The sequence below is a fragment of the Peromyscus eremicus genome, chromosome 8b, assembly GCF_949786415.1.
Source record: "Peromyscus eremicus chromosome 8b, PerEre_H2_v1, whole genome shotgun sequence".
NCBI classification, from domain to species: domain Eukaryota; kingdom Metazoa; phylum Chordata; class Mammalia; order Rodentia; family Cricetidae; genus Peromyscus; species Peromyscus eremicus.
The window spans coordinates 36,436,360-36,580,538 of NC_081424.1; the positions used below are offsets into that span (position 1 = coordinate 36,436,360).

The 144,179-nt window shown below is 42.0% G+C and overlaps 2 protein-coding genes across 2 annotated transcripts; both read right to left on the bottom strand.

Annotated features, from left to right (window-relative positions):
* Positions 1 to 42,712: 42,712 nt before the first annotated feature.
* Il22ra2 (interleukin 22 receptor subunit alpha 2) lies at positions 42,713 to 54,683 on the bottom strand. The gene is made up of 5 exons (XM_059273051.1): positions 54,508 to 54,683; positions 52,216 to 52,351; positions 49,936 to 50,114; positions 44,476 to 44,645; positions 42,713 to 43,410 (listed from the first exon to the last, which is right to left on the bottom strand). Exons 1-5 carry the CDS (start codon positions 54,566 to 54,568, stop codon positions 43,261 to 43,263), a joined length of 696 nt encoding a protein of 231 aa, XP_059129034.1. The 5' UTR covers positions 54,569 to 54,683; the 3' UTR covers positions 42,713 to 43,260.
* Positions 54,684 to 61,486: 6,803 nt separating this feature from the next.
* On the bottom strand, positions 61,487 to 89,636 carry Ifngr1 (interferon gamma receptor 1). Its single transcript, XM_059272688.1, has 7 exons — positions 89,430 to 89,636; positions 80,278 to 80,392; positions 76,822 to 76,985; positions 74,407 to 74,582; positions 71,820 to 72,006; positions 64,337 to 64,461; positions 61,487 to 62,573 (listed from the first exon to the last, which is right to left on the bottom strand). The coding sequence occupies exons 1-7, from the start codon at positions 89,539 to 89,541 to the stop codon at positions 62,016 to 62,018; spliced, it is 1,437 nt and encodes a 478-aa protein (XP_059128671.1). The 5' UTR covers positions 89,542 to 89,636; the 3' UTR covers positions 61,487 to 62,015.
* Between the last annotated feature and the right edge of the window lie 54,543 nt (positions 89,637 to 144,179).

Genomic DNA, 144,179 nt, shown 5'->3' on the forward strand with positions numbered 1-144,179 from the left:
GTGGCTAGATGGTTGAGAGAACTTCATGTTTTGCAGAAGGCAAGGGCTCAGATACTTGGTTATAACCACTCATTCAGTTAGTATAGATCTGCACTTACTCTATGCCAGGTGATGTGTCTTCAGAGGCAGAGCCTGGAACAGTGCTAAGTAGAGCTGAATTTGAGATATTGTCCAATACTAGAAAGCCAAAAAATTTCCTCTGCAGTGGCATAAAACAGTTGAAGGACCTTGGTAGTTTGAATGAGAACAGCCCCCATCAACATTTATATTAGAATACTTGGTCCCCCATGGTAAAACTATTTGAGAAGGAATAGGAGGTGTGGTTTGTTGGAGGAAGTATGTCACTGGAGGCAGACTTTCCTTGCATCATTCCCAGTGTGTGTGTGTGCGTGCGTGCGTGCGTGCGTGCGTGCGTGTGTGTGTGTGTGTGTGTCTCATGGGTGGTGGTTGTGTATCAGGATGTGAGCTCCCAGCTGTTCCTTCACTCAACCATCATGGACTCTAACTCTCTGAAATCATAAGCTACATTCAACATTCTCTTTATTAAGTCGCCTTGATCATGGTGTTTTATGACAGTGACAGAAAAGTAATGGAAACGGGTCTTATAACAATGGCCTGAGCCTTCTTTTGTCCTCCTCTGCTGTTGGACATCTAGCTATTTAAAGATACAGTACTTTGTAGCTACAGTTTTCCTGCCTGGCCCACAGTCAGGACAAATCTCTCTCACCTGCCAGTCCCACAGCTGCTCAGACCCAACCAAGTAAACACAGAAACTTACATTGCTTACAAACTGTATGGCCATGGCAGGCTTCTTGCTAACTGTTCTTCTATCTTAAATTAATCCATTTCCATAAATCTATACCTTGCCACATGGTTAGTGGCTTACCGGCATCTTCACATGCTGCTTGTCATGGTGGCAGCTGGCAGTGTCTCCCTTCCGCCTTCCTGTTCTCTCAATTCTCCTCTCTGTTAGTCCCGCCTATACTTCCTGCCTGGCCACTGGCCAGTGATTTATTTATTGACCAATCAGCAACACATTTGACATCCAGACCATCCCACAGCAGTACTTCCTCATTTTGGTATTTTTGGTTTTGTTTTATTAAAACAGATTATAGTTGCAATAGTTCATGGGCAATTCTGAATAATGATATAAAAGGAAATACATCAATTGTTGCATCAGACTTCACAGGGAGCTTTCATAGTGGGTATTGTAACCCCCATATCAATGAAAGAAGAAACAGAAAGTATGACCAGTCAATATCAATCATAAATAAGTGTTGTGCAGCAATTTCCTTCAATATAACCCTTGTAACTTGGAAGTAAACTTGTTAAGATACAGGATGTTCTAAGGGGAGGGAAATATTCCATCTTGTAGGGAAGCTCTTTCATGCCCAGGAAGTAAGCAACTTAATAGCTTCAGGAAGTCCCAGAAACTGATCAGATTTACTAGGCCCCTCCCTTCCCAAGAAAATTTAAGCAGTAAGGACTGCTGAGAGATACTCTTAGGCAAGACAAGGTGCCTGGAGGGGACACTCTCTAACCCAGTGGTTCTCAACCTTCTTAATGCTGTGACCCCTTAATATGGTTTCTCATGCTGTGCTGAACCCCTCAACCACACAATTATTTTGTTGCTGCTTCATAACTGTATTTCTGTTACTGTTATGAATCATAATATAAATATCTGATATGTAGGATATCTGATATGCAACCCCCAAAGGAGTCATGACCCACAGTTGAGAACCACTACTCAAACCCTTTGAACCACCTGTGATTGTGCAGTGGTCTCTAGATTTCCTGTTTTATTTGAGCAGTCAACTAGTAGACTTGGTGATGCAGCTCACTTTGAGTCATTTCTGATTTTTTTAAAATTAACCCCTCATCAATACTTTTGTATATAACCTCAATAAACTCACTGGTTTGTCAAGCTGAATTTTGGTGGCACCCTTACTTTGGGCAGTTATCGGTTCCTTATTTAGGGTTAGTAGATGCTGGCTCAGGTCTTCCCAGGAACAGTGTCACACAACAACAGGTAAGATTAACAGCACTTGACCACATGACTCATCTTATTTATCTCTCTGACATGTCTTCTCAAGGATTAGAGCAAAAGTTAGGCTGGAGATTTTCTCGTGTCCAGCCCAGTCACATAGCTGCTCCATCCCAAGTAAACACACAGAGGCTTATATTAATTACAAACTATATGGCCTATGGCTCAGGCTTCTTGCTAGCTAGCTCTTACAACTTAACTCAACCCATTCCTATTAATCTATGTTTTGCCACATGGTTTCATGGTATTACCTGTTCTCTCACATCTTGCTTCTCCTGGCAGCAGCTTGAAGTGTCTCCCAGACTCCACCTTTCTTCTCTCTCTATCTCTCTTGGATGTCCCGCCTGGCTCCATTCTGCCCTGCCATAGGCCAATGCAGCTTTATTTATTAACCAATGGGGGCAACACATATTCACAACATAAGGAAAGATATCCCACAGCAGTTAGCAGATTACAATTTGCTTTCAAATCAAGATGTTTTTGAATACCTAAGAATGATTTTTAAAAGATTTGTGTATTTACTTATCACTTAAGTATATATTTTTGTCTCTACATGAGTTTATGAATACCATGTTCCTACAGGTGTTCTTGATGACCAGAAGATGGTAATATATCCTCTTTTACTGACACTTCTGAGCTGCCTGATGTGGGTGCTGGGAACCAAACCTGTGTCCTTTACAAGAATGGTAAGCACACTGTTGTGCCATCTCTCCATTCCCCCAAGAACAAATTTTATATTTTTAAAAGATTGCAAAACCACAGAATAATATTGGTCCCAAAAGCCTAAAATACTGGGAGTGTGGACATTTATGAGAGGCCTCCAAGTTTATAGTTTCCTGCTCTCTGGGGACTATTCATATAGCTAACCCAGAAGAACATTTGAAATTCTCACAGTAACTAAAAAAACTTTACACAATTGTTATAAAATATTGTTTGAAAAAGGCAGTTTTGCTTTCCTGATGAATATGAAGAATACCAGCTTAAAAACGGGTTGTACATGTTCCTGGATCAGAATGTGTAAGAGCTGCACACGTTACTGCCGAACTCCAGGCTTAGTGATAGCAAGATGAAAGCATGCAATAGTGATGTCTGTCATTTGATGTCTGAACTTGCTTATTATCAAAGATGATGGACTTACATCCTAGTAAGAAAGAGATTTTTGGGTTTTCTCATTTCACAGAAAACAGTTTTTGACATGATACTGATAAATTTTCTTAGAGAATGAAACCAAGGTTTACAAAGAGAGAGATACCAATTATAGAGGAGAGTAATAAAAATAACTAGGTTATGGGTTGCTGTGCGAATTAAATGTGCAAGTAGATGCAAATTTCCAGTAAAATTTCATAACTGAAGCAGTCACAGCAATGTACAGCACATGCTAATTATTCAGTTAATATTAATGTCTACTCTTTCCATATAAGATGCTAATTCTGCACAATAGAGCACATCTAGACCCTACCTGAAGATAGCACTATGTTATCTTTGAATTAGGGAAACTGACTGTCCTTTTTTTCTTCTGCCCTTTACCCTCCCAGCCTCCCATCCACAGTTTTGCTTTCCAGACTTTTAGTTACCTTTGGTTTGATAATATTAAACGGAAAGTTCCAGAAATGCACCATTTCAAGTTTAGAGTTACATACTGTTCTGAGTAGCACATGAAATCACACATCATTCTGTTCTGTCCCACCTGAGATGTGACCACCCCTTTGTTTAATGTATCTATATAGTAGGTACTACCTACCTGCAAGTCACTTTGATTATGAGGTTGACCATCGTAGTATCTCAGTGCCTTTGTTTTAGTTAACAGTGGCCCTATATCAAGAGTAGTGATGCTGACAATTTGAGTATTTCAAAGAGATGCTGTAAAATGCTTCCTTGAAGTGGTAGGTTGAAAATAAAATGAGACAGGATAATAGAGAGGAGAGAGAGAAAGAGGGGGGAGGTGGGGAGAGATCATATAATGTATTATGTTGTTATAATTGTTCTATGTTATTAATAATTATTTCTCATCTTCTTGTGTGCCTAACTTATAAATTAAACTTTATTGGAAGTATTCCTTTAGGGAAAGAGTATCATTTATACATGGAGTTTGTTTACTATTTGTGATTTTAGGATCCATTGAAGGTCTTAGACCCTGTGCCCTAAGCTAAAAGGGACTAAAGGCAAGTCAATATCAGGGTGTCTGGCCCTGTTCATCAAAAAGCAAAGCTTAATGTCACCTACCTTGTCAGCTAGTGGGATGATGAGGCAGAACAACAAAGGGAAAGGTGCTTCACTAGAGGCAGTGTGCCGCATGAGTGGAAGGCATTATTATCTTCCAACAGTATCTTGAAGTGTACACAGGGAGATCTGGGGTGATGCTTTGCTGAAAGGGGAAATCAATGAGTCACATCTTCCTCTGCCTTTTGTCACTTCATCAAAAGTGGTGAATCACTGTCCAAAAAGGAAAACATGGCTGTCATGATGATTCCCATGAAAGGCTGTATCCAGTTAGAGGTGCTCTGGTGTCCTTGTGTGCTGCAGGGAAACAGAAGTATTGACTGGAAATCAAGATCCTAGACTCTACTGATGCAGAAAATAAGCAGGATATTCAAATAGGTCATTTATTATTTTAGAAAATGTGCATTTATAAAAATGCTGTTATCTTACCCTCTAAAAATGTTAATTGTACCTCCCTAGCACCCTCAACTACTTCTCCAGCACCATATCTGCCTGCATGCTGCCATATCCTGCTATGATGACAATGGACTAAACCTCTGAACTGTAAGCAAGCCCCAATGAAATATTTTCCTTTATGAGTCACCACAGTCAAGACGTCTCTCCACAGCAATAGAAACTCTAACCCAGACACCTGATCTTAACTAATGACATTTGCAATAACTTTTTAATCAAAGAAAAGATATGTCCTGAGGTACTGGAACTTAGGACATCATTACATGAATTTTGGTAAGATATAATTCCATCTACAGAAGCAGCTTGCTTAACTTCTCAATGTCTCGGTTTTCTCTCTTATGGAAATGTAGAACCTTCAGGAACTACAGAGGTGAGGCAAATCATAGCACATTTTGAGATATCCCTGGTGTATAGCAAGTCATCACTGTTCTTCTCTCTCACCATGACTACAAATGATGTTCCCAGAAAAATGTTTTTTGTTTAATATTTACATGTTAACACCCCTCCCACCTCACCAAAAACCGGTGCTTTATACATATAAAAATAACATAAATATATGCTAAGTATTAAAGTCTTAAGGAGGTGATGCCTCTGTGTTAAAGGTAGTCCTGGTAGGCTGGAGAGATGCATCAATGGTTGGGAGTACTTGCTGCTCTTGCAGAGGACCGGGTTTTGTTCCCATAACTCAAATGGTAGCCCGCAACTGTCTATAATTCCAGTTCTAGGATATCTGATGCCCTCTTCTGGTCTCTGTTAGCACGAGGCACAAATGCAGTGCACACACATACAGATAAGCAAACAGTCATAGACATAAATAAATACTGAAGGAATAGTCCTGGAAACCTTCGTGGGATGTGTTAGAAATGAATGGATCAGGGGAGGGGAGAAGATTTTAATTCTTTCAAAATCTCCTTTGGTGTATTAAATTTACTAATCCTTGACTTTCATTTCTCACCTATCAAATTATGAAGACAATACAGTTATTACAATGATTAAATGAGCCATAAGTGAAGTGCTTGTCAAATGTTCTAAACATAACAGATGAGTAATGAATGTTGTAACATGTATACATATGCATACATGCATACATACATATTTCTGCATATATAGTATGCTATAGGCAAAGACTTGTGCAAACCATTAAGATTAAGCCTGTAAGTTTTAAATCAAGGCAAAATTGAGCTTACTAGTTCATTGTTTCAATGTGCAAGCATAATGTCTAGTTTTCCAATTATGACACATCCGGTTCTCACTACTATGAGGACCTCTGCTGCAGATGCTGTGTGCCCTTCAACAAAGTTGGCTTAAAGTGGGAAATTAGCACCTTGAGAATACGGCCACAGGGGGTCAGTCGTGTGCTGCATTCTATAAAGAAGTAAAATGGAGCCCTTCAATATAGTATTAAGCCACAAATTTCCTGTTCTGAGCTAGGAGTATGTTATTCCTTTGAAACATTTAGACAAATGTCATTTTAGCTTGAAGAAGGTATGATTTTAATCTACAAAACAGATATTCACTCACATCTTCATAAAGATTCATGTGCTGTGCTAAGTGTGCATTTGGGGAAAAGGATATTTTCATTAAACCTATGCTATGGCTAAAATTGCTACTACACACCACATTACTTTAAAACAAAAATGCACACAGATATAGCTAATACTATAATTATATTAAACATAGTGGAAGATCACTTTGACGTTGAGAATAATACCTCAACATCTTGAATCTAATCATTACAGGTGGTAACTCATTCTCTCGTGGCCTGGATTTTTGTCTTTAAGATTATCAGGAGTAAATTAGAAATAAGAGAGTTATTGTCACATGTAACTCAGATAATTATAGGTGTCGCTGTTAGTGTTCTATTGCTGTGAAGAGACATCACGATCACAGCAACTCTTAACAGAAGAAAACATTTAATTGGGGTTGGCTTACAGCTTCATAGGTTTAGTTCATTATCAGAATGGTGGGAAGCATGGCAACACACAGGCAGACATGGTGCTGGAAAAGGAGTTGAGAGTTCTCCATCTGGATCTACAGGCAGCAGGAAGAGAGAGACACTGGGCCTGGCTTGAGCATCTGAAACCCAAAAGCCTACCCCCAGTGACACACTTTCTCTACAAGGCCTCACCGACTCCAACAAGGCCATACCTTCTAATCTCTACCAAGTAGAGCCATTCCCTTATGACCAAACATTCAAATATATGAGCCAATCCGGGCCATTCCTATTCAAACCACCACAGCAGGTAAATGTCCATCACGAGGCCCTAACATTTTGCGGTTCTGTATGCTCAATATCCTTTTTTTTTTTTTAAAGATTTATTTATTTATTGTGCATACAGTGTTCTGCCTACATGTATGCTTGCAGACCACAAGAGGGCACCAGATCTCATTATCGGTGGTTGTGAGCCACCATGTGGTTACTGGGAATTGAACTCAGGACCTCTGGAAGAGTAGCCAGCACTCTTAACCGCTGAGCCATCTCTCCAGCCTCCTCAATATCCTTCTTATTGTGGCTGTTAGAGCATAGGCACACGGCCAATGTGTGGTCAACAGATCTTCCCATTTGGGCTGTGCACACTAAAGGTCTAGGGCCATTTGGATAGCTTTTGCTGCAGATGTGAGACTCCCAGCAAGTATTCAGGATTAACAGAGACCAGGGGGATGTTGTGGGGCTTTGCCTCTCTTGGTTTTTGCCTAAGGAAGCATAGTTTGCCCCAAACTTCTTACAGCTAATTTGTGTCTTTCTAATAACTGTCAGGAAATGTTGATTCCTGCAAGCTTCTACTTCAAGTTGGTAGCAATGTGAAAATTTCTGATGAAAAAGGATTCTAGCTGGTAGAAAGTGGAGTGTTTCCTGATTTTTATTTCACAATACAATACTGATTGTAAAGGAGAAGTTAGACATTAAAGAAAAAGATTAGGATGACTGTAATGGTATTCCCTAGACTGAGAGAACAGGGCTTCAACCATCCTACCTTGGAGGCTGAACAGAAGGGTCTGAGAATAACTGAGGTAGCCATTGCCATGAGCTGCAGGGAGGCAGTAACTAGGTCCTGGTTTCCTTTTCTTCGGAGGCTGCACTCAAGCTATATTTCCTATTGGACTAGTGACTTCATCCCTTAAACTTGAACAGCAGAAAAGGTAAATACCTCTGAAACCCCCTGGGTCTAGACCAGTGGGAACATTGTGGACTCATGTGTGTGTACAGACATGCTTCCTTAGTAAAGCATGGTTCCTACGCATAATTCACTAAACATGACCATTGCATCAGATGGCAAATATTAGATAATATTAGAAGATGATTTGCTCAGTTTCTAAAGTTAAATGTCATCAGTTTTTCAAATGGTCCACCATGACTTAAAACCAGTCACTAAAACCAGACTACCACCTTGAAACAACCAACTCCCAAGCAGCTGCCATTTGCTTCTCCAAATGGATCTTTTTTCTTGATGTAATACTATCAGGAGAAGGTTCTTGGAAAGAACTCCCATCTCCCTACCATGCCTGCTTCCCCAGACCTGGCCTGGGGGATGAGGCAGTTTGGGACAAAGACCGTCACCTAGTGTGGATGGGCATGCACATGTCACTCCCTATGATGAAAAGATCTTTTCATCATCTGTACGCTAGGTTGATGACAACCCACCTTGGAAAAATTGAGTGATTGTACTTGGAACTACTTCTGCTGGAGAAGTAGGTCTGAGCTGAAGAAAGTGGTAACAAGGGATGATCTCTTTACAGTGTTCACCAGCTAAATCTGAAGCCTTTCAGAATCCAATCACAACGGTGCCCAACTGTATAAAACCAAGATCGTTTTTCTCGTGTCATCACTATTTAAAGGCTGCTTGGCTGACCATTTGGGGGCACCTGTGTCAAAGTGTCTGAGGAAACAGCTGTGGCTGTGTTTATAGTACTCCATTCAGTAAGATGCTTCCGATTCGAGACCCATGATTTGAAATTGCCATGTTTATAGGTTGTTTGCAGAACAGCTACAAGTGAAAATTAGGTGATAAAACCCTTTTTTAAAAAAGGACTTAGCTCAAACCCTGTTGCTTTCTAAACTTTCTCCTTGTAAAATAATGTGTCTTGCTTAATAGTACTTTCCTTTAATCCTTAAGTATTTTCAAACTCCCTTACACAACTTCTTATAGCCTTACACAACTCCTCGTGATACAAAAGACCTTGATAGAGGGCCTTCTTCTACCAACACTAACATGCATACTTCCATCCTAACATGTGACTAGGATGTGGTTAAAATCTATACAAAGAAAAAATGAAGGTACTAGAATCTAAGGGTAGATTTAGCACCCTAGTGTCACAGGGAAAAACCAAGCTACTTCTTGCATGATTGATATTTATAAGTCATTTGATGAGCTATTTTGGGACCCTTCTCTTTGTAGTCTGTGTAGTTAACAGCTGGGACACATTTACAGCATCCACTCAGTGATGATTCAGGGTCCAAGTTTGGATTTGATGATCTGTAGTTTAGAGGCGTACTTACCTCCCGGTATCAGAAAATTTCTTAGTAGGAAAAACAAAAAAAACAGAGCAAAGAGTCCTGATTCTACTTTTCTCCTTCTCCTGATTCTACTTTTTTCCTTCTGTGTCTTTAAACTGGCATGTAAATACTATTAGCATGATAGTTCTTTCTTTTAAGAAATGAGAAAGGACACAGAGATCTTAACATGTCCCCTTCCTGTTAAAGTCGTAGTGAGCAGGCTTGTTCCACAGTTTAACTTAAAAGACATGATGTTCCAAGGAGCTGGCAGCAGCTTCTCCCCCGCCCCCAACCCTCCCACAACCAACAAAACATTTATTTGCAGGGGTAGCCAAGAATCTAGGATCAAGAATCTAGGTGGCCAAGAATTGTTGATCAAGGCACCTTGACCAAGAAATGGTGCTTTAACTATCTTAATCTTAATACAAAATTATTGTCTTTCAACCTTGCTTCTTATTGAAAATAGCAACGAAGACACATTTAAGCCTTAGGAAGCTAGAGTTCCGTGGGAGAAAACAGGAAAAATAAAAGCAACTAAAAATAATTTGTGTAATGAAGACTGCACTAAACAGTGGTTTGGCTCCTTCCAAGCAGTTTGTGATGTGTGTCAGTGGCTCAGAGCAATGACCTATCAAAATATATATGATGTTCTTAGAAGAAAACACTGTCATGTAGATGGTGTGATCTCTAATAGAAGTAACAGTCTACCTTGATGGAACATGCAAAAGTTAATATAAAAACCCTCTGAAGATGCTATTTTTTATATTATGGCTGAGAGCTTGAAATGGTTTGCCATTCTGTATGAAATGGTGAGAGAAATACCCAGAATAGTGCTGGCTTGTCCTCTGTAAAAGGGCTTGTGTTAGCTTGGATTTAAGTAACAATATACCAAAGCCTCAGTGGCTTCTAAACTACAGATCTGTTTGTTTTCACAGCTCTAGGGGCTGGACAAGTTTTGAATCTGCTGAGAGCCCATGTCTTGGTTCCTGAGTAGCACTTTCTTGCTGTGTTCTCAGAGCAAGGTGAAAGGTTTCTCTCGTGTCTCTTTGGTAAGAATATCAATCTCGTTTATGAAGGCTCCTTCTCCATTCTCTAATGGTCTTTGTAAGGTCCCTGATACATTTGAATCTTAAATGTCCTCCCATAGTCGGGTGCACTGAATGATTACTCCCCAGCTAGTGGCCTTATTTGGGAAGGCTGTGGAACGCCTTGAGGATATGGAGCCTGAGTTGCAGAAGTCAGTCACTGGGGGTGGGCTTTTGGAGATGATAACCAGTCCTTGGTTCCTATCACACTTTCTCTCTGCTGCCTGGTCAACCATGATGCAGATGGTTGTAGTTCAGCACTTACTCTTGCTGCATAATTTTCTGCTCAAGCACACAGGGCCTATAAATTATGAATTTCTGAAACCATGAGAAAAGTAGCCTGACCTTTCTTGTCTCTGTCAGGTATTATTATCAAAGCAACACACAGTCCCACCTCCTTGAAAGTTAGAATTGCAACTTTTTTTTTTTGTTAAACATAGATTCTTTTCTTATGCAAAGTAATCTGAATACATTTTCCCTTCCCTCTGTTCTTTCCAGTTCCTCCTCACCCCTCCAGATCTACTCCCTTTCTATCTCTCATTAGAAAAGAACAGGCTTCTAAGAGATAACAACAAAATAAAACATAGTAAGATAAAATAAAAACTATCGTATCGAAGTTGGACAAGCCAAGCCAACAGCAAAATAAAAGAGCCCCAAGAGCAAGCACAAGAGTCAGAGGCCCACTTGCACGCATTCAAGAGTCCCATAAATGAACTAATCTGAAGGCTATAGTACATATGGCAACAGCTTCTTAAAAGAGGTATTTTGCTGAGTGTGGTGACCAGTCTTGAACCCTCCAACCTTTGACAGTGTGATGGGAATAGCGTGGCTGTGAAGCTTGGTCCATCTGTGTTTAAACCACAGCTCAGATGAATGCCCTTGAACTTGAACTCAAGGACCTCAGGCTTACTGTCCAGTGAAACATAGAAAACTAAGCCAAATTCACAGGGCTATGCCAAAGACCAACTGAAAAATAGGAAAATAATAGTTAATATCCATAAAGGAATCACCACATGCACGGCATGGCTGATAGCTTTACCAGAAAACATACCCACAGACGAAGTGACCACGGAAAGGCTGTTGAGCCATGTGCCTTCACTCCTGTCATTATAGGAGTTCTTGTAAGAACATAGATTTTTACGTTTCCGCTTTATTTTTGTTTTATGTGTATGGGTGTTACGTCTGCATGTATGTCTGTGCACCACACGTGTGCAGTGCATAGGCCAGAAGAGGGCAGCAGATTCTCTGGGGCTAGAGGTCTAGATGATGGTAAGCCACCATATGGATGCTGGGAATGGAACCTGGGTCCTTGAAACCCTAGCCAGTCAGTTCTCTTACCTGCTGAGCTATCTCTCCAGTCCCAAGAATAATTTTTTTGTTTTGCTTTTTTGAGACAGGGTTTCTCTGTGTAGTTCTGGTGCCTTTCCTGGATCTCGCGCTGTAGACCAGGCTGGCCTCAAAATCACAGAGATCCGCCTGGCTCTGCCTCCTGAGTGCTAGGATTAAAGGCGTGCGCCACCACTGCCCGGCTCCAAGAATAATTTTTTTAATGAGAATATAATAACCTAATGGACACACTTATATACTTTACAAAATCCCTACATTGAAAAACATTTCAATTGTTCCCACTCTCGTTTGTTTTGTTATTATTAGTAATAACACAATGACAATAATTAATAAAGAAATATTTTCATTCTTTCCTATCTGCACTAAAATCTTTTTGCCTTTGATACAGCTAAGCCCAGAAATATTATTACTCGGTTAAAAGATGTGAACATTTTAAAGCCAGTTTGCCTTCCAAATTGGTTTCTTTAATATTTTGATCTCACTCCATCTTTGCCAAACTGACTATAATTTCACATTTTTCTAGTTGAGACCTACAATGATATTTTGAACATCATTAATGAATTGAATAATAAAAATGAATGGCAATTTAAATCTCCTCTTTTGAGGATTGTTTATGTCTTTCCTGCTTACACATTGCTCTGGTATTTTTGTTGATTTGTGAGATGTCTTTAAATATTAAGAATACCAACTCTTTGTTCATGATCTTTGCTCCAAAACTCACATCTCATTGTTCTCCCTTGAATTCAGTTTATAATAATTTTAAGATTCATAAAATCTTACGTATGCTACAAAATCTTGAAATGTTTTTGTCAGCATAACTCCTCCCATAGTTTTATGTTCTGAAATCCCCTTTCCTCCCAGAACTCAGAAAAAGAAGTGCTTCCTTCCTTCTAAGTTTATTTTAAGTCAATAATACTTTTTGCTTTGATTCTTGGGTCAGCCTTGAGTTTCTTTGATGGATGGTTTGAGAGGAGAGAGAGCATCTCCCTTGACTGGACCACAGAGATGGGCCACAGACCCAGGTCCCATGCAAATGAAGGAAGAACAGCAGTTAAGGCAAATGAGGGCCAAGAAATGTAAGCAACGGATTTCCTTCCTGGAAACACTAAACAAAGGAGACACGCTTAGCAGCTTGCACAGCCTCAGGTTTAGCTCAAGATTTTTAAAGCACAGAGAAGTCTCTTGTCTTTCTTCTTAGTTATACAAGGCAAACCATACATGCTCTACCTTATTTCAGTGTCTCTGTCAATATTTAAGAACTTTGAACCTCTCTCTCTCTCTCTCTCTCTCTCTCTCTCTCTCTCTCTCTCTCTCTCTCTCTCTCTCTTTCATTTGGCCATGCAGTCACCATTATGTTCAGGTGAGTGAGGAGGATCCTATCTGTGAGACAAAGAAAGTGCTTGCTGGCTTAATTTCCTGCCACATTGCAAGTTCAGACTGCAGGCAGGGATCCTGACGGAGACTGAAAAGTATACACAAATAAATCCCCAGCCAATGCTTGATTGGAATAGATATATGGGAGTCGGGGGCAGAATTGACCAGCTGCTGGACCATATGATAAACACAGAGGATCATGGTGTGGTATAAAAACTGGGCATTTATATGGTACAGCTGGCCATGCATAATCTTCTCCTAATTTATAAGGCAGGAGCATCTGCTCTCTAGCTGCCTCTCTTTCCAATTTCCTAACAGCCTTACCCTTGAGCCCCTAATCAGTGGGGCAGCCCCATGATACTGCAGGAAGAAGGAAGGACCACCTCCAGGGAAAAAATGAAGGTCCAGAATCCTGCACATCAGGATTCTTGTCCATAAGAGGAACTAGAAGATGTGAACACTGTTATGAAAATGGAGTCTCTTACACGAACAATGTTTAAGAAAAAATAAACAAAATAGAAAGATCACAAAGCAGGAATACTCATTCATGATTTACTAGCAGTAACTCACAAATAACTCTGTCAGGAGCACAACCTTCACACACACACACACACACACACACACACACACACACACACACACACACACAGCTTTTGCAAGGCCGTTGGCCAAACCACTATTTAGTTCACACTGGTACCCACCTCATTATAAGTCCTTGAAGGTCAAGTGTGGTTGTTTAAGGTATCTTCTATATTCCTCATGGTACCTTTAACAACTTCCCATTGCCCCAACATGTGAATGTTTTCACAGCTGACTATGGCCTGTGTCTTCTCATTGCTGGGCCATTCTAGTCCCAAATAAATATGACTGTTCTTTCGAGAACTTCATCTTGATAAAGACATGTTCTAAGTACTCATTATGCTTGCTTTGTCTTTGAACACTCAAGAGGAAATAAAACAACCGAACAAATGAACAAAGGACTTCTTCACATATACATTAAATGTTTTAGGACACTAATGTTAAAAAATACTCAATGACCTTAAAGGTCCATTCAGTGATCTTCCAATATTGTCCCTTGACCTGGAAACACATTGGCTGTGTATATTTTGTTGGATCTTTTGCTCCCCACCCATGAGATCAGTGGATGGCTAACAAAGCCCTTGGCAAGTGGTTGAGATGGTTTCAGCAACACTTGGCACATACTGAGCAAGGACCCTGTCAGTCCTTTCTCAGGCTCTACTTCAACTGTCTCTCTTTCTCCTGGAACCCACAGACTCACCTTTGAAGGTCTACCATCATTCCTTCGTGACTCGCTCAATGTCCACATTCACCAATACCAACATTCAATGACGCACTGTATAATGTGTAATGAAGTGATAAGAATCATCAGAGACGCTCACCAAAGGCTCAGAGGCTGGGAACCCCAAGTGGGGAGGGCAGAGCCGTGGAGTTGGCCAAATTTCTAGGTGATGCCTATCCTGAGTCCGAGACAAACAGATTTAACTAACAATGAAAGCAGAAAGTTGCTCTGGTGATCAACTGGACCAGTAGACCTTAAAGTGGGGCTCAACCAGGGCTCCCGCCATCACCCCTGGACCAGTTAGAAATACAAGTCATTGCAGAAAGAATGGGCCTGTGGAGGTGGGCCCACTTTCCTGTGTTGTAACCTGCTTCTCCCCAGCTCCTCCTGTGGCTGTGAACAGGGTGGTAAAGGTGTACAGGGCTATTGAGGATCCACACCACTGGCAATGGTCTTCAGCTCCCTTTCTTGTCTCTCAAGGAGATGGGTCTTGTCTGCAGAAAAGGGTTCATGTTTGCTGGGGGTGAGGATGGGGTGGAGGTGGCTGCTTGCTAAAAGAAAAAAAGGCTCCCAAAGAGCCATGCCCTGTGGTAAACCAGAGCCCCGGTGTTGACGATGACACTTCACTAAGAAATCCCCTGAGAATCCAGCCGCCAAGGCGACCTGGTTCCCTCTAGACATAAAGATGTTTCACTTTCCAAGTAGTTTCAGCTCTGCTTTCGGTGGTTAGCTGCTGTTCATTCTCAGAGTCTTTGGGGGTAAGACTCTTCTAATTATTGCCACGGAAGCGGTGGCTGAAATTGTCACCTGCGGGCAGACGTTGCTGCAGTTTATTCACACATCTTTCTGCTCCACTGGTAGGAAAGAACCAGGGGTCAGCAGGAAGTCCAACCACTCCCGTCTCAGCCTTTCCAACCTTCAGTCGGTTGGCTCCAATTTTCTACATGGTTCTAATATGTCCTGTCTCTCATTTAATATGTTTCAAATACTCTTCTTGAACAAGAAAATAAGCAAACTAATTCACAAAAGTTTCAAATTAGCAAAGATCACCGTGAAGGTAGATCGAAGAGCTCACATATACCACACACATGGTTTCCCCCGTTAATAGCATCAGATGTTAGCAGCACACACTCGTCATTACATTCCATTACATTAATCAATACATTATTATTAGCTAAAGTCTCTCTTTTTCAAATACAAATGTCCTTGGTTTTACCTCGTGCTTTTTGGTTGTTGTTCCTGGATATCACTCAGGACAACACACTAGAAGTCATTAATGCATGATATTTAGGCCTTGATCTAGATGTATTTGTTGCAGTGAACTGCGTCAAGACGACGCTTCTCTGATGCCGCCAAAGGACCTTTGTCAGACTCGGGAGGCTCTTGTCTTCTGCTGGCATCCCGGAAGTGCTGACAAGTTAACTCGGTCGCCTCCAAGTAGATTAAAGATCACATGCCCTACAGTTCCTGATGACTCTTCTGTTCTTTGGTGAAACACCGAAAAGCGTGGAGTCTAAATACCCCAAGTTCATGCATATTTAAAGTAAGAAAATGATAGAAGCTTTCTTAAGAGTGATTGTTAACAGCTGCCAGATTCATAAGTGGAGTCAGAAAAAAAATGCATTAGTTGAACTTAAAAACTCAAGGAATTTGAAGTTATAGTTTTTACAAACATAATTTAAAAATATGTATCATCTTCACTTTCTTTTCAGTCAAGGAACTCATAATATTTATATAAACAATATTGAGGCAGTTCGGGGCCCAGGTTTTACCGTCATCTGTCCAAGAAGGGAATTTTCTTCCTGTTTGTGAGTCAAGTGTATTTGTGCTTTGGTAAAAAAAAAAAAAAAGTGAACAGCTTTGTCCCAAGAGTGGCTGACTGATGACAGATTTTTAATTCTCACTATGAAATTAGAGCCCCTTAAGTTTCTGTGGGAGCAAACATCCATTTCTGAGAGTCAAAGGATAAACAAAGGTCTTCTCTTTTGCTCTGTGTATAAGCATTGTGGTTTAGAACTGGCATATTTGGTATTTATTGAATATGTGTATAAAGAGTTGTGATTGAGTGAATTAAGGATTTGATTTTAGCCCTGTTCTAGTTTTAGAAAGGTTACTCTGGATGTATGTATGAAAATAAGAAAGAAGGAGGCAGCAGTGGGCAGCACACCAAACAGGAAGTCTGTGGCAAGATTTGATTGTAGCCAAGACCCTTACCTACCTTTGCCAGCAAATAATTAGTCTGGAAAATGCAACTGGCTTATTCACTGGACAGAGGAAGGCTGGAAGCCTGCGTGTGGGATCCTATGTGATCACGTGATGTGAGTGTCCCATCATGGGTGGATGTGCTTTGTTCTTTCATGCCATGAAGCAGGAGGAGCATTTCATGATTAAATGCAACCATATCCTTTGGAACTTATGAAAAGCCAAATGGACCCCAGCGTGACGCTCACACTGCCATTTTAAAATGTAAATTGGCTGAGTGTGCGTGACTAAGCAACTCCCTGCCTTTCCAGAATTGGCTGGTTGGGAGATTGTATGCTTCCAGTTGCCACGGAACAGCCCTACCCTGCAGCCTTCTCTTTGCAGCCCCTACCAACCAACCTCCAAGTGTCGAAGCAAGTGACTCAGGATTACACTCCCTATCTTCTTGATTTTTCAAAAATCCCCTCCCCTGTCCCTGGTCAGAACACACCCTGGGTCCGCCCTTGGTTGAGTGCCCAAAGTGCCACTCCTGTTTTCAAACCAGCTCTTCTTTTGCTTTTAGTATATCCTGGTTCTCTTCTGGTCGCTACTTCTGTGGCACAAATGGACTGCAAGATGTTTAGGATCCGTGAGCCAGGGGGTTCGCTGTGAAAATGGGACCCGCTCATTCCGTCTCTTTCCCAGACCCATCAGTTTTTCCTCAATGTGCTCATGACCAAGCTTCTATGCAGTAGGGATTGAGTCCTATGTAGCTGTGAGGGTGAATACTGGCAGCTTGTGAGAACCTCTAGTTACCTAGAGACTGAGTGAAGTCAGGTAAGGAGACCCACTCTAAATGTGGCAACACCATTACATAGACCGAGGCGGCATCACTGGATAAAAACAAGCTGAACCCAAGTATTCCTCTCTCCCCGAGTCCTGAATGCAAGTGTCTCCACTCCTGCCTCTACAATTGCCCCGCCATGACGGGCTGTTCCTTCAAACTGCAAAAGTCAACCTATCCTTTTTTTTTTGTTTTGTTTTGTTTTGTTTTTTGAGACAGGGTTTCTCTGTGTAGCTTTGCACCTTTCCTGAAACTCACTCTGTAGCCCAGGCTGGCCTCGAACTCACAGAGATCCACCTGCCTCTGCCTTCCAAGTGCTGAAATTAAAGGCGTGCGCCACCACCGCCCGGCCAACCTGTCCTTTTAAAGTCGAGTTTGTCGGGTGTTTTGTCGCCAAAACGAGAAAAGTAACTCAGTGGTGTTGACTGGCAGCCTGGGCTTCCTTTCTTTGAGGCTGAGCAGTCTTAGTACTCTGTCAGCCAATAGTCATAGGCAACTCCTAAAACTCTGGCATGTCGGCATGGCTTTGGAGGGAACAGTGATATCCCAGGGGAGTGAACACATCTATATTTGGTTTGGCTTCTATAGCCCATCATGCTCCTGTGTGGCCAGCACTGCGAGCTTCCTGAATGTTTCATCATACAACTCTGTTTCTCACGAAAGAACCCACACTTACCTGACATCAGGTCCCCTTGCTCCCGTAACTGGAATACCAGTTTGTATTGCCTGCCACAGAGTCCATGAACTGAATCTTTCAGTTGCACCAAATTCAGAACCACTGAGAGGGCAGCAGATTGACAGCTCAGAGATCTGTTTTACACCTATCTCTAGGGACCAGACTTCACAGTGAATGAAACAAAGAGAAATGGGAGCTAATCATTACAACGTTTAATTGTATCCTTCTGGTCAGATGGCCAGCCTTGTCTCTAAGAGTCATGGCACTGGCGCCCCTCTCCTCCTAATCTCCTACATCCCCTCTTCATTATCATCTCTCGCCATGCATATTTCCAGGTCCACTGTATAAGATCTACATATGAAAGACAGCAGCCATCCCGCTGTCATGTGTCCAGTCTGCTGTTAGCATGGCATCTTACTGGTAAACTTCTGCATGCAGAAGCATTCCATGTACAACAGCGACCAGTTATATGGAGACAGATTAGTAAGGCTCTCAGACTAGGAAAAGACTCTCTCTCTGTGTCTCCCTCCCCCTCCCCTCTCCCCCTCTTCCTCTCCTTGCTTCTCCACTGAGGTAATTTTATGGGCTGTCCTAATCTTTTATTAAACCTAAACAACTTCAATCACATCTTGTAAAGGCAATAGCATTGGGCAGATGAGGTGTTTTGTAGCATCCCCTATCCAGGCAGTGTGGCTATGCTTCCTGTTGCTATATGGGCCAGTGAAGACTCCCACAGCTCTTCTCTGTACCCACATCTTTAGCAGGACACGTCTCCCTCTTATATGTTTTTCTTTTGACAGATTTCTTTTCTTCTTTGAATGGCAGGTACCTTGAGGTCACCTGAAAAAAAAATGAGGTTGTGTAGGAAGACAGATCTCTTTGCCCAAGAGTTCCTCTCTTTGGCTGAGGAGTTCATTAACAGGCCCCTGAGAAGGCCTACATGCAACAATTTTCTCTTTCTCAGTTTAGGATGTATTGTCATTTGTCCTATCAAACCTTACCTGTCTCATTGTCTAGATTTCGATTTTTGCTCATCCCTGCTGGTAGGTAATCTTGCCATGTCTTGTCTTTATTCTTTACTTTAAGGGAAAAAATTGTACAAATAGCAAGACAGCCACTACATCTCAATATTTTCATGGCTTCCAATAGCCTCCATGGAAGTAACAGAAGGGGCCTGTGTTTTCAGTTATTGTAGGTGACACTTTTACCAAATGTGACAACAGGGTCATCAGACTTTTAGTGTGAAATGCCTGGGCTTCTGTCATCATCGATCTCCCACTGTCCTATGCTGTGGAATAATCCTTCTGTACACTATGTGAATATATGTCACTATGATAGATTTAATAAGCAAGCTGACTGGCCAATAGCTGAACAAGATAAAGTTAGGTGGGAAAGCCAAACTGAGAATGATGAGGATGAGGAAGGACAGAGTTGGAGGAGTCACCAGCCAGCCAGAGAATGAGTCGGACATACAAAATGGGATAGAGGTAAAAGCCATCAGCCTTGGAGTAGCCCATAGAGTAACAGAAATGGGTTAAGTTGTAAGAGCTAGTTAGTAACAAGCCTGAGCTATTGGCTGATCATTTATAATTTATATTAAGTCTCCAAGTTAGTCATTTGGGAAGCAGCTGCTGGTTATTTGGGAGCAGGCAGTGGGACAGGAAAACTCTGCCTACAATCTTACTTTAATTTCCCAATGCTATGATAAATATCCTAACAAGCAATGTAAGGGGAAGGTGTTTATTTCAGTCATAAGCCCAGGTTGCCATCCATCATTATGAGGAGGTCAAGATGGCAGGAATTTGGAGCAGCTATTCCATCCAGTTAAAGGCAGAGAATGAACACTTACGTGCTTATACTCAACTCATTTTCTCCTTTTTATACTTCCCAGAACCTAAACACAGAGAATGGTGTCACCCTTTTAGGCTGGTCTTTCCACGTCAATGAACATGATCAAGAAAATCCTGTCTCCCCAACAGTTCACAAGCCAACCTGGTCTAAGCAGCCTTCGTTAGGATTCTCTTCCCATCATCCTCACTGTACCAATGCCACATTCTAGATCAGTGGTTCTCAACCTGTGGGTCACAATCCCTTGGCGGGAGGAGCTGTCAAATGACCCTTTTACACCTAAGACTGTTGGAAAACACATATTTATATTACAATTCATAACAGTAGCAAAATTGCAGTTATGAAGTAGAAATGAAAATAATTATATGGTTGGGTGGTCACCACAAGATGAGGAACTGTATTAAAGGATTGCAGCATTAGGAAGGTTGAGAACCACAGCTCTAGAATTTGGTTATGGTGGTGTCACGCTCCCTTTCTGTATTATTTAGGTCAAGAACTGAGATGTGAAGAGAATACAAGATCTCTGGCTTAAATCTGACAGACATTTCTTATCATCACAGAACTAGTCAGTGGGTTCTGTTCCATGAAATCATTCAGGACCCATACAAGTAAAGACATCTTGACCAGGTAGCCCCATGGCTTTAGAAACAGAAAAATCAAGAACAATTCCAAAGTAACTAACTGTCTTTCAGAGGATGAACTAGCAGGTTCATATATGCCAATTCCATTCACTTCTCTTTGATGAGAGCTAAAATATGTAAGTTTGCCTAGCTTCAAAGAAGGCTAAAAAGTACCTCAGGCAGGCTAGCCTCAACCCTGAAAATGATGAGCGTGATTTTTGTGGGGGATGATCGATAATGTTCTTTTTATTTTTACATTTTAGGTAGCTTCCAGTTTGTTCCTGTTTTAAGTCCTCTTAGCTGGTTATACCTTATACATCTTACACATAGTAAATCAAACATTTGTACCTGAAATTTATTTTATTTATAGTGAGTATGTATGTGAGTCTGTAGATTTGAAGGCAGGTGCTTACAAGGCTAGAAAGTGTCCAGTCGTGAGCCACCAGACACGGATGCCAGGAACTAAACTCAGATCCTGTGCAAGAGCAGTACACACTCGTAACTACCAAGCCATCTCTCCTTCCCCATGCCCTATAATTTTGATAACTGCACCTAAGTTGACTTTTGAGGATATCCTGCAATCTAATTCATTGTTCTATTTGGGGAGTTATGTGTACCTGCTTTCTCACACTGTCACACACAGAAAGCACATCTTCTCAAACTTTTTAGGTTTGGCTGACTTTCTAAATATAAGATACTATCCCATTTTAGTTTGTATTTCTTTATGTTCAAATTTTCACCTTTCTTTATAAATGTTTTTAGTTCTTCTTTTAACACTGCCTTGAGAAAGTGCCTTGGGTTTTTCAAGTTCGTTAGATTCTGAGAAATGTAACATAGTTAGTAGCAAAGTCTAAAAAGGTGTCACTTCTCACGAGGCTCCCTTTTACCTCTTCTGCATTTCCACACACATCCAGACACCCCAAAACCAAAGCCTCGGGAGAAACATCAAGGGGCTTTCCAAGAAAGCCTGTGTCTGGCTATGCAGGCTCAGAAAAATTCCTTAGGCATTAATGAAACTTTATCGTAGATAGTATTTTTAGGGGGGCGGGCAGGACCCATGTAGCCCAAGTTGCCTTCGAGCTGTGGCCAAGGATGCATTTGAACTCAAGATCCTCTTCCTCCACTTCCCAAACACTGAGATTATAAAAATGGCCAGACCCATGTGATGCTAGGAATTGAATCCAGGTAAGATTCCTGGATGCTAGGTAAGGTACATCCCTAGCTGACTCAAGACTGTAGAAATAAGGGTGCCAGACAATAAGGTGTCAAGTAGGAGGACCAGGGATGAGAAATAAAGAAAACAAAAGTGATAGCTGGGACCAGGCAGTCTTGCATAAGCTGATGACTTATGCCAAGCTAGTCTATTAAGAAGTTCAGCATCATGCTACTTGGAAGTGGAGTGGGGGATGGCCAAGGTCAGCAGAGAGCTAAGCCAGACAATGATGACAAAGAGAACATGGATATCTTAGACACAGTTGCCTAAGGATTGATAACCACAACTCAGGGAGAAAGTTGGGTCCCCAGAAACTGCAACTTGGACTCCTTTGAGGCACTGGCTCCAGCCCTAACCAGCCTTGCCAAGGCCACTCCTGGATAAGGCCACAGGACTAAAGCTCCCTTTGTCCTTTGATGGGGCCTCTGAGAAAGTCTTGGGTTGGTCTGCCTCCCCACACCTAGCTGTAAACAATAAAAATTTTAGGTCAAGGCAAGAAAGTAGAATTTTTTGCATGTCAAAAATAAAAGAATTATCTTTAAAAAAAGAAAGTGGAAACTTGCCAAGCTATGTGAACACAGACGAATGTTAGAAGCACTGTTTTAGAACAAAGCACTTTTCAGACAGTCCAGTCCCTGTTTCCGATAGATGTCCCAAAGAACAACGCTATGTCAAAACTTCTCAGGAACCGGGAAGTAACCAGTTAATGCCTGAAGATTTTACTCTGGCTTTATTCTCAAAACTGAAGAATGAATTCAGTTATCCTGCTCTGCTTTGATGTTCCGCTTGACGCTTAGACTTCGTTCGATCCTCCCGGAGGCTCCGTTTGTTTCTGTCTTGCTCTCCACTTCAAGTGCATAAGGTTCTGCCTCTGGAAACAGAGCGTGGCAGCTGATGCCTTACTTTTACTACACAAGCCTCCAAAGTCAGTGTTCGCTTTCTGCATGGTTTTCTGTCTTCACTCCTGAGGAGATCTGTTTCATTACCTCTCTAAATATTAAAGTAAGTAAAAGTTTCTTCCCTAAATGTTTATATGATCTAATTTGTTAGATGAAAAGAAAAATCTTTTTATGTCACACCACTGGGCTAGAACTGTCTTGTGTGTAGATTAGAATTGTAAAATTCCTCTGTAACTTGTAAAAACAGAATTGCAGCATCCAAAAACAAACAAACAATAGAATATGTTGAACCATTCTCTATGCTTCTCAGGGCAGAAGTTTGGAACTGATATTTTCTTTTAAATGGCACTTTTAAGGTCAATAGTTTTAAAGAACTAAATTCTATTGAATAGATGGGAATAGATTTTGCATTATGAAATTAATATCTTTATTCTAGAAATGCTATTATCATTATTCAGAAAAGGAAGACACACTCTTCAAGATTTCTGTGCTCTGAATACATAGACCATGGAAGATGAAGGCCTGGCCATGGCCCTCTCTGTCTGAATATCATGGGAACCACATACTCAATGTCATTTCTAAAGGGCCTTTGACTCATGTGAAGAGTTAATTATTCAGGGTACAGCCCATCTATACAATAGACTAAGTCTACACCCTTCAAAAGAACATATACTTTTAACATGGAGATGAATGTTGACATTACACTAAGTTTAGGGGAAAAAAAGCCAGTCAAAGAAGGACAAAGATTGAGCAATTCTGCTTAAATAAAGCATCTGAAGAAGCTAACCTCAGAACGCCCAGTGATGGTGGCCAAAGGCTGGGTGGAAGTAAGTGAGGAAACTCAGAGTTTCTGTCCAGAAGGGTGAGAATTTCAGAGTATGTGGGAAAGATCAGGAGATGGGAGGTAGCAAGTGTGGTATAGCAGTGTGTATGTGTATTGTGTACCTAAAATGGTTATGATGTTAAGTTTTACATTATAGATATTTTACCACAATAAAAAAAAATCAAAATCATCTAGTTGAGGCTAAATTACAACCATGACACCATTGGAATCAAAACTTCCTCTGTTTACCTTATTTTCTCTCCAACTCTGGACTGAACTGTGGTGTAAGCACCCGCAGCAGTGAGGAGGCCTGGATTCTGGGTTGGGAATGTAGCTCAGTTGGTACAGGGCTTGAAAGCCTTGGGTTCCACGCCTAGCACTGCAAAACTCAGGGCTTGTTGGTGTCTACCCATAATCCCAGGGCTCTGGGGGTAACGACAGGATGGACTAATTTTCTTTTCACTTACCTTTCCTCTGACTTCCTAGACTTTCTTATGTCCTTCTGGGCTTCCCCAGGCCAAGTCTTGGACCAGGTTTACTGAAAACCGAATCTTATTTTGGCTGAGTTGGTGCTGTTTTTTTCTCTTGTTTACGGTCCTGAAGGGCATTCTGGCAGGCATCTGAAGGCATTTGTAAGGCACAGTTGGTGATTGTTTTCTTTTCCATCTTCAGAGCTTAACCACCCCACAAAGGTGTATCAATTGGTTTCCATCACTACACAGCAAATGATCTCTTCATTTAGTCACTTAAGACAACAAACATTCATTTCCTTGTGTTGCTGAGAATGACAAATTTGGAATGAATTAGCTGGGTGGTTTGGGACCACAGTCTCTCATGATGTTGGAGTCCAGCTGTTAGATTAGGACATAGTAATCTTAGGTCTTAACTGAGGCTAGATGATTTAAATAGAAGCCCTAGTTTGATCAAGGAGCTACTGAGGGGTGGGGCTCAGTTTATTAGCTCATAGCTTTCTGCATACCTTTGTTCATGATGTGGCACATTTACAGCACGTTCAGTATATGTGAAGAAGTAAAAGCTGGCACGATGACCTCCCTATAATGCTAGATTCATTCTTGAGTTCCCTCGAATAGCTTGGTGGAAGAAAAACCATGAACCCTGTGAGTTCTTCTTGCAAGGAGAGGTGTGTGCTGCCCTCGGAGGACAGATCTGAGAGATTGAGACTGAAAGCACAGCCATAAATATACATACTATCTCTTTATGATCCAATCTCTATGTGGCATACTCTCTCTTCTGCTAACTGGTTAGATTTTGCTTTATAAGGAAGGGGACCATGGGAGTGTGAATACCTAGAAGCAAGGACTTGAAGAGACGGCCATCTTGGAATCACACCACAAATGCCAGCCCTTAGGAGATGACTCTGTCTGGAGTCCTTCAGTGCCATCAGCCCCAAGGCTAGGTTTCCTTCAAGACAGCTGGAACCCAGCTGCCCCACTGGTCTCATGAGAACGCCATTACCCTTGCTATGCTGAACATTAGAAATGTGGATTTTTTTCCAGTTCTTTCTATTCCCATCTTGCTTCCGTCCCGGACCATTTGGGCTAGTTTCTGCATTCATCGTTTTTCATAAGAAGCCTGTTATCTACACGTGTAAGAACACACATTCCCAAATCCAGGGACAACCAAGTTCTCCCATGGATCCAGAATTCTAGATTTTCCTAAGAGCTCTCACCAACTGCTTCTCTGCGGTGGTGTGACAAGCCGATGACTTCCAGCAGCTGGGCCAACCCCATGAGGAAGTGGGACACCTGCATCCTGCAATGCACAGGCATTCTCTTAGAATTCCCCTCTGATGGCTTGGTGGAAGGAGAACCACAATGTCTGTGAATTCTTGCAATAAAAATTTCTTCTCTTCAGAGAAACAGGCGGGGTGTGTAGGTGTTAGGGTCAACAGTGCACTTGGCCCTCCACCTGCCGGGTGTGGAGAGAGATGTCTGGCACAACTTGGCTGCATTCCTTATACTATACTATACTTGAGCAATGCAGGAGGATGAGATGAATCTCATTTCACTTCCTGTTAGATATGTGTTGTGGGGGTGGCATAAGTGCCAGCATGGAGGACCTCTTGGGGATGCCTTTTGTCTGAAGAGCAGACTTCACGTTCATGAGAAGTGTTGCAAGTGAACAAGCTAATGAGACTCATGCTTCACATACCTGAATGCTTAAAAAAAAAAAGTCATTAAACCAAATGTCTTTCTCTGCAACCTCAATAAATGCACTCTCATAACAAAAGTTAAAACAACATAAATCATGCTTCTTAAGTGACTTATAAGTTTGCCAGAATATTATTGCCAGGGAAGCAGGTAGGCTAACTGCAGATCTTTCCATATCCCTCCTCTCCTCCAAATCTAATCCCCCAGTCTCATCTCTGTCTCTGCAGCAGAGCACCTGCTGCAGCCTCCCATGTTCTCCTGTCCCCATCTCCAGGGGATCACACAGATGTTCCCCTCCTAACCTCTCTCCTTAGCTCCTGGATCTATCCCAGTTCCCCAACTCCAGCAGGCAATCCCTGGCAATCTACAGGCTACTCCAGCCAGGGAAGCAGGCCAGACGCAGATCTTCACTTCTCCATCCATTCCTCCAAGTCCAATCCCCAAGTCTCATCCTCAGCTCTGTAGTAGACCACCTACCAAGGCCTCTCCTTACTCTCTGCCCCTAATTCCCAGAAGACTAAGCAGATGCTGGAGAAACATCCTCCTTTCCTCCCTCCCATAGACCGCCCCCACTCAACACCTCTACCTCAGTACATCCCTATACCTAAAAACACATTTTATCTGTAATTCCCAGTGGCCACACTATCAGGATCCAAGAAGAATTCCCTACCAGGGAACACACAGCCACCACACTCTCCTAAGAACAAGAGAGGGCAACAGAAACAGAACAAAACACCCACCCAACAAAGACAAGACCAGGTATCAGCATCTAGAATTATAATCTCCCAAAACCCAGATGCCTAGATACCAACATAAAAACACAATCAGTAACAGTCTGAACAATATGTCTCCACTACATGCCAGCAACCATATCACAGTAGGCCCTAAGTATGGTAACATAGCTGAAGTGCAAGAAGACAGCATCTTAACACAGCCTTTATGAATATGAGAGGTCCTTAAAGAGGAAATAAATGAATCTCTTAAAAAAAATCTATGAAAATGCAAACAAATCATGGAAGGAAATGAATGAAACACTTCAAGACTTGAAAGTGAAAATAGACTCAATAAAGAAAGCCCAAACTGAGGGAAATCTTGAAATGAAAAATTTAGGGTGTTGAACAGAAAATTCAGAGGCAACATGATACAAGAGATGGAAGAGAGAATCTTAGGCACTGAAGACAAGATAAAAGAAATGAATACCTCAGTCAAAGAAGAAGTTCAATCTAAAGAAATCCTGGCACAAAATATACAAGAAATCTGGAACACTGACAAAACCAAATTGAAGAACAGCAGGAATGGGGGAAAGAGAAGAAACCTGGGTCAAAGGCACAGAAAATATTTGCAAAAATATCATAGAAGAAAATTTCCTAACCTAAAGAAGGAGATGCCTATCAATGTAAAAGGAGCATACAAAACAATAGACTGGGCCAGAAGAGAAATTCCTTTTGGCACATAATAATCAAAACAGTAAATGTACAGAACAAAGGATGTTAAGAACTGCAAGGGGAAAAGACCAAGTAATATATAAAGGCAAACCTATTAGAATAACATCCAACTTCTCATGGAGCCAAAAAGCTAGAAGGCCCTGAAAGATGTTCTATAGACTCTAAGAGACCAAAGATGATAGCCTAGATCAAAGACCTCAACATAAAAACCAGATACACTAAACCTGATAGGAGAAAAAGCAGTGAATAGCCTTGAACTCATTGGCACAGGAAAAGACTTTCTGAATAGAACACCATTAGCACAGGCACTAAGATCAACAATTAATGAATGGGGCATCATGAAACTTAAAAACTTCTGTATGGCAAAGACACTGTCATTCAGACAAAGTGGCAGCTTACAGAATGGGAAAGGGTTTTTACCAGCTATACATCTGATACAGGATAATATCCAAAATGTATAAAGAACTCTAAAAAGCCTATATATCAAGAAAACAAATAATCCAATTTAAAAGTAGGGTACAGCTCTAAATAGAGAATTCTCCAAAGAGGAAACTCAAATGGCTTAGAAACTTAACTGTTCAACATCCTTAGTCATCAGGGAAGTGAAAACCAAAACTACTTTGAGATTTAACCTTCACCAGTCAGAATGGCCAAGGTTAATAAAACAAATGACAGCTCATGCTGGTGAGGATGTGGGGTAAAGAGAACACTCTCCATTGCTCTTTGGAGTGCAAACTTGTATCTCCACTGTGAAAGTCAATAGTGTAGTTCTTCAGGAAGACGAAAATCAATCCATCTCAAGATACAGCTACACCATTCTTGGGCATATACCCAAAGAATGCTTCATCTTATCACAGAGACATTTGCTCAACCAAGTTCATTGCTGCTCTATTCAGAATAGCCAGAAACTGGAAACAGTCTAGATGTCTGTCAACAGAAAAGAAAGGATAAAGATAATAAATGTGGTACATTTATTCAATATATTTAGCGATGTATTTAACAGCTGTGTATTACTCAATACTACTGAGTATTACTCAGCTGTTAAAAAGCGAAATACTAAAATTCACAGGTAAATAGATGCAGCTAGGAAAAAAAATCACCCTGAGTGAGGTAATGTAGACCCAGAAAGACAAATATGGAATGTATTCACTTATATGTGGATATTAGCTGCAGTCCAGAGTCACAGAGGTTAGGTTTAGAGTAAGGGACCAGAGGGTCAGATGGACCTCCCTAAAAAAGGGAAATAGAATAGATAGTTATGGATGGATGGTAGGGGCTGCAACAGGGAGACCAAGTGGGGAGGGTGATAAGGGGAGGAATATAGGAAAAGACAGCTGAAACTAAGGGGCGTTTGAGGGGTGGTATAAAAACCTAATACAGTCGAAGCTTCCTAAAATATATACATATATAAAGGTTATCTAAATTGTTGTAGAATATTATTTTAAGGTGTGTTACTTTTGTTTATGTTGCATTAGTTTAAGTCTGTAAAGCTGTGTTACTGTGCCTGTGTAAAACACCTGATGGTCTAATAACGAGCTGAACAGCCAATAGGAAGGCAGGAGAAAGAAATAGGCGGGGCTGGCAGGCAGAGAGGATAAATAGGAGAAATCTGGGAGGAAAAAGAAGGTAGCCAGAGAAGGAGGAGAACTCCATGGGCCAGCCACCCAGCTATGCAGCCCAGACACAGAGTAAGAAGGAAAGAAAAGGTATATAGGAGTAGAGAAAGATAAAATCCCTGAGGCTAGAGGTAGATGGGATAATTTAAAGTTAAGAAAAGTTGGCAAAAAACAAGGCAAACTAAGGCCAGGTATTTATAAGTAAGAATAAGCCTCCATGTGTGATTATTTGATAGCTGGGTGGTGAGCAACCCCAAAAGAGCAAAAACAACCAACAACATAAATGAAATAGCCAAATAAAGGGGGAGACATAACCCAAATTAGACATCTCTGGTCACCACACGCACACACACACATTCTTCTCTCTTTTCACCCTGTGCCTTCTCTTGGGCTCTTTTCCTTCTGTTTTGTCCAATTCTGATGTGTTAGTTTTTGTTTTATCTTATTATATATTAATTATATTTGATTATTATTCTTTAGAAGCCTGTTTATTTTCTAATGAGAGACAGAAAGGGTGGATCTGGATGGGAGGGGAGGTGGAGAGGACCTGGGAGGAGTAGAGAGAGGGGAAACTGTAATCAAGTTGTAGTATGTGAGGAAAGAAAAATCTGTTTTCAATAAAAAGGGGAAAGATGTCAGCCAAATATCAAAGATGACTGAACTTAAATATTATTACATATATCTAAGCTTTCTATTAATGCAGCAATAATATTTAGATGAATAATCTACATATCTACTATTACTTACTCTGTAACACGTATTCCACGTATGGCTCCTTTCTGATAGCTTCTATTTGTAATGACTAATTATATTTTTTTAATCATGGTTGTTTTATCTTGTTCTCCCTCACAGCAACGACACACCCTCCTTCCTGCTATGGTTTAAATCCTTAGTTTCTTTCTTTCTGATTTTAATTTGGTGAAACTTTCATTCCACTGAGGCCTTGGAATGGCTTTAAAAAATTGAAACAACCCAACTGAGATTGGTGAGGATGGTATCTTTGCTTTGTTTTTAGGAAGCTTTTGATAGTATACAATGTTCCATACCAAGAAACTGTAGAAGATAAAAATTCAAGTTTTATTTTCTAGCAGAGTTCTTCGGAGAATGTCCCTGCTTTTTTTTAGGGCCACTTATTTATTGTTTGGATTAAAAGCAAGCAAACAAACAAACAAAGCATTGATTTAACAGCTGTTCCTCAGCACACTTGTTCTTTTGTCTGAGTGGTTTGTAAAATCACATTTGATTTAAGTTCCAGAAAATCATTTGGTATTTAAGCTGATAGAAACAGTTGGTCTAATCTCTAAATTGTTTCATAGAATTTCATTATTATTGACACAGTTTGGTCTCATCTCATGGTAATAAGTTCTGACTATCATATATGTGATAAAGAATATGCCTAGACTTTCTGGCCAAAATTCTATGTTCTACCATATTTATTAACAGCCATATTGATAATGTTAAAAGCTTTGTGTAGCTTTGATAAGAATTATCCCTCCAAGCACTGGTGTTGAATGCTTGATTCCCTCTGTAATGTTCAGAAGTGGAGCTTTGGGGATGTGACTGGATCATGAGAGCTTTGACCTAAGCATTAGTTCAACCTTGTGATGGGTTCATAATCCATAGCACTATCGAGAGGTGGATCTGCCTGGAGAATGTGGTTTGCTGAGAGTGTGGCCTTGAAGGTCAGGTCTTGACCATGGTCCCTCCTGCTCTTTCTCCTTCTCAGTGGCTGTAAAGTGGGCTGTAAAATATGTACCTCACCATGGCATTCTGCTTTGCCACAAGCCTAAAACAACGGAGCCAACCACTCATGGACAGAAACTTCAGAGAGTGAAACTTCAGTGAACCAAGATAATCCTTATTTCCTGCTAAGTCTTTCATGTTAAGTGTCTTGTTACAGCAACAAGTTCAGGCTAACTAGTTTCTTATCTATAATTTGGAACTTGTAACTAAAATTTCAAGTGAAATTTTCAAAATTTCAGACTTGTAAAATTTTTAATTGGTATAGAGTAATAAAGTTATTGATTTCTACATCTCTGACTACTTTTTTCTGTTAGCTCAGCAGTATCCACAATAAAATTTGTTCCTCTGACTTTTACTCTTGCTGTAGATAAACATTATATTCAGTTTTTCAATTAAATTACCCATTCAGGGAATTATCCTCATTTGAATGCTATACCCTTAAAAGGGACATGTTTTCCATTTAAAATTATTTTGTTATTAATTAACTTTCAAAATAATTTCTGCTGAGTCTAGAAAATCCAGTGTCTTCCTTGACTCTTGTGCTATTAATGCCAGATAAATATCATTATACCTGGTGAACGTGTATGCTTTGAAGACCACGGAGTTGATTTTCTCTGTTGGTGTGTGCTTAATTCCTGTTGGTTCCTGTTGATTCTGGCTTTTCAGTCCAACAGTTGCAAGTGTGTTGATGATGTCTAATCATTTGGAATAAAGCTGCCTTCAGTAAAGGTTAGGGATTTTGTCTAAGCTAATAAAGATGTGCATTTGATGAGAATTTTTTTTTGCTTGTTGTCATTAATCTGGTCAGGAATTAAACTTTCATTAAACAACTTCTAAAATTTATAAAATGTGGTTTTCCTCGTTTTAAAAAGTTTAAGCTGAAAACTCCTCAAAGGCATCCTGTGGCTTTTTCTCTTGCCTTTCCCTTCTTTGAAGTGTGTTTTACCAAACTGATTCATCTTTAGGCAGATCCAAAATTACAGGCTTATTTTTACATAATGAAGCCTAAATTATTAATTCCTGCTTTATTCTTAATCTATAGTGATTTTCACTTATGTAGTATTGAAATATAATTGTGTTCAGGTTGTTTGGAATTTGATTGTAATTTAATCTGCATTTAATTAAAATAAATGACACTATAAACTATGAGAATTTAAAAGTTCAAAAAGTAAATTCTCAGACTGATACGTTGACCAGTGGCAGAACACTTGCCTAGCATGCTCAGAGCCCTGGGATGACCCTAAGAATTACAAAGGAAAACTTTATTCAGAACATTTTATCACAATAAGCGGTAAAGTGAAACAATGTTTCTATTTTATAATTAGTTAAATTACATACAGGTAAGGCCAGACAGCTGGCTTAGCAGGTGCAGGTGCTTGCTACCAAATCTGATAACCTGTGCTAGATCTCCGGAATCCCCATGGTGGAAGGAGAGAACCACACTTGTCCTCTGACTCCTGCAGACTCACCATGACACACACATGCACACACACACACACACACACACACGTGTAAAAAATTATGTTTATAACTAATAAAATTTTAAACTAAATTATTTGCACTAAAATGAAACTTCAATGTTTTGAAATTTTAACTAAACTGTATTACTTATCTTTATAAAAACAATTCCAGTTTCATACCTGTTGTCTAGATGGGGTTGACACTACCCTTAATGATAATGGTATAATCTTTTTAAAAAGTTAAGATTTATTTTATTTTAAACTGTGTGTGTGTGTATGTATGTGTGTGTGTGTGTGTGTGTGTGTGTGTGTGTGTGTGTGTGGTGTGTGTGTGTGTATATGTATGTGTGTGTATGTGTGGTATATGTGTGTATGTGTTTGTGTGTATGTGGTGTGTGTATGTGTGTGTTATTGTTAGTTGTTTAAGCTCTTTTTTGGGAGTCCACCACCCAGCTTCCAAATAAATCATACATGGAGGCTTATTCTTAATTATAAATGCTTGGCTTTAATTTGGCTTGTTTCTAGCCAGCTTTTCTTAAATTATCCCTGTCTATCTTTTGCCTTTGGGATTTTACCTTTCTCTATTCCTGTATACTTTTTCTTTCCTTCTTACTCTGTGTCTGGCTGTGTAGCTGGTTGGCTGGGTGGCTGACCCCTTGAGTCCTCCTCTCCTTCTCTCTCACGCTTCCTTCTCCTCCAAAATTTCTCCTTCTATTTATACTTTCTGTCTGCCAGCCACACCTATCCTTTTTCCTGCCTTGCTATTGGCTATTCACCTCTTTATTAGATCAAGCATGCGTTTTAGACAGGCAAAGTAACACAGCTTCACAGAGTTAAATAAATGCAACATAAACAAAAGCAACACACCTTAAAATAATATACTACATATATATATACAGTGTGTGTGTGTGTGTGTGTGTGTGTGTGTGTGTGTGTGTGTGTAAGCATGACTGTGGTGCCTACAGAAGCTAGCAGAGGCTGTCAGATGTCCTGGAGCTGGAGATACAGGCAGTTGTGAGTTCCCTGATGTTGATGCTGGGAACTGAGCAAGATCCCCTACGAGGGCTGGGTTTGTTCTTTACCACTGGGCCATCTTTACAGCCTGTAAGCAATCTTAAGAACAAAATTGAATTGTTCAACACTGACAGAAATTTTTAGATACTGTGTGAAATTGCTGCATACCATAAACTAACTTGTTAAAATATTCAGACACATGTTCAGAAACATGGGCAGAAAGTAGAAAAATGGGTGCTCCTTGAAAATTATGCTTTCTGGTGCTAACATTAACTAGTTTAATGCTGAGAGAGGACAGATTTAGCAAAAGTACTTGCCTTTTTATTTACTGTGGTGGTTTGAATGAGAATGGCCTCCATATACTCATGTTAGAATGCTTGGTCCCCAGCTGGTGGAAATGCTTAGAAAGGATTAGGAGGTATGGCCTTATTGGAGGAGATGTAGCCATGTTGGAGGAGGCGTGGCCTTGTTGGAGGAGGTGTGTCACTAAGGGTGGGCTTTGAGGTTTCAAAACTCAAGGTATTCCCAGTTAGCTCTCCCTCTCCTTCCCGCTTGCAGATAAGACGGGAGCTCTCAGCTACTGCTCCATCACCATGCCTGCCTGCTTGCTCCCATGCTCCCCACCATGATGGTCATATGCTTACCCTCAGAAACTGTAAACCAGCCTTCCATTAAATGCTTTCTTTTATAAGTTGCCTGGGTCATGGTGTCTCTTCACAGCAGTAGAAAAGTAACTAAGACACTCACTACTCATCTCTCAGGTTCCCCTGGAAGCATGAAGCTACGAGGTCTGGCAAACTCAGTAGCAGAATCCATAATGTGAGTGGTGTGTGTGTGTGTTTGTATCATATTTGCACATGCATGTGGAGGCTAGAGGTTGTTGTTACATGTCTTTCTTACTCTCCTTATGAACCTTGAACTTGTCAATTTGGCTGGGTTAAATGACCAAGTGGCTCAGGATCCTCCCACCTCTACTTCCCCAGTAGATTACAGGTTCTCACTGCTGTACCCGGCCTTTTCTGTGGATGCTGGGGCTCTGAACTGAGGTCCTCACTCTGACGCTTTACTGATACAGCCACCCCCACCCCACCCCCACCCCCGTATCTATACTCTATTTTATTTCCAGACATAGGACAACACATGAGAGCTATGTTTCTCTGAGAGCTGAGTGGTATTGGTCAAGAGAACAGATGTTCTGAGTACGTGTTCTATGTGTCAACAACTGGATGTAGTGCACAAGGTATATTCATATGTTCCATTCATAATTAGGTCACCAGGAACAGAAATGAGCTTAGTGCTGCTGAGGCCGTGGAGCTCAGAGCAGGGAGTTCACAGATTTAAAAAAAAAAATGTTCAAGGAGCTTTAGTATATGAGAAAACATACCCTTAGTGATTACTAATAGTTTAATGTTCAATTAATAATCATTTTTAATTAGTCAAATGGCATTTTTTAAAAAGGCAACATTCCCCTGAATAATCACATATTCACACAGGTAACAAAAAATCTTATAAATTTAATCCATTATATGTTTTCAAACATTTAACACTAATTGAAATCTGATAAAAAGCCTTTCAAAATGTAATTAGTATAAAATCACAGCTCATTAATTCTGTAAGCCTCATAAATCAAACATAAAATAAAAAATATTTTAAAGTCCACAAAACCAATTAAAGCTGTTAGACCAAAGGATTATAGTAAAGATTAAACACTTCTCTTTATTCTTAGTCTTCACATTCCCAGAGTTACACTTTTTTTATGTCTCCTGGGGGTTTTGATAATCATCAGTTAATACTTGCTTAGGTTTTCAGCAACCTGACTAAAATCTAAAGGAAGATGAAGCTTACCTTGGGCCAACTGACTTCCCTGACTCCTGGGTAGAAATCACCAATCTTCATACTGCACCATCTAATGCACTTGAAAGCCAACTGCTGACCACTGGGTCAGCCTGCTGCATGAAATCATGTTCTCGCTGCACCCTCAGGTTGCTTGCTTGGTGAACAATCTTGTCATATATCTGGGTTCATTGAATGAAACCTGACTCCATTCTAAGTCATAACTGTTGTGATCACCCCAGGCTACTCCTGCTTGGTTTTTCTCATGGAGTTTGCCAATGTAGGATTAATAAATAAAAGCAGTACAATCATATGTAGAGCTTTATGACTGGAACCTTATGCCGTCAGATCCAAGGAGGAAGATAAAGTTTTTGATATTAGCATGAAGCAAGGCAAGCATGTTCTAACTTGGATTTAGACACTCCCCCACCCCACACATCATTATATATGCACTTTTCTCCTGACACCAGATGCAGGGCTGTATATGATCTTGCACTAGGTAAGGACCATGTTTGTCCTAAACATTGAGTCAATAATACCTAGGTATGTGTCAAATCTGACACTCATATTTTCCCATAGCAAGCAAGGAAAATGAAAAACTTCTGCAAATGTAAGAATTATTTCCTTCAGAAAAGATATCTCTGCAGATTGTGCTTTCATTGACTTTAATCAAGTTTGAAACTTCATTAGTGTTCTTTTTCTCAATGATTATAAACATTTCTATTTTTCTATAACTCCTTGAACAAACTCTGTTCCTTCTGATCATGTCTTCAGTATATATTTACTTAAATATGTATGTGCACATAATTAAACATGGAATTCCTGCCAGGAATATCAAAATGAAAAATTAACAGTGCTAAATACCTACACCCCCACCCCACACACCATTATATATGCACTTTTCTCCTGATACCAGATGCAGGGCTGTATATGATCTTGCACTATTTGAAGATAAGACTAATTTAAATTCTCATATTGCTCTTGTATTGCTGGTGCAAAAAGAAATTGAAACAATCACTTCAGAAGACCATTTGCTGGTATTCACTTAAGCCAACCACACTCAAACCCTATGGCCTACATTCCCTGCTATACAGACAACAGAAATTTGTACTAGGCTTACTGAAAAGAAAATCTCCTTGTAATGGCCCCCAAATAAGAGACAACTAAATTCCCATCCATTCACTATATGAATTGCATTATAAGTAGACAAGGGAAATCTATTTGTTTACATAAAAATAAACTATTGGTTTGTAGCAAAATGTCAATGGTTTTTATAGACATGACATTGGATGCAAGCAGTCAAATGCTAAAGACTACATACTGGCAGCAATATTAACTGTGACAGCTTTAACAAGAAGTGGTTTATGTATTGGAAATATTCTATAGAGCAATGTCCCCTTACCTTCAATTTTCACTTTCCCAGCTTTCAATTACTTAAAGTCATCTCACTTTGAAAATATTAAATGGAAATCCTCAAACAATTCTTAAATTTTAAGCAACAGTATGGATCATAGTATTATGAAATCTTGTGTTGTTCCACTATACCCCAAGTGAGATATGAATTACCTATTTGTCCAACAATTGCATGCTACTTATCTTGAGGGACAGAATGAAAGAGATCACATTTACACAATTTTATTATAGTGTACTATTATGAGTGCTGTTTTTTTGTTATTGTTATCATCTCTCATTGTGACTAATTTATAAATTAATCTTTATTATAGATATATGTAAGAAAACATATAGTATCACATATACAGGATTCGTCATTATCTGTGGTTTCAAGTGTCAGCTGGTACCATGCTGTGGATAAAGGGTGACTAGTGTGTCTTTATGTGAGCAGTGATCACACATGTATGTATTTACACATGGACAGTTTAGTAATTTGCATTCTTTACACACATTTTCACATGTGAGTTACAAGAAGTGTTGGGAAAGATGACATCTGCCCTGATTTCATAAACTTGGCAGATGCCTCAAGCATCAGAAAGAGGTTCTGGTGTGAACTCTCCTGCAAGAATAATGTAATTGTGCGCAGTGCACAGTGGTGATTCAGCACGTTAGCTTGCTCTTCCCTGTGTCCATGCTGCACCAGCCTTTATGGTGGTGAAGAAAGTCCTTGGGGATGATTTACTACTAGATTATTTTTTTCTGTGTTTCTTCATGCAGTTTGAAGAAAGGAAATGAACTTGTGCACTTTGAGGGTGCCATTGTGGCAAGATTCCTTCTAGACCTGTGGAGTTTACTTTTCTTGTAGAGGTTTATGAGAAGCAAGAGGAATGATCACAGTTACCTTTGCCTTAAAACATAGAGATTGGTAACGCAGGCCTGAGATCCCAGCTCTTCCCAGACCCATCCCTACCCACCCAACTTTATCCTCTTTTTAAATTCATTCATTTCACCATCAAGTTCATTTTGTGCTGTGGATGTGGGGCCATTGACTCGAGCACAGTCAACCTACTAGGGACCACACTCTTCAAGAAAATCAGCTCTCTCTCTCTTCCTGCAGCTATCAGTTGGCGATAGATTCTCAGCCAGGGGTGGGACTTTGTGTCTTCTCCTTTCCTCTATGCTGGGATTTATTTTCTGTCTTGAGTTTGTGTTGTGGGCTATTTGAACATTGTGTGAAGATGTATTTGCTGTGATTGGTGTAATAAAAAGTTGAACGACCAATAGCAAGGCAGGAGGTATAGGTGGGATTTCCGGGGAGAGAAAGGAAGAAGAGTAGGACTCTAGGTATGAAGGAGATGCCAATGAGGCATGAGGGGAATTGGACATACAGAATGAAAGATAAAAAGCCACGAGGCAAAATGTAGATTAATATAAATGGGTTAATTTAAATTATAAAAGCTAATGGGAGAAGCCTAAGCTAAGGCCTAGTTTCCATAATTAATAAGAAGTCTGCATGTCATTATTTGGGAGCTGGCTGGCAGAACAGAGAAAGACTTGTTACAAGTTTGTGCAGGTCTTGTATACACTGTCACAACTACTGTGAGTTCACACACGGAACTTAGAACACTGGTTTCTTGTACTAGTCTACCACCTTACAGTTTTTCTCTGCCTTTTTCCATGACGATCCCTGAGATTTGGAAGGAAGGGGTGTGATAGAATTGTCCCATTTAAGGCTGAGTACTCCTCACTTCTTATCCTTTGCACCTTGACCAGTTGTGGGTCTCTGTGTTGCTTGCAGTCTGCTACAAATAGAAGTTTCTCTGATGAGGGTTGAGAGATGCAGTAAGCTATGGGTATAGTGATAAGTCATTAAGAGTTGGTTTAATACTAGGCCCATTTAGAATCATAGTAGTGCGTTTGCTTCTCTAATTAGGGCCTATGATCTAATAGCCACAGATTCTTGCCTTTGATAACAGTGAACATATATTTCCAGGCCTGTCACTATTGTAGTTTGCAGGGCTCACAGCTGGGTAAGACTGATGATTGTCTTTCTCCCCTAGTCACATGCATGGTGCCTTTTAGCACTATAAAAGCTAGTCAGTAGGGTTGAGGCTTCCAGACAAGTACGCGCTTGATTTCCTCATGTTCAATGATTCAAGTAAGTATTGTCTTCAGCAATAGGATCTTACCATCAAGCCAAGATGGTGACCAAGAGTAGTGGCAATGGTCTGTAATGTTTGGGGATCTATGGGACCCCATTAGCCAACAACTCCAAAAGAGGTGCCCCACTCCTGGCACTAGGCTTTTTATTTGTTGGCCTCCTGTGATGTCTAGCAGGGGCATTGACCCCTTAAAGGGTAACTCTATTTAAAATCTTTTTATGCATATATATATATATATATGAAGCTTCTACAGTAGTATGACTTTTTCAAAAGTCTTCAGTGTTAGTTTTTCCCCTATACTTCCTCTTCTACCTATCCCTCAACCTCATTTAACCCTTCCACTTCCCATTATTCCTCTTTCCCATTTTATACCACTGCATTCTATTTTCTGTTCCTTCAACATGCTTCTGCCCCAGACCCCAGATTCTTAATGGATTCGTAGATCCAGGAATCATTCAAAGAATTCATCTGATAGCTCTGTATTGAGAAGTTGAAATACTAACTTTTTGTTGTAAATACTTTTCAACAGTTTTAACATGTGTATGTCTTTTTATACTATAAAGACAACAAATGACTAGCAAATAACACTTTGGAATAAAAAACACAATGAGGAGACCAGTAAGAGTTAAAAGAAATTATCAAACAATATTAATAAATAAAGGTGGTGATTACAATACTTATTGTTGACATCAGAGATTTCATGTTAAAATTTCCGATTGCAATTGTTGTTTTACTTCTTTTAAAAAAATGAATGTTTTGAGACAGGCATGGTGGCACACACCTTTAATGCCAGTACTTGGGAGGCAGAGGCAGGCAGATCTCTGTGAGTTCGAGGCCACCCTGGTCTATAGAGCAAGTTCCAGGACAACTAGGGCTGTTACACAGAGAAATCTTGTGTCGAAAAACCAAAAATAAAATAAATAAATGTTTTATTATTTCTTTGAGAATTTCATACAATGTATTTCACCATATTCATTCCCAACTCCTTCTCTAACTCCTCACAGATCCACCCCTCAACTTTGGGTCCTCCTTTTTCAAATTTTTAATAACTCATCAATTCTGGTTTATGCTCTCCACTGAAGCATGGTCAATTTACCAAGAGTCAAACCTTTAAGGAAAGTTGACTCCCTCTACCCCAGAAGTCATCATCTCTACGTATCTCTTCAGTTAGGAGTTAGGGCTCATGAACCGCTCCATGCCAGACTGTTGGCTGGCTTGATCTTGTACACGTCTCCTGCAGGTAAAGCCAGCTGCTGTGAGCTCATGAGTGCAGTGGTTCTGTCATGCCCAGAAGACACTGTTTTGCTCCGATCCTTCCTGACCTCTGACTCTTAGAAATTGTCCACCCCTTTTTCCTAGACAGTCATTGAACCTTGAGGACGAGGTATGACATAGTTGTCCTGCTTGTGCCTGAGCACGACACAGTCATGGTTGTCTGTGCTTTGATGAGTTGTGGGTAACCACCATCCGTTGCACAAACAGATTTACCTGAGGAGGTCTGGCAGCTACTTCTTTACAAAGACTTATTCTTAAAATAGTAGAGATGACAGCCTGAGAGATTGTTGGAGGAGACAGAGAAAGACACACACACACACACACACACACACACACACACACACACACACAGACAAGACACAGAGACACAGAGATAGACAGAGATAACATGCAAGAAATTATTTGACCAAGCCCTGAGAACATTATAGATGAAATCCATAGTTCATTTGCTAACACTGCCCTGCCCATGTATTAGGATGTCACAAATCATTTCTGGTCTGAATTTGGAATATTAAGGAAAAACGGCTTTGAGTCGAGTTTGTTTGCTTGTGCCTGTAATATCAGTCCTTGGGAGGCTGAGGGAAGAGGATCATAAATTTGAGCCTAAACCTAGGCTTTTTTTTTTTTTGTTTTTGTTTTTGTTTTTGTTTTTTCGAGACAGGGTTTCTCTGTGTAGCTTTGCGCCTTTCCTGGAACTCACTTGGTAGCCCAGGCCGGCCTCGAACTCACAGAGATCCGCCTGGCTCTGCCTCCCGAGTGCTGGGATTAAAGGCGTGCGCCACCACCGCCCGGCCTAACCTAGGCTTTTTATAGGGCAAGACCGTCTCTCAATTTAAAAATAAAAGACGTTTTGCTCCTGAAGATTATATTCACAGAGCAAAAGAGAGCTATTGGTCTTTGGTATTTCCACAGCCTCTGGCCTCTGGACACTATCACATGGGCCCTTGACTCTCTGTTCTAATGAGTAGAAATGAAATCTTGCTTGTGTTTAGAGCCAAGGAAACAGAAATTTGGACCAAATGGTACAGCCAAATGAGCATTTGCTGAAAACACAAGCCTGTGGTTGGAACCATCTCTGTAAAGTCCTGACCAGAATAAACAGAAACATTCCTGTAGGGCTTTCCAGTGTGTCAGCTATGGAAAGAAACCCTTTCCAGCACGTTCTTCTGAAAATGGAAAGTTTAAAGAATGATGGGCAAAGGTTACTTTGGTAAATAGTACATAATCTCTACCACACACATTTGTATTGTTGTCTCATTTGATTGTCACATTGATCTTCTGATGGAAAACGACAGAAATTCAAGTCCAATTAAAGTAGCGAAAAGAGGTGATTTATTTGTCCACTTAGAGCCCAAAGTTCTGAAATAGGGCAGGTTCTCAGCTCAGCTGGATTATATTATCAAAGATCCTCTCTCCCTAGTCTGCTCTGTTGTCCTTGGGGGCTTCCTTCTCTTCCCTGTGTTCTCCAGCTGCTGGGACCATTGCCCTTGGCAGTTCCAGGGTCATCCAATCCCAACAGCACATGGTTCTCATCTGATTCTGACAGCACATGGTTCCGGCACTGGCAACAGACTCTGCCCTAAACTCCCAAGGCATGTCCCACCAGGTGATTACCCTCTGTGTATGTCAGGGATGGAGGTGAGGTGGTCTCTCAGAAGATGACAAACAGGGACAGGGAAAGGGAGAGAGCACGTGGGGATGTCATGCAGGAGTTCTGGGCTTCCTGCTAAGATGAGGGATGGGCATGAAAAAGGGGCAAATGTCTGAACCAATTAAATAGAGTCAATTTCAGGATTATCAGCCCTGGGTACAATATGGTTTCAGATGCAGGACAGAAGGCACGTTCACTTCAAATACATATTTTCATATTTTCAGTTGCACAATATAATGATGGCAGGACACTCTCAAGGAGTGCCTGGAGGCTTGCTCACAGGGCTCTTTTCTAGCTGTAGTTTCCTGTAAACCCCAAATGACTAAGTGGGATTTCATCAGACTGACTCACACCAAATAACAACTACTTCAATGTGTAAAGTAAGAAGTGAGCTTTATTGAAATAATATGACAATGTGTTCTTAACATAATCTAGAATGTGAACATTGTAATGTTTCTCAAAGCATTTCATACTTATATAAGCACGGCTGTGCTCAGGCATGAAGGCAAACCCAAAGCAAAACCAAATCAAAGCAAAACTCTCTTGTCTGACAACATTCATGGGCTAACAATTGGTCTCTGTGTCATGAGGCTTCAGATGACTGAGTTCACAACCTCACTGCTGCCACCGTGACACATGCTCCTGAGTCCCAATGCTGGGGTCCTCCTCCTCAAGTCATCCCCTTCCCAAAGTACAAAAGCATAAAAAAGGTACTAAGCCACACAAAGAAATAAAAATGGAATAATTCAAATGTTTTCTGAAGACACACGACAGCAAAGCCAATGCTCCAGATATTGCTTCACACACTTCTCTCACATTTGTGGCCATTTAACACTGATTGTATTTTTAGAAATTATATTTTGGAGCATCTCTCATAAAGATCACAATGTTCTCTCATACACGTCTCCTCGCTAGCAGATATCTTAAGTTCAATGAGCTACAGAAAGATTTAGCCACTTTCTGAGCCTTAGGCCACCTGAGCTTTGCTCAGGAGAGGCAGTGGAGTTCACAGGGTTTTGGTTTTCTTTATAATCTCAGAAACAATTTAGGCATCCACTGTCTGCCTTCAGCTTCCAGCCAAGTTTCCTACATGGACTCCAACGGTCCTCAACACAACTATCATTCTAATAGAAAGCTACCCCTTTGCCTGAATGGCTGAGTTGTCAGTGTGGCCTATATGTTTCTTCTGTCTTTGCTGCTGATACATATATGCTAGCTTCACTTTGACACCATGGGGAAATTCTAAGGCAATATTAGAAACAAAGCCAGAAAGGGTAGTCTTACTAACATTATGTGTTAAGTGAGGAGAAACTGTATAATGGAGACTTCCTTCAATATTTACATGCTATTGTTGAAAATCTTAATCTCGAGATTAATTCGGAGCCATGAGAGGTTATTTTTAAAGTGTTGGTCACTAAGTAAAAATATCTCATAAGAAATAAAGTTATGAAAATATATTCATGTAAAATAGAGATGTACAGAAATATATTCATTCATATAAAATATTAAATCAATGTATCTATGGCAAAGCAGAAAAATATTGATGCAGAATTGCCTGTTTATAATGATTTAAAAATTATTGCAACATTTTATTAAATGCCTCTTATTCCTTTATTCTTATTTTGCAATTTTAACAGAAAAAACGATTATTGTTAGGATTGCTATATTCAGAAATAAACTTCTGTGTTTTATAGAAGATCTTTACCTTACTATCTTATCTTATTTTACTGAGGCAGGGTTTCACTGTGTAGCCTTGGCTAGCCTGGAACTCTCCATGTAGATCAGGCTGGTTCCAAAGTCAGAGATCTGCTTGCCTCTGCCTCTCCAATGCTGGGATTAAAGACACACCCATCACAAGCTCTTTATTCTTTATCTCTTCTTTAAACTCTAATTTTTGAATCTGTTCAAATTTACTTTATAACTGAAACAGAAAAGGAAGTGTTGACAGAGAAACCCTTGAAAGGTGTTGGTAGACATTGCTCTAAGAAAATAGAAACAGACGTTAAGCAGGTTGTTGCAGGCAGGAGTCATCCCATCCTCAGATGGATTCTGCCCTGCAGAGCGCCTCAGACCGGCTCATGGAATCTGCACACATCTCCGCTCACTTCTTGGGCTTTTTCTGTCTAACATGGGCTGATATATTTCAGCTGCTATGCAGTAACTGGACCGGGGTGTCACACCTTCAATTCGAACCGTTCTCTGAGTTCCTTCATAGGCCTTTTGCTCCTACACGAGGGGAGAAATCAGATGATAAACGGTCTCCCGTGAGCCATTGATTCGCTTTTCCTTTGTTGAAATCAGTGAGTTGTAGGTAATCACTGTCAACCTTCAGGTAAAGCCTCCTTCCCCAAAGCCCTGGGCCATAACTGGATGAAGCCACTTATGAAGTGGTCAAGCCACATGACTTCTCCTTGAAGGCTAAGGACGGAGGGAGCCATGGCCAGAGTCTCATCTTCAAGTATGTGAGCTCTGAGTCAGGAAATGGCATGGACTTGCAAGGGTTACCACAGTGGCAAATGTGACCCAAGGTGGGGGAGGGGGAGAGTGAGGGTCAAGACAGAGAGCGAGTCTGCAGACCTGGCCTCCCGTTTCATTTTTCTGAGTTTTAGAAAATCTGGCAGCACCTGTTTCCTGTTTCTGGCTGTCATGGATGGCTTCTTGTCTCTGGCTGAACTAGCCCTCTTCGTTTGTATTTGAACCAGTTTGAGTGTTTGGTTGGTTGGTTGGTTTTTTTTCTTCCTTCCAACTAAACATGCCCTGACTTAGATGGATATAGAAAAGGGACATTTTGTTCACCATAGAACCTAGGTAAAAGTGCTGGCAGTGGACTTTCTAATATAAACTGCCACAGCAAGACTGCTAAACAAAGGGGGCGGGGAGGAGGGAGGGGAAACTGCTACCGGAAATATTAAATAAATAAATAAATACCCCCCCCAAGACTGCTAAATAATACTGTGATTCAAAAGCTACTAAAATAAATAGGGAGTATAAAGCTAATAGAAATAAACACTAACATCGGACAAATGGAATGAAACATTAATATTAACTTTTCAATATGCAGGGAAGTCTAAAGAAGCAAGCTGACTATCTGAAAGGTTACATATCTGCTACACACACTCCACACCCAGGAATGCATGCACACATCAATCCTGACTGCTTCTCAGCGACAATGAAAGAGCAAGAAGGCAGGGAAAGATCCGGAGACATAACATCAAAGAGACAGGTCGTGGGCTAGGAGCAGAATGTTAGTTAAGCAAACAAAAGACCCGGCATCCATTCATCTGAACTCACCTTTGCCAGTGAATTGTTAGTTATGAAAACTCGGTATACTAAGTCATAGTAGTTTTCCATAGATGTATTTTTTCCATGTTGGTTTCTGTATGGCAGCTCTGGGGTACGGAGAAGGACCAGCAAAGATGCGTTCCCTTGGATTGCAGTCACGACTGGAGGGTCTAGCTTTGCTGGAGAAAGAATAAGCAAATTTGATAAAGCACGCAAACAGTTAAATGTTATAAATTGACACTATGCATCATGGTGAGTTACTGCTGTGTTCAGAAACGTGTCAAAAATCGTTATGAAGATAACTTTCCTTCCATTTGCAAAAGACTGATAAGATTCTGTCTAGATCAATATTGAGAGAACGACTGCCAATCATTTTGTCAACACTATGATTTTGTTAGAAAATTCAGTATAAAAGTTACGTAGAGGGAGGTCTTAGAACAAGAAAGATATTATCAAGTTCCTTAAAGAGGTAAAATTTCAGCAGCTTTAAAACCATTCAAAGACTTGTAGCTATTAAATTAATTCAACAGAATTTTGTTGTATATTATGGGAATGGCTGGATAAAAAGAGAATTTTTGTTTCATGCATTTTGTTGCCAATAACCAGATTATTATCAATAATAATATTATTATTTTAATTGATTTCAGATTCACTACAATTTTGCAGAGATGATTTTCTTACTTGGAATTCTTTGTAACTTTCACTATATAGGTACACATCTTTTATAATTCTTGAAAGTTGTCATAGATAGATAGACACATATCCTACCCATATAGATACAGAACTCTGTATGTACTTTTTCTCCTGGAATTTTGATTCAATATCTGCTAAATTTTCTTATTCTATTTGCCATGTATCTTAGCTTCTCTTACTTTTAAATTTTTTTTCTTCAGGATTAACATGTTTTTTTTTTCCTCCAGACCTGTTTTCCTGTCTGTGAGTTTATTCTTCAGTTTTATCTGACCTGAGCTTGAATCCACAATTTTTGTTTCAGAGATTTTTTTTTTTATATTTTGTAAGTTTGTTGTGTTATCATTTTTCTCTTCTATGTGTTTGGAAGAGCTACATTTTTAATACACACCTCCCACTCTGGCTACTTAATCTGGGACAAAAGGAAACTGAATTTTTAGCCATCTTGAATTGTTGTCTGATTTCTTGCAGAAAAAGGAATTTCCCTGGATTTATTTACACTTTACCCCTTCAAGAGCTTGCACATTTCATGCTCCAAATTCTCTGGCCATCACATGCAGATGTGAAGAACAGTCCTGTTTAGTTTTGTGGAACATTATGATATGTGTTTAATTGTTCCTAGACAAACATTTAAGATTATTATCACATTTGACATCTCCAAACACCCTTTCTTTAATGTGACTCTGTGTTTACAAAATACTATTGTGCATTTTTTTTCCCTCATTAGACTATTTATATAGTGTTTGTCCCTTGTGGCCCAGACAATGATTACAGAAGTAGTCTCGTGATCCCCAGCATCCAGGACCTGTGTTTTGAATGTCTCAATTCATCATCTTAGATTCTTATTGTTTAATGCTATTGTTAATTTTAAACACCAGTATTTTTAACCTTTTGTGGGAGTGTGTACAGAGTTAGAAATACCTGTTAACATAACCAAAACTCTCTGGCAACTCTCCTCTTAGTTTTTTTTTTTTTTTCTGTGCAGAGATTGAAAGCAGGGCCATATATGTTCTACATGAGCTAGACCCCCAGCCCTCACACTCCTGTCCTGGAAATACCATCTCCCTGTGGTGTTTGTGAACATACCAGATTGTCAATCTCTTCCTATCGCTTTGGCTATTTCTTACAAATCTTCTAAAATTTTTCCTGCTGGGGCATCTTTTTGTGAAATATCCTTAATATCTAGACTCACAAAATAGTACCTGTTACTCAATACATTTTTTCCTATCCAAATTTATCAGTGTCCATTGCAGTATATGCAAGTGACTCACAGATTGGTGTCTTTTTTTTTTTTTTTTTTTGGTTTTTCGAGACAGGGTTTCTCTGTGTAGTTTTGGTGCTTGTCCTGGATCTTGCTCTGTATCCCAGGCTGACCTTGAACTCACAGAGATCCTTCTGGCTCTGCCTCCCGAGTACTGGGATTAAAGGCGTGCACCACCACCGCCCGGCCAGATTTGTGTCTTTAACAGAAGGTGTCCTTAGCTTTGAGAACTGGATCTGTACAGCCATTTCATGTGGGTGGCTCCAAGCATCTTAAATTCAACACAGTAAAAATTGAACTCATATTCTTGATTACCCAACATGCCACAAGACTGTTCTTTTCCCATGAAATTGCAACAAAAAAGAATCTCTGGTCTATGTAGCTGTACCAGAGAGGCACAGAGGCCATCTTTGACACATTGCTGTCCCTCTCCAGTATATCCAACCTCTCACCCTGTCCACCCAGTGTTACATTTTCTTTTTCTTTTTCTTTTTTTTCTTTTTTTTTTTTTTTGGTTTTTCGAGACAGGGTTTCTTTGTGTAGCCTTGTGCCTTTCCTGGGACTCACTTGGTAGCCCAGGCTGGCCTCGAACTCACAGAGATCCGCCTGGCTCTGCCTCCCGAGTGCTGGGATTAAAGGCGTGCGCCACCACCGCCCGGCCAGTGTTACATTTTCTACAGTCCTTCTCGTGATCCTAATTCAAGCCACAGCCTGTTTCCTGTAACCTGTTACAGTAGCCTACCACTTCCCTTTCCTGCATCCTGTGTGTGCTCTTTATAACCTATTTCCACCGATACAGCCACACTGATCTCAACAAAACACAAGGCTGATAATGCCGTCTCCTGGGAAGTCGGATGATGCAATCAAAATGACATCTTGTGAGGCTTGGGACACTGCTTGGCGCTACAGGGCTTGTTGTGCTATGCACTGTATTGGGTTTAATTCCCAGTGTCACAAAAATACGAGTTTTAAAATACATTTCCTTTTCTGGAGGAAGTCATAACTCATTAAGAGAAAACTCTCACAACTGCTACATTTCCAGGCTGCCCGCACTGCGTGTCTGCTTCCCTGTACCAGCTGCTTTTCAGTCCCTAACACATGTTCCGCTTCCTCTTATAAGAGGGCCTTTGCAAATGCCTTTTCCTTTGCCTGGGATGTCTCCCCTTCCTTTTGTCTGTTTAATACCTATTCATCTTGAGATCAGCTCAAGTGTCTTTTTCCAGCGTCGCTTTTCCTGACACCCCTGGCCAGGTCCTTCCTTAGCTGGGATCTCATAGAGCTCATTTTGTTTCTACAGCATCCATCACAGGTACCACTTGGGGGGCGGGGTGTGGTTAATGTATTAATATGTGTCTTCCCTACTAAGCAGAAAACTCTGGGAAGAAACTTGTCTGCTTCTCTGCTTGCCATATTCCCTCTGGACCAGACGAAAGTGCAATAAGTACCTTGTAAATGGTTGCTGTGTGAACATAGGAGATGTCGGGTCCAAAGGAAACTCCATTTCTCGAAAAGGGACAAATGGTTCTCTGTGTTGCCTCCTAGCCCACCAAAGCTCATGCTGGCCTCACAAGTACCTGTTCCACGCTTTCTCATATATAACTTTTGGTTTTGCTCTCCCTGTCTTCCTCCTTCCTCTCTCCATGCTCTCCTTCTCTCTCTCTTCTCTATGCACCCCTCTCTCTCCCTCTCTTCTCCCCTCCCTCCCTCCCTCCCTCCCTCCCCCTCTTCCCTCCCCCCCTCTGATCCTGCTTTTCCCATGGCCACGTTTGCTGGCCATGTTCAATCTACGACTTTCTCCCCATCTGCTCCAGAGGCCTCTGGCTGTTCTCTGTCTCATATCTACAATAAAAGCCTTCCCCTTATCCACATCACGGAGTGGTCATGTTGCCAGTTTACCTAGGAGGCAAGTTGATTTTTTTCATACCCCTGTAGCCATATATTTGTAATCCAAAAAAATCCTGGTATCATATAATTGAAGTCTCACCAAGCACCAGATGACACTGTTAACATCATGATTTTCCTTATTAGCGGCTTTGTTGCTAGATAGACATCAGGAGTCAGAGCTCAGTGAACTGTGACATGATGCTTCTCAGAGTTGGTCTTGGGAACGCCCATGCATACAGGTGGCTCATTAGCCAGCAAGGCAGGTTCTGGGAACATACTGTCCTCGGATCTTAGAAACCTGTTTTTCAAAACAGGATCTTTGCATACCCTCAGGAGTTGAGGGCCAAGATAAAAGTGAGCAGTGAGGTGGGATTCTTCTCAAGGGCTCCAAGGAGGAGCTCAGCTTCACTGTTTTAGACACTGGGTTTCTCTTCTCCCTGTGAAGCTTTGAAAAAACACCCCCCAAGGCCTTTTCTTTTGTGAGAAGAGGTCATATAGAAATAACCTAAACTCTTGTTAACTGATACAGTCCTTACTTAAGTAAGACAGCCAGAGTCTCCACTTGCCTGTTCTTATTTGATGGGTCAGACTTCGAGAAACATTTGAACTTGACCCCATTTCTCGGCTTAAATATAACAGATGGCCGGCCCACAAGTCCACTCAATGGTACAAACCAGCTCAGTCATGCAGCCTCCTCCTTTACCTCGTTAGAGAATTGTCTATGGAGAGTGTCTTGAGCTCAAGTTTCAAGTTGTAGCCAGACAAGATGCTAGAGAGCATAGACAGGTTTGTTACCTTCTTCTGCTCATGTCCTAAGTAAAAAGCTCGAGATAATAAATAAATAACCTTTCTTCTGAGTTCCATTGCATCTAGCATTTTGAACCTAAGTCACTAAGTTTAAATCTAACTGGACATTGCATCACTTAGCAGAGGTAGACAGATGAGCCCTCAGACTCTTCAGACCAGGGGAACCGAACTGTTCCAGATGTTAACCAGAAGGAAGTTCAGGTCTTGGGACATGCTCTCACAAATCCTGGTAGCAAGGTTGGTAAATGTCTGTTGGACTTACGATATTAGCACTTAAGACTATTTTTTACGGGGCTGGAGAGATGGCTCAGCAGTTAATAGCACTGGCTGCTGTTCCAGAGGTCCTGAGTTCTATTCCCAGCAACCTCATGCTGGCTCACAACCATCTATAGTGGGATCTGATGCCTTCTTCTGGCATAAAGTTGTACGTGCAGACAGAGCACACATTCATAAAATAAATAAATCTTTTTTAAAAATTACAAATGTTGGGGAAGGAAAGTACTGTTTACATGGACTGTAAATAAGAGGGACAGGGTATGGGAAGTGAGAAAGCTTTGGGATAAAGAGAGATAGTTGTTGCTTCTGAGTGTACTGGGGTTAATAGATTGAAAAGTTTACATGTAAGCAGGGTACTGGACCTCTGGCTGAACCTCTGCCCCAGATTCCCAGGGTTGTCAAATAAGCATGAGAAAAGTGAGTGCCTAGTGTAGTCCTGAGGATTCCATCAATACGACAGCATGGGTCTCAGCACAGCACAGGACCAGGCCAACCACCCAGAGGTCGTTCAAAGGCGGAAAAGAACAGGCAAGCGACTGGCTGAAACTCACTTTCCCACCACGGGGTGAAGCGGGGTGTCCTGCTCCAGGCGGAGTACCTCCCAGCCCAGGCTGTCTTCACCCTCCCGTAGTATGGCTCATACAGGTCTAAGGTTTCATTGGTCAGGTCACAAGAGAGCACTGTGGTTCCCCAGCAGTCCGTTTTATTTTTCCATTGTCTCTGTCCATACCTGAAGAAGGAAAAAGACAAGGATGTGAGCTTCCTCTCTCCCATCTGAGGACTCCCGTTTTTCCAGTGCGTTAATCTTTCTACAGATTGCCATCTTCAAGAATGCGCAAAAGTGCTTTCACATTAACCAAGGCAACAGCCTGCTGAAAGATAAATGGAACTTTGAAGCCTTCCATCTCGCTAACAGAAGGGTTGATTTCCTTCAATATGTAACAGTGTGTTTCTTCTGGTGTGTGGACAGGCTTCCATTTTAACTATTCTCTCCACATCCTTACCACTTCTGTGCCTCACCTCTACAATTCTTCCCCCTTCCACTTCTCATCAGCTTGCTGGTGAGTTATAAGGCTGGTTCCGAGAAGTTGCTACTCCATGCCGTCTCAGGCGATGCTTACTGAATGAACACACATGGCTCAGCTCTTTATTAACAATTGAGTAGAAGTTGCACTGGGCACTCCTTAGGGACCTCTGGTGCTAAGGACTGGGAGAAAGAACACTGCAAAGATGGGGTGAAGCAAAAAGCCAGCCTGAGCCCATGGGTGGTGTGACAACCCAAGGGAAGACTAAACGCCTTCCTTTCCTAGGACCATGGAGTGTGGCAAGCGGGAAGCTGGGGAGGAAGGTCCCTGGTGGAAGGACTTACTTTGTAGCCAAATAATGAGCAATATTGCTGGTCCCTATACTCTATAGTCTACGTAATAGCAGCAGCTTCACGGTGTCAGGATTAAAACAGAAGCCGCAACACAAATGCAGCACAATTTGATGAGCTTGGACTATCATTTATGGAGGACACGTTGTCTTTGTGAGGGGAACACATCTGTTGTGATTGACTGTTCCTGTTTCCTTTACTATAAGATTGGGTGTTTCTCGTATTCAAAATAGTGCAGATGTTAATGAACTATGAGCCACATAAACAAATGAAAGTTCTCAGAATTATGCATATGTCTTGTGCAGGAATCATCCCAGATACGCTGAATTTTATGTAAACTTAAAGAATTATAGATTAAAGACCCATGGAGCCTCAAGTTGAATCTTCGCTTCTGGTAGAACAGTTTCAAATCCTCTTATTACTTTGGACACCGACAGGCTCATTATGGACCCATCTGCACTGTCTGCAGAGACCATAGGAATAGAGCACCAGTCCCTATTTCCTACATACCGCAAGCTTCTCCAGCTGGGCCCATAGTTTAAAAACAGAGAAACTTTTACTGAAAAGATTACTACATTTTATAGAGGGAAATTGTTTTTTGAAATTAATTGATAGGAAAATCTGAGCAAGGATCCCCCTCAGCCCACCCCAACTGAAGGGACATGGATGGATTTATGGATTAAGAGGTGGTATTCTGGCTCATATCTACCCTTGATTTCCTGAATTTCTACTATAGACCATGAAAGCTAAGCTGCAATTGCTTCTGCCTTTTGCTTAGCCAAGTTCCCAAACTATTTAGGAAAAGGAAAACCTCAAAAAACCCTAGGGAGTGTGTAAGCTGAATACCAGCCTCTCTCCAATCAGGACTGACTATTTCTTAGCCTTGACAAAGGAACGAAGTTGATTACATCTGAGTTTTGGCATTGACCTAGCAAAACAAGTATGAAGATCCATGACAGGAGCATGCTGCTGCGTGTCCTAGTGTGTGGACATGCTCACGGAAGTCATTAATACTTACAAAGAATTTTCTAGATAGTAAACCTACCCAAACACAACCTTACCAACTAAAAACATACTTTGCATACTTTCACGTTTGCCTCAAGTTCAACCACAAGTAGTAGTTTTGTCTTAATGAGTGTTTGCTCTGGGCTGAGCAAGTGGCTGCTGACCTTCATTGGACAAACTGAAAAGCTGTCATGTGCTGGAAATGCATGTAGCTGAAGGACTCCTTCCTGAGCTCCCTAGAGCTGACGTATCAGTCTTAAAGACAGCACACATCATCACACCTTTGTGTCACAGGACAGCCTTCTGTCCCCACCTCTGCTTCTTCTCAACCCTCCCGGAACTCCTCAAAAAGCAAAATAAAGCAAAATCCAGAGGTCTTCAGCTCCTCACACTCCGTTGCATTCCAGAACATATGACCCCGGGGTCTTCTCTGCCAACTGAATCTACTTACATTTTGTACTGCACAAAGTAGACACTGCCATTGGCGGTGAGGGAGCTCCCTGGCTGCCAGTGCAAAACGTTGTGGAAATTTCTGGACTGAAATTGGACCTTCTGAGGCTTCAGAGATCCATGGACTGGCCAGGTTTCTAAAGTGGCAAGAAGGACAACATTGGACATTACTGTGATCACTATTGTTGTGAGAGGCAGAAGGTTTTCATGTAATCTCTGCATCAGGGGTCCTTGGGGAGTCGCCCTAAGTGAAGGCACTAGTGACTGTGAGTTAGAAATGAACATTGTTGACTCTTAAGTATGATGATTTTGATGCCTGGTGAAAATCCCCTCCCTTCTCCAGTTCTAGTGAGTGAACTCAGGGCAAGTTCTCTGCCACTGAGCTACATACACCCTTAGTCTAAGGTAAAATTGTAGAATGATGTGTTTCATACTAGGAAAAAAAGGTCATGATACTACCAACCCCCAGGACTCCCTCATGGGTAAAGGAACTAAAACTCATGGAAAGAATATAGTTTATTCCCAAAAAGCGATGGGTTGTAACAACTGTGATGAAAGACCCATCGCCTGTCTACTTGCTACAAGTACCCAAGTAGAGCTGTTCAGATTCACTGACCTACAGTAGCAGGCATTAGCCAAGACCTGCTGTGGGCTCTGGTGAGAGTGTGAAGTCATAGGCAGGAAAGGGCAACACTTTACATGGCAAGATTATTTGTGTTTTCTTCTTCAAACCATATGACATGGGTGACCTAGCTATACCTACATTTCATCTTACAGAGGCCAGAGATCTAGGACAAGATTTATTTCAGGATCCAAAGTTTCTGACAAGGGAGGAAAGGATGGCTTCCTTGGGAATTTCTTCTTACCCGCTGGATGGTGTTGACATTGTTATTACTATTTTTTTGTATATGTTTTGAAGGCCTCCTGCAATGCATGAATATTGGTATGGAAATATTGGTATGCATGAATATTGGACTTGGAAAAAGCCCATGCCCAAGGCTTATTTTGTGAACCCAGATCACTATCTGCTTAATCCTATTAAATATATAAAAATGATCAGGAGATGACAGGCGCCATCTCTTGAAGACCCACGCAGAGCTAACTTGCTAACGATGGTTGGCTCCTTGCCCCCTGTCTCTTAGGTCTTTGATTTTTCTCACAGCTTTACTTCACCACTGTCCTCAGTAACAACTCACAGTGCACAAAGCACCGAGGGGCTTTTCCCATCATCTGCTCATTGATAAAGATACCACTGAAGTCTTCCTCTCATGGTCTAGAGACCGAGCCTTGGAGAAGTGACGAATCTGCCCAGGAGCAAGTGTTAAAGCTGGTTTTGTACCCAGGTTGACTCAACAGGCTGCTCCTTACTACTGAAAACTAAAAGTAAAGTCCTGGTGAGAAGAGCTAATGGTGGAGGCAGACTAATACAGCAATAATAAGCCTTTAGAATAATAAGCCTCCTCCAACTTCTTCCTTCTTGACACTTACTAGTGAACAGATAGAAATATTCATTGGAAGCTGCGCTCATTCTTTTCAAGGTATCCCCAGACAACTAGGTTAGAGAGATATTATTATTACTGTGTTTCCAGGTGTGGATACAGGCTCAACAAAGTGACACGTCATGCCCAAGGTTACAGATGTGGTATGGTAGGGAAGCAGGGTCATTTTGCTTGCCCTTGAATTCCTGCTAAGTAAGTCCTTGCTACCAAGGACAAGAGGAATAGCCTACTGTAGTTCCCATATTTCTGTTAGATAGAAGCTGGGGTTGCTTTAATGTAGGGTCATAGAACAGCTCCCTAGTTGTGGGCACTTATTTAAGCCACTTAAGTGACAGTCCCCATCTATTGACTTGGGACACCAGGGGCCTTTCTGAGAGATTTGTCTTGATAAATGTTCTTGAAGAATTTTCCATAAACACCATTTGTTTGTGGTCTCTGTTCTGTGGGGGAGGCTGCTTTCAGCACTCAGCATATACACTAACTCTAAGTCTACGCAGTGACCTACAGTCTTCACTCCACAGATGAGAAAAGTCTTGTACAGGGTGTTAAGTAAGATGCCTGTTTTTCTAGGTAACAAATGGCAGGTGAAACCTAGGTCCTGACTATGAAAGTGGCCCCTCTGTTCTAAACTCAATCCCTATGGAGCTATTCATTTAGGATACAGAAAGCAACTGACCCCCATGTCTGCTGGGATCATTTGGTGACCTTACAGAGTCCAGAAAATCATCCAAGCCATTCCTTGTCTTGATCAGTCTCAAAAGTGGCCAATTAAAAGGAAGTAATAACGTACTTACCTGTTCCACTGGCCAGGAGGGACCTGATGAGAAAGCCTAGAAAGTAATGCTTCAGCATCATGGTTGCAAGTGTGCCTATCTGGCGACCAATGTTCCTGTCAGTGAGGAGACAGCTGAGAAGAGAGAACTGTAAAAATCCACACACGGACCGTCACTTCCGTGGGCTCAACCAATGGTAAATGTTTCCTTAAAAAAAAAGAAGTATTTTGTTACATTATTTTACCACTAAAGACATGCACACGCACACACACACACACACACACACACACACACACACACACCCCTGAATGTTTATCTGGCAGTTTGATAGCAAATCCTTAGGGTAGGGTCGGATAGGAGTTGTGCAAGGTGAGTTGAATGAATCTTGAGGGAATTTGGCTTTAAGAGGCAGGATGGTTTATGGGGACCAGGACTTCAGAGTAATATGATTGGCAGGTGGAGCTGCCCCAGCCCCTGGCAGCTGTTCAAAGAGTTGTAGGCAACTCTTGTTGGATAGTTTCTCAGTCTCCCTGGTATTTATGACTCAGGCTCCTTGACACTCCTGACTCCCCACAGTGCTATACTGTTAGCTTTTTCTTCTCCAAGGAGGCCTTGAGCCCCTTCCAATAAATGTCTCCCTTTCCCATTTCCAGCCCACAGTTTCCAGCCATTCATCTCACGGAAGATCTTCACAGTTGCCAAACCAAAGGATGCCTGAAGAAGCTGACCGTGGAGGACTATGGGTTTGAGTGGTATCAAATCTGTGTCATCACTCGAGTGAAATCAGATTGAACCAGCTCATCCACTCCTTCAAAGCTTCGTGATATTGCATCACCAAAAAAATTCCCCTTGTGTTTTTAGAGGTATTGAAAAGTTTGGCATATAAGCACAACAAAGTCATAGTTTTTTTGTTTTGCTTTTTTTTCCTGCTTTGAAGAGGTTCTTTGGGTCAAAAGAGGAAATGAGCTCTGGCTTCCTTTTCACCATATATGAATGGGGGGAAAAAAAAGAAATAAAAAGGAAGGATATGAATGCTCCTAGGTATGGTGGAGGAGAAAGTTTATTGTAGACATGTGTGAGAGCATAGCCAGAGGCAGGAACATCTGGGAGAGTCCAGAGTGGGCATGACCCTGAGCCCCGTGAGGAGACGGGGAGGGGAAGAAGAGAGGAGAGAAGGGGCCAGGTGCAGCAGCCAGGAGACCCAAAGTTACAAAGAGAGTGGGTAACCAAAATGGTCGGATTGTATAGGGAGGGGCAGCCAGCCCTCTGGGATGGGGAGTTCAGCCTGGGGGGCAGGGTATGCCAGCCAGGAGGGCCCTGTAACTGGAGGGATGGCAGGGAGAACCTAGCAGCCAGGTTGGCTTTGATATGATAAATAGGCATGTCAGCCATTTGCTCCAGGTTTGAAACCTAATAGTATGCAGGCAGATTCATCCAGATTCTTTGAAGAGCTCCTTTGGTGATGGCTGCTGAGTGGTATTCATTCATTCATTTATTCATTCATTCATCCCCTCGTGCATTCATACTTGGCAAATATGTGCTGCCCCACCACAGAGCAGGCATTGTTCTGGGTAGTAAATAAGACAGAGACTGCCCTTGAGTTCCAGATGCTGAGTTCTAGAGGGGTCAGGGATGTAGACAGTACTGAGCTAAGGTTGCGATGTGACTTTCTATCCATGTCTCCCTTGTTTCTTTCTCTCCATCTTAAATGAGAAAGAAAAGGTTTGAGCAGGCAGCTGAAAGGTGCCTTCTGTTCTTCACCACAGGGATTAGCTAGGACTGGAGCTGTAGGAAGCTGGGGGAGAACACATTAGAACCACAGGATAGGGTGTGCTGCTGATACACAGCAGGGTTATAGCTGTAATGCATGCGGATGGTATGGAGGTGTGTGATGATAACTCGGTCAGCTCCTGGTGCTTGTCAGACTTCTGAATCTACGCCCTCCACTTCTCCGAGGGAAGCTGCTGTTGTATAGAAGGTTACCTCTTTGAAAAATCATGCATCATATGCTGTGTTCCCCTTCCATGATTCTGGTGTACCTTGTCTCCCAATTTCCCCTGTATCATCCTTCACTTATTTGCTGATGTTGCCCACTGGCTTTTAAACTTAAGACCAGCCCTGATATTTTAAATGGTAGGTGATCATCTGGATTTGAATATCATAACCATCAATGAATCTTATTTTGAAGCCATTAAATCGCTCCAAGTTCCAGTTTAAGGAGAAGGAGAAAATATTTGAGTTCAGAGTGTTATGTTGAGCAGCAGAGAGTGAGATTAGGTTTCCACAGAGCTGCTGACTTTGGAGAACAAATAAGAAGTTGGGAGGAAGGGGAGAGAGTTATGTAAGAATCCTTAAGAACTGAATTCTGGCTGGGATGATAGTTCAGTTGCAGAGTATTTGTCTAGCACGTTCTCGATCCTGGCTTCGATCCTTAGCATCCAAATCACAGGGGAAAAAAATATATCTAAGAACTAAATTCTCTCCATACCCCGAGCTTTTGTCAGGTCACATTTCAGACACCAAATCAGTCTTGTCACCATTCAGTGAGCTCTCTCGGTGAGTAATACGACAACCTGTGGAAAGCCGACATCGCTAACAATTCGCTGGGTAGACAAAAAGACAAATTATACTTTCTCTGTTAACTTGGCAGCCAAGGAATACGTACAGGATTGCTGCAAATGAAATCTGAAGTCATCTTGTGTCAAAAGAACATTCATGAGTTAGTGGGGGCCCCCTGCTCTCCTTGCTTCAGTCATGAAATGCTAGCTTTAGACACATTTTCTGTCCTCTCCTTCCTGCCCTCTACTGCTCAGGAGGCAGTGTCTACTTGACTATGACAACCGGTGTCTCCACTGTGCTGGGTCTGGAGATGACCCAAGACCCTGACTTGGACAGATTTGAGTCTCTTCCATCCTCCTGTGGTGGCTTCTAGAAGACCAACAATTCTTCTGAGGAAAAAACTTATTTTTAAATGTGGCATAGATGGGGTCTTATTACTATTTTTTTGTTGTTCTTTTTTAGAGGTACATATTGAAGTATTACAGATTAAAATGGCATGATATCTGAAATTTGTTTCAAAATAGCAAGAGTCGTGGAAAGGCAATAATAACATGTAATAATCATGGGACACCGTGGTAAGTGTTTTCTGTGCATTAATTAATTTATTTATTTAAAACTTTCTCTTAGCCTAGGAGGTTGGTATTGTTCTCTTGATATTTCAGATGAAGAAACTGAGGCATGGAGAGGCTGAGAGTACTTGGTCAAAGTTCTGTAGTAGACAGCCCCAGAATGAGGAGTAAATTCACAGTATGGGGATTATAAAATTGCCATTGTTATTCTTCATTTGGAGTATTCATCCCATAAAAGGATAGAAATGCATCAAAGAAGAATAAAATACTCAAACAAACAAAATAAAAAATTTTTTTTTTTTTTTAGCCTGTTAGATGCATGTACTGTTTGAGGCATGAATAGGTAAAAATGAACTAGACAGCAGATCCAGCAATGATAGAGCCGAGATCATTTTCTGTAGCCAGGTACTAAAAGCAGATGGTCATGGACACGCCCCTTATTCTCCTTAGAGTGGTGTTTGAAAACTGATGCTCAGGTGACTTGAGTGGTGTCCATCTTTAGTGGGTCAGATGGAGTGTCTCTTGTCTCTGCTCCAGACCCTCCCTCAGTCTGTCATCACAGCTCAAACACCAGACCTGTGGGTGTCTATAGTGGCAAAGTGGGACACCTGTTACCCTTTCTTACTCACTTCCCCAGGGAATGCCTATGACCTTCCAGCAGGTCTGAATTCTGGAATAATTGGTTTGTAACCCAAACTGCTTTCAGAGTAGAATTCAGAAAAGAAGGACCCTTGTTATTCAAATACAAGCAATTAGCACGATGTCCAAACTAAGTTTAATTTTGATCATTGGGGCCTTAAACAAAAATATATTACAGGTTGGATATCCCTGCTCTGAATATGAAAGAAATCTAAACTGGTCCAAAATCTTAAACTTTTGGAGTGCTGAGGTGATACCACAAGTCGATCTCATGTGATGGAAAACGGCCAAAGGCAGCTGCACTAAGAACACCACAGTCAGAGCCCTTCAGAGCTATGTATGCAAACTGAGATATTAATAAAACATAAATGAAATATGTATTGAGACTCTGACTCTATTCCTAAGATATTAATACATATATATATATATATGTGTATATATATAAATAAACATCCTAAAATCTAAAGAATTTCCAAAAGCTGAAAGAATTCCAGCCCTAAGCATTTCTGATAAAGGCCACTCAATTTATATGACATTTGAAAATCTCCATTCACATAACTTAGCAAAACTTCATGAAATTAACATTTTCTATTCTTTCTCTTTATTTTTTTTTCTGGACAAGAGAGGTTATTGGTTTTGTTTTGACTGTTTTTGTTTTTTCAAAGAATAGCTTGTCTGTGTGGTCTGCTTCATGTTTTCAGAATGGACCATTTGGTATTGAATAATTGACTGACGCACTCTTCTCTGGGGGAGCTATTTCTCTACATCTCGGTATTCCTTAGTCTTTGTCTAGGGTTGAGGCCTATGTGCACCCCACTATCCACATTAGCATGATTGTTGTCATCCTTGTTCAGGTTATGATTAGGGAGCCTATTTTGATTGTTCTTGATCAAGGTCATTCACTGACCTTGGAAACCCTTTGTGGTATCATCAACCATTAGGTCCTTTCAAAAGTACCTTCAAGTACTTGGTGACCCTGGAAAGAGCTTTCACTGGAATCTGAATGGCTGGCCATTCCTTCATCCATCATAATCTTGGGTCCTTGCTATTATTGTGTTTTAGCACACTTGTGGCCATGGCCTCCTGACTAGCCTTCCTGTTACTGCTACTGTCCTGTGCACCAAGTGAGGTGTTCCTTTTAAACATGAGATTAGGATATTTCCCTCAAGAACGTGCCAACCTGCCCATCTCAATCAGAATGAAAATCAAAGATCTTACAGTTCTTTATTGGATCCTCCATGAGTTGACTTTGTTACCTCTAAAGTCATCCCCTGCACACTCTCGGTTTTATCTACAGTTCTTCAGACTTCAGGGCCTTTTTGACATTGCCTTAACATACCAGGCACAGTCCCTCTCACTCTCTTGAATGGTATTCCTGAGATGTACATGCTCATTGCCTTACCTCCTTTGTGCCTGTTTAAATATTGCCTTAACAGTGGCTTTTCATCTGCTCACTCCACATAGCAGGCCTACTCCCTCCCAGATGGTTGTCTATTATCCTCTTCACTTACCATCATTGGATAGTATTTTACGCTATTCCAACTATGTGAAATCTTGTCAGCTCATGAGCTTGAACACTTGGTCCCTGTCAAGTCCAAAGGAAATTTCATCCCGAAATTCTGGTGGTTAGACAAAAGCAAGCATTCCTCAGGAACTCAGGAAGCTGGTTCTCCTCCACCAAAGGAGCCAGTTCCCTTATCAGTGGCGGAAAGGACAAATGGCTATCTGTGGTCCCTATTAGCATACCAAGGCACAGGCTGGCCTTATGCTCCCTCAGTATCACAGTACTTACAGAGCCCATGCTGTTCTCAGCGCTTCAGGCCCACCCTCCTACCTTAAACCTCCCCCCAGCTACTCCCTTCTCCTTATAACCCTGCTATTTCGGCTATGCTTTCCCCGATTTTCCTTGGTCCCTTCTTGGTCCTCTCTTTCCTCTGGACTCTTTCAGATGCCTCTGGCTATTTTCTTCCTCATATCTACAATAAAATCTTCCCCTTAACTATACCTTGGGATGGTCATGTCTATGCAGTTCCCAGCTGGTGACACTTTTATTTTGGAAGGTTGTATGATCTTAGGAGGTGGAAGGTTAATGGGAAGAAGTGGGTCACTAGAGGTGGGCCTTGAGGTTTTTAAATCGCCCCTTCCCCTATTAACTCTCAGCCTCTCTGCTTCCCAAGGGCTGTACAAAGCGACTATTGGGTTTCCTGCTCCTCCTACTGTGTTTTCCATGCTGTGATGGGAGGTAGCCCCTCCACCCATCAGCCAGAACAAACACTTTCTCCTTAGATCGCTTCTTGTCAGGTATTTGGTCCCATGAACACATCAAGTCATTAACACAGAAAGTTGGTACTGAGCACATTTGGCAGAATCCAGGACTGGACTTCCAACATCTTCCTCATTGTTCTCCAACTCACCTTCTTAGATACACCCTTTTCTGGACCTGATGCTCTGTTTTTAGCTAGGCTGGTTGGTCCGTGAGAGCTAGGAATCCTCGTGCCTCCTGTTTGGGGGTTGCAAGAAGGGGAAGCCTCACCTGGCTTTTTTTATGTGTTGAGGATCTGAACTCGGGGCCTCATACATGTCCTGCACCACACCCATGCAGCAATCTTTCCAGCCAGGGGTCATATTTCTACCGTCTTAGTGATTTCTATCGTTCCTGTAAAACAGAAACTGTTGGCACCCACTTGTCAACCATTCTCTTTCCGTTCAGCACTCAAGGCTTTCTCCTTCACTGCACAGGGAGAGCTTCCTTGATCCCTTGCTGTCTGGTGAGACCTGCTTTTCGTTCTGAACTACTCGGAACAGGCTTTTCCTCATTGGCTACTTACTATAGAAATGCCACATTCTATAAGGGTTTTTAGATTTTACATGTATGAATGTCTGGCCTGTATGGATGTCTGTATGCCATGTGTGTGCCTGGTGCCAATGGGGGTCAGAAGCGGGTGCTGGATGCCCTGGAACTGGAGTTATGGATGTTTGTGAGCCACCATGTGGGTGCTGGGAATTGAACCCCAGTCCTCTGCAGCAAGTTCAGCTCCTACCCATTGAGCACCCCTCCATTCCTAACCCATTTTAAAAGAAGAGATTATTTTAAGAATTACTTTAAAGGTTAGATACATATAAAATAGAAAATAATTCTACAGCATTAATGCATAGCAATAAATAGTATAAAAAATATGCCACATAACTGAAAGATTGGCCCAAGTGATTCAATAAATGAATACCCAAGTAAGTTTTGGTTTCAAAACATTTTACTTAAAAATAACAAGTAATGCTCCATAAAAAATATGTACAAACTTCCACTGATATGTTCTATCAGATTCTATCAGCTGGAATTAAACTTTAAGTCCAACTTTGAGTAGCTTTCAGCTTTTCTTTCAAAATGAAACTTGTAAACATGCTATATACATGAACTTACAATATGAAGACATGTGAAAAAAAAAAACCAAACTGTCCAACATGTCCCTTGAGGTGATAAGGATGGAGTAGCAGCGGCTGCAGGAAGCAGGGTTAATACAGGAAAATTCACCGCTGGTAATGCACCCAGAAAGGAGCTCGTAAGCAACAATACATTCCTTTGAAAGAGTCTTGGAGTTTGCCGAGTAAACCCAGCACGGCCCACAGGTTCCTTACACATGGATCTAAATCAAGACATTCCATGTGGTTAATACCAGCTGAGGTACAACTTCTTTTCATGAAATCAAAGCAGTAAAACCACCTAGGGAAATCAGATCCTTCGCCACTGGCTGAACTCAGGTGGTCTCAGGATGGCTCTCTGGCATCAGTTGTGAGTCTATACCCAATCAAGGACTCCTTCCCATCGCCCTCATCCACGAGCACATCCACCAGCACGTGTGGTTTATCATAGCCAAAGGAGGCGGGGGCCTTCCGCACGGGTGTGGGCTCCAGCTCTTCGGTCTTTGTTTCCGGGTTAGTGTGTGGGAGGAATTCCGAGTCAGACATGGAGCTGCCTGATGCCACGAGGCCGCTGTCGGAGCCGTTTCTAGAGTGATAGGTGGTGATGCTACAGGGTTCCGACTGGTCACTACTCAAAAGGGAAGAACTGCCCCTTTGTATGGGGGTTGGAGGGCCGTCGGGGGCCACCTCAGAAGTGCTTCCTTCGGGGTTCATAGCCTTGGTTTCATCTGAAAGTTCTTCACATTCTGTTGCTCCTGGGTTGTCTGGAACCGTCACTGTGGACAACTGCTCTTCACAGATCACCGTCTCATTCTCTAGAACAGCTGGGTGGCACGATGTGACAAGTGATACATACTTGGATTCAGGTTTCGTCTCTGAAGTGGCATTTTTTACCACAGAGAGCTACGTCAAAAGAAAGCAAGATGGAAAATTATTGAGCTTAAATGCCTGTTAAAAAGGAAAAGGCCTAAAAAGCAAATGACGTATTTCGGAAAACTAGTTAAAATATGCTCACTGCATTTTTTTTTCCTTGATCTTTTTGTTTGTTTGAGACAAGGTCTCATGTAGCCTAGGCTGGTCCTGAAGTCACTGTGTAGCAGAGGATAACCCTGAACTCCTTTGTGACACTTCTGCCTTCCCAAATGCTAGGACATAAAATGTGTGCCACCATGTGGCTTGACTATTTATTTATTTATTTAGAGACAAGGTCTTACTATGTAGCTCCTGTTGGCCTGAAACTCAGGCTGGCCTCAAACTCACAGAGATCTACCTGCCTCTGTCTTCCAAGTGCTGGGATTAAATGTGAGCCACCACACCCAGCCTGCCTTTTCTATTTTTTCCTTTTTTTTTTTTAATAATTTAAGATTTATTTATTTTATGTATATGGTGCTCTATCTCCATGTACACTTGCATGCCAGAAGAGGGCATCAGATCCCATTGCAGATGGCTGTGAGCCACCATGGGATTGCTGGGAATTGAACTCAGGACCTCCAGAAGAGCTGCCAGTGCTCTTAACCGCTGAGCCATCTCTCCAGCCCTTTTCTTTTTAATGGAACTTATTTAAGACTAAAAATATGAAGTCATTAAATATCTCATAAATGCACATTGCCTTTTCCAAACCATCTTCCATGTGTCTGTGGGGAAGCTACAGCAAGTGTCTTCCCCATGTACATTTCATGTCAGTGACTCGGCATTTCTTTAGAGTGATGTTTTCTTTAACAGACACAGAACATGCTGCATCTTTCACACATTCTTACTTATGAAATTATTTCCTCAGGATGAATGACTGGAAGGATTATGTAAAAGGCTGCTGGGCCAGCAGCTTCCTGCAAGGGGCATGCAGTTACGTCTTGACCACCACTGCTGGAGGGTCAGGTCCGTTTTCCTGCTCTAATGAGGAAGGGATGGCTCAATACAAGGTGGTCTCTTGCTTCCCTATAGTGAGGAGGACGGATAGAGCATATATGTACTGTCTACTTACTGCAAATATAGTCCATCGCCACCTTAGAGACTGTTAATTTCAGCAAATCCCACTGCGCCCTTTGAGCATCGTAGATATTATTCCTGTCATGTCTGAGTCAACATGCCATCATTTCATTACCTTCAAGCAGTCTTTAAATCATCTCAAGAGACTGGAGTGTGACTACACTTCAATGTCAAATGTGATAGTTTCACTCTGGGCCATCTTTCCTTCTAAATGCCAACTGCGAGAAGTATTTGCGTGTCTGCAGCTCCAAGTTTTGGGGGCTCTAGGCTGGCTCTCTCATATCACTGCCTCTTGGAGAGGCCTAACTAACCCCATCCTCGAAAGTGGGGCAAGGTCTTTGCTGGCTCATACACAAGCCTCTACCGCACTGTACACTTACACTGATCGTACTAGAGTGAACTGTTCCTTCTGGACCTTTAGCTCTTTACCAAACTTGTCAGTTTTCATCCTGAAACTTATAAAAAAGGTACCTGGTGCACAGTGAAATATATATGTGGCTTTGGGTATATGGCAGACTGAAAGATTAGTGTCCAGTGAAATGACTATAACAAGATTAAATAGAATGCTAGTCATCGGAGCACATCATTTTCCTGAATGATACTTAGTATTGAAGGGACTGTTAAAGAAGGTTCAGATTAATGTTAGGGTGTACAATTAAATAAATAATTAAATATATTACCAAGGACTTGGGTAGCATTATGCTTTTTCTTTTAAATGGATTCTTCTTAATATGCCAATATGCAAATACCAGGGCAGCTACTAGAAAGAGGATAATAGGAACAACAACCAGAATCCAAATCGAATCTAAAAAAGAAAAAAAGAAAAGGAACAATCACAAATAGACGACAAGACATTCTGCATCAAAAAGTCTTAGCACCATTCTTCAGCAGATGTACATGTCAATGTCATCAGTATCTGAAGGAACACTGGAGCAGAACTGGGCAATGTAACTGAAAACTCAGGGTACCCCAGCTAGAAGTCAGGCTCTTCCCAGGGCTGAAGCATCCTGGGACTACACTGCCATGACACAGGTAGCTGAAACAGCTTCTGAAAAATCTTCACAGCCTCCCAGCAGGGTGTTACCAAGGGACACATTCCCCTCAGTTAAAAAAGCATTTTAAAAATGCCTCTCCTGAGAAGATATCAATTCTGGCAACATTGCTGATAACTCTTAAAACAATCCAGCTCTGCTCCTCAGAACTCCTTACCACTTATCCATCCGAAGACTCGTGTGCCTATAAAAACACAGAGGAGCCACCTGCACACACATGCTCAGGCCCATAGACGAGCATCGCACAGCAGTAAAGATTGTGGGCACACACACACCCTTTGTGTATTTTGTTCTCACCCTGCTCTTATTCACAAAGCAGCAGCAGCAGCAGCATTTCCCAGAGTCCTTTCTTCTAAAAATAAACGGTAGTCTAAATGTTGTGACAGGTGTGTGTCTCCTTAACAGCATTTCATAACTCTCGTTTCTATTCGAAAGCCCCCTCTATGGAATAGTAACTACACGTTACTGCTTAACGAATGCTTACACCATGTCCATTATGGGCTGTGGTTAAACAAAGTAAATCATTATGATAGCAATAAATACATAAATAAATAAATAAATAAATAAATAAATAAATAAATAAATAGTGATTATCAGTGTTGTATTAGAAGTCCCACTGAAATCCCACTGGGCTGAGGAGACAGCACACAAGACCTATTCCTGTGACAAGGGGACAAAACACTAGCTAAGGTGCTGCCACCATGCCATCATCACATCAATTCCTTTGTTTTCCTATTTAGGCTTTTTACAAAATTGGATTTGGGATAAGTGCACCAATTTTGTACATAAAGTAGGATTTTGTTTTCCAAATAGCCTAATGCAAATTAGCACAAAATGCACTACATTGTTTTAAGTCATATTTGAAGCTTTCATGGAATGGCCTGAAAGTTATTAACATTAAATTTTACATGTCTGGTCTAACATTTCAGCCTAGCTTTCCATCATCCAAAAAGACATCCATTGGGCTGAAGGTATAGCTTGGTGGTTAAGAGCATTGGCTACTGTTATAGAGGACCTGGGGGTTAAATTCCCAGCACCCACAAGGCAACCTACAACCACAGGTGACCCAAGCCCCAGGGGATCTGATGCCCTCTTCTGGCCTTCTCAGGAACTGCATACATGTGGTCCATTAGACAAATATAAAGACAAAACACTCATAAATACAAAATAAAATTTAAAAAATGATAAATGAAAACAATAAAGGCACAAGATACAAAATCAAAATACAAAAATCACAGCATCAGTATGAAATTTGGTGAAAAAAAAAATAATGGAAACAATCCCCTTCACAATAGCTTAAAGAAAAACAAAGCAAAACCTTGCCTAGGGGTAAATGTAACCAAGGACGTACAAGACTCTGTCAGTGAAAATTAAAAAAAACATTGAAAAAGCAGATCAAAGGAACAAAACATGGAAAGACTTTCCAAATCCATGCATTAGAGTATTGATGAAAACATCTGTACCAGCACTGAAGTCTACAGTTTGAATGCAACCTCCACCAAAATACTAATTATACTCATCACAGAACTAAAAGAAACAATCCCAAAATTCATATGAAATTCACCACAAAAGACCCAAAATAGCCGGAACAATTTTGAGCAAAAAAGATCAAAATTGCAGGAATCAAAATGCCTGATTTCAAACTGAAGGGATGGTAACAAAGTGCAGCATGCTAGGAGCAGACCAGCAGATGTGCAGCCCAGTGCAGCAGAGCGGGGGTCCTAGAAAGGAGCCCCACTAGCTACAGACAGCTAAAGAGGAGACCTTTCAATAAATGCTGCGGAACCCGACGGCCACATGGAGAAGATAATCCTTGCCACATTTTCCACAAAAAATCAACTCAAGATGGACCTAAGAGTAGAAAACAGGAGGAATATTTGAAGACAAAGGAATAGGTGATGCTCTGGACAGGACACAAAAGACCTTGCAAATGAATCCTGTAAAATCAGGCCTATCAAAGGAGACAGTCTGCAGAGTGAAGAGAACGGGAGAAAACAGCAGCCATTCACTCATTTTATAAAAAGTTAACATAAGGAATTAAAAAAAAACCTAACAAAACAAGTAAGTAACCCAATTAAAGAATGGGCAAATGAATACACACTCCTGAGAAGCAAAATGGCCAACGAATACATGGAAAGATGATAAACGTCCTTAGCCACCAGGAAAACGCAAATCAAAACTACAATAGCAAATCATCTCTCGACGGCTCAGAGGTTAAGAGCACTGACTGATCTTCCAAAGGACCCGAGTTCAATTTCCAGCACCCACATGGCAGCTCACAGCTGTCTGTAACGCCAGTTCCAGGAGACCTGAAACCCTCATACAGACATACATGCAGGCAAAACACCAATGCACATAAAATAAAAAAAATTAAAAAAAAAAAAAGCAAATCATCTCTCTAAATGAAACTGAATGGCAAAGAGATCACTGCATGTCCACGTATATTGCAGAACTATTCATAATACCTGAGGGGGAGATGAACGGATGAGGAAAATATCTTCTAATGTATAACACACATACACATATATATACCCACATACACTATATATACATACATACCAATACTATGTAGCCATATGTATGAGTTAAAATCTTGTCATTTACAGGAAAATGGATGGAACTGTGGGATAACATGCTAAGCAAAATTGGCCAAACAAGTACAGTGTGTTCTCTCATATTTTGAAACTTGAAAAAGTCAGTCTTCATGAGGTATGGTAGTGCATGGCTGTAATCCCAATACTAGGTCAGCAGAGGCAAGAATGCCAGAAGTTCAAGGCCAGCCTGGGTTAAAGGGAAAGTTCGGGCCAGCTAGGACTATACACAGAGAGATCTTCTCTCAAAAAGCCAAAGTCATCTAAGTGTAGAATAGTGATGGACAGGGGTGGGGAAAGGAGTCTGGAGAAGGGCGGGGGAACAGGGGAGCTGGAGTTGATCAGCGCTGCAATACCATATGAGGAAATACCACACTGAGCCGCTAACATACACACTAATGCATGGTAACAACACATACAATGGATCCTTGGTTCTCTGTAGACAATGGTTATTCAGTTCAGTGCTTGCCTGTGTTGCCACAGTCAGTTTATGATACCTATCAACTGATAAATTTTGTTGATAAGGTAATTACACTCATATAATTTAATGGCCCCAAACTAAGTTGAACATAAAGACAGCATTCTTTGGGGATATGTGAACACGGGAACATTCTTACCTTTATCAATGTGTCTATCTACTGTTTTCTGATGACTAGCATGTGGTGATACATTGTGTACCTTAATAAACTTATCTGGGGATCAGAGTACATAGCCAGCCATTAGATCAGACATAGAGGTCAGGCAGTGGTGGCACACATCCTTAATCCTATCACTCGAGAGGCAGAGATCCATCTGGATCTCTGTGATTTCAAGGCCACACTAGAAACAGAGCCAGGCAGTGGTGGCACACACCTTTAATCTCAGCACTTGAGATCTCATGCCTTTGCTTGGGAAGCGCACAAGCCTTTAATCCCAGGAGGCGACATGGCTAGGTGGAGAAAGGTATATAAGAAAGGTATATAAGGCGTGAGGAAACAGGAACTAAAGCAGTTCAGCTGAGACCCTTTCTCAGGGTGAGGACTCAGACAGAGGCTTTCAGTCTGAGGATTTGTGGAAACAGGATCAGCTGAGGAGTTGGTGAGGTGAGGTTGGCTGTGGCTTGCTCCTCTGATCTTTCAGCTTTCACTCCAATATCTGGCTCTGGGTTTTTTTTTTTTTTTTTTATTAAAAGACCACCTAAGATTCAAACACCACTAGCATGTAAATGGGATGCATATTGGTAATGTTTTACATTAAGGAATGACTGACAGAATCTCAGCAGAAGGGTTAAATCTTATCATAAAACATTTAATAAGTTAGCAGAAGTCGTACCTAGTTTTATAGGGCTATGATAAATGGCCAGTGTTCGGGTATGTTTAGTTTACACTTGCATTGGTATTCCAGTAAACAGTAAAGAGTTTTGTTTGGGTTTTAATTAGTGTTTTTTTTTTTTTTCCTGCTAATGTATATTTGCAAACTGGTGTGGTCCTGGGTTCTGTAAGACAGCAGGCTGAACAAGCCATGAGGAACAAGCCAATAAGCAGCATCCGTCCATGGCCTCTGCATCAGCTCCTGCCTCCAGGTTCCTGCCCTGACTGCCTTCAATGATGGACAGTGATGTGGAAACATCAGCAAAACAAGCCTTTCCTTCTGATTTTCTCAAGGTGCTTCGGTCCTGGTGTTTTATCACAGCAATAGAAACTCGAACTACTAAGAGAGTCTCCAACCAACATTTTAGTGACTAGTCACAGGAAAATCAACATTTTAGTGACTAGTCACAAAAAAAAAAAATCAACATTTTAGTGAAGAATAGTCACAGGAAAGCCAACTAGAGTACCTCATCTTTGGTTAGAAATATTTAAAATTAGTATTGAGAAATACTATATGTGGTATTTTTCCCAGTTTTACTATTGTCGACATAAAAACCAAAGCTCTCACCTTAAAGAGAACAAGAGATAGTTTACTCTAGAGCTACTATGAGTGAGCAAAGAGCAGGAACATAGATTTAGTTTACCCCAAAGTTCATGTTCCAATGTGGAAGCAGTTTCAGAGGGTTTTCATAGCTTTACAGATCGAAAGCCACCCATCAAGGCAAGTTTAAACTATCCTGGTGGGTGCAGCCAAGAGGCAGATACACTGAGATGTGGGAGCTATCTTACAGGTCCATGATGCTCGTGACATTCCTAGCTCTAGGACCAGTGGAAGACAGTGTTCTAAGAGAACAGCTTCTGAGAGGTTTTTACTAACTTATCACGAGGTGTGAGTTCAGATACAGAGTGGGGCAAGGCATGGCTGTTCCAGAAGACTAAATTACCCTAAGACAAAGTAATTAGCCTCTGAATCTATAACATTCCAGCTTCTCTATAGCACTGAAATCCCCATCAGTCCCTGCAGACACAGCTTCTTTTCAGGAGTTTCATCCACATTTATTATTTGTATGAGATAACGGGCTTCATTATCACATTGCACATATGTATATAGTGCACTTTGATCATCTCGCATCCCCACCAAGCAGATCCTGCTCCTCCCTCCCACAGACAGGCCAGTGCGTCTGGTCTTTCTCTACCTCCAAGCTACCCTTTGAGATTCTCAAGTATCTCTATTGTCTTTTTTCATTAGCGCTACACATACGCATGTTATACATACATAGAAATATATAAATACAACCTGCTGAGACTGGGTAGAGCTGCTGGAAGGTGTATATTTTTAGGGCAGACCACTTGATATTGGAGAAATAATTGGGAGCTCACGCCTGGGGAAGACTGACTGCCCCTCTCTCAGGAGTCAACCATTGCCTATAGCTCTTCTTCTAGGGGTGGGGACTTGGAAGGTTCCACTCATCCATCTTGGCATGTCACGTGGTGTTGTCATTGTTTAGGCCGCCATATTGGTGAGATTTAAAACTCCCGCTCCCACTCTGCAACACTCCCTGAGCCTCAGGTGTAGGGGTTGTAGTTGTATCAAGGGGTGCTTGGCACCCCCTCAGCTGCTCTCTGCATTATGGCCAGTTGTGGCTTTTTGTTCCGTAACAGTCTCTGTCTGCTGAAAAAAGAAGCTTTTTTGATAAGGGGCGAGAGCTGCACTTATCTGTGGGTACATAAGCATGGTATTCAGAACAGTTAGGAAGTACACTGGTTTGGGCACGGGGCAGTAGTAGGCTCTTATCTAGGTTCCACAGCCTCATCGGTCACGGGCAGTTGGCTGCACTTACAGTACCAGGCATGAATTCCCTTCTACCTAGCATGTCTTACGTTCCAAATCAGTGGCTGTTGGTTATCCCCAAGATGTCAATACCACTATTTCAGTTCTGGGGACATCATGCCATGCTGATCATTGCTGTGTTTCATAAATGTCATAGCTGGGCAGGATTACTGACTGATTTTCTCTCTTGGCAGCTTGCATAATACTCCTTTCCTTCTCAACTGCCTTTCATTGTTCCCCTGGAAAAGCATACTTTTCTTTTTTAAGGGAAAAGCATACTTTTTTTTTTTTAAAGTCATTTGAATTAAAAAAAAATTAGTACCTTTTTTAGCATAGAAAAGATATTCTAAAAAAACTTGAAAACGGGAAAATAAAAAGAATATCATTCACAAGATGAAATAGTCTATAGATTTTAAAAATATTAACAAAGTGTGCGAAAGAAAATGATAAGACATTAAAATTTTTTAAAATATTCTTCTATTTAAAAAGTGCACTAATGTGCATAGCCTCTTCATTCTGGGGGGAGGGGAAATCATTGCATTTATCCTAGTCAACACTGAAGGAAAACATGTATAGAGTGAATATGAAATTAAAACCAGCTTGATAGCAAGTAAGTTAGTCTGTGACTTCAACACAGCACGGGGAAGGGCATCTGTTAAAATGTCCTCCTCTATGGAAGAGATTCCCTTTAAAGCCTAAAGAGCATGCGCAGTACACAGAATTATATACACGACACACTACATCACAGCTGTGTGGAGAAACCCAAGATAAAACCAGGATGCAAAGAAAACCCCAAGCTGTGACTGATGGTAATTGTTTCTTCTAACTTTAAAAAGCTCCATAATTTATTTGTGTGTGGATGTCTGCATGCACAGGCCAGCACACGTGAGTGGAGGTTATGGAACAACTTGAGGGAATTGGCTTTCTTCTTCCACTATGTGTCCTGGACCCAAGTGAGGCTGTAAGTCTTGGAGGCAGGTACGTTTACCCACTGTGACATCTTCATGGTCCTCTTCTGGCTTTTCTCAAGTTAACACATTTTCAAATTACCACTTGAAATACAGATATCTGTGCACATAATTTCATATATTTGCTACGTATCTTTCCTTTCCTGGGTCAGCCATCTAGTGGCTTTTTAGTTTGGTTGCTATAGTACATTTCAATGACAGAGAAACTGTCTTGTTTTTAATTAGGAGCTTTTCTGGGGAAAGGGATTATTGAATATTTTTTAAAAGAAAAGATATGTGTTTAAGTTATAAATCAATCCATTTATTTTCACATTGCCCTATTTCGGTTAACATTCTCTGTCTTCATCTAGAGGGGAGGGGGCAAGAGCTTACCTTTTCTGTGGTTTTGGAAAAGGGGAGTACAGACTTCTTCTGATTTTTCTGTTGTAATGTCCCAGAATTCTGAGTGTCCATTTACTGAAACGCAGTATCTGGAATCCAGTTTGGACACTGAGATGTTGAACTGGCACAGAGTTTCACTGCAATCTTCTATATCAATGTTATGACTTGTATAGAGGATCTACATGGAAAAACAACAATAAGAAAGTGTATGGCTTCTTTAATCTGAGGGGGGAAATCATTGCATTACCCTAGTTAAACGTTGAAGGAAAACATGTATAGAGTGAATATGAAATTAAAACCAGCTTTGATATCAAATTATAAGTCGATCTGTGACTTCAACCCAGCATGAGGAAGTACAGTTGTTAAAATGTTCTCTATGGGAACAGGTATTGTTTAAGACTTGAAGAATGGAAATGTTTAGGGGCTGTGGAACTAGCCAATACTTGCTTATGCAGTTCCTAGAATACCAGAAGCAGCTGGAGAGAGAGGAAAGCATTTCACAGGAAGCATAAGAAAGTAGCTACATGAAGGCTTCAGGGTCCCTGTGCAGGAAGTACATAAAAAGGTCCCAAGCACATTTGTAGTTCATTCATTCTACTAGCTAGAGCCCATGTTCACCTGTGCTCAGGCCTGGACACAGGACTGCCGTGGCTTGGCTAGGCATCCAGTGTGGCCTGTATATTAAAGGGCGGGTCTCTGAGGTGGCAATCCTGGGGTGCGCCTGGCTGAGACCTTTATGAGACGGGACTCATGGGAAGTGGTTACGCTTTGAGTTTCAAATGTCCCTCACAGGCTTATGTAGTAAGGCCTAGGTCTTCAGTTGGTAGTGATGCCATGGGAGGTTCTGGGAAGTTTCAGAAGTAGGAGTCTAACTGGAGTAAATAGGTCATTGGGGTTTAGCCCTTGAGGGTGCCTCGTCCTGGCTACTCCTGCCTCATACTTCCAACATGTCTGTCCAAGCATATAAAGCTGGGTGACCATGGACTGAACCCTCAGAAACTGAGCCAAAATAAACCTTTCCTTCTTTAAGTTGTTTCTGTCTGATATGTGATTACAGTGATGAGAAAATAATGAACACATAGCGACATGCCCTTGAAATGTATTGAGATCCCCCTACCCCCCCCTCCCGCCACCGCCTCCCTTACTTCTGCTCTGCTTTGAGATGAAATGTCTCGTGATAGTGGTATATAGCATGGCGGATGCCCCGTGTGTATGACGTCACGGGTTTGGTTCCCAGCTCGAGGAGAAAGGGGGAAAGAGTGGTCATCACCTGTACACGTGCTGCTGTGATGTGCTCAGAGCTGAGCAGAAGCAAACATCACCCTTTGTGTCTCTAAAACTGAGCTAAATAAACTTCCCCACTTCATAAGCTAGTTGTCCTGGGTGTTCGTTCAGGTGACTAATACATGTGTATTACAGTGTCGGTTTAATGTGCCTAACAATTCAGTGCAGATAAGAGGTAAGAACTGTAACAGAAAGTCAGGAGCACTGTAAGATGACTCCTACAAGGAACAAGGAAAAACTAACTGAGCCACCCGAAATGAAATAACCTACTGCGTATGGAAAGAATACAAAGAGGAGCCGACAACCCCTGATCCCAAAGAGTAAGCAGGAATGTGCCACATGGAAATGGTGAAGGGCATTCTGGGAAAGTGCATGGAACTTCCAGTGAGCCATGGGCAAGCAGCATCTCACTCAAGAGAAGAAAACAAAAGCCACCCCACCCCCCAACGCCTGCTCTGTTTACACCTGTTCCCTGGACCCCTCTCCTAAGCTCACTGGCCCCTGGTGCTGTCCCCACATGCCAACTGTGCCTCTGCAGAGATCTCTGCCTTTCCCAGGTCCTATGCTTCAAATGATGTCCCCACATACAGCTGCAGGGACCAGCTTCTGCCCCCAGCGTTGGCTCCAGCTGTCCCCTTTCCTGGGAGGGTCCTCTGACCCCTCCACTCAAAGCCACTGCTCCATCCCTGCAGGCTGCCCCCACCCTTCTCTGCTGCACCAGGATACCCTGAGTTTTGTTTGTACCTTTTGCTTCTGTAGTTCTGTGTACTTAGAAGGCACATCGTATGGTTTTGATAACCATTAAACAAATAAAAGGTGACACTGAGCAGGAATGGAGGGAGCACAGTTTGAATCAAAGTATGGACTCCAGACCACTGCCAGAGGAATGTCATTATATCACTGGTGTTGTACTGCTAGCTTACCTTTCAGAAATAAATCATGGCTGTATATTATTTTATATACTGTATATTACTAGTAAGGAAAAAGAAAAAAATCCTAAGTCGATCTCCAACTCACCAGCAGAAACAGGTATATAGAGAAAGCAACATTCTAGAGAGGGCCCTGCAATTAAACACGCAAAGAGAAAACTTAAAGGCATCAGCTGGCTGGTGTTGGCAATTAACTCCATACTGGGCCCCCTTCAATAGTATTTATGTAGTTTGTTTTTTCCTTACCAGAAATCTGATCTGCATATGCATGAGCAGCAGTCTACCTTACAGTTTATGACAGCATCGTATTGCACAAGCAATACAATGATTCCTATGTTTAAAAAAGAGAAAAGAGGAGCACACACCTCCCCACTCCTGTTTCTTTGCACATATATGGTGTAGTCGAAGGTGTGACAGGCGCTTTCATCCTCAAACATGATCCCACGCCTTTCTCCGTTTACAATAACAGCCGGGTGAAACACATTGACAGTGAGCTGGTCTCGCCTCCTGATGATGGCCAGGCCAGGTGGTCCAACTTTCCCTGGGAAGAAAAGGCAAGTATAATTCCTCCCAGCACAGCTACTAAATCTGCCCAAATCAATGGATGCATTTCAACAACTCTGAAGATCAAGAAGACATTCTAAGAATACAGTGTTTAATAAATCTCAGATGAGAAGCTCTCTTGCCTAAACTCTGCTCTAGTGATTTAGTTTCACTTCGGACTTTGTCTTTAGGAAGGTACGATTAGTCAGAAACGTTGGTTTTGAGAAGATGAATAGGCTGGGCTGGTGGTACATGCCTGTAATACCTGCTGTTTAGAAGGATAGCGCAGGAGGACCATTAAGCTCAATGTTTAGGCTGAAGAATGAGTCTGAAACCAGCCTAAGCAAATTAGTGTCAAAGCAAAAAGTAAAACTAGCAAGCTGGAGATGTAGCTCACGGGTGGAGCGCTTGCCTAGCAACATAAGGACCCAGGTTCATTCTCAAGCTCTCCACCCCCATGTAAGCAAACAAAATAGAAACTCAAGGAAATACCTTCTCTTTTATCCTTATTTTTTTGTAGCTTAAGGAACCTGTTTTCTAAAAACTGTTTCTGAAAAGGCCCTTATTTATTTATTTGTTTATTTATTTATTTTTATTTGTTGTGTGTATGAGTATTTTGCCTACATGTATGTCTACATATCATGAGCATGCATGGTGCCTGCGGAGGTCAGAAGAGGTCTGAGATTCCCTGGAACTGGAGTTACTGGTGGCTGTGAGCTGCCATGTAGGTGCTGGAATTACAACTAGGTCCTCTGGAAGAACAGCCAGTGTTCTTAACCACAGAGCCATCTGTCCAGCTCCTGGAAAGTTCTTTAGTTATCTTCCTCACTGAAACCCAGTGTCTTTAACACCCACGGGTGTCTGGCAAACTTCTAAAAAGTTTGCTCATGATTCAGTTTTTTCTGTGAAAATCAGAACTGGAGACTCAGGTAGTCTGTGCACAGCCTCTGTGTCTCTGATGTATGGGGCTTGTGTGGTGAACGTTTGTATATGCTTCTCCTATGTACCATGCACATACTGTCTTCCACCCAGGTCTGGCGTGGACTCTTCAGTGTACCTCAGGCGTACTTTCTGGGACACAGAAGGTCCTTGATAAAGCTGTGGCAGACAAATCTGACATAAAGATGGCATGTACCAGATGAACCCAGAGAATAAAAATACCTAAAGTAAGCAAAGATAGGGCCAGTGGAGTATATATATCCAAAGAGTTGGGGCAGAATCAAGACACGTGGACACCACAGGCATGCCAGCATGGAAGTAACCAGGCACAGAGGGTGAGGGAGGGAGGAAGGGAAACTGGAAGGGATGCCATCAGGTCTATCAGACTAGGGCACAGGCTAAGGTGGGATGCCCCGCCCAAGATTATACCTGATACTGAACATTCTGTAGCTGGAGTGAGAGCTGAGACCAGTAAACTATAGGTAGGATGCTGGAATGGCAAAGAGCTGAAACTTGGATTCAGAGACAAGAAAGAACTCTACACTTGTGTTTCTTTGGGACAGACAGACTTCAAACTCTTCACTAGCCCTTGTTCCCTGAGCCTCCTGCCTGCCTGCTGGATGACAGGTGGGGGCCACCATCGCTGGCTGGAAATTCTATGTATTATGTTAATGTATGTTACGTTGGTATTTATGCTCCCAAGGTCTTCAAGGACTTAAGGGAGGTAGGAGGAATGAGTCCCGCGGCCACGTCCTCTGTGATCTAACTTTGAAATAAATTTCCTATCAGACAGGGAAGGAAAGGCTGGTGTCTAGCCATGCTGAACAGCACTGGTCAGGCTTTGAATGGACTGGATGTTAAACGGTTTTCAAGTGGGAAAGCGAAGGCCAGTTTAGTGCTATTTTTGTGGGGCCTAGAAGGAAAAGACACTGGCTCCTCAAATTCTGTCATACGTTTACTAGACACTTGTAGCAACCATCAGTAAAAGCAAACATACACAGAAGTATAAGTACTTCAGAATTAAAATGTATCCATGTAGGGGATAGAGAGATGGCTCAGTGGTTAAGAGCACCGGCTGCTCTCCCAAGGGACCCGGGTTTGGTTCCCGGCACCTACATGGTAGTTAGCAAACACCTGTAATAGCAGCCCCAGGGGGATCCAACGCCCTCTTCAGGCCTCTGAGGGCACCGCATGAATGTGGTGCACATACATGCAGGCAAAGTGCCCATACACATAAAAATAAGTAAGTAAATAAAAATTTCAAGAAGTTACCCATGCATACAATCTTACTTACTTACCCTGTCGGCACATAATAAACTCTTTTGACAATGTGTAGGCAGATTCTTTCTGTCCAAGAGTAGCTTTAACTCTGGCCCAGACAGACATATCGGGATCTTGAATTTGTTCATAGATATTACAATGATGATCAGAAATGTTGATGCAGGCGTCAACCCATTCGTTCCTGAAATGAACAGGAAGAGTGAAGTGACACATGGGAAATCTTATTACCACACAAACTTTAGCCATTCATCTGTGTTTTGCTTTGCATCCAGCCAGCTGCTTGGAAGAGCTAAAATAAAGTAAGACAGTGAAGGCAGATGAAAGAAGAAACCCTTAGTCTTGAATGGAACGTACAAACCCAGCATCCTTAACCCAAAAACTTGGAAATTCCAATGGCTCGAAAATTCAAGGCGTTGAGCACCCATTTGATGTCACAGAGGAAAGATGCTACATCATGCAAAGCTGTTTGTTTCCTGCATGAAATTCGTTGTTCAAAATATCATAGAGACTAGGGGACTAGATGAGTGACAGAAAGCTTGTGGGGCATGTGCAATGCCCTGGGTCCAATCCTTACAAAAATTATCCAATTTAAAAAATAGATAAAACACCATAACAAATTACAACAGTTACTTTCAGGCTCTATGTGGATAAGGTACATATGACCTAAGTCTCATGTTTACACTTAGGTCCCACCCCTGAGATATCTACTTAGGTATATATAGACCTTTCAAGATCTGAAAAAGGCCAGAAATATGAAATACTTCTGGTCACAAGCATTTGAGATAAGGCATACTTAACCCTTGCTGTAAATTCCTTTGTAGGAGACAGAACTCATACAATACATTTCATATTTAAGTTTTAAACCATTATGGAGCCCGTTAATATAGATGTGAGTCAATTACAAAATCAGACACATTACAAAAGCTCTTCATTGTGGTCAGGTTTTTTTGTTTTGCTTTAGATTTATCTTTCTAGTAAAATTTACAGGCATTACAGGGAGATAACACCTAAGGTATCAGCTTCACTTGACAAAACACAACATTTTAGAAGTTCCTTGCCCACAAAAGAACTTTGCATTTTCCCAACTTCATCATTATTTAATGACAATATGGATAATGGGGTTTCTTTCTTATTTATCACGTTCTTATTGATATTGCTGCTTAAGCTGTCCCATCCTTTGGCCAGTAAGAGCCTGCTTCGGGATGGCTATTGACATGTCCCCATCATCTGTTTCTACCATGAGGGAGACTTTCTAATTGCTTTTCTGTCTTCCCAGGCTGGGGTTGTTGCTTGGAGGTACAGTGCTTGTTTATGTGAATAAGTTGGACCTCAGCCCCAGAAAGATGAAACAAAAACCTGCTAAACCAATCAAACAAGTCAAACTCCCTCAACTCCCTATAAAAAAATCTTCATTTTGTTTCTTGGCTTAACCCTGGAAGCAGCAACTCTAAGGAAAACATGAAGCTCTTCCTATTGGTGTCCACAACATTGCTCCCCATTCTTGCAGGAAGCCAAACTCACTGGCTTGAGGGGTTTCACTCCCGGCCCTTCTTCTCCCAGACAACACCCACAGTTCATCTCTTTCATCTTCTCCAGTGGAGCACAGTGCATCTGCCTTACAGAACTTACCTTTTCTTTTCATTGAACAACATAGTCTGGAAGCCACTACATTTAGGTCCATAAAATATGAAATTTCCTTCATATTTTACAAAGCGAATTCAGTAATCCATTTCTGTAGCAGTCATGCGGAATCAACAGATCGAAAAGCGAACCCTGGCTGGACAGACAGCTTAGCCAATCAGGTTCTTGCTGCGCAAAACATGAGGGCCTGAGTTCAATCCCCAGAACCCACATTAAAGAAACAAACAAGCAAATAAACAAACAAAGACTGACATCTGAGGTTGTCCTACCCTCCACATGTATGTGTGTATACATGCACACACTACTGCATACACACACACACACACACACACACACAAATGCAACATGGGAGCTGGTGGTGTAGCGCAGTGGTAGACGGCTTACCTAGCCAGTGTAAAGCTTTGGGTTTGATCTCCAGCACCACAAAAAAAAAACGTGCCCAGGTAAGCATATTAAGTTTTGTCAGATAAAAGTTCTTCCCCCACGGCCAAATCTATTTCCATTCACATTAATCATGCATGAAGGTTTCTGTCTCTCACAGTTTTCAAATACAATATGTTTTCAGAGTTTAATGTTTCTGTCAATTTACTAAGTGACTGTGTTGGAGAGTTTTATGTCAACTTGACACCAGCTCAAGTCATTTAAGAGAGGGAACTTCAATTAAGAAAATGCCTCCACAAGATGGGTCTGAACATAAGCCTGTGGGGGATTTTCTTAATTGGTGATTGATGGGGGAGGGCCCAGCCTATTGTGGGGACACTTCTGGGCTAGTGGTACTAGACTGAGCAAGCCATGAGGAACAAGCCGGTAAGCAGCACTCCTCCATGGTCTCTGCATCATCAGCTCCTGCCTCCAGATTCCTGTCCTGTTCGAGTTCCTGTCCTGACCTCCTTTGATGATGAACAGTGATATGGAAATGTAAGCCAAATACACCCTTTCCTCCTCAAGTTGCTTTGGTCATGGTGTTTCATCACAGCAATAGAAACCCTAACTAGGACAGAGTTATAGTAACCAATAGCTCTTGAAATATCTGTGGACTTGTATAGAATAGGATATTCATGTCCTCATGGCGTTTTGCCCCACAGGTTATTTACTTAAAAGAATGTACAATGGATAGATCCGAGTGCTAACACCTTTGTCAAATGACCAGGTTTCATGATACCATGCCTGGGATAAGCATTCACTATGATCTGTATGGTAGATACAAAGATTGCCTTCATAGCATGCCTATCAAAAGTTGCTAACCTCGGGCTGGAGAGATGGCTCAGCAGTTAAGAGCACTGACTGCTCTTCCAGAGGTCCTGAGTTCAATTCCCAGCAACCACATGGTGGCTCACAACCACCTGTAATGAAAGCTGGTGCCCTCTTCCAGCCTGCAGGCATACATGCAGACAGAACATTGTATACATAATAAGTAAATCTTTAAAAAAAAAAAGTTGCTAATCTCAATTAAATCATGAGAAGACAAATCCACATTGAAGTCTGGTTTTCCATTTGAGTCTACTTGACCTGTAAGTATTTAATCTGAGACACCACTAAACTACTGTCAAGGTGGTGTTTGCCCTCACTGACATTACTTCAACGCATTTGGGTATTCTTTGCTAACAGCTAATAAATCTTAGTTTCCTAAGAGACTAGACAGAATCTAGCAATACTTCTCTACTTCACTACTGAGAAGAACTAGTCGGTATCCTGAGCATTTTGTGACATCCACAGACAGATGATTAGAGTTCGGTGAGGGGGAAGGAGGGATGATGGAGGAACACAGAGTTATGGAATATGCAAAGATTCCGATTAAAACAGAATAGAAATAATCAATGAACAATACTCACCCATAGTTCTTTACCTGTGCAGTAAAGACAGGAGTCTGTGGCATGTCCGGGTATTCCCAGGACAGGGTCGCGTCCAAGTTATAAGACTTAATTAGAACATTAGTTGGTACAGGCACTGGAAGAGATTCAAAAACAACACGGGTCACAGTAAGAAAGGAACACCAACAACAGAAGACCTTAGTCAATGACGTGTTAGACAAACACGCCCAGGAAACTGGAAGTCAGTCTAGCAGATACTGAAATCATTTCAATCACGGCAAACTCATAGGATGCGTGTTACTGAAAATGTACAGAGGAGTTCCGATTCACTTTAGGTTACGTAAACACCCTCATGACATAAGAGGAGATGGCTAATCCTCAATGTCGTCTTGAATACATTTAGAGTGACCCAGTAGAGAAACATCTGCATGTGTCTTCGAGGGTGGTAGTTTCTGGAGAAGTTTAGCTGAGAAGGGAAGACCCATCCTGGATGTGGGAGGCATCATTCTAAGGCAGGGGTTCTTAACCTGTGGGTTGAGTCCCCTTTGGCAACTTTTATTTATTTATCTACAAAAAAACATATTTACATTGTGACGCATAACAGTAGCAATATGACAGTTATGAAGTAGCAATGAGAATAATTCGATGGTTGGGGGGGTCACCAAAACTGAAGAACTGTAAAGGGTCGCAGCATTAGGAAGGTTGAGAACCAGTGTTCTAAGGGGTCCCAGACTGAATAAAAAGAGAAAGGGGTGGGGGAAGAAGTGAGGATCAGCTTCATCTCTCTCTTCCTGACTGGGTTGGATGTGACAAGCTGCCCTCCTACCCTCTGCTGCCACCCTGCGTCCCTACAACAAACTGCAACCCCGAGCCTGTGAGTCAAAGCAAGGTCTTCCTTCCCGAAGTCGCTTCTGTTGGTTTATTTTGAAACAGCAATGGGAAAATGAACTAATACATACGGGAAACACAAAGACAGCAGAAGACAACCAATTCCCACACCATTTTAGTGGTTCCGATAAAGCAACGCACTGCCTACTGTAATACCAATCATTCATTCACTTAATCGGAAGCACTAGAGTTTTCAGGATTTGCCAGCACAGACTACACTCAATGTCCGTAGAAGAACTGGTCGCACCAGGGCTTCCCACTCTCACTCTAAAATGCCACCAGGCTCTCAACACTGCCTCCCGGGAGAATACACCTTTCCTATTTTTTCTAGATAGCACACGGAAATCTGCCTAACGACAGCTGAAGCATCCACTGGTCGTAGCAGTTGAGAAACAGTGCTTCGTATGTTTATAATTTTAAGCAGCTCTTTAGTGTTTGGGAGGGGTCAATCTTTGCCATAAACCTCACCCTACGTTGATTGATCAACATAGGGTGAGGTTTATGGCAAAGATTGAGATTATGAAGGTGGAGGATGGAGTGGCTGTCCCCAGATCCAGACACTCAGCAGATTTTCTTGATCTTTCTGGGGCCATTAGCCAGACAACTGCAAACTATCTACTATGCTCCCAGAAACACCACAGATGCATGCTGGGACATCAGTACCTATCAGCTTTGATTTTCTAAGCAACTTCCTTGAGAGCAAGCCTAAAAATAATGGTCTCGCCTAGCTCCTTTCTCTCCTGTTTTTGGTAAGACTGCCTGTGGCCATTCACAACACAGAAACCTGGGGCTCCTTTAGGAGGGGGTTCTTTCACAGGGTGTGTCTGTACATCAACCTCCCCAAACAGCCCAGTTCCAGTTAATAATCGATGGCTTACGAAGACATGAAAGCTACTCCTCCTTCCCTCCAGAACAATTCAACATTACTACCAAGTAAGCAGCACACAACGGTTACAGCATATCTAAATCAATCAGCACACACACACACACACACACACACACACACACACACTCTCAAGCCAAACCAACACACTTACAGAACCGGGTGTCAGGGAGGACACCTGTGATGCCAGCATGTAAGTGGAGTTTGAATGGGAGTGTTTAGAATCCCAAGGCCGGCCAGCCTGTGAGATCTTAGACTGAAAAACCAGACCAGGACGGGGATCATAATGAATCTCAACTACTTTCAGAAAAGCCATTTCTCAACTTCAGCATTAGCTGCCTCTGCAAAGCCTGAAAATGTCCAACCATCGGTTCTCGTTCCTCACTCTCCTCCTCACTCTTTCTGTGAGAATTCCAGACGGACACATGAGGCTTGGATCAAATCTATGCCCACTCCCTCCCTCCGTCCATATCCCTCATCACCATGTTTCGCTCCCAATCTCAGGAGCTGTTTTGTGTTGTTTTTAAGGGCACAGAGTCCCTGAGTGCCGCCTGCATGGGCGTAGGGCCATCTGCTGGGAGCAGCCTATGGGGGGGTATCCCTGAATAAAACTGACTCCCCTGCTCCCCAGGAGCCAACAACTGCCAAGAGCTCCTCTGTGGGGGGGGGTGGGTGATGAGTGTGTGTGTGTGGGGGGGTTCATGAGCCCTTCTCCCACCCAGGCTGGGATTTTGAATAGCTTGACCTTCATTCTAAAAAACAAACAAAACCATTTATCTTGGAATAAACCTAACCAAGGAGGTAAAAGACCTGTACAATGAAAACTTTAAAACAATGAAGGAAGAAATTAGACACCAGAAGATGGAAGACCTTCCATACACATGGATTTACAGGATTGATATTCTAAAAATGGCCATCCTACCAAAAAACAATGTACAGATTCAATGCAATCCCCATCAAAATTCCAAGGCAATTCTTCACAGAAATTGAAAAACAATCTTAAAATTCATATGGATACACAAGAGCCAGGGTAGCCTAAACAATGATAAGGAATAGAAACACTGCTAGAGGTATATCACATTCCCTGACTTCTGACTATACTACAAAACTATCGCAATACAAACGGCACAGGACCTGAATGAAAGCAGAGACATTAATCAACTGAATAAAATTGAGGATCCAGATGTAAGCCCAGGCTTCTGTAGTCACCTGTTTTTGACAAAGAGGCCAAAACAAAACAAAACACTGAGGAAAAGCCAGCATTTTCCACAAATGGTGCTGGACAAAGTGGACAGCTGCATGCAGAAGAGTTGAGGCTAGACCCTCACCTCTCGCCCTGCACAAAGCTGCCAAGGGATCAAGGGACCTCAGCAGAAGACCTGGTGCCCTGCCTTCTTTTCAACAGCCTCTTCCAGAGTTAGTCTGTCAGCATTGGCATTTTGAGAAGAAAGGAGCCAAAACCAGGGGGCACCTTCAACACTTCGCTCAAGCCCCTCCTGGGCTGGCTCACACAGCTCGCTTGGAAAGCACAATTTCTACTTGCACATCTTTAAAGGCCATAGCCGCTAAGCCTCCTGCCTCCACAGCACAGGGATGCCCTTCCTCCCATTTTTAACAAGATCTTTACTTCCTTTTAAAATCTTTTAATGTTTGTATGATTTATTTTTATGTGCATGAGTGTTTGCCTGCGTCACAGGAGTCCCTGGTGCCAGTGGAGGCCTGAAAAGCACATTGTAGTCATCGGATTCATTGGAAGTGGAGTTACAGATGGTTGTGAGCTGCCATAGGGTGCTGGGAACAAAAGCTGGGTCTCTGCAAAAGCAGTGAGTGTCTTTAACCCCCGAGACATCTCTCCAGCACCCAAGATCCTCTTTTTAACTCTTCCCAATAGAAATAAACTTCTAACTGTATATACTCAACATGAAATTCCTGCCTTGAGGAGAAGGCACATAGAAAGGATCACACTGTAGATGTAACGACCATAGTAAAAAAAAAAAAAAAAAAAAAAAAAAAAAAGGCCTTTTTGACATGTAAAAACAGCTTCGTCAGGAACCCCACTATACCCAAGGCTGCACCTGATAACCACAACCCAGTGACATCACTCCCTCAAGATAACAGACACACAACTAGAACTCCACAACGCCCACTGGACAGCATATAAGCAGAGACCAAGAGCAACGTTCTGCTCTGCACATCTGGAGAGATACTACCTTGACCTGCCCTGTGGCTGGAAGAGTTGTCCCCAGGATCCTGACCCTCGAATCAGAGTCCTCTGTTAGAGACTGGACCTGACCTTCGGTTAAGATACGTCGCACAAGTGAGCAACCTTGATCAGATAAGCTTAGGACTATAGATAAGAATTTAGAGTGTGAACCTTGAGTGATGACCCTCATCATAATAAAATATGACTTACTAACTATGAGTATCTACTTTCTTGATCGAGACAGTAGCCCAGGCTAGCCTTCAAATCACTATATAGCCCACATCAAGCAAACAGGTAGTAGGAAGATGTTTCAGTGGATTATAGCAAGAATTACTACTAAAGAGAAACTTTTGGTTACTATACCAAAAGACATCACCTGTGGTTTAATATAACCAGAAGAGAAACCATGTGGTTAGGTTATTAGACACCACTTTTGTCTTTGTCAAACTTACACGACAACTGTCACGAGGTTTCAGATTTTATCACCTGACCTTTAAATTACAATGCAGAGTAGTTAAAATAATTAAGGCTCACAGCAAACTTCTATTCCAGATATATTTACACTGTATAAATAAAAACACATGTAGAGAAAGCAAAGAGGCGCTATTATCTATGGAGTTTAAGATTATGCTAGAACAGTTTCACAAACTAAAACAACCTTACAGATTTTGTGATCTCTTGAAAACAGAGAGTTTTCTGTAACTTGTTTTCAGAGAAGGGGTCAGAATTATTTGAAGATCTCACTCCCATACTCCTTCAATTCAAAACCAAAGGTCATAGTGAAATGAATCATCCGGGCCCTTTTCCAAGAGACTGGCTTTCAGAGCAAAGATCTGGCTTGTAGATGGGAAAAGCATGGGGACATCTGTTTTCACCACGGTGATTGCTTACTGTCAACTGAGAGACTCTGGAATAAGAAATTCATCTACAGAGAAAATACCAAGGTTTTGTTATTTTTTGTCAAAATAAATTTATGACTACCTTCTCCCTCTGGAGTGGGTCATTCACAATCTGAGGGAAGAGTTGTTTTTCTTTATGCATTTCCACTTCTATTTTGGGAGGCAGCAGCATGCCTTGGGTTTAAGCTGAATAGTGGTACCATGAGTAGTTACCTTATCACTTCCTTTGCTTGGCAGTGACTGAACTCAGGGCCTCGTGGATGCTAGACATGTGCTCTATCACTAAACTATAGCCGAAGCCCCTGGGCTAATTTATTCTAAAGTTGAAAAATAGTTTGGGAACTGAAAAAAAAAAAGGCAAACTGGCCTTTTCTGCTAAAAACAAAACAAAACACAAGTGAATGGTAGAAAAATGAGTGTTCAATCCTGAGCAAATTTTAAATTTCTTTTATTGATCTACATGATTGTTTTTAAAAAGCCAATACACATCTTCATATATAACTAAAATAATTTAATATTTAAAATTTTCTGTTAAAGTAATGATACACATGTTAAGTGATGATGATTTTCAAGTATATAAAACTCGAGAGGTTACATCTCAGGTAGCCCCCGAGGCCACTGTATGAATGACATAGGATGAGGGTATGTACTTTATCAAGGAGAAGACAAAGCTTCAGGGAAGGTAGGTAGAGATGATGATGCCCAATGTGTCATTTGTTTTAATAAATATCCTTGCGACTGTTTAACAAAACGAGGGCTATAACCTCCCATACAAAGGGGGAGCGGAGATGATGTTTTCCGATAATTCCGCAGGAGTCTACTTCATTCAATGGTGCTGATTTTGGGCTCTGTCACAACTGTGTAAAGCCACCGTGAAACGTGAATAATACACTACAATAAGTCACTTCTGTAACTCCGACGGGGCTAAAATGGATATTGTGTGTTTTGACTATGTGTGTTGCCGTGGGGCAACAAAAATAAAGACCCCCCCCCTTTAATAAAAAAAATTACATATGAACCAATTCCTTTCTCTCAAGAAGTCACTTCATACTGATCAAAATCTCATTCTGATTACCTGTGCAATTAAAACAAAACCATCTACACTACTGCCATGTATTGCTATATTTTGTATGTTAGCTCCTAAAAGCTATTATTTGTTTTCAATCTCTTAGGGTTTGTTTTAGAATCCAAATGCCACCTTTCAAAATCTGTAGGGATTGTGACTCAGAAGTTCACACTTTAAAGGAACTGGTGCCTTGACCTTGGGGTATAATCCCAGCACTCAGAGGAAGGCTGAGCCAGGTGTGAAACTCGCTTGGGTTACATAATGAGATACTACCTCAAAAAAAAAAAAAAAAAAAAAAGTAGACAAACAAATAAACAAAACAAGCATGGGGACACAACAGAAATCTAAAGAAATGCACTTAAGAATTCACTGAATGTCCTAAAAAGAGTAGAAAAGAAAGAGAGAGAGACAGAGAGAGAGAGACAGAGAGAGAGACAGAGAGAGAGACAGAGAGAGAGAGAGAGAGAGAGAGAGAGAGAGAGAGAGAGAGAGGAGGGCTGCCCTGTATTATAAAATGCTAGGGTGCAGTTCAGAAGGGCACAGATCTTATCACAGAGGGCAAGATTTGAAGACTTGAAAACCATGAAGTCACACAGAAGGAACCTCAGGAGGAGGAAGTGCCTGGCACTCCATCTAAGGCACTGCCCCTGCCAGGCAGCTGGGTTAGTCTCCACCCACCTCCAGAGTCCCACTGACTCTGCCTTCTCAATATCCCTTCAAAAGGCCCCTCTCCTCCATCACACAGCCATTTCTCGTGGAATCCTCCTGACACTTGACACTGAGCTCCAGCCGAAGGGGCTTTCTTCTTCAAGCTACTGTACATGATGCCTGGCCTTTCTAAACAGTGTTATCTGAACCTGCACAGAATCACCCGTTGACCCCAGGAATGGTGGGCACTTTATATTCTTGGCTCAGGCTCTTCACTTCTGTCAGGAACACTACGCTACTATTTTTGAGAATTCCACACCACACCTTTCAACAATATCCTTCCCACACCAGTTGGCACCCAGTGAAGCTAGGGAAATCAGAGCCTCCCTTCCTCTGGGATTTTGTTTGGATAGAAGTGGCAGGATTTTAAAACTCAAAGGCTACCGGCACCCGGCACCCGGCACCCGGCACCCATGGTTCCTGCCAAGTAGGGAATCTGTCCATGGCCAGGCCACTAGAAATGAGAAATGGTAAGTTGTAGCCTTCTTGTGTTCCAAGTGCTAGCTTCCTGAGCCAAGCTGAAAGCTCTCATTTTCTGCTTAACTCTGGCTTGGATTCTCTGAACAGTTCTCTTTTGGGTTAAGTCAGCTAAAGCCACGTTTCCATCCCTTGCTGTTACACACGGCACAACTTTTAATTACTTCCTCCTGCTCCCCTGACACACGTTCTATGATAAGACACTTACCAACCTGCTAGCCACTTCACATTCCTGCAAACACGATTCTTTCTAGACCTCTGGGTTAATGTTCTCTGTGAAATCCTCCCAGAGTCCCCTAGATGCGGTTTGGGACCCCTACCTTGGTTTCTAGCAGCCTGTAAGTAAGTTCAAGTTCTTATCACTGGGTACTGCAATTGCCCACAGTGACAGGCAACTTGCCCTGGGTAATGGCTGCTGGCAGGCTGGTTAAGAACGTGGACTCTGCCACTTAGGAAGCGACCTCTACCTCTTGGGCAGCCCTGTGTGCCTCACTATGGATGCAGATACCAGCAACACTACATGGGAGGTAAGAAAATAGATCTGTTATGCCCTCTGCTAAGACAGTGCCCAGCACTCAATAAGTCCTAACCATGGTTTGTCTCCCTAGCCCTTGTCTATCCTAAGGGATGACTAAGGATTTCTTTGCTTGACAGTTATTTGGTTTTTTTTTTCCTCAAGACAAGGTTTCTCTGTGTAGCTTTGGTGCCTGTCCTGGATCTCGCTCTATAGACCAGGCTGGCCTCGAACTCACAGAGATCTGCCTGGCTCTGCCTCCCCAGTGCTGGGATTAAAGGTATGCACCACCACCGCCCAGCCCGACAGTTTTTTTTTTTTTAATGAGTGCATCTTCTATTTAATTCAAAATGTTAAGTTACCAAAGTAATAGATTTTTAACACAGCATTTTCATACATACTACATACATGTCATCATACTCTCTAATTTGCCCCCTACTTCCTCCTGCCTCTTTGTTTCTGGCCACCTGCCTACCCTGAGGACCCTACCTTCACATCCCATGTGTTTTATTACCCTGTTTTGATTTTTTGTTTCTCCTCCCTCAAGATCTTTCCCTCATGGTCTCCTTTTCTCACACACACACACACACACACACACACACACACACACACACACAATCTAGAATCTATATATGGTAAGATAACATAGTATTTGTCTTTCTGAATCTGGCTTAGTTCACTTAACACAATTAACACTATTCTGATTCCATTTTTTTCCCTGCAATTATGATTTCATTTTTCTTTATACCTGAGTGGAATTTCATTTTGTATATGCGTCTCCTTTTCTTTATCCGTTTTTCTAGTGACTGACGTCTAGGTGGCTTTTTCCTAGCTATTGTGAATAGTTTTACTTGACCTTTGAAGATCAAGTCAAGGCAGGGCTGAATGGGAATGTGGCACACCTAACTGGAGCTCCTGGAGTTAAAGAGGTTGGATGCCCCCAGACCTTCCAGCAGCCACTAACTGGGAACACCTCAGACACTTAAGACTGGGGACTGGGAGGGAGTGGATGGTAAGTTTTATTGCTCTCTCTAGAGCTCTAATCATTGAAAACTATCCCCAGCATGTATTCCCCGGTTAATGTGAATAAGCAGGTGAAATCAGAGGCTCTGAGCAGTTACACTATAGAAGAACCCTTGCATCCCAAACACTTTGACACTTAAAAGCCAGACTGACAAATCAGAACTCCTTAATATCAGTTGGACCATCTTTCTTCTCTCCCACACAAAGGTTTTGGACAACCGGAAAATAAAGTCTATACACAGTGAGTTGCGCACACGACGCCAAACGCTGCCCTGGAAACAAAGTATAACAGTCACTAAAGGTTTGTGCTGTTGTGTTGGCAAAGAAGAACGAGGCGAAAGTGGCGTGTAAACCACCGTGAGCCCGAGGCCCCTGAGGTCCCTGGACCCGAGACTACTTTGCCTAAAGCGGTGCAGCCCGGACTGGGAGGGACTTCCCGGCCGGGAGCCTCCCGCCTGGCCGCCTGCCCTAACCCTGCCCCAACCCTGCCCGCAGCGGCTCGGAGTCATTACCGGAGGGCGGCTCTGGATTCTGGGTGCTAGCCACAGCTCCGCTCCCGGCCTCCGCAGACAGCATCAGGACCACCAGCAGAAACATGCTGCTAGCTGCCGCTGGCGTGTCCATCCCAGAGCGAGAGACAGCTGTAACAGCGTTCCCCCGCGGCCTCTGGCCCGGGACTGGCGTCACGTCCGCCCGCTGCGCTTAAGTGTTGGGGACCAGGCCGGAGGGATGGGCGGGACCAAAGTCAAAGTCTAAGCCTATGAGAGCAGGCAGGGCGTGTAAGGGGCGTGGCTTTGGAGGGAGGCGGAGCCTCGGTCAGGGCGAAGTGAGGAGGTAAAGGCAGAGGCGGACCATCAGGGGCGGGGGCGGGGCGGGGTCTGGGCAGAGGGGCGGGACCAACACGCGATTTGTAAGCGTTGATTGGAGATCGGGGACGAGGATGGGATTTGAGGCGGGGTCTGCAAGAGGAGGCGGGGCTTGGGCGGGTCTAACGTGGATAAGGACGCCCGTTGTGGGTGAGGTCTGGCTAGTGGAGTAGGGCGTGGGCGGAAGCCGTAAACTGAGTTGGAGGAGGGGTGGACTACCCTGAGGCTTGAAACTAGGCTTGCCTCGTCTGTATTCGGGCCCTGGTCTCTGGGATACATGAGGAACTCTAATCCAAAGGTTACTTTCCTTAAACTTGACACCACCTTCCGCAGTTCCTCTTTCTGTTTTTGTAGTGACCTGGGGTTGCAGACTTTTGCCTCGATCCACAACCCAGACACCATGGCCATCTATCTCATCCATCTACCAATCTAGGCGTCATGGAGTCTGAGGTTTTAGAAGAGTTCGAAAAAGCCTTCCCCAGTTCCTGCCAGTTTTGTCTGCGGAACTTGAACCTCTAGTTTTTTAAAACAGTTTATGCGGACTCCTACAATACAAATCCAATGTGCTTGGGTAGGCAGTTTGTTCTTAGAAAAAAACAACTACCACAAAAGAAGTGAATGTCCATTTTAATAATGAATTGTCAAATGGCAAATTATTACGTAATCTCTCATCAAGAGATCAGCCCTTTGCCTCTGTAACCTCCGGCACCGTCAGTTTGCCTCTCTCATTCCCTTACATTCACTTTAGTGCCCTTGCCCTTAATACAGACAACACTCTAGACCTGTCCTCGAACAAGCTGCTTCAGTGCTCTGCTTATCACCGTCTTTGCAAAAACTTTAGACTGCAACCCACTCTCCCATTCTCTTTATCCCTCTCTGTTTTTAAGGACATCTTTCTACTCCCCGACACACACACTACAATATGGGCATTTATTAATTTTTCTCTGCTTCTTAGAATTCAAGCTCTATAAGGCTGAAACCTTGGCATGACGTTCAGTCTTTGCTGAATGAAAGAAAGCCCTATCTTTAGGCAAACTGTTATGAAGACATTGTGCAGATTAGGAATTATCAGCTAACGTGTGCTATGTGTGTTACATACAGTCCAGTATTCCTCAGACTTTGATGTCAGTATAGACCTTGGTGATCTTGTGCAGGTTCATATTCAGTAGATCTGACTCAGGTGAATCTTCAGCTTTCTGAATTTCTGGAAAAAATACACAGCGAATACCATCATTTTCGGAGCTAGGACCACACTTGGAATACAAAGGCTTTACACTGTCTGCGAGACTATTTCCTTTGATGTGTTTATGATCTACATCCCAAGAAAGACATTTCTAGTCATTGTATGGGTGCAAGGATAAATTACTGCACTTTGCTGTTTAGGAGTATGGAGTAGGATAGACCACAGTATGCAATTTGCAGACTCTGTTGTAGTGGCTATCACAGGCTGGCTTACTCAGGAAGCAGCTGAGGAATTGGAGAGTAAGATGCAAAACATTTCTTAGGGTGTGCTGCTGGGATAAACCTCTTGTAAAAGGGGCTGCTGGGTGGGGATGGGAGGAAGCAGAGCAAGAGGACATCCCAATCTCCTCTCGTCTCCTCTCCTCTCCTCTCCTCCCCTCCCCTCCCCTCCCCTCCTCTCCTCTCTTCCCAACCTCACAAGCTGCTCTGAAGTTGGGGTGGCCTTGTAGGGGTACCCTAGATGAGTGGGAGAAGTGAAGCCATGCCTCACCAGCCCTGCATACAAAGCTAGAACAGGACATGATTGGGGCTCCCCTGACTTTAGCTGAAGCACTTTCCCGAAGAAGCCTGGCAGATGAGGTGGACTGCTGGTCGTGCTCCCGGTGACAAAGATTCACAAGCACATCAGCCACTGCAGAGCATCCTTCCAAAGCACTGTTGTGGTCCCTGGGAGGCTGAGGATGCTTATGAATTCACTAAATGTTCTTAAGTGCTTCTGTGGCTACCCAAGGTAGCTATGCCCTTAAATGCTGACCTGCGCAAAGCATAAATGGCACCTACCCCCATGGAGCTTGCGTTCACTGGGTTCACTGGGGAACAGGCATGGGAAGGGCACTACCTAAAGCTGTGCTGGTTCTCAAGGAGAACAATGAGATTAAAGAATTTTAAGTGTGTGTGTGGTGGGGAGTGGGGACAGGGGAGTGGCTTAGTCTGGATTTTAATGGGGAAAAAAAGGCGTCTTGTTTGTTTGTTTGAGTTAGGGCCTCATGTATCCAAGTCTGGCTCTGCACTCACCCAGTAGCCAGGGATGACCTTAAGCTTCTGATCTTCCTGCCTTCCTGATCTTCCCATCTCCCGAGTGTTGGGATTATAGGTGTGCATCATCATACCAGGTTTCGGCAATGCTGGAGTGCAATCCCGGAGCTCCATGCATGCTTCCAAACACTCCACCAACTGGGGTACACCTGCAGTCCAGGAGATCTTTTCTTAAAGAAGTTACAATGTTGTAGCCTGCTAAATTTGGGGGTTTGGGTGTGGGGGAGGGCGGTGGGAAGAGTTAGGTTCTACAGGTTAATAAGATTAGAAGGAAAACGAATAAAATCTATATATTTTAAAAATCCAATTATACAAATTTTGTAAAGTAAATAGAGAAAGGAATAAATGACCAGTGTTTTGGCTTCTTTGGTAAATTTCCAATGCCTAATCATTGGAGAATATCCAAGTATATGTTGGTCCCCTCTGTAGCCTTGGGTAGGTTTTTAAACCATGAAAACAAATTTGGGGTGAGGGTGGATCATCCAAAGCTAAATGTACATTGAACGACTGCTCAGGAGGAGAGATACGGTTTGAAGGGCAAACTCAACATGGCATAGAGGGAATCAATAAGCCAAATAACACCAACTGAAAGCTTAGAGCATGATCTAGCGACAACCATTAGTAACACACATTGTGCCTCCGCTGTGGCATTTCCTTCCCTTTATCAGGGCAGACATGTTTGCCTGTTTCCTTTTAAAACAGAGGGCTTGAGAATCTGTAGCTAGGGCACAGAGGTTTACATTCTCTTCACCAGTCTATAAATAACAGCCAAGACCCTTAACCCCACACACTTCCCCAGGCCTCTGTCTCCACACTGCTCCTTATCTGACTTTCTGTTTTGTTTTTTTTTTGGTTTTTGTTTTTTTTTGGTTTTTCGAGACAGGGTTTCTCTGTGTAGCTTTGCGCCTTTCCTGGAACTCACTTGGTAGGCCAGGCTGGCCTCGAACTCACAGAGATCCGCCTGGCTCTGCCTCCCGAGTGCTGGGATTAAAGGCATGCGCCACGACTTTCTGTTTGATGCAGTATTTATCACCATCTGGAGAACTCGCTGTGAATTATATACACTCACCTGTGTTGTATACACACTATGTTTTTTCCCAAAATGTACAAATGTATGTGACATGATCTCTACAAATAATTATTGAAATTGTATTTATAATCACCAAAGAATGCAGCAGGCTTATAGGAACACAAAAAAGGGACTTAATATGAGATTTAAGGAATTCATATGTGGGTAAACGTGTAACACACATATTTCTTTAACTTGTCTCTTGTTATTAGAAAGATAAACTTTTTACTGAGAGTGACTAGAAATTTTACCAGAAAGATGAACTCCTTCTTTCCCTCACTACCACATCTCCCGGCCCTGGACAAGTATCTAACAGCCCATCAATCTTTATCAAATAATCAAAAGAAGATTAAAAAAAAAAACAAACTTATTAAGAGATATAGGATGACATCATATGTGATTTAATTTACGGTTGGCTACAATGTAACTGGGTCACTGATGGGAGGTCAAAGTGTTTACACGTTATCAGTATGCTATGCTAAGGAAAGCATTATTTGGTTTTGCTAGCATACCTCACTTATTTGTCATACTATTATCTGATCTTGCCATGCCATCCTCTGCCTCAAAGTAGTTATTTGTGGGACAGGAAAGTCACCCACTGAATGAAAAGGAGGACATGACCGCTCCTAGGTCAGGTTGAGAAGTGTTTTATTGTAGATAGGAGGGAGAGTACAGCCAGAGGCATCTGGGAAGGTCTAGACCGCACTGGACCACGAGAAGAGAAAGAAGTGGGGAGATCGAGAGAGGAAGGGAAGAGAGAGGGAGGAGAGGACAAGCAGACCAAGAGAGGAGCCTCAGACCAAGAGACCAAAAGGTCAAAAGTGAGCCAGCCAGGAGCCAAGAGGCCCAGAGGGAGAGAAGAACCAAGAGAGGGCCAAGAGAGCTAGTGGCCAAAATGGCTGGTTTATATAGGAAAGAGAAGCTGGGGGAAGGGGAGGAAAGGGAAGCCCAGCCCCTGGGCTGGAGAGGTTTAGGGGTGAGGATGGGGTGAGATGGGCTGGGAAGAGCCACAGGTACTGAGTGTGACTCCCCCCCCCCCCCCCCCCCGTTTCTTTGGAAACTGACACCGCATATGGTTTCTCTTAGAAGGCTACATGGAGAGTTGCAATGTGCAGGTGTACCTCACCATCTCACTTCAAGAGGTTTTTTTTGTTTGTTTATTTGTTTGTTTTCCCTTCGATCTCCTATCTCACAGCTTTCTTGCTATTGCGGCTCTAAACGCTCAATGCTACTTTTCTGACCTTAGGTGTAGCTACATATAGTCATAGGACTTCCTTTTGATCAAAGATCTGTAAGCAAAAGTCTGTATGTGTATGACTGGAGAGCATCATGGGAACAGATGCAAACAGAGAACAGGCTGGCCTTGACCCTTTTCTGAGTCCCTGCTTTGAGGGTACACACAGTGATGTTTACTGGGCGGTGGCAATCTGCAACCCTCATGCAATCCGTCTGAGGAGAAAACAAAGCCACAGCTAAAAACGGCAGTGAGACGCGGGAGATGGCTTGGCTGGCAAAGTGCCCGCCACCTAAGCATGAGGCCCTGAATCAGATCAGCTGCATCCACATTAGCAGCAGGCAAAAAGTCTGTACCACCAGCGATGGGGGTGTGGTGGGGGAAAGGAGACGGTAGATTCTTGGAGCTCATTGGCTACTCAGTCTAGCCGAACTGATGAGCTCCAGGTCCAATGGGAAACTCCGCCTCATAACATATAGTGGGGAATGATTGATGAAGATACTTGAAGTCTACCTCTGGCGCCCTATGCCAGTGAACACACATGCATGCTCACTTGCACACTCAAATGAGCACATATATGCATGCACATGTGTACCCTTGCACACACACACACACACACACACACACACACACGCACATGCACGCACGCACGCACGCAGGCAGGCACGCACGTACGCACGCACGCATGCACCACACACAAAACTGGAAGACTGTGGATACTGGAAGCCTGAGTCATCAGTGTTTGCATTGAGTCGCTGAGCCAATGTCTATGACCATTCACCTCTGCATGTGTGCCGCGGAGAGAAAAATAAATGCTTATTGGTTGAAACCATTGTCGAGTTGATTTTCTGTTCATCGTGCTGAATTTTATCTCACCCAGGGTCAGGCCGTCCTAAGTTCTCTTTCAGAGAAGGAGCTGGGGTGTAAACCACAGCGCAGAGGAGGAATATCGAGAAGCAGAGGCTACCACTCAAGCACAGAGGGTAGAAAATTAGCAAGCGAAGAAGATCCCTTGTTTGGGTGGGAGATGGGGACAAGAGCAAGGCCTTGTCCAGGTCTCACAGCTGCACCAGCTGGGAGGCTTGGTGGAGCTGCTGTATACTCTGAGCTCCCCGAGACTAGTTCACTGGTTACTTTTCTCTTCTGGCTTTTCCATTTGTCTTTACAACATCCCCTGTCTCCTGGGGTGTCGGATCTCTGCAGCTACAAGAGCCCAGTGAGCATAGTTTGAAGCCCTGTGTGGTCCGTCTCCCAAAAGGATAGCTACTGTGCACTTTGAGAAGAAGATGGCTCCCAGCATCACTCAAAATACTGGCTTCAAAAAAAAAAGAAAATGTTGCTAAAAAGAATTGAGTGACCTAGAGAAGTACAGTCTGTTCCCAGTGCCCCATTACTTCCTGTTTCAGTGTGTACCACCCCCCACCCCCATCCCCTCCACACACCAGAAAGGGAACTCAGCACTCTTATGCCCCACATTGTTCTCTGTTCGCTGGCTTCTTGCAGACAAGGAGCCCTCCTCCTAGCCAGAGCTGCTCTGATTCCAGCTGCTTTAAAGTTTCTCTCCGCTCTTACCTGCCACCAGCATCTGGGCAGATGTTTTCCCATGGCTTTGGGTCCCGATTAAATCAATTAATTATTATTATTATTTTTTTTTTGGAATGAGATCTACATGAACAGCCTGGACATGAGTGGGGGTAGTGAAGGGCGAGGGTCGAGGGAAAGAGAGCTTGGGGGAGCGGGAGATCCCAGCTGGATCAACAACAGAGAGGGAGAACAAGGAATAGGAGACCATGGTAAATGAAGACCACATGAGAATAGGAAGAAGCAAAGTGCTAGAGAGGCCCACAGAAATCCACAAAGATACCCCCACAACAGACTGCTGGCAATGGTCGAGAGACAGCCCGAACTGACCTACTCTGGTGATGGGATGGCCAAACACCCTAATTGTCGAGCTAGAAACCTCATCCAACTACTGAGGGATCTGGATGCAGAGATCCATGACTAGGCCCCAGGTGGATCTCTGGGAGTTCAATTAGCGAGAATGAGGAGGGTTTATATGAGCAAGAATTGTTGAGACCAAGGTTGGATAAAGCACAGGGACAAATAGCCAAACGAACGGAAACACATGAACTATGAACCAATGGCTGAGGGGTCACCAACTGGATCAGGCCCTCTGAGTGGGTGAGACAGTTGATTGGCCTGATCTGTTTGGGAGGCATCCAGGCAGTGGCACCGGGTCCTGTGCTCTTGCATGAGTCGGCTGTTTGAAACCTGGGGCCTGTGCAGGGTCGCTTGGCTCGGCCTGGGAGGAGGGGACTGGACCTACCTGGACTGAGTCCACCAGGTTGATCTCAGTCTGCAGGGAAGGCTTTGCCCTGGAGGAGATGGGAATGGGGGGCGGGCTGGGGGAAAGGTGAGGGGGGCGGGAGGGGGGAGAACAAGGGAATCCGTGGCTGATATGTAGAACTGAATTGTATTGCAAAATAAAAATTTTAAAAAAATCAATTAATTTACTGGCTTCAGAATTTGATAACTTTGGGACTGGCACTCCACCTAGATGCGTTGACCCTAAAATAGTTCTTCGTCGGCTGAAGAATGAATTTTCAGAAATGGTGTTGGCGAGTGGGAGTCTTAAAAGGAAAGCAGAAATTAATATGTTTTTTTCCCTGGGCAAAGGAGTCTGAACTGCTACCAAATCACGATGTGACAGCTCGTTTTTCAAAAGTGGGGTGTGCCTTTTCTTAGTTACGTTGGCAGTTTGGTGATTGGATTCGAACAGGAGACATGTTCTATTTGGTCGACAGAGAGAAAGAGGGCGTGCGTTTCCGCTTAGTGTTTAATATCGGCATTATTACTATTGTACTGGATGTCAGTGGTGGTCTCTACAGGAAGTATTTCTTAGCTGTAGCAAACAAGAGGCTTTCTTTTGTCCTTTGTTTGTTTGTTATGGAGACAAAGTCTGCCATAAAACTGGACTAGCCCCAAACTCTTAATCCTCCTGTCTCAGCCTACTAGCGTTAGGATACAAATGCATGTGGGTAGGCCTGCCTCCTCTTGTCTAAATTCTTACCTCAGGTGTCAGTCACCCCGCACCTACTGGTGCCTACGGCAGGCAAGGGGACCTCCCAAAGTCAGCTTAGACCTTTACACCTAAGGAAAGAGGCACCCACTTTCTTTGAACATAAAGAGAAATCTCTTCTTCCTTAGTACAGACAAATCCTCCTTGGAAATACAAAGAATGAGAGACCTAGGTGCTTATGGTCAGAAGTCTCAATAGATTTCCTCAAGAAGGCAAGACTGGAGCTCTGAGCTTTATGCTTACCAGGTATCTCCGTGGTCCTGAGGCTTCATCACCCTCCCATCCCCCAACCCTGACCCTTGACCTTGCATGTATCTTTGGGGAGGAGGTAAATGGTTCTGGAATTCTCCTTTAATAATCACTTTTAACTTTGAGCCTTGTTCTTCTATCTCAGGTTCCACATCTCAGTAAACTTTTCTCAAGAATCTTAATTATACAGAAATATAAGAATATTTCTCTTTGGCCTGTAATTCTGCAAATGAGCTAGATCTCCGTTACCATGGCATCATTTCACAGGACTCTTGATTCACGTGACGTTCTTGGTTTTTATTTTAGGCATTTGCCACTGGTTTTTATTTTAGGTATGTCCCACTAGGAAGGGACCTTCGAGGTTAATCTTTTTTTTTTTTTTTTTTTTTTTTTTTTTTTTTTTTTTTTTGGTTTTTCGAGACAGGGTTTCTCTGTGTAGCTTTGCGCCTCTCCTGGAACTCACTTGGTAGCCCAGGCTGGCCTCAAGAACTCACAGAGATCCACCTGGCTCTGCCTCCTGAGTGCTGGGATTAAAGGCGAGCGCCACCACCGCCCGGCTTGAGGTTAATCTTGAAACTAATTTCTCCTCTCACCTTCAGGACACGGGGAAATGTGGTGTTTTGGCATTTGTAGAAAGAGGAAAGAGAAAGCAGGAACCTGTGACTTCCTGCCCTTCTCTTTTGGCATAGACCATGAAAATGTTTTCTGACCTGCTGAAGCCATAAGAGTCTCATTCCAGAGGTCTATTTTTGCTGTCTGCTAGAAAAACCTGTCCTTGAACCTTCAGGCAAGGGACAAAGAGCAGAATGTGAATGACCAGACATTGCTCCGTCCCTCCCAGTTTATTACTGTCAGAACACACCTTTGTTATCGAAACCATCCAACCACCCACATCACCAAACCCACGCTCCGGTTTCCATAGTTCACCTTTCCTAATGAGGGTTCTTATGAGACAGTGAGCAGGAAAAGGCATCCCTCCCCCTCTCCACCAAACCCACCTCTAAGTTTCTAGAGGGTCTAAGAATGTGTATGCCTCAACACACAGACCTCTATGAGAGAATTACTACATTGAGTTCGTGTGAATGTGTATTTCTTGCATAACTTTTTTTTTTTTTAAACCGGAGCTGAGGACCGAACCCAGGGCCTTGCGCTTGCTAGGCAAGCACTCTACCACTGAGCTAAATCAGCCTTGCATAACTTTTGACTTGAAATCAGAGGGCAATGAGAAGGTGATGTCTTGCTAGTCTATATTATTGTAAGCAATTTTGTCTTCATGGACACTTGTCATGTGGGAAAAACATGTTAACATGGTCAGGACAATCCTGACTGTCATTCAAGAGAGAAGAAGACAATCTTTTATTTGGGGGGGGGGATTTATAAAGTGGAAGATTTGCTGCAGCTTTATGAAATGCCTGCGCCTCTGGTGAGATGGCTACAGGGAAACGTCAGTTCTAACCCAGTGGGCTGGGAGTAGTCAGGAAATCCTGTCATAGGAAGGGACCTTTGCGCTTAATCTTGAAACTGGTTTCTCCTCTCACCTTGGGCTCCTAGCAACTGCCAAATAGTGGTAGAGACAACTGAGTCTTTTTAACTGTGTGTTTCCTTTATTTGCAAAGCATTCTTACTGCTTAACATTTCAGTTTGCTACAGGTGACAGACAAGGCTCCTTCAGGGTATGCTTTCTGCTTTTGTCTCTTGTAACTCCCACATTGCCCACCAAACAAGCCCTGTCCTTCCACCTAACTTCTCCGTCATTGATTTCAGATTGAAATACCTTCACAGTTTGGTAGAAGACTATAAAAACACATTTTCACAAGCAAAATAGAATGAGCTGGGTGTGGGGATGTCCAGTGGTAGCTGTTCAGCAGGCTGAGATGGGAGGAGACATGTTTGAGTCCAGAGTTCATGCTGAGCTCATACAACAAAAAAGTCCTTTCTTAAAATAAAACATAACGTGTGTGTGTGTGTGTGTGTGTGTGTGTGTGTGTGTGTGGTATGCACGTGCATTTGTGCTTTTTAAGCCAAAAAAAATATGGAGGAACAATTTAAATGAGACCATATATTAAAAACAATCGCAACAACAACCCCACACGAAAGGAAAAAGGAGTGACTTGGGGTTTTCTTGTCTTTTCTTCCTTTTTAAGTGCAAAAAAAAAAAATGTGATGTTTGGGGAAGCAAAATTGCCCAGTGTGTCTCTAAAAAGTCCAAGATAAGGGGTGTCATTTCCAAAATGAGGTATTTAGGCAGTTTCTTTGCCACAGAATGCAAGGCTAACTAATAGTGAGGAAAACATTGACTGGGTTCCAATCACAGCCCCATCGTTTGATAGCTGTGTGGCCTTGGTCCACTGTCACACCTCTGGGGAGCCTCATGCTCAGTCATTGTATTCGCCTTCGCAGAGTAGATAGATATGAGAGTCTGGTCACAGGGCCTAGGAGAGAGAAAGTGCTGGAAAAATCACGGCCACTACATTGGCTGATCACAGCTGCAGCCACTTTCTTTCAGCCCTGGGTCCCAGCACACTTGATATACAGCCCACACCTTTTTCATTTGGCCAACGTGAACATTCAAGGTGAGACTGACTAGCGATACCGGGCAAAACCACCCACTACAGAAAGGAATGGACACCTTCGTGACGGGCCAAGGTCACCAACCTGGTAATGGATCGTTTCCTGCATATCATAAAAAGATAAAGAGATCTAAATAGGCTCTGAGTTATAATCCCCAAACCTCCTATCCCTGGGCACCTCTTGAAATAATCAGCTCTGTCTGAACACTGGATTCAGGAATATATTATGGAAACTGATGGGAGTTACAGCAGGGAGGCGCAAGGGGGCTCTGAGATCCACCTCGTGATCACCAGAGTAGTCACAATGAGAGCGAAGGAGTCTGGAGGTCGCCCACACTGGGTTGAAAACTGAGCTGTCTATTGCTGAGAGTGAGTGGTTCTGTTCCATAGGGAATGGAAACCACTAGTGGCCCACTGGTTGTCCACGAACTCATCTGTGTCCCCATGCCGACAGCCTCTGCTGTGACTGACTAGATAGAAACAGCGGGCACCATTCATGACGGAAAATCCACCTTTGATGCACCTTGACTGCTCCCTAAGTTTCGCTTGATTAACATAGGATTAAAATGAGCAGATACTGCATTTCCAAGACTCCCCTGTGATCGGGGTCCTGGCAAGTGACTCGGTTTCTTCATATGTACAAAACTTCTTGGGAAAAGCTGCCTGGAACATCTGTGCCAGCTGCCGGAAAACAGAAAAAGGTGATGGTAGATGTGTGGTTCATAAGCCCTGCACCCTGGTACGCATGCCTGATGAGTGTAACTATGGACCTTGCCACAGCTGCTGTGTGATCTGTGGCGATCCCATGGTCTCTGATGCACCATTCAGGAGGAGAGAGAGAGTGTGTGTTGCTCAAAGCTTGTCAACTTGGGGAACCCTAAGACAGACCTGTTCTATGAACGCCAACAAAAAGGTGATACGAGGTGATGTGTGGGTGGCCCTTCCCTCCCCCACACCAGAAAAGACACCTAACGCTCCAGCAGAAAGGGAACGAAGGAGCCCAGAGTGCCACCGGGACCATCTGCTAGTGTCCTGGCCCCTAGCTATCCTTTCTTTCCGTCATCCAGGCGGGTGGGGATGAGAAAGGGTTCCTCATAGAACACCCAGGCAGACTATGGAAGAAACATTACTAGGTTGATTCATAATTTTGGTTGTTGTTGTTCTTGTCTTTTGTTGTTTAAAGTTGGAGAAGCGAGGTTCTGCTCGCTCCTTATCTCGACACGCTCTTTCCACAGCGAAAGTTTCCAAACACAAGCTGCATCCTCTCAGCCTTCTGTCTGAGGCCTTGACCACGAAGCCGCCCCCAGAGAAAACAGTGGTTTCTCAGTGGCTCTGGTAGCCGCTGTCCTTGATGACCTTCAGTGTGGCAGGGAGCCATCAGAACAAGAACGTATGAGAGAGTTTGGTCTTGTGACAGTTCCCAGATGGCCCTGGCTGCCAGTTATTTTCCTTCTGAGAAATTAGAAATTTTCTGTAGCTATTGTTCTAATAAAATTAGTGTATGTTTCTTGGTCTTTTGTTTGTTTATTGTTTTTCAAGACAGGGTTTCTCTGTGTATCTTTGTGCCTTTCCTAGAACTCATTCTGTAGCCCACGCTGGCCTCGAACTCACAGAGATCCACCTGGCTCTGCCTCCAGGGTGCTGGGATTAAAAGCGTGTGCCACCACTGCCCATCTTTTTTTTTTTTTAAAGAAAGAAGAAAGGAAATGAAGGAAAGAAAGGAAGGAAGGAAGGAAGGAAGAAAGAAAGAAAGAAAGAAGGAGAGGAAGGAAGAAGGAAGGAGGAGAAAATTATAGGAGGGAACTGGCATGGATTGCCATTGTGCTGATTAGGGATGGTGGTCCAGATCATGAAACCTCCACCGTTTCTTCCTCCTGTAACAGCTTATCATCACCTCTCTCTAAAGACCCTTCTGGCGTTAGTCCTTCACAGCCCAGCATCTCACCACCTGAAGAGTTGAACTAACAATGTAGTGGATCCTCAGCTGGAAACATCAGGATTTTAAGGGTGGGGCTAAGAAGACACGTGCTGCAAAGTTGGCTTTCGAGGCAGATAAGAACACTGACGGGTGCTGGGAAATTACCCGTGGCAAAGCGGTATCTCCAGTCCAGGAGTCTATCTCACCTGCTCCTCGGTGGATGATGTCAGGGGCTGGAGGGATTCTGTTGTCTTTTTTGTTGCCAGGGCTGCTCAGGGTTTTAAACCACCCTGCTAAGGGGCCACCGTATTGGGCAGTGCTCTAGTTCTGGTGAGACATGAAAAGGCAAATAAACTTGAACAGACTGAAGTTTGGGGGACAGGTGATATTCACAGTAGAGAATTCTGTAAAGGCTGTTGCTCAGTAAAACAGCAGAGCCACGTCTGTGAATACATCTGTGTTCAGACACATCAATCCTGGGAATGAGCTGATGGGCCTTAAACAAGACTTGATCCAGGGATTTGGTGTAAGGACCAAGGACTTTCTGGTTCACAGATATCTACGTGCTTTTTCCGTACTTCTCTATCCTTCCTCATCTTAAGGCGGACTTCCCCATGATCACAAGGTAGATTGCAGAAGCAACAGCCACAAGACTCCTTCCTGCTGACATCAAAAGATGGGTAATATCCACAGATTCCAAACACTTCTTCTGGAGACAGAAACTGAGGGAAAGTAGCAGCTTTAAAGTGAATTATCATCATGGCTCCACTCGGTATGAAGGTTGTAACCTCATGAGGATCACGCAACAGGGGAGGCCAACCAACCTGTTTAGAAGGGATTTTTGAGGGTTAGTGAAATATAAATAGTAGCTAAGTTCATTGTATTGCCAACTAAACTTGTGATATATTAAGCACGATTGTATAAGTCTGGGATCTTCAGGGAAACAGAACTGATGGGATGTATGTGTGGGTATGGATATACTTGGAGAGAGGGGTGTGTGGAGGGGTATAGTTCAATGTTATAACACTTGCTTCATATGTAGGGAGTGGGAAAGGGAAGAGAGGGGAAGGGAATAGATGAGGAAAGGAGGGGAGGGGAGGGGAGGGGACAGGAGAGGAGGGGAGGAGAGAGGAGAGGAGAAGGGGAGAGATTTTAAGGAATTAGCTGACATGATCGTAGTCTTTGGTGAGGCCAAATCTGCAGGAATTAACAGCAGCCTGAAGAACTTGCAAAAGAATGGGCGATTCAGTTCAAGGATGGAGGCCAGAGACAGGGGCAAGCTGAGGTCCCAAATCCAGCCTGGAAGCTTCCTGCTCCAGACTCCTCCTGCTGCGTCTTTGTGTTGCCATTTTGGAGGACTCACCACAGAGAGAGCAGAGGAAGGTGCTGGCCCACAGCCAGGTTCCCAGAAGCAGGCGTGGTGGCACACGCCAGGCTACCCAGCTACATAGCTGAACATGTGTTGATGGTCTTGGGGAGGTAAAATGTCCCGAAAAGGGTAAATTAGCAGGAAATCTGTGTGCAGCGTGTGGTTTTGACTTATATTCGAGGCATGTTGCCTTATAAAGATTGGAAGTCTGAGAGACAAGCAGTGAATTATTAAAGTTGAGAAAAGTGGGGAGATTCTGTCCTGATCTTGCTTTGCGGGACATGGGCACCAGGTCTGACTGTGTGAGGACAAATATGAGTCCCAGCTCTGCAGACCATGCTGTCTGTGTTCTGTGCCTTCTCTTAAAGATGACCTGTTAACAGTTTCGTTGCAAAATGGTTGTGATGATGATGATTATATTAAATTTAAATTATATCTCTTTCAGGAAAAAATAAATAGAATTATGGAAATAATAATATTTGGATGGTAGAATTGGTTGTTTTCCCTCTGTTAAACCTTGGTGAGGGGTTTGAGCTTGAGTCTAGAAGTTTAAATACCAACATCAAAGAGCTTCCTTTCTAGAAGGTGTTAAGTTTTAATCATTACTTAATTACTTAAAAAGATTTGTTTTTTTTTGTCTCTGTGGTTTGAAATGTGTGCGTCAGTTTGACGGTAGAGGGTTGGTGAGCTATGCCTGTGGTTTCCTTGGCACAAACACTCACTGTAAATATGGCTTTAGATCAAGTTTACAGGAATAGACTCATCTCTACGTGGAAGATTTTAGAACAAAAAGTAGATTGGACATTGCGATTGTTGGTTTTAGTTGTCAGCCTGACACAACTAGAATTACTTGGGAAGAGTCTCAAAAGGATTGTCTAGGTTAAGTTTGCCTGTGGATGTGTTTATAAATGCAAGGGTTAAATGAATCAGTGACCAACTCTGAGTATGTAACAGTGCAGCTGTGCATTAGTTTATGTTGTAAAAGTTGATTAAACAGGAAATCCAAAGCCAGTAAGGTTGATGATTTCATTGTTCTCTTTTTTTTCCCCCCTGAGACAGGGTTTCTCTGGGTAGCTTTGGAGCCTTTCCTGGATCTCACTCTGTAGCCCAGGCTGGCCTCAAACTCACAGAGATCCGCCTGCCTTTGCCTCCTGAGTTCTGGGATTATAGACGTGTGCCACCACTGCCCAGTTCATTGTTCTCTTAAAACAGTGGTTCTCAACCTTCCTAACACTTCAAACCTCATGTTGTGATGATGCTCACCCCCACCCCAAATTATTTTCATTGTTACTTTATAACTATAATTTTGCTATTGTGATGAATTATAAAGATCTGATATTCGACCCTTGTGAAAGGGTCGTGACCCACATGTTGAGAACTACTGTCTTAAAAGAAGGTTAAATAAATAGGCTGAGTGCACAATAGAATAACAGTCTTAGATCTTAAGTGACCTCAAGGTGTATTTATTATTAACGCTAGTGTGAGGCCCAGCAATACAGTCTCGTAGAATGTAAGAAATATTTTCATAATATTGCATCACCGTAGTTTATTGGGGATTACAGTGATTACATTAATTGGTATGGGAAAATACACTCTATGTGGATGTTCCTGCGCTGTATAAGAATGACGGAAATGAACTGAGTGGGTGTGTTCATTAATTCATTGCTCTCTGCTCTTGACTGGGATACTACATGGATAGTTCTCTCTGCTCTTGACTAGGGTACAACATGGCTAGTTCTCTCTGCTCTTGACTGGGATACAGTATGGCTAGTTCTCTCTAGTTCCTGCTGTTGGGACTTCCCTGGTGTGGTGGACATACCCTGGAACTGTGAGCTAAAACAAACCCTTTCTTGTTAAGTTGCTTTTATTGAGGTAATTTTCCCCCCTTTCCCTTTGGTTTACAGATTTGTCAATTTATTTTTTTTTCCTTTTGTCTCGGCTTTTTAAATTTTTTATTATTTAAAACAATTTTTAAGTTTAAATATATTTTGATCTTATTCTTCCCCTCCCCCCAAGTCCTTCCAGGTATTTTCCCCTTCCTACCCACCCAACTTTGAATACTTTTTTCAAAAAAAAAAAAAAACCCACAAAACTCAATAGAACACCAAAACCAAGAAAACAGAACAAAACAACACCCAAAAAGGAAAAAAGAAACCACTAAGCTATAATCAGATAAAAGCACACACAAAAAACGATGGATTCCATTATATGTTGGTCAACTGCTCCTGAATATAAGGCCTGCCCTGAGATGATTGATATAACCAGTGTCACTCCATTAAAGAAAACTGATTTCTCTCTTTCAGTAGGTATAAATGACAGTTCAGTTGTTAATATTTACCCCAGTGGCTAGGTTTTCATTCATTAATTCATTTTTTTTTTAAAAAAATCACAAAATAAAATACCATATGATAAAATAAAAACTATCCCATCAAAGTTGGACAAGACAAACTAACAGAAGGAAAAGAACCCAAGAGAAGGCATAAGAATCTGAGACCCACTAGTTCACACACTAAGGAATCCCATAAAAACACTAAAATGGAAGCTATAATATATCCACAGAGGATATGGTGTAGACATGTTACTTTAGTTAGGGTTTCTATTGCTGCAACAGAACACCATGACCAAAAAGCAAGTTGGGGAGGAAAGGGTTTATTTGGCTTACACTTCAACATTGCTGTCTATCACTGAAGGAAATCAGGACAGGAACTCAAACAGAGCAGGATCCCAGAGGCAGGAGCTAATGCAGAGGCCTTGGAGGAACTGTCCCCGGAAGTCCTGCCTAACCTCTTCCTGCCTAGGTATTGCTCATTCAGCTCTTTATTAAAGCAATCACAGTGACACATCTTCTCACAGTGTAAAGAAATATTCCACAACAGCTTGGTATTTTATTGAGGTGATTTTTACCACAGTAACAGGGAACAAACTTAAGACAGGAATTGGTACTGAGAAGTGAGGCCATTGTTGTAATAAACCTGACTCTATGGCTTTTATGCCCTTTGAACTGTTTTGTGGGAGGAATGTGGAAGAGATTGGAACTTTGGGCTGAACAGCTATTGAATGCTGGAAGCAGAGGTTAATAGGCCATTCTAGTAGAAGCTTGGAAGCTGAATGCTAAGAGAAATATGGACAGTCCAGGCTCAGCTTATGAGGTTTCAGACAGGAACAAAGACTCTATCTGGAGTCAGAATAGGGGGCTATTCATGTGATAATTTGGCAAAGAATTTGGTTTCATTCTGCCAGTATCCTGAGAACTTAGATGTTAAATTTAAGGACAAAGGACTGATTTGTTTGGCAGATGAAATTTCAAGGCAAGATAGTACTCAAGCTGGTGCTAAAGAAGCAGCTGTGATTGATAGAGAGATCAGTACCATAGCAGGGGAGCATCCTGTAAAGTATTACTCTAGAGTCAGCACACAGAAGCTGATACAGCTGTGGTCCAAGAAGACTTGGGGTATACCTCAAGCTGGCAGCAGAATCTGACCATGTTGAAAGTGTTATATACATGGTGCTGGTTTTGAAGGCCATAAGAGCTGCAAAATGGAGGTAGCCATGTAGAGCTGCTGAGGTCTGGTGCTGTGTAGCAAGCTTGGAGTCACAGCAGGGAAGGCCCTGAGAGGCCAGCGCATGAATCCATGAAGGTGATGACTCAGTTGCAGAGCCAAGACTCTGAGATGTCCCCCAAGGAAAGTTTCAGACTAATGGAGAAACTGTGTGTGCTGAGGTGGCAAGAAGGAGTGAAGCTACCTAAGCCCTTTGAAGCTCAGCTAATTTCATCACAAACCCCAGATGAAAGACTTGTAGCTGTAGGATTTAGTATTATCCCAGCTGGATTTTTTTTTCTGTGATTATTTCTTACTTTGGGAATAAGTATATATATATATATATATATATATATATATATATATATATATATATATATATATATTCTTACCATTACATGTTGGAAATATTTAACTTGATTTTGATTGTATAGAAGGTCACAGCTAATTTTTTTTAAAATATTGAAAAATTTAAAGACCATGGAGACATTTAAAGTAAGACTGAGTTTTCCATCATGAGATGAACATGAGACTTTGGAGACAAGGGATGGGAGGTTATGGATTCAAGTGATGAGCTGCTGCTGCCTGTTACATAGTCTAGCATTACCTGGAAAAAGCTTCTCAGTGAAGTATAATCTGGATCAGGTTTGTCTGTTGGCTTATCTGTATGGGAATTACCTTGATTATTGGTGTGGGAAGATTCACCCACTGTGGGTAGCACCATTCCCTAGGCAGGAAACCATACAGGAATGGAGAAAGTGAGCTGAGCATAAGCAGGCATGATTTCTGCTCTTGACAACAGATGTAGTCTGGCCAGTTCTTTCAAGTTCTTGCCACCATGACTCCCTTGCTATGGTAGAGTGTAACCTTGGGATTGTGAGCTTGAAGAAGCCCTTCCTTTCCTGAATTTCTTCTGTCAAGGTATTTTATCATAGCAACTAGGAAATGGAACTAATACATAAATTCAATCTATTTTTGAAGGTTAACGATTTAGGTTTAAAAATTAGTAAATTTTATCGGGCCTGTAGGTCTGAAATAAAAAACATCTAAAGATGTAATAGTCTAAATGTTCATTATCCAAGGTGGTAGCCATTCACCACCTCTAACCTCTAATCAATATGGGCAGCCGAACAGTCATGTGCTGTGAGTGGAAAGGATAAAACTAGATCTAGATCATTTTGTACCGAGGAAGAAAGCAAAGCCTTTCCTTAGTATTATAAATCTTATTTCCTTTCTGTTTAGTTAAATAAAATAGGTGACCAAACTCAACTTCACTTGTTTCTTTATCCTTTTTATATTTATTTCATGTGGCTAATTAAAAAATTCAAGAGTGGCAAGATGGTTCAGCCAGTAAAGGGGCCTGTTGCCAAACCTGATGATCTGAGTTTGAGTCTCTGGACCCATGTGGTAGAAGTAGAGAAAATCAACTCCCACAAGTTATCCTCTGACCTCCACAAGTGTGCTGGGGCACATGTACATGCACAGGTACACACACATACAGTCAGACATACACACACAATAAATGACTATGCAATAAAATTTTTTAAATGAAATTCAATACATAAACCTTGAATTAGGTCATTTGGGGTGCAAAACAATGCCTTTCCCTTCTGTCCTTTTTGTGGTGGCCCAAAGAGGCTTCCTAGTGAGGCCTTCCTCAAGGTCAGAGAATCTGAGCTTGCTTTACCCAGCAGGGCTGCATAATAGGATTATTTGGCCAAAGGCATGGGTAACAGGTGTTTGGAAGGGTCTACACTTGGTTGTAAGGTGTGCTTTGATCTTGCAAGGAGGAGGTCTTTTGCCTCGTCCCTTGGCACATTATAAAAAGCCCTTTTGAGTAAACCTCTGGGCAACGGGGTATTGACCTAGGGTTCTCCCGAAGCTGTCCTGTGTCTCTGTCTTTCTCCTCGTTGTCTAGGTCTATCTTTCTACCTAATATTTCCTCATTCCTCTCTCCTCCACCCAAGAACCTTTCAATAGGTGGGAACAGGTTGGAGCTGGACTCCCACAGACCACCACACCTTTTCTCTATGTGTCTACGTTGGTCTTGGACACCCCTGTTAATCACTGAAGCAGTCTGCCATCGAACACTATGTTTTGTTTTTCTTTTTTCACCTTTGCTCCATCCTTTGCTTTTACCAGTAATGACTTCCTTAAGCAACATATCCCTGCTGTGGAAGGGGTTAAAATATGTAGCTAGAGTTTCCTGCCTGGCCCACAGTCAGGACAAATCTCTCTCACCCACCAGTCCCACAGCCGCTCAGACCCAACCAAGTAAACACAGAGACTTATATTGCTTACAAACTGTATGGCTGTGCCAGTCTTCTTGGTAACTGTTCTTATATCTTAAACTAATCCATTTCTATAAATCTATACCTTGCCACGTGGCTTGTGGCTTACTGGCATCTTCACATGCTGTTTGTCATGGCGGCAGCTGGCAGTGTCTCTGACTCAGCCTTCCACTTCCCAGAATTCTTCTCCTCCTTGTCCCGCCTATACTTCCTCCTGCCTGACTATGGCCAATCAGTGTTTTATTTACTAACCAATCAGAGCAACACATTTGCCATACAGATCATCCCACAGCAGTATAAAGTATTTTTAACTATTATGGTTAAAAATATGCAAAGCAACAGGTATGTTTTGATGTTTTTTCTTTTTCCTTCCTTCCTTCCTGCCTGCCTTCTCTCGCCCTGCCCCCCACCCCCTCACTTCCCTCCCTCTCCCCCCCAATCTCCCCACCCCCCTGCCACCTTGGTAGGATCTCATTCCAGCACTGGTTGACTTGGAACTCATGGCGATTCTTCTGCCTCTGCTTCTTGAGTTCTGAAACTACAAGTGTGAGCCACCTCATCCTGGTCGTGTTCTTTCTTAAAGGTAGAAAGGAGTTTCTCACCTGAAAGACACCCTCCCTACATTGGAATGTTGGATATCCCATCTTCAAGGACAAGAAATCATCATGGGGAGGATTCTGAACAGCCTTTGTTAAAATAACTGACCTTTCAGTTCTCTCCATAAGGTTTTTCTGCTTGTTCGTAACATTCTTTGTTCAGTTTAGTATATATTTGAGATGTGAGCGGCTCTAACTATCTGGCTTCTTGAGGTCCTTATAAGGGCTCCTATATCAAGTACATCTGGCAAATAAATGTGTGTGCTTTGCTTCCATTAATCTATCTTGTTGCAGGATATTTGATCACACTGTGAACCCTGAGATTGCCTTATTTACTGGAAAAACCTGTTTCTAGTTATGGTGTGGCCCAGCCCCCAACCAGTTGACAGGAAGTAAACAAGAAAAAAAACATAGAGAGCCAGGAGGATGAAGAGAGAGAGAGAGAGAGAGAGAGAGAGAGAGAGAGAGAGAGAGAGAGAGAGAGAGACCTATAGGAAGTAGAAGGGAGGGACATTGAGTTGGAAGAGTCTTGTTTGAGATGGCATAGGAGAAAGGCTTCTGGGATGTCAGCTGAGGAGGAAGGTCAGCTGGGTGCTTTCTCTGCCTCTCTGAGCTAGCAGGCTTTCACCCCAGCATCTGGTTCCCGAGTCTTTATTGGTAGAATCTAACGACTGAGATTTTGTTAAAAAACAACACTATCTTCTATCAGTTTATTCTCGGAGGGGGAATTTTTCTGCCTCTACACTGTGCTTAGCATTGGCAAAGACTCTTTTTTTAGTGAGCATTAAATCCAAATCCTCTGCCTGGCTTCTGTTTCTGAGGCTTTGAAATCACATGTTGATTTAGTTTGGGAGGTTGGGAGGACATGGGGCCTTTTCAGGGCTTCCAAAGACTGAGCCTTTACACAAGAAGCAGAGAGGAAGCACACTGGGGTCTACCAAGGAAAGAAAGCTCTCCCATTGTTTGTCTGTTAGCACTCATGCAGTTCAAGGGCATGCATATGGCTTTTATTCTTGTTCATGTGTCAATTTCATGAGGAACACACCTTCCACAACCTTAGCTAAACCTGGAAGTTTGCTCAGCAAGGGGCTTTGGTCCAAGACCCAGATCTAATCTTCTGTCTCCCAAGTTGTTAGAGCTGGAGCCTGGCCACTGGCAGCTCTCACAAGTCACACTCGGCTACTTCTTCACAATGGGCCAATTCAAGAAATACAGAGAAAACATTTGAAATGTGGCCAAATTGGGAAGAGGCGAAAGGGGTCCAGTGACTCCCCAAGATCATCTTTAGGGTCCTGACATGAGGTTTGGTCTTGACAATGGAAAGAGATACAGATAGCTAAGCAGTCCTGGTCAGGATGTGGTCATGTCGTCCCACCCCCAACCCCCTAACCCCCTCTTTATAAATTCAACATCATCTCTACTCCAATCTCCCTGGAAGGTGGCCTCTTATGGGAGACAAGTTCCTCCTCTGGCTGGTGTAAGTCTTCTGACTTTCTCTTTTCCTAACGCGAGATTCCTGGGGGACATTCCAGTTTCTTGGGAGGTGTACTATTTAAACAGTTTAACGGCAGAGTTAAAATTTAACACTTTAGAATATCTTTCCTGGAAAGATGGTTGCATTTCTTACATTTTTTTGCCCTGAGGCTTGGGCCATCTCTCAGTGTTTGCTTCTGATGTAGTAATAGTTAAGAGTATGCATCACAATGTGCTTAGCAGTCCGGGAAGCTTCTACAAGCGGTTAATTTATAATTGGATTCCCACAATGCGAAACTGCAGATAGCACCAATGTGAACTTGTCACTTTGGAGTGCTGGTTCAGACAGGCAGGCCAACTCAGAGGATCCCTCCCACACTCCCAAGCCAGCTGTCCTGTCTTAGCAGGTTCATGCTTGGCCACATGTGACTCAGATATTTCCTGCTCTCACGTACTTCAGGCTCATGTTCCCCAGGAAAAATCCCCCGGGCTTAGGCTCCTGAGCCAAGGCTTGCCTTTGGAAGCCTCTGGTCTACTTTAGAAGCACTTGTACCATAAGAGGAGGAAAGTAATTAGCTGTGCAGAATAGATGAGTCACTCCTTCAGGACAGAGGAAGCAAAGATTTTAATCTTGGGACTTTCTGGAGGGGATGGTATCATGACTGCAAAAACAAGGTGAGGGACAGAGACAGGGAAACAGACTCAAGCTTCTCTCTCCTTCCTTGGCTGTCCATTCTACCTGTTATGTTTTTCCACGTCTTATATTTCTTCTAATTTAAGAACTTCTGTTGAAGATGGGTACGATGGTTACGCAGAGTCAATCGCTACTCAACATATACATACAGGAGTCAAGCGTCACACTGGGGCTGGGGAGTCGCCTTAGTCAAGTGCTTGCTGCACGAGGACCTGAGTTTGGATTCCCAGGTAGAAAGCCTGCAGTGCTAGAGAGGTGCGAGCAAGATTTCCGGGGCTCTTTGGTCAACCTGTCTAGCTATTTCATGAGCTCCAGGGTCCGGCAGGGACGCTGTGTCAAAAAGTAAGGTGGGGGAAGCGATCGAGAAAACAGCTGACATTGACCTCCGGCCTCTGCACACATGTGCACACATGCAATAAGACATCGCATCATGCCTCACCACTATAAAAATACACATTGCTGAATTTCACTGACAGCGTCTGAGCGGGACTGGTCTCCGTGCTTTCGAACCTGGGTTTTCAGGAATCCTTTCCCAGGGACGTCCAGCATGGGATTGAACTGGCCAAACCCCACTGAGCCTTATTCTCCCCTCCTTTCCTGCTTGCTGATTCTCATTTTCCCTTGCTCCACCCATTTGCGGGAAAGAGCTGCAGGAGGAGGCCTCACCTGCTCAGGAGGAAACGGTTACTCCTTTTCTCAGCGGTAGAAACACCTAGGTGAGTCAAGCCTGTACCGTAAATCTTTTTGGGGAACGGTTAGGTTCACTAAGCAGGCGGTAACCAGCCTTTTGATGCTCCCTTGGCAGCATGTGTGAGAATCTGGGAAGCTGCTTTGTATTAAGTGATGAACTTTTATTTTATTTTATTTTTTTCTTGCTGTACTGTAACTAAGGTGCTGTGGTAGGATAAATGAAGCTCTTTACTAAGAAAATAGGTTAATTGGATGATGCTCTGTTGTCTTTCAAATGTCCAATTTGGCTCCCCCCCCCCCCCCCCGCAACTTTTTTTTTTCTGGAAAGTAGACAGGAATGCTTGTCCTAAAGCAAATTTTAGTTATGAAATACAGAGTCACTCCCTTGTCACAAGTGAACAAAATTGTTCGTCTTTGAACAGTGAATAATCCTAAGGAACCAGCATCTTCCAGTCCCCCTCACACTCCCTGTCCTCTCTAGGCTCACTCATAACAGAGTTTAATTTTTGCTCTGTTTTGTACCTTGTATAAGTGGCGTTGCACGTATACTGTACACCTCTGTTTTTTAGAGGCTGGCCATTGAACCCAAGGCTGTGTGCCTACCAGACTTGCACTATGCAACTGAACTGTATTCTAGCACATGCTGTACAATTTTTTTTGTGTGGATTCTTTTGCTAATCAATAATCTTCAAATGTGGTCTATGATGTGGTTTTTAATGCATTCCCATGTAACAAATAGAGGTATGACGTAAAGAAAAAAACAAAACACCAGGGAGTGAAGAAACACGATTTTGTTGCCCACAGAGAACTCTTGTCAAGATTTTTGGTTATTTATTTCCAATCTTTAAAAATACTTTATTATTTCATGTGTATGAGTATTTGTCTGCATGCAAGTTTACACACCAGGTACATGGATGGTGCTTATGGAGGCCAGGAGAGGGGGCCAGATCCCCTGGAAATGGAGTTAGGGAAGGTTGTGGGAAACCATGTGGGTGCTAGGAATTAAACCCCAACCCGCTGGAGGAGCAGCCAGTGCTCTTAACCACTGACCCACTCAGGCCCCTCTAGTCATTTGTGTAAACTGTTTTAGAATATTTTGTAGCTAAGTTATGCCAAGTACTTAATTTTGAATCTGGACTTACTATTGTATTTTAGCAGTTTCTTTTTCATAACTGGTTTTGGAAAAATATCATTTGAAAATGTTGTATATTGTGATTTTATAAGTCATGATGTGCTCGTCTCTTGCTCTGATGCTGAGCGTTGAAACTGTTTCTTGGTTTTTTTTTTTTTTTTTTTTTTTTTTTTTTTTTTTTTTTTTTGCCAAACACAAAATGCAGGTCTTGACATTTTGCTATTTTCCTATATTCTTATTTACTGGGTGACCATCTAAGTATACAATGACTTGGCAAATATATGAACATTATAGACAAGCCAGGTAAATAATTCCAAAAATGTTGTCAGGAACTTTGTCATGGTTTATACTCCCAACAGCGACATGTTACCATCTGAGTCCCCTTATAGAACTAAGGATTCCTATATTACTATATTCCCATATTATTGGGCTTGAATGGGGACCACTCAAGTTCCAAGTGAGGTTGAATATTCTCACGCCCACTTTTTGTGTTCTATGTTTGTTCTTCTTACAAAAATCAATTTATTTTCCTGGTCACATTATATGATCATCAACTATGGTGTATATATCTGTGTTATTTATTATTGCCTCTTCTCAGAAAGGTAGGGTCTGTGTCTCCACCCAGAGATTGAAAGGGAGGCTTGGCCAATGGCACAAAGAAGTAACTTCCAGGGAATGGAGGTGGCTGGATTTAATCGTGACAGGCTGTAGCTGACATTGAAAGACAAACTGATATTGATAAGTAATTCTAAAATTGGGCTTTCAGATATTTCAACCATCCCAGCACTTCCCAGAATTTTATTAATGATTTTCATTGTCTTGGAATTTTTCATATTTAACGAAAGGTTTCCTCTGTAAGGACCCACTCTCCCTGGTCTTGAGAGGCTCCAACGCTACTCTTGTTTGTTGATTATCTAGAGTGCTGAATGGCTAGCATGCTAACATCTTTCTTTTTTGGTATCTTTTTTTTTTTTTTTTTCTCATTAGGTCAATAGTTCCTGGTTGCAGATATTTTCTTTTTCTTTTTGAAATTTTGCTACTGACTGAATTATGCTTTGTGCCCTGGGACTGTACAGAGTCCGTGTTCTCACTTTCACAATACAGCAGAAGTTTGACACAAAACGCACTGGTAATTTAGAAGCAATTCCCTTTAATATTTAAATTCTCGCTGCTTGAACCCACTAATGTTCCTTAGGTGGTTCTGTATCAAGAGACTTGAATATGCGTTTGAGCTCCTGACTTTGAACTTCTAGATTAAACTATTTTGATATGTAAAAGTACGCTTTTCCTATGTCTCCTGTGTTTCCAGTCAAGTAGTGACTTCACATTCCAGACTATGAAAACCAAATCCAAAAATACCACAGCTGATAAACTTCAAGTCAAATGTTTAATAAGTAAATTCTGAAGCTTGTATATAGGATGAGCTATAGTCTAGTTCCGGAACTTATGTATTTAAGGATCTTAAGAATTGTCAAACCCGAATCCCCAGTTAGAGTTCCCTTTCTCCTTCCTTTTCTTTCTCACTTTCCTTTTCCTTCCCTCCTTCCTCCTTCCCTCCCTCCCTCCCTTCCTCCTTCCCTCCCTCCCTCCCTTCCTTCCTCCCTCCCTCCCTCCTTTCCTTCCTCCCTCCCTCCTTCCCTCCCTCCCTCCGTCCCTTCCTTCCTTCCCTCCCTCCCTCCCTCTCTTCCTCCCTCCCTCCTTCCTTCCTTTCCTTTCCTCTCCCCTATCTTTCTTCTTGTTAATGATTTTTATAAGTTTTTATTTATCATTATAGATACTAAAGATAGGTCAGAAAACAAAGTACTGTCCCCATGGCACTTTATTTCTAAAATTAGACCCATCAGAGTACGGGTAAGCAGCAAAATGCACTGCTTGTAAGTGTGTGTTTCTGACTTCCGACAATCCATTCAGTCACGGGGTCACTATCTGACTTGGGACAATTGATTTGGTCATGACGTCACCATGAAGGTCAGTTGCAGCGTGTTTCCAGTCACTGTGGAGAGCTCCTTTGCTCTCCTCTACAGTCTCAGGCTCCACCCTCCACCAGACCCTGGCAACCCCTCATGTGTGTTCTGTCTATATAAGTCAGTCTTTCCCAAGTGCTAGGTAAAGGGAACCATTGGATTCTATGGCCTTGGACCTGGCTGCTTCCCCTTAGAATGTTGTTTGGAGATTCTGAATGTTGCCCTACACACTTGGACTTAGTTTTGTTTTTGTTTTTTCATTTAAGAGGAGAATTCCAGGTATCCCTTCATCATTTCGTGGCCATTTGGATTGCTTCCAGTTTTGGAGATTATGCTATTACAAACATTTATTGGTAGTGGGTTTGTGTCTAGGGGTGGTTGGGGGAGTATGTTTGAATCCCATTGGAGTAAACACTTGTGAGTGAGATCACCGGGTCCTGTACGAAGTAATTGTTTATAGAGATTGGGCCATAGCATTCCAAACCTACAACAGTCAAAGAGAGTTCCAGCTGCTGTGTGTCCTTGCTGGTATTGGGTCAGTTTTAAAAACGGGCTTAACTTTAACCATTTGGTAGCTTATATTTTCTTGGGAAACATCAGTTCTTTGCCCCACTTATTCGGTGCTATTGTTTTTCACTATCTTGTGTTTCCTTTTAAAGGAGCAGAGACTGAACCCGTCAAGTTATGATGAATAGAGGAGACCTCTTAAATCATTCTCACCTGTGGCTGTACTAGAGGGTTCCCTCTGGCATACAGGGACACGTGACGTGTCAGAAGGCCATGGCTCTGAGGGGTAGACCTGTGTGTAGCATTTCTTGTGACAAGGATAGCATACCTGACAGAAATGCCTTGGTAGAAGAATGATTTCCTTTGCTTCGTGGGTCAGGAAATATAATTCACCACTGCAGGGAATGCATGGAAGGGTGAACAGCCCACCACTGCAGCCATGGGAGCATAAGACATCAAAGACATTGCAGGAACAGAAAGACGGCCCCATGTGGGGCCCTGATAGGTGGAGCCCAGCCCTGTGACCCAGTCTGCTGGCTACGTCTTGGTCCAAGATGTTCCACAACCTTGCCAAATAGCTTTCCCAGCTGGAGACCAATTGTTCAGACACATGATCTCACTTGGGGGACTTTTCTCTTAAAAAACAAAGAATTATAACAGTGAGAAAATGGGTGAGAGAAAATTCTTAGTATGCTGGGAGAAAAGCCAGAGAATCTGGGACCTCCTCAAGAAAAGCTTTGTTCCAGAATGACTAATCAGGATGGTTTGTTGGTAGGAACAAAAAAGGGACATTTAGGGCTTACTCAGTAATCCAGTCCCGAGGCAACAGGGGCCTGAAGTGGATTGTAGCATTAGTAAGGCTGGATATGGCAAAACTTTAAAAAGGTAAAAGATTATTTAAGTTAATATCTGAATATTGATGTGAAGGTTCATAAAGCATTACAAAGTTAAATTTCACAATTTGATGAGAAGAATCCGAATATCACAATAAAGCATCTTTAGTTTATTTACTTATTTTTAATTATTTTATTATTTTGTGTGTATGGGTATGCCAGCGTATACGTCTGTGCACTATGTTCATGCAGTGTCAATGGAGGCCAGATGAGGGCATTGGATTCCCCTGCAATGGGAGTTAGAGATGACTGTGAGGAACCATCTGGATGTTGGGACTTGGATCCTAGTCTTCTGGAGGAGCAGCCAGTGCTCTTAACCACTGAGCCATATCTCCAGAGATGTGGTAAGGCATTTTAAAAATCCCCACCTTGCTAATTCTGTGGACAGGCAATTATTGCCCAGGTGTATTGACATTTGACACACATGACCTCTTGGCACAAATGGAGCCTTAAGCCCAGGTTGTCACTTCCTGTGATTTTCCTTCCATATCCTAGCCCAGTTCCATTGCATTTCCCCATCTTGTGAGTGTCTATGTCTCTAGCCTGAACCTTGTTACCCATCCTCAGAAGCACATATCTACTTACTCAACTTTCACAGCTCCACAAACAGACTCCTGGCCTCTGGAATCCCAAGCCCATGTTTCTGTGGTCTTCTACTATTCCAAGTGCTCAGGTCCCAAACTGAAAGTCTTCCTAGACTTTCCTCTTTGTCTCACATACTAGTTCCCGTCCATGCTCACGAGTTTGGTTTTGTTGTTGTTGTTTTGTTTTGAGACAGGATCTTACAATGTAGAGCAGGCTGGCCTCAAATTCACAATGTGCCACCTGCCCCTCGCTTCCAAGTGCTGAGAGTAAAGGCACATGGCACCATTCCCACCCACCATTTCTCTTTATCTTCAAAAACCTAGACTGTGCCTTTTTTTTCCCCCTCTGTCCATGGATCAACTCACAAGTGCCTCTTGGCTGTTTTCCCTCTCATCCTCTCAGATCCAATCTAACAACAAAAGCTAGGGTGACTTAAATGAAATAAACAATTAGATGTTTTCATTGCAGCATTAAAAACACCTCAGTGGCTTCTCATCGTATCCAGAATTAAAGTATAAGTTCTTAGAATTGGCCAATGGCTAAAACTCTACAGCAATCAACTTCTTGCAGAACTAGTTGCATATGATAATGACCCCTTCCAAGATCTCTAATGGATACTTGAAACCCCATAGATAGTATTTTTCCTTATACATGTGTACCAACTGCAAATTTTCCTATTTTCACTTCATAGACTTCCCTTTGCATCTCCTCATTGCTGGTATCACTAGTCTGCAGCTGGAAGTTTTTCCCATTCCTCCCGGCCCCCCGAGGTCCAGACGAATTTCTGCTATCTGTGGTCCCACAGCCGCTTGTAAAATAATCACTCAGAGGCTTACTATTAATTACAAACTGTATGGCCTATAGCTCAAGCTTCTTGCTAGCTAGCTCTTATAACTTAACTCAACCCATTTCTATTAATCTATGTATTACCACACTCAACCCATTTCTATTAATCTATGTATCACCACGTGTTGCTCCATGGATGGTGGGCTGGTGTCATCTCCAACTCCACTTTCTTCTCTCTGTATCTCCACTTGGATTTCCTGTCTGCCTCTAAGTTACCTTGCTATCATAGGCCAAAGCTGCTTTATTTATTAGCCCATGGGAGCAACACACATATTCACAGTGTACAGAAAGATATCCCATAGCACTAGTCTTATGTTTTGGGGTTATTATTAAATAAAATAAGGGTATCTAGATCATAAGTGCTATAATACAACAACTGATCTGGTAACTGAGCTGGTTATTAAGGGGCTAATGGGTGAGTAGCATATAAAATGTGGATATTCTGCACAATTCATAGTTCAGTAGGAAAGCATAGGAGTTTGCATCATGCTATTTATGGTTAAAGATGGAAAACACACCTTGCATCTTTCTGAAAATTTCCATTTAGTACTTCTGAGCAGTGCTTGGGCATGGGCAAGTGACTCCGAAGGGAGCCGAGCCACAGACGGGGGAAGCTACTGTGATTGCATTGCTCACTGCACAATGAGAAGGCAAAGTCCTCCCTACAGTTTTTATTAAGTGTGCAAAAGTGTTGAGGGCCAAGCATTAAAGAAAGTGCAGAGCTCTCATGAGCACAGGGAACTGACGAGTCTGTGTCTGTGCAGCTAGCTCTGCTTGGACCTGTTCTTGGCATGCCCTTCTCAGTCTTGCTTTGCTTACGTCATACCCAACTCTTTGGGTTTCTTAAATATGCCAAGCATGTTCCAACTTCATGTTTTGTTTCCTCTGCTCAATTTCCTCTTCTTTACATATCTGCACAACCCAATTCCTCAGGTCTGTGCTTAAAAGTCCGTGGGCCAGCATAGGGACACTGGGAAAGAGCTCTTTGAGAGATAATATACAATGAGGTTCAGTCCCATATTTAGAACAAGTTTCGACTTTATGGATCTAATACAGGCAATTAATTACATACACAGTCTCTAAGATAATGGAAGTTAAATTCTTTCTTGTCCAAACTTGTACAGCTCTTGGTTTGGAATTGCATATGTGATATGCAAAATAGGGAGCACCATTAGATGGTAATGATGTGCACAGGGGTAGGGGGAGATGTATGGGAACTCACTAGTTTGTAATTCTTACAAAATAGGGTGACCTGGTTCTAAGACTCTCACTGGAGAAATGATTTGGAACACAATAATTAAATCAAGTGAAGAAATAAAGAAGGAAAAGAGCAAAAGCCTAGGGCTTCACCACATAGAAACAATCATGTTTGTGGGGACAGAAGGTTTGTAAAGAAATACATAAAATGAAATTAAAATAGCACATCAATTCTGGTCAGAGGGGTGTGGTTTTGAGTCTTACTTTGCTGACACATTAGCTATGCAACTGGTTCTCTAAGGCAGTGGTTCTCAGCCTGAGGGTCGTAACCCCTTTGGGGACCCGAACGATCCTTTCAAAGGGTCGCATATCAGATATCCTGCATAACAGATATTTACATTACCATTCGCAACAGTAGCAAAATTACCGTTATGAAGTAGCAACAAAAATTTTTATGATTGAGGGTCACCACAACATGAGGAATTTTATTAGAAGATCACAGCATTAGGAAGATTGAGAACCACTGCTGTAGGACTCATGTGCCTCGGCTGTAAGTGGAAACAACAGTAACAACTTTTTCCTGGGATTTTTGTGACCAATAGATGCAATAATGTAGGTAAAGCAACAGGGCTTATTGAACATAGTAAGTTCTAAATGGATGTTATTCAGCATTTTTAAGACTTATTTATTTTTGTTCTGTGTATTTGCTTTGATTTTATGCATGCATGTGTACCACATGGGTGCCTGGTGTCTGAGGAGGCCTCAGGAGGGCAGTGGATCCCCCAAAGCTGGGGGTTCTGATGACTGTGAGCCACCACGTGGGTGCTGGAAACTAAACCCAGGTCCTCTACAGGAGCAGCAAGTGCTCTTAACCTCTGAGCCATCTCTTCTAGCCCCAAGATTTTGTTCGACATTTTTAGGGCTTAGGGAGGAAATCCTTATCAGAAGATACGTAAAAGCTACATACAAATCGTGTCCTCTTAGGTGGAAAGAGAGTAACAGCCAGCGGGCATGGAGAACACCAAGAAAACACCACCCTCTAAACCAACAGGATTGATGCATAGATGAACTCGTACAGACTGGGGCAGCATGCACAGGTCATGCATGGGTCTGCACCAGATGGGATCCTGGAACTGAAAGGAGAAGTAGACAGATACATGCCCCCATCCTTAACCCAGAAACTCTCCAGTCGATATCCACGTGGAAATGAAAATTTAGTTTCCTCCAAGGGAATCTCACTGGGGAAACAAAATATTCTTCAGGGCAGGCTGCATGCCCAGCCACAGACAGCTGACAGGAAATAAACTCAACAGCGTATTTGGAGGTTATTTGTTTCACAATATCATGTCAAGGCTTTTCCTTTGTAAAAAAATTATTATTTTTTCATTCTACTTTATTTACAATTCTTCTTCTCCTCTCTTTTTACCCTACAGGTCCTTTGGATATAGATTATGGCTTCTCGTTTAGTGTTTTTATGAAATTTCTGAGTGTTCAAATGAGTGGTTTCTGTATCTGTTTCTTGTGCCTTCTCTTTGGGCTCTTTTCCTTCTGTTTGTTCCATTCTGATGTGTTAGTTTTTGTTTTATATTATTGCATTTTATTTTGTTGATTTCCCTTAGAAGGCTGTTTGTTTTCTAATGAGAGAGAGAAAAGGGTTTGGATCTGGATGGGAGGGGAGGTGGGGAAGAACCGGGAGAGGTAGAGGGAAGGGGACCATAATCAGGATATATTATGTGAGAAAAAAAATCTATTTTCAATAGAAGGAAAAAAAATTTTTAAATGTCCTCTTTATTCATAGTCCTGAGTTTGGGTACAGCATCTTGACTCGCTTGTTGGAAGGATGTGACTGTTTATGTTATAATTCCTCGTGGTTTGGCTGAGGGGAAGTTACACAATGTAGCTGTTTTATGCTGATCACTAAAGCAAGTTCTCTGTGTTACAAAGATATGGAGATTTGTGGATAGCCTAAAACATCACCCAAAAACTGGACTTTGGGGCTATTGCGAGACCACATGCGTTTGAACTGCTTCTGCCCTTTGTGTGTCTAACGGAGGAGAACTTTGGATTGGCTGCTGTCCAGACTCAGCCAGCAGGCAGGGAAGGCCGGGTCCTCTCTCCTCGACTTTAATCCGTACAGTGGCCATGCCTTTGTCTAAAACAGGAAGATAGCTATTTTCTCCTATTTGGTTTGGGATACATTTATGGAGTAATCTATTGTAAAACATCCTATTTATTAAGAGGAAGAGGCTCCAAACACCCCATTCCAACTCCCCCAGCTCTATCATCCCAGAAGACATGATGAGGTGGAGGTTCTGCGTTGTCCCACATAACTATGCATGTCCCCATGAAGAAGTCCTTGCGTGCTATCCCTAAGATGCTGGTTTCTATTTATGATTTTTTTTTCAAAGGAGAGAGAATGTTCTTTAATCAAGCTTTCCTTTTGGAACTCGTTGTGATTTATTAGAAGTGGCTGAGAACCACGTGGGTCACAAACTATGGCCACTGACAAAACTTTAACAGGAGATAACTGCGTGGGGCTGTCTCTCCATTAGGCACCTAGTATACATTAGTCAAATAATTGAAGGCAAAGAATGCAGAATTATTGTGGCTTCCTGGGAGTTCTTTTTGGTCATGAGCTCTGACTGGCTGTGACAATGAGTGTCACTCCGTATTTGCTAGATTTACAAACACAGTGTTAAAAATATTTTTGTATTGAAATGTGACTCTGCCAGGATCAATTATGCCGTAGCTCATAATCCAAACTGGGCCATTACTGAGCCATTATTAGAATGAGCTTCAGGGGGCTGGAGAGATGGCTCAGTGATTAAGAGCACGAACTGCTCTTCCAGAGGACCTGGGTTCAGTTCCCAGCACCCACTGTCTGTAACTCCAAGATCTGACACCCTCACACAGACATTCCTGAAGGCAAAATACCAATGCAAATAAAATAAAAATAGAATGAGCTTCAGATGATGGCTTCACCATTTTCCAATTGTGTATCTCGAAAGGACTCATAAATCTCTAAGCATGAGCATTGTTGTCGGTTGCTAGGATTGGAAAGTATGATTCAGGCAACAAGAAATTAGTGTTGTTGGTTATTTTCATTAGTTACTAGGTTGGATAATAACTCAGTTGTCATTAATACCTCAATTAGTTGTTTAATCAATTAATTGTCATTGACTACCTATTTCATAAATACTGGTTCTTCATTCTTTATTATAAAATAGATCTTTGCTATTTAATTCTCAGTATTTCACGCCCCAAATTCTCCTATGCACAGGTTCAGCACATTAAGAATTGACTCAGTAGCTGGGTGGTGGTGGCGCATGCCTTTAATCCCAGCACTCGGGAGGCAGAGCCAGGTGGATCTCTGTGAGTTCGAGGCCAGCCTGGTCTTCAAAGTGAGTCCCAGGAAAGGCGCAAAGCTACACAGAGAAACCCTGTCTCGAAAAACCAAAAAAAAAAAAAAAAAAAAAAAAAAAGAATTGACTCAGTTCACGTGACAAAAATCTCTAATTTTCTAACTGCTGGTTATTAAAATAGTTGTACTTTTTCCAGGTACTCCCTCCAGACTTGAGTCTAAGGTGATTCCTGGAGGTCCTTGTTCACTTTCATTGACTTTTTTTTCTTTTATTGGAAGTAAAGATGACATTATTATTTGCCTGTGAAAGACTTTATAGTTGCTCTAGTAACAGAATAGATATTTTTAAACTTGTTGGGAAATACTTCCCCCTTCACCTAAATTCCAGCTATAGTCTTATTCTAATACATTTGCTGATGTGCAAAGACAGTCTCTACATGATGACCACACCCTGGCTTTATGCCATGCAACAGCTTTGAATGCTTGAGACAGAAGTGAAGAAGTTGGAGAGAGAATTGAGTCATTTGCCAAAGTTGTGCAAGGCCCAAAAGAAACCCTCACTTTTTTTTACAAAGATCTACTTTAGCTGTAATAGAATGATACAAAATTCAGAAGCTAGACAAATAATAATTGAATCTTTGGCTTTTGAAAATGTTAATTCATGCTGGGCAGTGGTGGCACACGTTTTTAATCCCAGCACTTGGGAGGCAGAGCCAGGCGGATCTCTGTGAGTTCGAGGCCAGCCTAGGCTACAGAGTGAGTTCCAGGAAAGGAGCAAAGCTACACAGGGAAACCTTGTCTCTAAAAACCAAAAAAAAAAAAAAAAAAAAAAAAAAAGAAAATTTTAATTCACAATGCAAAATGGTATTTAGGCCTTTAATGCAAGATCGGCTCCCCTAGAATAATCAATCTAAGATACAGTCAATATTGAATCTCATAACCATGATGATACTTGGATAGGAGAGATGATTTCCATCAATAGCAAGGGTTTGAAAAAAGATTTTTTCCATTACTTGGCAGCAAGCCAAGGAAATTATAAGGAAGTGTCTTACTTGTTCCTTGTATAACCAAATTCCACCATCTGCAGGAAGTAACCTAAAGGCTACTCAAAGAAATGAAATTTGGCAAATGGATGTGTTTCATTTTGCAGAGTTTGGAAAATTAAAATATGTATACCATACCATAAATACATATTCAGGATTTCAATGGGCAACTGCTTTGAGTTCTGAAAAGGCTGATTTTGTAATCACACATTTGTTAGAAGTTATGAGCATCATGGGGATACCTGCACAAATTAAGACTGACAATGCTCTAGCATATGTCTCTAGTAAAATGAAACAGCTTTTTTTGCATATTATAACATAAAGCATATTACAGGTATACCACACAATCCTACAGGGTAAACAGTTATAGGAAAATCTAATCAAACTCTAAAAGATATGCTTAATAAACAGAAATGGATAATAAAGACCCCTAGAGATAGATTGCATAATGCTTTATTAACTTTAAATTTTCTAAATGCTAATGAGAAAGGAATGATAGTCATGAAGAGACATTGGACAATAGAAAAAAACTGCTGAATTAAATCAGCCTGTATACTTTAAAGATGTGTTGACCTCAGAATGGAAACCAGGATACATGTAACATTGGGGAGGAGGTTTTGCTTTTGTTTCCACAGGAGAAGAAAAGCTATGGATATCATTAAAATTGATAAAGATTAGATTTGAACAAGAGAGACATCTTGATTAGAAGAGGTGATAGTTCATCAACCAGCATGACCACTCAATCTAAACTAATTTATATGACTAACAAATGCTTTTCATCTGATCAGATATGACTTGCCAAAAGGGAAGTTCCCTGAAGTTAGGGCTGGGGCAGGGTTTTGTTTTTTGTCTTTCCAGGAGAATGAAGGCATCTAGCTAAGGAATCTGAAGAACACTGGACAAATGAGACATCTGAATAAAAAGAATGAATCATCCAGAGAAAATGACCCAAGAAAAAGAGTAAATTGGCCTATTGGTATATCACATTTCCAAAAGGATAAAATTTCATAAATATTCCCAAATGTTTGTTTCTTCTGTTCTCTACAGACATATAATGCATATGGTCTTTTTGTAGTCCCAGTTCAATTAAAAATTAAAGATGCCTTTGGAGTGTGGCTATCTCTGTCTCTAAACCCAAGCACATTTGTTAAAGGAAAATCCAAAATCTCTGTTTCATGTCAGAAAAGCCATCTGATATGGGACAGAATAAAAACCAAAATTAAGGGTCTATTCTATTGCCATTAATCTCATAATCCTTTGGTTTTATTTTAACTCTTTAAAACTTTTCTTAAGGTATAAATATTATCTCAAAATTTATAAAAATTAATATATATTTTAAACTTTTTGTCATGATATTAATGGTCATATAGAGTATTAATTCTAGAAAAAAGGCTTCATCTAGCTTCCTGTACATGATTTCAGGTTTGAGCCTCTATCAGGTAACTAGAAATTAAGTTTTTGTACTCTGGATGTACATAACAAATTATGGTCCTTTAACCTTTTTTGAGATATACTGCACATGACATTTCTGTAGTGAACCATGTCCATGCCTAACAGTGACCTTTGAAGTCTCCAAAAGGAGGATGAGGCTCCACAATTGCAATTCCACCCAGTCTATGGCAATGCCACAAAGCTGACAAACATCATCTAAAGATTGACTTTGGACTAAAAACTGCTCAGGACAATCTCAAGTTTGATAGCTGAGATGGTCCAGCCTCATAGACTACTCTAGCCAGCACTTAACATAAGTCCTACATGTTCTCATTCCACAGAGTCTGGACAACAAATGATACAGCTAGCTCTCCTAGGACTTGACAATTATCCCAATCTTTTTCAGGGTCCTCTAGAAATGCTGTCACTCCCAGACAGCAGGAAGTAATTTTAAGAACAGAACACCCACATTCCTAATAGGTGGGGTGGGCAGTTTTTGATCGTTCAGTGGGTTATTGATATTTGTCATTGCTTAGGGGGGGTTGGTTGGTTACAAGTTGTTATTGGTCATGATGAGGAAAAAAGTTGAACAAAGCAGATTAGATTCAGGGATCTTGTTCTGAAAAGAAAAACGGGGGATATAGACATGATAGGATAAAAGGGTAAATTATTAAATCTACTTTTAAACCAAAAAAAGCAATTAGTAGTTTTAAATAGTTTACATTGGTTTGGATTTTTGTATTTTGATACAAATTTGAGGTTATTTTTGTTAGAACATACTGTACATACATTTCTAGTCTTGTTCAAGGTATTGTACCTATCCAGATCATTTAACAATGTAATGTAAATTTCTAGTCCTTGAAAGTTAGTATTGCAAACTATTTAGGATAATAAAGAAATGCAGGTCAGTAGTTAGTTACCTATTACAATCAAATTTGTAGTCATGTTAGGTATTTTTTAAAAGACAAACAGATATATTTTAGATACACAGGTGGTCTTCAAACACCTCAGAGACCTACAGAATATGGCATTTAAGATGTTTTAATATCATGTTTGTTTTTGTTTTTTATGAGAATGAGACATGTCTGCTCCTGGCAGTATCAATCTATTTCAGAGAAGATGATGGGAAAGAAACTCTATAGATTTGCTTTCTTTGTGGCAAGAAAGTGCTCTTGTCTCAACTGCTGACATTTGCTGTCCAAATTGGACAAGTAGGACACAACAGAAAGTGACTGCCAAACCTTGCCAAGATAAGGTGGGATAGTCCTTCAAAACTCTTGCTTCACAGAAAAGTCTTTCAGATATTCTAGGCCTGTAGGCCAAAGATGGATGCCCCAGTGTTACAGATGAACCTTGGGTGATTGTTCAGGTAGCCAGCCTTTTCTGTCATTTCTTAGTTTTGGAAGTTGTTTGCTGTGCACTTTCTGTTTGTTCAAGTAATGTTATATCCTTCTCAGGTCTCTGATGAAGTTGAAGACTATACAGTTATAAATTTTCCTTGTTAACAAATTCAGAAAAGAAACTCACAATAGAGGTGTAAAGTGTATGAGGTTGAGAGACATGAAAAGATAGTTTTGAGTTGGTAATACAAGTTAGGATAGAAAGTGAATTAGGTACAACACTTTGGCCTCACCAGGATAGGATAGATAATGGAGTATTTTCTATGAATTTGTCAAATACTAATGGACTAGAAATTGTTAATGTAATTATTGCCTGGATATATTTGTATATAGTTATTGTACTTATTATATATAATTTTTCTATGTTAGTCAAAATCTTTTATTTAGACAAAAAGGGGAAAATATTGTGTGATATTTTGTTTGTGTTCTGACAAATAAAGCTTGCTTGGAGTCAGAAGGTAGAGCTAGCCACTAGTTAACCATAGAGGTCTGTAGGTCTGTACAGAGAGGTGACAGGAAGTGATAAGGTGGGATGGAGAAAAGATCTAGGCCCTTCTGGTTGGAGGACAAATGGTAGAGGTGGGAAGCAACTGTGGCTGCTCCCTTGCTTCTCTGATCTTTCAGGTTTTATCTTGATATCTGACTCCTGGTTTTTATTGATAAGATGAGTTAGATTTATGATTCATATATTAGCATATTGAATGGTCCCTTCACAGTCACCATTCTTTTTTTTTTTTTTTTTGGTCGGAGCTGAGGACCGAACCCAGGGCCTTGCGCTTGCTAGGCAAGCGCTCTACCACTGAGCTAAATCCCCAACCCCCACAGTCACCATTCTTGGAAGAGAGAACTAGGAAACACAGTTGTGACAACTGTAATGTTTATTTATTTTATTTATTATAATTATTAGTGTGTATGAGGGAGTGAAGGTGGGCACACCACTCCTCCCCAAAAAAACATAAGATTGTTATGTGCTCAATCTACATTCCTAGAAGTGGTTAGGTAGGAAGTTAGGAGTCTATAATGTTAGTAAGGTTGTATAGGAAAGGAGGTTCCGAGCATAATTTGTGTGAAGCTATTACTTAAGGTCCACCTGTCCTAGGTGGTGTCTCCGTGTGGAATTTATCTTAATTCAGGAGACTATTATGTGATGGTCTGGGCTGTTATTTCTGTTAGTCTTTGAATGTGGCTAAGGGAGATATCTGATTCCAGTGCTAAAAGGGGAGAAATGGATGGGCTGGGGGGAAGGAAGCCTTTCCTGACGTTGTTCTCCAAATACCTCAAGTGTATATGTCCAAAGAGTGATCAGTCCAGACTGTTAGCAATTCTTAGGGGAAAAAAATCAATTGGGAAAGCTATGAAGGCACACATGATATTCATAGCAGGAGACAGCTGATGTATAAGAAGCCAAATAGCACCAAACACTCCCTGAGATTCGGCTTCCTCTGAAGGAATTCCTTGATCCCTTCAGATAGTGGCTTTGCCATAACAAGCTGAGTTTTTATAATATATTCCTGCAGCCTGTAGCAAAGAAAGATCATGTAGCCAAGCACAGAAGTGCACATACAGAGAGAAGTTGTAGGTAGAAAAGAATAAGAATTTCATGGTTTTGACCTAAGGAGGAAGAGGCCATGATTTCCCATGATGAAGATGGTAAGAATCCAGTTGTAACTGAAAATAACAAAAGCTGTCAGCTGGATTTCATTTTCCTTTGCCCCATAGGTTCTTGGTTTAACAATCTGCCAATGAGGCTTGTGATAGACCCAGACAGGACAAGGAAGTGCACCCAGTATGCATCTGTGCCACTGGGCTGGGAGCACAGGGAGGGTAGGAGAGTGGCAAATTATCCCATGATGTAAACTCCACAGTCCCAGTTGAGGATGACATGAGCTGAGACAGAAGGGCCTATGAACCTCTGTGGCAGGCCACTCAAGACCCTTAGAAATGAAGCCGTCAGAACAAACAGGCCTGATTTAAAACACCATCATCCTTATGTGTTGCCTCCACACAGTTAGAAGCAACTTCCTGGAGACCTTGTGATCACATATCCAGTTGCACAGTAACACACTTGATACAAGGCAGTTAGGATACCCTCCATTTTGGCCATGGGCCTGGATGCCCAAATCTGCTAAGATGTTTTCTTTGTTCCCATCCTTTCTCTTAATTTGATCTCAAGTCTCTCTGGCTGGGAATGAATAGTAGTGGTGAAGGAAATAAATGGGAGTCTCAGCAGCCAGAGAGAAAAGGGAGGGGATTAAACTTAGTGCCATTTGGAGGCTATCATGTGGCCATTGGATAAACACACACACACACACACACACACACACACACACACACACACACACACACACACTAAAGGAAAGGAAGGCATTGTGTGTAACCTCCATGCTTTGTCCCCATCCAAGGGAGAGAACTTTGGAGAAGATGGGAAAAAGACATTTATGTTTTCCAGGAAGGCAGAGTACCAAAGCACAAGGCTAACATAGTTGAGGTAAGGTGGAAAGGCAAAGTCTAGAGACTAACTCCTCCAAAAAGGAATCTCAGCCCAAAGCAACTGGCGGGAGTTTGAACCACCAAAAGGGGCCAACTTGAGTTAGAAGACAGAACATGCCCCCTGTTCTGTCCTCAGAGGGACCTCTTTAATGATAACTCATGCTGGATGCCAAATTTGTCACAAATCAGGATTCCATTTTATTGATCTTTAGCAATGTTAATGAAAGAATTTCTAAAAATGAATTCAGAAGGGAGCTTGAGAACTGTTTTGTAAGAGTTTGAGAGAAAACAGCTGTTATCTCATTAACTGCTAGGGATAGGGTGCTGGTTAAGAAGAGGGATAGCCATGTCTTTTGACTTGGCAGAAGGGGGCGGGGCACTTTAGAGAAGGAATGTGGAGAGTGTGTCAGTGAAAGCAAGCTTAGGCTTTGGGCTGGGATCCAAACAGGAGACAGACAGAGAGAGAGGAAAAGTTCCACATTTTTAGGTAGAACTCAGGAAAGAGGACACCTTAGTAGGCTCAGAAGACCTGCAAGCAAATCTATTTTGTGAGAAGTGTCTGAGGAGGGTGAATATGTTATCTCACTAAGCGGGACATTCCTCCCCTGCCCTTGTCAGTCTTTGGGTGAATCAGCTTTCGTGAGGGATGCCCTCATGGCCTGTTGATTGACAGGCCCATTTGGAGTCACTCTTAAGGGAGAGGACAACAGTATGTCTTTGTAATCTTATGTTTGGACAGATTATAATGTCATGTCTCCACCCCGGGCTCAGATTCCATTCTTTTGAGCAGGAGGAAGCAACTTTTCTTTAGTGAACTTCAACAAAGCTGTGATACCGCTACCTATTCATAAGGTATTTTAAATATTAAGAAGGGATTCTTGTAGTGCTTTCTTTGCTAGTGTTACCAGGGAAACAAGAGGTAGGTCCAAGTATGATTATGAGGAAGTGGTAACATCTTCAATGGGCTCTGAGTCTGTGACTGTCTAAGTCTCTGACTATCTAGCTACCTAACAATATCCAGTGCATCTTGTCTGTCCATTCCATGCATAATAGACTCCTGTGCTGCCTCCAGCCCATAATACTATAATTAATGACAAAAGGCAAATCCTCTTTCTGGATATCATGCATCATTGAACGTTTTAATTTTGATACTATTTTGTTGTGTTTTTTTCTATAATACTTTCTGAATTCATCTTTATTGTTTCTTTATTCCTTTTATTTACTTACTAGTACTCACATAATCCCTCCCTTTTTTGGAAGTATTTTTATCTTTTGGTAATTGACTTTAATCTGTTTGTATTTTTTGTAGTTACTGTGTTATTAGAGTCTGTTTTCGTGATGACTAGGAAGACAATTTAGCTGAATTATGTCATGTTAAATATTTGTACAGTCTATACCATGGCTTTTCAACTGTAATTAGACACACATGAGAAATCCAGCCCTCACATCAATAAAGACAAATATATTTATACGAGCTTGGGTTATGAGGACAAAACGTCTATAAACAACCCAAGTGATCAACTACCAGATAAAAGGAAAGTAAACTATGGTACATTTTCCCAATGAATGGCATTTTACATGGGAAATGAACTACATGCAACATGAGTGTATTTTAGGAAATAAATGAACTACATGCAACATGAGTGTATTTTAGGAATAAACGAACTATAAGCAACATGGGTATATTTTAGGAATAAATGCTGAGTGAATGTGTCAAAGCCGAGAAGACAACACAAGTTTTCTCCATTGAGCTGGCAATAGGAACAGTTAAATAACATAGGGGTTTACCTTTGTACAGTTTTAGTTCACACACACTAATGTGAACCAGCAAAGACAAGGGAATCAGGAACATGAAATTCCAGACACCTCTTCTCTCTGAGGGAAAATAAAAACTAGAACCTCAGAAAGCAGCAATCAAGTAGACAGAAGATTTGTTGCTCTACTAATGGATAGGCACTTGTGGATGCTCATTGCATTCAATAAAGCTTTTATATATAAATTATAGAAAGTGGAGGAACAGCTGATCTGGAATGTTGAGAGTGTTAGGACTGATCCAAATCAAGTGTGCCTGAAAATGTTCCTTACAAGAATGTTCCTTACAATAGAAGGATATCCCTCCCCCAAACAGAGAGGTAGCTCTTGCAATCCTGAGTGGAAATGCCCAATAAGCCTATGTGAGAAGTAGCGGGCTGACGGATGTGTGTAGATTCAGAAGGGGATGAAAGTGCCCAGTTTGGGTCATGTGTGTGAGAAAATCTTGACAAGCATTAAGAAAAGCTGTATCCAGTGACATTCATTAAAGCTCGATCACACCAACTTTATTCTGGGCCATTGCGATAGGTTGCAGAGATCTCTGCAATGAGGTCTTGCAGTGAGGACAAAAGACTGAGTACAACCCTGAGTCCAGCATGGGCAAGTGGGAATTTATTTCCAAGCAGCAGGATGTGACTGAGTGGGTAGAACTGACTAAGAGAAAGCATTAAAGGTAAAGATAAATTCTGTCTAAATTTCACCGAAAAGATTTTTTTCTGATGACAGGCCAGGTTGACCAGATGTCCCAGGGGTGGGAGGGGTGAGTGATGGATGAGGAGGTGGGGTGAGAGGGGTGAGTGGTGGGTGAGGAGGTACAAGGAGAGATGTTCGGTCATATTGATTGGCTGTGGAAGGTGGCAGTTACTGCTAATTTGACTGCTAAATTACTGAAACTGGATTTCATATATAAATGAAAGGATGGGCCTAGGAACATGACTAAGTATGGCCAAGCAAGGTGTCTTTATCATAAAGAAATTGACAGGGAAAAAAAAAACAAAATGAGGAAAATAAACATAAATATTTAATAAGGGGTATTCATTGTATAGTAAAAGCTGTGTGAACTTCAAGACAAGGAAATTTTTACTATCTAGTAAAAATAATTTTGATAAAAAGCATGGCCAGTGGGAAATATGAAATATAGAAAAGAGCCCCTGCCCAATGATAATCATAACACATTTAAAAGTTCAAACTTACTGATTGAAAAAAAAAGACAAATAAACAAAAACCAATTTACTATTAAGATAGCATATTGGCCTGAATCCTAGCTGCCTCTTTGAGTGTGAATTCCCTGCGAACTCCTGTGATGTTGTCAGGATGTCCCCTCAAAACTCATGTGGAAATTCAGGTGCAACCTTGCTAGTATCAGGAGGTGAGTATTAAGAAATACAAAGGAAGCTGGGCGGTGGTGGCACATGCCTTTAATCCCAGCAATTGGGAGGCAGAGGCAGGCGGATCTTTGTGAGTTTGAGGCCTGCCTGGTCTACAGAGTGAGATCCAGGAAAGGTGCGAAGCTACACAGAGAAACCCTGTCTCAAAAAACCAAAAACAAACAAACAAAAAAAAAAGACTCCGCCCTGGGGAATGGATCGATGCTCGTTTTGAAAGTGGACTGGTTATTTCTGGAGTGGATTACTTGTAAGTTCAAAAAGGGATTTTGTCCTTTCCACTCACTTGTCAGACACAGGTCATGTTCTTGGATATCTCAGCTTCCAGAAGAATGAGTCAAACAAAACAAAAAACAAACAAAAACCCCAGTTTTTCTATTGTTTATAATTTACTCTGTCCGTATTCTGTTATAGCAGTAGAAAATAGATTGAAAGGTCTGAGGAGACATGTCACATGTCAGCTGCATGTCCAAGAGGCTCTGTATTTGATCTACAGAATTCATGTAAAAAGCTGGATATGGCAGCCTATGCTTGCAGTCTCAGCAGTGGTGGATGGATCCGGGCCTTAGGATCCACTGGCCAGTCAGCTTAGTGGATTAGCAAGTCTCAGATCCCAATAAGAGACCCTATCTCAAAAATCAAGGTGGCTCTGGAGCCGTGGGCGCTCCAGTGCTGGGAGCAGTTATTGCTTTCAGAGGACACGAGTTTGGTTCCTAAAGCCACACTGGGTGGGTAACCACTGCCTCTAACTCCAGCTCTAAGGGATCTGGTCTCCTCTTCTGACCTCTGATGACACCCACTTGCTTATAAAGACACATCTGCACACTTACTCATAAAAGAAAATAATAAAAAAGGAATCCTAAAAAAAAAAAAAAAACAAGAGGGATAGCTATCTTGGGGAACAACATCTGGTACTAACATCTGGTAACAACATCCACATGCACACGTGCACACACATCCTCACACACATGTGCAATCCCTACACACACACACACACACACACACACACACACACACACACACACACACACAATACACACACACCCCAAAAGAAGTAAAACTGGATTAAGAAATTACGAATTAAGTCTGTTCTCCCCACTTCATCTTTTGTTTAGTTTTTATCTATTTAATTTGAAAGTCGTTCTTAGCACTTTGGCAAGGACAGTGGAGTCACATCTTTATTTCCAACACGTGGAAAAAAGAATCTTACATCCAGAGCACGTGTGGGAAGCCAGAATCTGCCTCCCTCGTGTGTAGGACAGCCGAGTGGAGGCAAGCAAGAGGCAACACAGAACACAGAAAGCTGGTCGCCTGAAGTGAGGCCTGGATTCACAAAGACACAGTGTCTTCTGCAGGTTCCAGGGGAACCTATGTCCACAAGCTCCGCTAACTAGCCTTCCTATGCTATCGCGTGTCTCACCCACTGGGCTGCCCGCAGAGACCCAAAGTCTCTTCCCTTTGCCCCGTCACTTCTGTGAAAGTTTCTTGTTCATTGTCAAAGATGCTATGTCAGCTGGAATTCAAAGCTGCCACTTTGAGGCTTGTTTCCTGAGTGAATTTCATATATATCCGAAATACGCATGTAATAAACTTCTGTTTACGTTACTCTTCTTCCTCTGTCTTTTGTGATTACCTCCATTCCAATTATAAACCCGTGAGAGTAACTAACTTTCCCCATGTACAAACCTGCCTCAATCCATTCGGTGCCAAGGTACACAAGGCAACAACGGATGAGTGCAGAAGTCCTCAAAGTCAGGCTGGTTCTTCTTGTTATCTGTCTAGACTGTATGCTTGTTTCCCTGAGCTCACTGTGTGTACCTGGGAGATGGGACAAAGCCTCGGTGCAGACCTAGTGTGTTTAAGGAGTGAGGATGGGCTAGTTTCTTCCTCATGACCAGCTCTGAGTATCTTATCTGTCAGAGTATCTCCCTGGTCAGCTGTGTAGCACTGTCTTTTCCCCAAAGCTGCTTTCCTGAGCTGATAGCCCCTGGACCCAAGAGGTGACCTTGGTGAAATAATGATTAGGAGGCTGTCAGACATTGCCTGCTGCTGCTCTCCTTCATGGACGTCCCAGCGTTGTTCCAGATCCTCTGACATGTGCTCTGGACTCCTATGGTAATGGTCCAGTCAATGCACATGAGGCGAGAAGAGTCACCTGAAGGAACCCTTCTCCAGCCAGTTCCCTTCTCTGCTGACTCTGGGATGCAGTCCTTACCCAGGACTATTCCGAGTTCTGAGTGCCATCTATTTCCTTTCCTTGTGACATTTCTGGGCTCACTGATGACCATGAATATTTACTCACCATCTTCTGAGAGGCTAGAATTCCACCTGCCTCTTTATCTGCTCTACACATGGTGCACCGCTTAGTGATGTTTGTGAACTGACCTGGACTGACTCACTGCCAAGCTCATTATGAGGAACAAGGATGTTTCATTATGATAAACAATTATCTTTGTAAAATTTAAATATAAAAACATAATATACTAGAATAACTAAGTATAGTTAATACACAATAAGTACTTCATAAATGATCAGGAAATCAATAGTTGTTGGGTAACCAGTGAGGATACGCTGCCTGACTCTTGTAGAATTATTTCTTAGTACTGCGGATGTAATGTTCCTTTTCCAGGGAACAGAAGATGACTGACCGTCAGTTGTGACTAAATCTTTTAACGTATTTCGTTGTTGCTTGGGATTTTTTTTTTTTTTCATTTCAAAAATACTTTGTCTTGATTTGGACCAACTGTTTGCAGAAGTTTTGGTTGTGTGACTCGACTTTCTCATCCTGTTTTAACAGAAGTCTACATGCCTCAGGCAGCAAGATGATGACGGAGTGGGTACCGGTGCATTCCACCGAGCCTGAGGACCTGAGTTCAATCCCTCGTGTTCACATGAGAGAGGCAGGAAACTGACTCCTACAAGCTGTCCCACAAACGGCCCCTGACACATAATAAAAGTAAAAAGTTCCTTTAAAAATCATTTCATGCCCCTTTGATAGTCTAGGGAGAAAAAGGAGAAGTGCTCCCCTTGGATGAAGTTTCATTATTCCTATTTTCCCCTTCCTTATAAGGATGGAATAAATTTCCTTCAATTTGGCAAGCAACATATACTCCATGATTCGCAAATAATAAGCAAACTTTGTTACATGAGCATCTGGTACTTTAAACTGGTGTGTGAGTCTCAGTTAACAATAGGGAATACTTGTATTCTGTGAACTTACAAAAAGCTCAATTTTAAGCAGAGTGCTAATAAATATGTACAAAAGTTTGAAGTACCTGTATTTCTTTTTTTTTCAATTTTAAGTAAAATATTATCCAATCCCATTTAGTAAGAGTTTGGGGTTTTAGCCTTAAAATCACCAGGCACTAAACCCTGGGGGTGATAATTAGTGTAACTCTAAAGTTGTCATCCCTGACTGAAGCTTAACATTGGCATTTTGGGATGCTGACCTAAGAAAGGTTCCTGCTGGGTTTAGGTAACTCTGCAGAAGTTTGTCGGGAAGGTGAGTGGGGCTGTTCAGAACCACCGTTCAGAGAACACGGTGGACGGACCGGCCAGGTTCTGTGGCATTTAATGCATATTCCCACCTCTAAGCAGCGCTAACGAGAAATGTCCCCCATAAGCACGCGTTCATAAGCATGAACACTTGGTCCTCAGTTGGGTGCTCTTTAGGGAGGTGATAAAACCTTTATGAGGCACAGCCTTCCTAGAGGCGGTATATCCCTGGGGACACGCTTTGAGTGCTTGTAGCTTCTCTTCACCCCTGTTCGCTGTGCCGATGGAAGATGCGATCAGCCATGTTCGGATGGCTAAGGGAACCCCATTTTGTATTAGGCACCAATTTTAGTTACTGTTTGCCTCTGGCCTAAATTCCGGAAAGACAAGACAACCTTGGCTCCTTGCTCCCTCCCCAGAATGGTGTGACTGTTGTGGACTGATTAACTGCTTGCTCTGGCTTCTGTAAACTGGCTTTTTTCCGCTGTGGGCAGGGGGAGTAAATCAATTAAGTTGCTCATGTAGCTGTAAATTCTGCAGAAATGAAGTAATGGTGGTTGTTTGACTTTAAAATGAAAGCCTTCCTTCAGCTCCTTCAGAGCAGCATGTCTCTGATTTGGCTTAGAGACTGCAGCCCTGCTAGCATTTTTAATAAATTTGGTTAGTTACAATCTGAATTGAGTCTGTAGGTCTTTCCTGGTGGTCTTGAACTCAATAACAATACCATGCCATTGATTTCCACCATAATGCGTGCTTTATCCCTTTGTAATCATAAACCAAAATAAACACGATCTCCCTTAAGTTGCTTTTGGTATGTTATTACAGTAACAGAAAAGTAACCAACACACATATTTGGAGGTAGATCTTATAATTTCCATCTTACAGAAGGAATAACAAAGGCCACATAATACAAACTGTTTTTCTGATCTCTGTACTTCTTTAGGCTTAAACTGTCATTTTGTGTTTAATTTTATTCATGTTATGTTAGTCCCAGCCTCCACTTAGGAGAGAACAAATTACCCTCCCCATTAACAGCAACAGTTACCCTGGACACTCCCCAGGTAGGAACTTAGAAATGCCTTTATTTTGTGGCTGAAGGATCAGATAAATGAAATTGAGACAACTTCAAATATTTTTCTGTCTCCTCTGCAGATGAGACCATCTTAGTCTTCTTGAGGCTTTGTATTAAAATACTATAACTCAGATTGCTTATAGCATAGTTTTTTTTCCCTCACAGTTCTGAAGCTGGAAGTCCTATATATGTGCCTCTGATTTGGCTTAGAGACTGCCAAATAGGCAGATGTTTGTGAACTGACCTGGACTGACTCATTACCAAGCTCATTATGAGGAACAAGGATGTTTCATTATGATAAACAATTATGTTTGTAAATTTTAAATATAAAAACATAATACACTAGAATAACCACTTCGAGGCTTACTTATTTCCTGGGTGAATTTTATATATATATATCTGAAATACACATGTAATAAACTTCTGTTTACGTTACTCTTCTTCCTCTGTCTTTTGTGATTACCTCCATTCCAATTATAAACCCGTGAGAGTAGCTAACTTTCCCCATGCGCAAACCTGCCTCAATCCATTCGGTGCCAAGGTACACAAGGCAACAATGGATGAGTTCAGAAGTCCTCAAAGTCAGGCTGGTCCTTCTTGTTATCTGTCTAGACTGTATGCTTGTTTCCCTGAGCTCACTGTGTGTACCTGGGAGGTGGGACAAAGCCTCAGTGCAGACCTAGTGTGTTTAAGGAGTGAGGAAGGATAGTTTCTTCTTCGTGGCCAGGTGTGATGTCAAGGGAGAAGTAATAGGTTGCCTCCCTGGTGAAGGCCTACTTCCATGGTCAAGGATACTGCATCCCTCTGCACAGATGGGCTGAATGACTCTCTACAGTCTCTTTTTCAAGGGCATGAATCTCATTTTGGAGGGCCACATCCATATGACCTAATTACCTCTTAAGAGCCCCACCTTTCTACCCTCCTCCCCTCAGCACTGGACTTACAGACATGCGTCTCTGTACCCAGGGAATAAGTGGAAATAAAGAAGATGGATAACAATAGATGAAAAGAAGGCTGATCTTGTTATTTATGTTTCTTACTTTCCTTACTCTTCATTTATGTTTTGAAACATTCTGGAAGCGATCTTTAAACATTGCTATAATTTTTTAATGTAAAATATACCGGGCACATAGACCTGTAAAAATAACCAACTTTTACTATTTTAAGGAGAATGCAGTGACCTTGGTTGAGAAAACCTGAGGGGCTGGGGAGGCAGCTCAGAGGGGAAAATACACAGGGATGAAGGCTTGAGTTCAGATCTCGGTACCCGCGTTAAATCTGGGTACAGCGTGCCTGTCTGTAAGCTCAATGCTAGGGAGGTGCTAGAAGGTGAGGCATAGAAAGGTAGGAGCCCCGGAGTTACTGGCCAGCTCATCTGGCCACACTGACGAGCTTTAGGTTTAAGGAGAGACTCTCTATCGAAAAGTTAGATATAAAGTGATAGAGGAAGACAGCGAGTGCACACATATGCACACATACAGTCACTCAAATGCACTCACACCAAGACACAGCACACAGACATGCACACGTACAAAGACACACGACCACACCACACATATGAAGAGAAAAATAGGTGCTCTATGACCTTCCCCTTTCTCTCTCCACACTTCCCTGCGCTTCCCACACGGTGCTTTGGGATTGCAGCAGCAAGGATGCTGTCCCCAGCTACTTTGGCCTTCCAGTTGTCCTCGGCCATTGTTGACTTTTCCTACGCAGTGCGGCTCCCTTTTACTGTGAAATCAAGTTGAAGGTGCCGTCTGCTTCCTTTATTGACCTAACCAACTCCTCGAGGGGGCCTTCCTCTTCCCTCTCAAAGTATAGGCCATTGTGAACTTTGTGTTCATCATTTCTTTGCTTTTATTTTTATTTCCACAAAAAAGTCATCTCCCCACAAATGGTGTTTGATTCTGCATCTCTGTCAAAGTGTACGTTCTTTAGTTAGTTCTCTGTGACTTGTGAATTTAGAATCTCCCATCCCTCACTCGATGTTCCATTTCCTTCCTTGCTACTAGTTTGGAAATTATATATTCGATTTCTCTGTATTCACTAGTTATTTTAGAAACTTTAATGTGCATATTTCATTGACCAGGTCTCAACTTAAATCCAGGGTTTACTTTCCCTTTAAACCGTGGACTCTTAAAATCGTTATCCTCATTGTCTCTTTCCCATTTTAATGCTATTTTTAGTCAACATTTCAGTTATGTCTTATTTTTATACTTACAGAAAATGGGCACTGTTGGCTTTTGTTATTTCATGTAATCAGTGACTGCTTAGGTTTAGCTGTGTGCTTACAGGTTTTTTGGGTTTTTTTGTTTGTTTGTTTGTTTGTTTGTTTGACTCACCACTTCTTTTTCAGGTATGAGATATTCCTCCGGGATGTTTTCCTGCTAGAAGAAAATAGTCTAGACATTTTTGTGATGTGAATCTAGTTAGCTTCTTGATTTGATTGAGACATGCCTAATAGATTAGTAGAGCACACTTCTGGGGTGCATTCTGAGGTGTTTTTGAGGATGGTTGACTAAGGGTGAAAACCAACCCGAATGTGGACAACATATCCACGAAGTCTGGAGCCTGTATGGAACACAAAGAGGGAAGTGGAGGGAGCCATCCAACAGACTATTCTGCTTACTGACTGCCCCGAGGTGAGCAACTGCTCCAGCACATTGAGTTATCTTCCTCACCAGAGCCTGAGCAAGCAAAGTCTTTCCTTCTTTGTAATTGTGCAGGTGTTTGCTGCAGTGATGAACCTGCTAAGGCAGTGTTTTAACGAGAATATATTGCTAGCTGGGTCTGACTTTGCTGGCAATGTCTTTATTTTACCCTTGTTTTATTAAGTTTGTTTTAGTACTTTCAAGATACAAGGTCAGTCTTTTGACTTCCACTCTCGATTTAGAGAGAGCAGTTGCTAATCTAGTTGTTAGTTGTTAATCTTTGGAAGGATTTTATTATTGTTATCATTATCACCATCATCAATATCATCATCATCATCACCACCATCATCATCATCAGGCTACTTTTGGATGTTCTTTTTTTCCCAGATACTTCTCTTTGTTTTAATATATCTATAGGTATAGATTTCTTTTTATTTACTTTTATATAAACTGAAGACATGACCCCTCCAAGGCATGGTTGAGGGGCAGGTTTTTATTGTGGATATGAGAGAGAAAACATCCAGAAGCATCTAGAAGAGTCCAGAGAAGGGAGAGAAAGTAGACTGAACATGGCCAGCAGATTGGGCCTGGCCAGGAGAGGAGAGAGAAGGGGGAAGAGCGAGAGAAGAAGACAAAGAAAGAAGAAGCTCAAGAGAGAGGGGCGGAAAAGGGAGGATAGCCAAAATAGCAGGGTTATAAGGACAAGGGAGAGGGGACAGGGAAGCCCATGACCTGGGGGAAGTTTAGGGTAAGGGGCTGGGTGAGAAAAGCCAGGATGCTAGCATGAACTTTGAAATGTGTAACAGGAACTTGTGGTACTGAGGGAGCCTGGAGGCCAGCGTGGGCTTTGGTATGCTAATAGGTGCCAGAGATAGCCATTTGTCCCTTCTGCCAGTGATAAGTGAACTGGCTAGTTTGGTGCAGGTGAACCAGCTTCTTGAGTTCCTGAAGAATGCTTGCTTCTGTCTATCTGCCAGAACTTGGGGAAGTGAAGTTTCCTTGGGCTCTGACAACCTTGCCTAATATTCCTTGGAGTCACTGAATCTGACAGTTGGCATCTTCTGCCAGCTGCAAACATCTCCCATCCAACAATTATCTCCTTAAAAATTTTCTCTGTGGCTGGAGACAGTTCAGTGGTAGAATGCGAATTTGGCATACATGAGACCCTTGGTCCAGCCCACCAACCAACCAACCAAACAAGTAAATGTATCTGTCCTATTATAGTAGCACATTCTGAAAAACTAATTAGAAACACTGAGTTTTCTCATTCCATGCCCCAACATTCCAACTTATTTTTTCTGATTCTTGTCGCATGACCTTTCTGTCTATGTTCAGCTATTCTTCCTTTAAAAAAAGTTTGTCTTTAGTTTATGTATACCTGAATGTATGTTCATGCACCACATGTATACAGAGCCCTCGGAGTGTTGCTGGAGAATTTCTCTCCAGCTCCCGCCACCAAGTCCCGCCAGTCCCAGAGCCCACTTATAAAATAAACACACAGACTCTTACATTATTTAAACTGCTTGGCCATTAGCTCAGGCCTGTTATTGTCTAGCTCTTACTCTTATATTTAGCCCATTTCTATTAATCTTTACTTTGCCACATGGCTCATGGCTTACTGGTACCTTACATCTTCCTTGTCCTGATGGCGGCTGGCAGTGTCTCTCTCTCAGCCTTCCACTTCCCAGAATTCTTTTCCTTGTCCCGCCTATACTTCCTGCCTAGCCAATGGCCAATCAGTGATTTATTTACTGACCAATCAGCAACACACTTGACATACAGACCATCCCACAGCACTTCCCCTTTTCTTTTCTTAAAAAGGAAGGTTTTAACTTTAACATAGTAAAATTACATATAACAAAACAATTATCAAGCAAGAATTACAGTTACAATATTAAAGAAGAGATCCTATCTATCTTATATTTGTAAGTTTAAGGTTTTATATCTAACTTATCTTTTATTATAACTAAGGAAAATTGTAAGTAATCTAGTCTTTAACCACATCAAAGACCTCAGAAGGATATATTACTACCTGAGAAATGGAGAAGGATATAAGCAACTTTTAGGAGTCTTGTAGGGTAGACAGAGACAGCTGGCAGCCTGGACAGTCATTCAAAGTTCTCTTGTAAAGTTGGGGCATCTGTCTTCAGCCCACAGGCCTAGAGTCTCTTATTCACTTTTCTCTGTGTCCTGTAGAATGTCTGGCAGTTTTCTCTGCAAAGCAGGAACCTGAAGGACCATTTTGTCAAGCAAAGTTCAGTGGTCACCTTTGTATGGGTCCTGCATGTCCAGTTGATCAGGCAGTCCAGGCAAGAACAGTTTCTTGCCCAAATGGCTATTTTTGTCAAGGTGAAGATAAACTCCGTATGGAGTGTCTTCGATGCCCATCCTCCTCTCTGAAGTAAATCGGTGCTGTCAGGAGCAGACATGTCTCACTGTCCAGAAAGTCTAAATTTTTAAAACATTTTAAATGCCATATTCTGTAGGTCTTTGAAGTGTTTGAAGACTACCTATCTATCTGAAATATAACTATGTATACCTAAAAGACTTAACTAACATGGCTATAAATATGATTATCATAGATGACTAATTATTAATCTATTTTTTAATTATCCATTATAATTTTAAATGAGTTACATAAACATAATACCTCAAACAAGAATAGAAATATATATACAGTATAACAAAATTAAGTTTAAATTTGTATCAATAAACTAAAATCTATAGCAATGTAAAACATTTTAAACAAGTTGTTACTCTTTAAAAGTAGGTTCATTAATCTACCCTTTCATCCTATCATATCTAAACTATCCCCCTTTTTGTTTTAGAAAGAGATTGTATTTATAATCAACCTGCTTTAAATAAAAATATTGGTTTTTGTCTGTCCCACATCAGAGGGCTCTTCTGATTTGGGACATAAGAATCTCTTAACCATTTTTTTTTTTTTGAGCAATATGTCTGGGTTTAGAGGGGGAGTGAGCCAATTCCATCTCCAAAGCCAGCTTGGTATATTTGGGAATTTGGGCGTAGCTTCTCTTACTACTTCCTGCTGGAGGGGGGCGCTGTATCTTCTGGAGACAGAAAGAAAATTTTAGGATCATGGAGTAGTCCGTGAGGCTGTATATCTGAGCCAGTTGACTTGAAACCATTCTGGATGTTGAATCATCTGGGCCATGGTGTCATTGGAGACCTTTCAGGGGGTCTTGGCTGGTCAAACCTGATGTATCTTAATCTGGAACAAATCCATAGTCTCTGGCTTTCTGTGGAAACAAGAGCAGAGACTCTTTTCCAAAGCAACATATCCTTATATCCAAATTTTGAAGTCAAGGTACCTTTAAAATATACATTTTGGCATAACTCAACAGCTTTTACAATCAAATGTTTTTCTGCAGTTACGAATATCAAAGAGAACATAATCCAGATTCTCTGTGTGGTAGTCATCTTTACGTGGCTTATTTTTTTATATTAGCTTGAGCCTATTCCTTTTAAACTGCAGCCTTCTAAGCCTGAAACGGCACAGTGGCTGCTGGCTCCGCCCACTTCAGCTTCCCAACATGGCGGTGGTCCGCTTTCTGCCAGCTCTGGGAGCCATAACTCTCAGAAATAGTGGGTCTACACTTTTACCAAAGTAGCGTGTAGCCCAGAAACTTTTTTTTTTGTTTTGTACTAGCAAAGGCTAAATCCACCACATAGCTTAATGTGTTACTTGCAGAGGCCTCATTCCTACCATACTGCAGGTCGAGAGTGCACACTAGGAACCCGCCAGTAGCTCAAACCGGCAGCTGCTGCTCATTTGAGAGAGACAATTAGGAAGCTGTTTTTAGTTCCGTTTTAGAATCTTTTTTCTAAGTTTTTAGGTGGAAACTCTTGCCACCACGTTGGACGCCATTTGTTGCTGGAGAATTTCTCTCCAGCTCCCGCCACCAAGTCCCGCCAGTCCCAGAGCCCACTTATAAAATAAACACACAGACTCTTACATTATTTAAACTGCTTGGCCATTAGCTCAGGCCTGTTATTGTCTAGCTCTTACTCTTATATCGGAGACCAGAAGATGAAGTTGGAGTCCCCAGCCTGAAGGCTTCTG

Excerpts from the sequence above, each read along its gene's own strand:
- Il22ra2 (XM_059273051.1), bottom strand. The coding sequence starts at position 54,568 with ATGATGCTGAAGCATTACTTTCTAGGCTTTCTCATCAGGTCCCTCCTG. Across the intron at positions 50,115-52,215 it reads TACTTTGTGCAGTACAAAAT|GTATGGACAGAGACAATGGA; the intron begins GTAAGTAGATTC and ends TTCCTTCTTCAG. Across the intron at positions 44,646-49,935 it reads CTTCACCCCGTGGTGGGAAA|CAAAGCTAGACCCTCCAGTC; the intron begins GTGAGTTTCAGC and ends TTCTTTCTCCAG.
- Ifngr1 (XM_059272688.1), bottom strand. The coding sequence starts at position 89,541 with ATGGACACGCCAGCGGCAGCTAGCAGCATGTTTCTGCTGGTGGTCCTG. Across the intron at positions 80,393-89,429 it reads GAATCCAGAGCCGCCCTCCG|TGCCTGTACCAACTAATGTT; the intron begins GTAATGACTCCG and ends AATCTCTTCCAG. Across the intron at positions 72,007-74,406 it reads AAAGAAACAGGAGTGGGGAG|ATCCTCTATACAAGTCATAA; the intron begins GTGTGTGCTCCT and ends TTTTCCATGTAG.